This window comes from Carcharodon carcharias, chromosome 26 (genome assembly GCF_017639515.1).
Source record: "Carcharodon carcharias isolate sCarCar2 chromosome 26, sCarCar2.pri, whole genome shotgun sequence".
In the NCBI taxonomy this organism is placed as follows: domain Eukaryota; kingdom Metazoa; phylum Chordata; class Chondrichthyes; order Lamniformes; family Lamnidae; genus Carcharodon; species Carcharodon carcharias.
In genome coordinates this window covers 13,607,758-13,751,936 of record NC_054492.1, presented here as the reverse complement: position 1 = coordinate 13,751,936, position 144,179 = coordinate 13,607,758, and the positions used below count along the sequence as shown (strand labels likewise).

At 43.6% G+C, this 144,179-nt stretch overlaps 2 protein-coding genes and 1 long non-coding RNA gene across 7 annotated transcripts in view; 1 reads left to right on the top strand and 2 right to left on the bottom strand.

Annotated features, from left to right (window-relative positions):
* Positions 1 to 62,521: 62,521 nt before the first annotated feature.
* LOC121269802 lies at positions 62,522 to 108,723 on the bottom strand. The gene is made up of 4 exons (XR_005941418.1): positions 108,138 to 108,723; positions 98,324 to 98,447; positions 69,264 to 69,374; positions 62,522 to 62,531 (listed from the first exon to the last, which is right to left on the bottom strand). It is a non-coding gene; the product is annotated as an uncharacterized LOC121269802 (long non-coding RNA).
* Positions 108,269 to 123,138, top strand: si:ch211-39k3.2 (uncharacterized protein LOC100149345 homolog). Of its 3 annotated transcripts, XR_005941416.1 has the most exons (4): positions 108,349 to 108,377; positions 109,818 to 110,009; positions 116,913 to 117,021; positions 121,321 to 123,138. XR_005941416.1 is itself a non-coding variant. In XM_041174742.1 (3 exons), exons 1-3 carry the CDS (start codon positions 108,371 to 108,373, stop codon positions 117,752 to 117,754), a joined length of 201 nt encoding a protein of 66 aa, XP_041030676.1. In that variant the 5' UTR covers positions 108,269 to 108,370; the 3' UTR covers positions 117,755 to 120,965. The 3 variants fall into 3 exon arrangements, 1 of the variants encoding a protein (XP_041030676.1); XM_041174742.1 differs by lacking the exons at positions 109,818 to 110,009; positions 121,321 to 123,138 and adding an exon at positions 117,670 to 120,965 and having other exon boundaries at positions 108,269 to 108,377; XR_005941417.1 differs by lacking the exon at positions 109,818 to 110,009 and having other exon boundaries at positions 108,345 to 108,377.
* Positions 123,139 to 126,746: 3,608 nt separating this feature from the next.
* Positions 126,747 to 144,179, bottom strand: part of zgc:162879 (ras and EF-hand domain-containing protein) — a 199,460-nt gene continuing 182,027 nt past the window's right edge. The window contains exons 12-17 of one of the 3 annotated variants that reach the window (XM_041175008.1): positions 139,320 to 139,464; positions 137,458 to 137,539; positions 136,433 to 136,547; positions 132,614 to 132,733; positions 131,731 to 131,807; positions 126,747 to 130,614 (exon numbers count right to left, since the gene is read on the bottom strand). In XM_041175008.1, the coding sequence (XP_041030942.1) occupies positions 130,515 to 130,614; positions 131,731 to 131,807; positions 132,614 to 132,733; positions 136,433 to 136,547; positions 137,458 to 137,539; positions 139,320 to 139,464 (639 nt within the window). In that variant the 3' untranslated portion in view covers positions 126,747 to 130,514. The remainder of the gene's footprint in view (positions 130,615 to 131,730; positions 131,808 to 132,613; positions 132,734 to 136,432; positions 136,548 to 137,457; positions 137,540 to 139,319; positions 139,465 to 144,179) is intronic. The other 2 variants (XM_041175010.1, XM_041175009.1) reach the window with 2 other exon arrangements.

Sequence of the window (144,179 nt, the reverse complement as noted above, 5' to 3'; positions counted from 1 at the left end):
TGGAGAGTTTTCCCCCTGATTCCCATTGACTTCAGTTTTGTTAGTGCTCCTTGGTGCAACACTTGGTCAAATGCTGCCTTGATGTCAAGGGCAGTCACTCCCACCTCACCTCTGGGATTCAGCTTTTGTCCATGATTGAACTAAGTCTGTATCTAGGTCAGGAGCTGAGTGGCCCTGGCAGAATCCAAACTGAGCATCAGTGAGCAGCTTATTGCTGAGTAGGTGTTGCTTGATAGCACTGTTGACCACACTTTCCACACTTTACTGATGGTCGAGTGTAGACTGAGGGGCGGTAATTAGCCGGGTTGGATTTGTCCTGTTTTTTGTGTACAGAACATGCCTGGGCAATTTTCCATATTGCCAGGAAGCTGCCAATGGTGTAGCTGCACTGGAACAGCTTGGCTAGGAGCGTGGCAAGTTCTGGAGCGTAAGTCTTCAGTACAATTGCTGGAATATTGTCAGGGCCCATAGCCTTTGCAGTATCCAGTGCCTTCAGCCATTTCTTCATATCACGTGGAGTGAATCAAATTGGCTGAAGACTGGCATCTGTGATGTTGGGGACCTCAGGAGGAGACTGAAATAGATCATCCACTTGGAACTTCTGGCTGAAGATGGCTGTAAATATTTCAGCCTTGTATTTTGCATTAATGTGCTGGGCTACCCCACCATTGAGGATAGGGATATTTGTGGAGCTTCCTCCCCGAGTGAAGTGTTTAATAGAGTCATAGAGTCATTGAGGTCTACAGCACAGAAAAAGGCCTTTTGGCCCATCGAGTCTGAACCGGTCAAGCAAGTACCTAACTATTCTAATCCCATTTTCCAGCACTAGGCCCATAAAGTTGTGTGCCATGGCATTGCAAGTGTACATCCAAATACTTCTTAAATGTTATGAGGGTTTCTGCCTCTAACACCCTTTCAGACAGTGAATTCCAGGTTCCCACCACCCTTTGGTTGAAAAGTTTCTTCCTCACATCACCTCTAAACCTCCTGCCGCTTATCTTAAATCTATGGCCCCTGGTTATTGATCCCTCCACCAAGGGGAAAAGTTCCTTCCTGTCTACCCTATCTATGCCCCTCAGAACTGTATACACCTCAATCATGTCCCCCCTCAATCTCCTCTGCTCCAGGGAAAATAACTCCAGTCTATCCAATCTCTCCTCATAACTGAAGCTCTCCAGCCCAGGCAACATCTTGGTAAATCTCCTCTGCACTCTGTCCAGTGCAATAACATCCTTCCTATAATGCGGATTTCAGAACTACATACAATACTCTAGCTGTGGTCTAACCAGCTTTTTATACAGTTCCAGTATAACCTCCCTGCTCTTATATTCTATGCCTCGGCCAATAAAGGCAAGCATCCTATATGACTTCTCCACCTGTCCTGCTACCTTAAGGGACCAGTGGACATGCACACCAAGGTCCCTCTGATCCTTGGTACTTCCCAGGGTCCTACCATTCATCATGTATTCCTATGCCTTGTCTGTGTTGCCCAAGTGCATCACCTCACATTTATCCAGATTAAATTTCATTTGCCACTGATCAGCCCATCTGACCAGCCCATCTATATCCTCCTGTAATCTAAGACTATCCTCCTCATTATTTACCACCCCACCAATTTTCGTGTCATCCGTGAACTTACTGATCCACCCACCTACATTCAAGTCTAAATTGTTTATATATACCACAAACAGCAAGGGACCCAGCACCAATCCCTGTGGAACCCCACTGGACACAGGCATCCAGTCACAAAAACACGCCTCAACCATCACCCTCTGCTTCCTGCCACTCAGCCAATTTTGGATCCAATTTGCCAAATTGCCTTGGATCCCATGGGCTCTTACCTTTGTTATCAGTCTCCCATGCGGGACCTTATCAGAAGCCTTGCTGAAGTCCAAGTAGACTATGTCAAATGGATTGCCCTCATCTACACACCTGGTCGCCTCTTCAAAAAATTCAAATAGTCCATCACAACTCATGACTGGATGTGGCAGGACTGCAAAGCTTAGATCTGATCCGTTGGCCATGGGATCGCTTAGTTCTGTCTATTGCATGCTGCTTCTGCTGTTTGCCATGTAAATAGTCCTGCGTTATAGCTTCACCAGGCTGACATCTCATTTTTAGGTATGCCTGGTGCTGCTCTTGGCATGTCCTCCTGCACTCTTCATTGAAACTAGGGTTAATCCCCAGGCTTGATGGTAATGATAGAGTGGGGGATATGCAGGGGCATGAGGTTACAGATTGTGGGTGTATACAACTCTGCTCTATGGTGGCCCACAGCACCTCCATGGTTACCTACTCTTGAGTTTCAAAACCTATCACATCTAGCACAACGCCACACAACACAATGGAGGGTATCCTCAATGTGAAGATGGGACTTGGTCTCCACAAGGACAATGCGGTGGTCACTCCTACCAATGCTGTCGTAGACAGATACATCTGCGACACACTGAGTGAGGATGAGGTCACCAACTGCCGCAGACCCAGTCTAACAGTTATGTCCTTTAGGACTCAGCCAGCTCAGTCAATAGTGGTGCTACAGAGCCACTCTAGGTGAGGGACATTAAAATCCCCCACCCAGAGTTTATTCTGTGACCTTTCCACCCTCAGTGCTTCCTCCAGGTGGCGTTCAACATTGAGGAGTACTGATTCATCAGCTGAGGGGGCGGTAGGTGATAGTCAGTAGGAGGTTTCCTTGCCCGTGTTTGACCTCATGCCATGAGACTTCATGGGGTCCACAGTCAATATTCAGGACTCTCAGGGCAACTCCCTCCTGATTGTACACCACTGTGCTGCCACCTCTGTTAGGTATGTTCTGTTGGTGGGACAGAACATACCCAGGGATGGGAATGGTGATGTAAGAACATAAAAGCATAGAACATAAGAAATAGGAGCAGGAGTAGGCCATTTGGCCCTTTGAATCTGCTCCATCATTCAATGAGATCATGGCTAATCTTCTACTTAAACACCATTTTCCTGCACTATCCCTGTATCCCTTGATGCTTTTAATATGTAGAAATCTATCAACCTTAGTCTTGAACATACTCAATGACTAAGCCTCCACAGCCCTCTGGGGTGGAGAATTGCAAAGATTCACCACCCTCTGAGTGAAGAAATTCCTCCTCATCCCAGTCCTAAATGGCTTGCCACTTATTCTGAGGCTGAGTCCCCTGGTTCTTGACACCCCCATCCAGGGGAAACATCCCTCCTGCTTCTACCCTGTCGAGCCCTATAAGAATTTTGTATATTTGAATGAGATCACCTCCCATTCTTCTAAACTCCGGAGAATAAAGGCCCAGTCTATTTAATCTTTCCTCCCAGGACAATCCCTCCATCCTAGGAATTAGTTTTGTGAACTTTAGTTGCACTCTCTCCAAGCAAGTATATCTTTCCTTAGGTAAGGGGACCAAAACTGCACACACCACCTCAGGTGTGGTCTCACCAAGGCTCTATATAATTACGGTAAGACATCTTTACTCCTATGCTCAAATCCTCTTGTAATAAAGGCCAACATATCATTTGCCTGGTTTGCTGTACCTGCATGTTAGCTTTCACTGACTCATCATCAAGTCCCTTTGAAGTTCAACACTTCACAACCTCTCACAATTTAAGAACTACTCTGCATTTCTGTTTTTCCTATCAAAGTGGATAACCTCACATTTTTCCAAATTGTATTCCATCGGCCAAATTTTTGACCACTCACTTAGCTTCTCCAAATCCCCTTGAAGGGCCTTTGCAGACGAATGAGTTTTGGACGGGTTGCTGGCTCGGAATTTCTCTCAGCCTGTGTTTACTCTCTGCTTCTGACAGGCACTTGCTTTGGAAGGTAGCTGCACCATTTTTTATTTGGTTGAGTCAGGTGCAGTTTCTCCCAGGACTCGAAGTCGACATCAAAACTCCTAAGTAAAACATTCAGAGTGTCCATGTAGTGCTTCCTTTGACCTCGATGAGAGTGCAGCCCAGGCTCAAGCTCTCCATACAAGATTCACTATGGTAAGTGAGTGACAGGCATTCTGGCTACATGTCCAGCCCAGCTCAGTTATGACTGTCTCAATACGATGTAGATGCTTGGCATGCCAGCTCGAGTGAGCACTTCAGCACCTGGTATTCTGTCCTGCATCTGATCTTCTGAAGCTTCTGAATGCAGCTCAAGTGAAAGTAGTTGAGCTTCTTGGCATGATGTTGGTACACAGTCCAAGTGTTGCATGTATAGAGCAGAGTGGGCAGAACTATTGCTCTGTAGACTTTCAGTTTGGTGGGCAGATTTACTCCGCTTCATCTCCAGACCGATGTTTGAAGTCTGCCAAAGACTGCACTTGCTTTGGCAATTCTTGCATCTTCTTGTCGTCAATATAGACAGCTCGAGAGGGAGGGCGTGTAGCTGAGATAAGTGAACTTATCCACTGCTGACAGGTTCTGGTCAAGGACTGTGACCTTAGGCTTGAGATAGGGCTTTTGTGGAACAGGCTGGTACATTACTTCAGTTTTCTTCATGCTGATCATAGGGCAGAAGTTGGCGCATGCGTTGGGGAACAAGTCCATTGCTTGTCCAGCTGAACCGGTAGCTGGTTCACAGTTGCTGACAAACAGGAAAGCAGAAACTATGTCCTTGGAGGCCTTGGCCTTTTCCTGGAGTCATCTCAGGTTGAGCAGCTTCTCATCCATGCACTATCTGATTTCAATGCCAGGATGACCACCATGAAAGGCAACAAAGAGCACGGCAGAGAAAAGCATGTTGAAGAAGGTTGGCACTTGGATGCAGCCCTGTTTAATTCCATTAGTGACTGGGAATGAGTCAGGAGACTCACCATCATCTAGGACACGCGAGCATGATATCATGGAACTGTTGAACCACTGTGATGAATTTTTTGGGGCAGCTGAATTTCCCCTTTACCTTCCAAAGGCTTTAAGGCTGACTGTGTCAAGGGCTTAGGTCAGGTGAATGAATGTGGTGTCGGCATCCATGTTCTGTTCTTGGCATTTCTTCTGGAGCTCCAAACACCAAACACCAAACACCAAACACCAAACTCCAAACACCAAACTCCAAACACCAAACACCAAACTCCAAACACCAAACACCAAACACCAAACTCCAAACACCAAACTCCAAACTCCAAACACCAAACACCAAACTCCAAACACCAAACACCAAACACCAAACACCAAACACCAAACTCCAAACACCAAACACCAAACACCAAACACCAAACTCCAAACACCAAACTCCAAACACCAAACACCAAACACCAAACTCCAAACACCAAACACCAAACACCAAACTCCAAACACCAAACTCCAAACACCAAACACCAAACACCAAACACCAAACTCCAAACACCAAACACCAAACACCAAACACCAAACTCCAAACTCCAAACACCAAACACCAAACACCAAACACCAAACTCCAAACACCAAACTCCAAACACCAAACACCAAACTCCAAACACCAAACTCCAAACACCAAACACCAAACACCAAACACCAAACTCCAAACTCCAAACACCAAACACCAAACACCAAACTCCAAACTCCAAACACCAAACACCAAACTCCAAACACCAAACACCAAACTCCAAACACCAAACACCAAACTCCAAACACCAAACACCAAACTCCAAACACCAAACTCCAAACACCAAACACCAAACACCAAACTCCAAACACCAAACACCAAACACCAAACTCCAAACACCAAACACCAAACACCAAACACCAAACACCAAACTCCAAACACCAAACACCAAACACCAAACTCCAAACACCAAACACCAAACACCAAACTCCAAACACCAAACTCCAAACACCAAACACCAAACACCAAACTCCAAACTCCAAACACCAAACACCAAACACCAAACTCCAAACACCAAACACCAAACTCCAAACACCAAACACCAAACTCCAAACACCAAACACCAAACACCAAACTCCAAACACCAAACACCAAACACCAAACACCAAACTCCAAACTCCAAACACCAAACTCCAAACACCAAACTCCAAACACCAAACACCAAACACCAAACTCCAAACTCCAAACTCCAAACACCAAACACCAAACACCAAACTCCAAACACCAAACTCCAAACACCAAACACCAAACTCCAAACTCCAAACACCAAACACCAAACTCCAAACACCAAACTCCAAACACCAAACACCAAACTCCAAACACCAAACACCAAACACCAAACTCCAAACACCAAACACCAAACTCCAAACACCAAACACCAAACTCCAAACTCCAAACTCCAAACACCAAACACCAAACTCCAAACACCAAACACCAAACTCCAAACACCAAACTCCAAACACCAAACACCAAACTCCAAACACCAAACACCAAACACCAAACTCCAAACACCAAACTCCAAACACCAAACTCCAAACTCCAAACTCCAAACACCGAACTCCGAACACCGAACACCGAACTCCGAACTCCGAACACCGAACTCCGAACTCCAAACACCAAACACCAAACACCAAACTCCAAACTCCAAACACCAAACTCCAAACTCCAAACACCAAACACCAAACACCAAACACCAAACTCCAAACTCCAAACACCAAACACCAAACACCAAACTCCAAACACCAAACACCAAACACCAAACTCCAAACACCAAACACCAAACACCAAACTCCAAACTCCAAACACCAAACACCAAACACCAAACTCCAAACACCAAACACCAAACTCCAAACACCAAACTCCAAACTCCAAACACCAAACACCAAACTCCAAACACCAAACACCAAACACCAAACTCCAAACACCAAACTCCAAACTCCAAACACCAAACACCAAACACCAAACACCAAACTCCAAACACCAAACACCAAACACCAAACTCCAAACACCAAACACCAAACTCCAAACTCCAAACACCAAACTCCAAACTCCAAACTCCAAACACCAAACACCAAACACCAAACACCAAACTCCAAACACCAAACTCCAAACTCCAAACACCAAACTCCAAACACCAAACACCAAACACCAAACTCCAAACACCAAACACCAAACTCCAAACTCCAAACTCCAAACACCAAACTCCAAACACCAAACACCAAACACCAAACACCAAACTCCAAACTCCAAACACCAAACTCCAAACTCCAAACTCCAAACACCAAACACCAAACACCAAACTCCAAACTCCAAACACCAAACTCCAAACTCCAAACACCAAACACCAAACACCAAACTCCAAACACCAAACACCAAACTCCAAACACCAAACACCAAACTCCAAACTCCAAACACCAAACACCAAACACCAAACACCAAACTCCAAACTCCAAACACCAAACTCCAAACTCCAAACACCAAACACCAAACTCCAAACACCAAACACCAAACACCAAACTCCAAACACCAAACTCCAAACACCAAACACCAAACACCAAACTCCAAACACCAAACACCAAACACCAAACTCCAAACTCCAAACACCAAACACCAAACTCCAAACACCAAACACCAAACTCCAAACACCAAACACCAAACTCCAAACACCAAACACCAAACACCAAACTCCAAACACCAAACACCAAACTCCAAACTCCAAACACCAAACACCAAACACCAAACACCAAACTCCAAACACCAAACTCCAAACACCAAACACCAAACACCAAACTCCAAACACCAAACTCCAAACACCAAACACCAAACACCAAACTCCAAACACCAAACACCAAACTCCAAACACCAAACACCAAACTCCAAACACCAAACACCAAACACCAAACTCCAAACACCAAACACCAAACACCAAACTCCAAACACCAAACACCAAACTCCAAACACCAAACACCAAACACCAAACTCCAAACACCAAACACCAAACACCAAACACCAAACTCCAAACACCAAACTCCAAACACCAAACTCCAAACACCAAACACCAAACACCAAACACCAAACTCCAAACACTAAACACCAAACACCAAACACCAAACACCAAACTCCAAACACCGAACACCATATCAGTGGCTCCTTTTCTGAAGCCACACTGACTCTCTGGTAAAAGATCCTGCTCAAAATGTTACATTAAGCGGTTCAGAAGGATTTTGGTGGGGATTTTGCCGGCAATAGTGAGGGGTGAGGTTTTTCCATGATTGTGTGAGGTGATCCATTTGTACAGGTGGGCAATGGAGGCATCTTTGTATTCTTGCAGAACAGCTCCTTGGTCTCACAGAGACTGAGAGAGTTCAGTGAGCTTCTAGACCAGGCACTGAACTTCAGGCTTATAGACATCAGTCGGGGTAGCATCAGCTCCTGGAGCTTTGCTGCTGGCAAGGAGTTTTGCATTCGTTGTTTCTAATAGCATGGGAGGGTCATCGAGAGAGCAGTTGATGGCAACCTGTGCCATCCTATTGATTGCTTCTTCATTGATGGATGAAGGCCGATTGAGAATGTGGTTAAAGTGCTGTGCCAACCTTTCCAGAATTTGAGCATTTTTCTGTCAGCAGTGTTGATCCATTGGTCCTTAAACCTACCTCTTTGACCAAGCTTTTGGCCACCTGCCCTAACATCTTTTTATGCGGGGTGGCATAATTTTGGCTGATAACTTCCAGTGAAGCGCTCTGGGACATTTTACTACATTAAAGGTGCTGTATAAATGCAAGTTGTTGTTGTAATACCTTTACATTGCAGTATGTTCAAATAAATTTAACTAATTACTGAATGAAGGCTTTTAGTTTCTCTTCTTTGCTTTGAGTGAATTTACATAGTCTGGACATCACACTGTAAAGGTCTATACACGCCTCTGATTTGTTATCTTTGATATTAATATGCCTACATTAATAACATAAACATGCCAGGACAAGAAAAACCTTTTTTCCCCTCCCCCAAAATCACTTTGCCAAGATGATTGCCTCAATATGTAGACTTGCAGAATTTCTTGTTTCAGGCAACGAGTGTCTGTATTTCAAATGTCTAACAATACCAATAGTTTGTGATACCTTTTGATCTGATTTGTTGGAGATTAGGAGTATTAATACATGTTTGTCTTTAGTGAACAGGCATCATGCTGTCAGCCTTTATTTTGACTTGCAGCAAAGATTTGGGCATTACTTGCCTTATTCCATAAAAAAAAGGCATCCATTATAATCAAAACACTTGGTAAATAATACTAGTCATGATCAATTTTAATATATGTATAAATAAACCATAACATAATGAATAACTGGATGGAAATAGAATAGGGTGTGGGTACTCAAGACTAATTTACAACCATTGATGACAATAATTTTAATAGCGTCGACTTGGCAGAAACAATATGGTTTCTGGTTTAACACCCGATTGTACATCCTGCCTGACATTATGCTCAAAGTCAATGGAGATTCCTGTTAAACACAGTGTAAAGGAACCCACTCCTTCCCGTCCGATGGGTTAGATTAAAATGACTGCTAGCGAATTACTTCACAGGTCTGTACGAAAGGAAAATAAATGAGTAAAGAATTTGGTATCACAAAAGGCAAAATAATGCAGGTGCTGAAAAGCTGAGATATGAACAGAAAAAGCTAGAAACAATCAGAGGGTCAGACAGCAACTGTGAAGAGTAAAACAGAGCTAACGTTTCGGGTCTGTGACCTTTCATCAGAACAATATGGTATCAAACAGTCTGGCACTTTTCCAGTGAAATGTGTGGGAAGCAACCAGGGAACTCCAGAGGGCAATAGGACATAGAACCTATCAATTTTAATCTTCATAAATATTTTTCATTTTGCTAGATTTTTGAATATTTGATTTCTAAGGCAATATACAGGGACCCACCACAACCCCGCCCCCTCCCCCCCCGCCACCCACAGCCCCCGCCCCATTCTGAGTTGACTGGAAAAATGTTTGGTGGAATTTATTGAAATGATTGTTTGTTTCCAAAGCAAGAGTACCAATGACTAAAAACTAGAAACATCGAGATCCAAAGTGAGTTAGAAGTCCATATATGCAGACTGCACCATTCCTAGGGCTTTTACAGGGAGGTGGTGGTGTAGAGGTAATGTCACTGGGCTAGTAATCCAGAGGCCCAGGCTAATGTGCTGGGAACATGGGTTCAAATCTTATCATGGCAGCTGGCGAAATTTAAATTCAATTAATAAATCTGGAATATAAAAGCTAGTCTCATTAATGATTATCATGTGGCCATGAAACTATCATCGATCATTGCAAAAACCCATCTAGTTCGCTGCAGTCCTTCAGGGAAGGAAATCTGCCATCTTTACCCAGTCTGGCCTACATGTGAGTCCAGGCCCACAGCAATGTGGCTGACCCTTAACTGCCCTCTGTAGTGACCTAGCAAGTCACTCACTTCAAGGGCAATTATAGATGGGCAACAAATGCTGGCCATGTCTGTGATACCCACATCCCATTCAAAGAAAAATAAATTAAAACACATGCTCCAAAATGGTTGAATCGCATGTACCTGTGTTGAAATCCACCTACATGTTTCTATATCTTAGAAGCTCTTGGAGCCCGAGTAACATTCTGGTGACTCTGTGCTGCACTCCATCCAAGGCCAATATATCCTTTGTAAAGTGCAGTGGTTGGCACTGCATGCAGCACTCCAAATGTGATCTAGCCAGAGCTTTGTATAACTGTAATTGAACTTTCTCCTTTAGAGGGCTTTTTGATTATTTTTTTGTTCCTGACTAAATTATGAGGAGAGGTTACATAAACTAGGCTTGTGTTCCCTGGAATCATAGAAGGTTAAGGGATGATTTGAGCAAGGCTTTTAGGATATTGAAAGGAATTAATAGTATAGAGTGGGACAAACATGTTTTTCTGCTGGTGAGAGAGCCTAGGATAAGAGAGCCAAAATCACAGTCAAGGCCATTCAGGAGAGAAGTTAAAAAACATTTCTTCATGCAAAGGGTTATTGGAGTGTGGAATTCCATCTCACAAAAAAAGCAGTAGATGGTACCTTAATTGATAATTTTAGATCTGAGAATGATGGACTTTTTCTAAGCAATGGTATTACAGGATATGGAAACAAGGTGGATAGAATACAAGTCGGCCATGAGTTAGTTAAATGACAGAATAGATTTGAGGGACTGAATGGCCTACGCCTGTTCCGATATTCCTGTTTTGTATTTTATGCACTACATGGGCACAGCAGCTTGGCCTAGGATGAAACATCCCTAAAGACAAACCAAAAGTGAGACCAAGTGTTGGTCTTAGGCGATAGCTGTGGCTCAATGGTAGCCTTTGCAGCTCCAAGTCAGAAGGTTGTGGATTTATATCCCATTTCAAAGGTATAAGCACAAACTCTAGGCTGACACTCCTGTGCAGTGCCAATGGAGTGCTGCACAGTTGAAGGTGCAGCACTCTATCAGTCTTTTGGGATGAGACATTAAACCAAGTCCCATTTACCTCAAAGATCCTATGGCACTATTTTAAAGAAGAGCAAGGAAGTTCTCCTGTAATCCCAACCAAAATGTATTCAGTGATTTCACGGAAAAATAGATTATCTGGCTATCATCACATTGTTTGTTAGTGGAACCTTGATGTGATCAAGTTGGCTGCCATGCTTCATATATTCCAACAGTGACTACGCTTCAAAAGATACATCAAACGCCATATAGCACTTTGGTCAAGATGTTGTGAATGGTGCTATGTAAATGCAAGGTACTTTTTTTCTGTCTAAATGCAATGATAGCTTCGGTACTGTGAGTGGTTCTTGGTCATTGACCATTAAGCCATGAAGAGGAGCAGAAATCTCAATTAGAATAAACAGTTGAGGAGAAGACTATTCACATATTTAAAATTACAAAGAGAGTTGGGGGGTTAAATTGGTTAGGCCCTGAAAATGAACACTGATTGTGATGCCTGATTAACCTGCACATCTTCAGTGTAATGCAGATAAAGGCCAACTTTGTGCAGACAGCATTCCCAATATTCATCAGCTGCACACATCAGCAGGAGGCCCAATATCTTGAGTACCCAGCAGTTCTTAAAGATAGCCTACACCACGTAAAGCTGGTCCACATTTCTTAAGAGGGAGATAATTGTGACGGAAGCAGGTACTGGGAGTCATTCTTCAAGTGATTTTAAGCTTGGAAAAAGTGAGGAATGGCTGCCCATGGGAGAGTGGTCACAGAGGTTTTTGGGTACTGCACTGGAGGTCTTGATTGAAGAAGTGGAAGGTCGGAGAGATGTCCTGTATCCTCAGATGAGGCAGCAGAGCTCAAGGCACTTACTCAGGAGGCAGTGGCATGAGATAGTAGAGGTGGTCAATGCTAGACGTATCGCTTCAAGAACACGGCTGCAGCACAGGAAGAAGTTTAATGATCTCAACACAATTAAATGGTCAAGCTAAGTGAATGCATCTTCAAAAGTCTCATCCTACCAACTGTACACTAGCTTCAACCTCTGCTCAATTCACCACAACTCCATTGCTCACCTACCAACAATCTCTATCAGTCAGAACTCTTATCTATCATTAATAGCTTCAGCTGACCCTCACACTATTAACACTGCTGCAAGTATCACATGCACATGCACCTCACAGCTTGAACACAGAGCCAGCTACTCAACCATGAAATCCACATAACCCAAACAGTTTGCACGACACTCACTGACACAATTGCCTCTCTCTTATGATGGTGCAGAACTGGAGACAACTGGAACAAACCAGAGGCTAGTTCTGCTGCAGAAAACTCAGATGATGACTCAAATGGGGCTATGTCAGCTGTGACTCAGCGGTTAGCACTCTCACCTCTGTGTTGGAAGGCTGCAGGTTCAAATCCCACTCCAGTACTTGAGCGCAATAGTCAAAGCTGACACTCCAGTGCAGTGCTGAGGGATGCTGCAATGCCAGAGATGCCATCTCTCAAATATGATGATAGCCAACGTTCCCTCTGGCGTGTCTGTAAAAGATCCCATGGCACTCTTTTGAAAAAGAATGGAGGTGTAATCCCTGTCCTCCTGACCAATATTTATTCCTCAATCAACATCACTAAAATTGTGGGAGCTTGGTGTGCACAAATTGGCTGCTTTCCTATGTTACAACATTTTTGTTCTCCTTACCTAAGGAAAGATATACTTGCCATAGAGGGAGTGTAATGAAGGTTCCCTAAGTTAATTCCTAGGATGGTGGGATTATCCTGTGAGGAAAGATTAAATAGGTTGAACCTTTGTTCTCTGGAGATTAGAAGAATGAGAGATGATCTAATGCAAACATACAAAATTCTTACAGGGTTTGACAGAGCAGATACAGGGAGGATGTTTTCCCTGGCTGGGGGTGAGGGCTGGGGTGGGGTCAATTCTAGAACCAGGGGACACAATCTCAGAATAAGCAGCAGGTGATTTCAGACCAAGATAAGGAGGAATTTCTTCACTCAGAGGGTGGCGAATCTTTGGAATTCTCTGCCCGAGAGGGCTGTGGAGGCTCAGTTGTCGAGTTTGTTCAAGACAACATAAATTTCTACAACCTTCTACATATTAAAAACATCAAGGGATACGGGGATAGTGCAGGAAAGTGATGTTGAAGTAGAAGATCAGCCATGATCCCATTGAATAGCGGAGCAGGCTCGAAGGGCTGAATGGCCTACTCCTGCTCCTATTCCCTCGGTTCTTATGTTCTAACAGTGACTAAAAGAGTCCTTACTTGGCTGTAAGGTGCTGTGGATATTCTGTGGTCGTGAAAGGTGCAATATGAATTTAAACTTTTTGTTTAAGACTGGTGGATGTGCACACCCAAGAAGTGCTTGCTACACTGGAAAACCTGTCAAAAAACCTGCGGTCCATGTTATGAAGCATGGAGGAGTCTGCCACCAATTTGGCACAGGGTTTTGTGCCAAGCTTGGAGCCCATCCTTTCCAAAATGGGACAGGTGGTTACATCTAGCAGCGCACCAATGGAACCAACCATGATGCAGTGTCTGATGACTGATGGCTCAACTTCCATTGCAGAACAAGCCAGCAATCACCCAACATCTGACTACTGCAACAGAAGCTCAGGTGGCTATATTCATGGTTCTTGATGTGCAGAGGCATCACATTAATTTGTTATCCAGCAGATCTGCTCCCTAAAAGCCCTCTGTGGATATGGTCTCTTCCTTCTCTCATCCTCCTCCCTCTTCCAACAATTTGTCCTGCTCTGTATGACCTTTATTCATTCTTCTAGACACATTCAATGCAACAGGAGGCCTTGCTAAGCCACCCAGTTGTGGAAGGAACAAATTTGTGCCTTTAGGTCTCCGAAGTAATGCTTCAGCACATGCCACACCACTGCCTGCAAATGATTGAAACTTTTTACAAGTATGGAAAAGCCCACAAAACCTATAGAATTGCAGCAACAGCCGGTAGAAATAAACCAGAAACGGACCTGTATGTAATTGATGGTCACTTTAAATAACGCTACAAAGAGGGGTATTCATGCCCTTCATGCTGTGTAACATTTTTTCCAAAAATATACTTTCTTCATAAAATTTGTAAAAGTACATTACAAAACAGTTCAAATTTGGCAGTACATAAATTGCAATGCAGGCCAGTTTCCTTCAATACAGTATAAGAGGTGTCTCACTACACTTCCTATTACAGGTTATACTTACAGTATATATTTACATTTCATGTCAAATATTCTCTGGAGCATACAGCCCAAGGGGTTTTATGCAGTTTCCAGCCATTCTGTATGCTATAATGGGAAGGCCTTACACAGTGGTCTTTCTCCATTGACAGCTGGCTTAAGCTTTACTGGATCCTTCTGCATGTAGTCCTGGACCTTGCAATATGCCAGTCTGCAACACTGAAAGACCAACAAGTTTCAGGCAGACAAAAGAGTGTCTGTCACTGAGTTGGTGGTCCTCCAGCAGCAGTTGGTGTTTATCTTGGTGTGCGTCCCTGGGAACAGTCCAGAGAGCACAGAGTCCTCCGTTACGGAGCTGCTTAGGATGAACCTCGACCAAAACCACTGCATCTCTCTCCAGACCTTCTTAGCAAAGGCACATTTCAGAGGGAGGTGGACGATCGTCTCTTCCTCACTGCTTGAAGGGAAGCGTGCGCAGGGAGTGAAGCTCCGATTGTGCAGGAAGGATCTGTTGTGGAGCACCCTTCTCACCATCAGCCAAGCTATAGCGTTGGTATTTGATTTAAAGTTCTGGTGATGAGGCATTCTGCCAAATGACTTTGAATTTCTGCTCAGGGAACCATCCAACAGGATCCACCATCTCCTTTTCACACAAGGCTTCGATGCATGCAGCCCACTGCCTCGTCAATTTGTGGTCAAAGGTGTTTTTTTGCATGGTGTTGGTATGGCACGATCCAACTGAATGGAGCATTCCGCGGGAACATGGTCAGAACCAACCTTTGCAACACACCAGAAACAGCTAGAATCTCAGCACACAGTGACACTTGGGGGTTATGTACCGAGGGTCTATGCACAGCTTTGATGCAGCCACACACAAAGGTGTCCATCAGGTTGGTAGGCACGTTGGATACGTTTTTCGACCTTCATCTAGAGGTCTGTACGTTGTGTCCCTGCAGACATGGTCCATTTTCAATCTCCAGATAAAGCTGAATATGGCTCAGGCCACAGCGAAGGAGTGGGGTATGGGCTAGATGTGTATCACATATAGCAACATTGAGAGTGTCTTGCATCTGATTATCAGGTTCCTACCCGCAATGAACAGGGAGCGTCACTTCTACATGCCGAGCTACTGGCTATATGCTCCTCAACTGTATAAGGTTAAGAGAGGGTGTAGGCTGGAACATGCAGCCAGTGGACATTAGATGTGCATGTAATTCTTGATATATACAGCGTCCAGCACCCTTCCTATCGTAAGGGTGATTGCATCCGCAGAAATCATTTTGGAAGCTTAACGGGGCTCATACTGCCCATAAAACAAGTGTCACTTAGCCTAATTTAACCCACCTGATGCTTGACATAGTGATTCTTATCTTAGGATTCAAACTGGCCTTGTCCCTCTCTATCTCTGTAATCTCTCCCAGCCCTATAACTCTCCAAGATTGCTACACTTCTCCAATTATGGCCTTTTACACACCCCTGGTTTTCATCATTCCACTGTTGATGGCCATGCTTTTATCTGCCAATGGCGTTAGGCCCTGAAATTCACTCCGTAAACCTGTCTATCCTCCTTCCTTTAAGATGCTCTGTAAAACCCACCACTTTGACCCTCCGACTAACCCCTCAATGGCTCGACGTCAACTTTTGACAACCCTGTGCAGCGTCTTGGGACGTCTTATGACATTAAAGGTGCTAAATAAATGTTATTGTGTTGCAGTGCAGTGTTTGCTGGGAAGCAAAACCAAAGGGGTGGTATTGGCAGCCAGAGGCGTGTGTAATCAGAGTGTAAAAAAACACCCATCGTAAAAAATTGAGGAAACTCAGGTGTAAGTGTGTTATACATATAACTTCCTCATTCTTTTACACCGTGATTCCTGCACCCAAACACATTCCAACTCATTTTAAGGTTCTACCTCCAGGTTCAGGGGACGTACAATCCAATATTCTGCAATTCAGCGAGCTCAAGTCTGGTGTAAAATTAAGGCCGGAATTTTATGTACAGGAGGAAAGAAAGTTATTTCTCTGGGGTCTAACTGTGGTCCTTTGAGCGATCTTTAAATTTATCCTCACTGAGACCTGCTTTGTATTTTCTATTTCACTGAATGCATTTTTATGGCACCAGAGCAAACCACATTAAAAATAAAAAAGCTTCCATAATTGCATTTTCTTAAACACGCTGTGCCTAATGCGTATAAATTATAGATGGCTCGAAATTTTAATTTGCATTCTTTAGAGGGAATATATGGTGTGCATTTGACACTCTCCCTGGGGCTCTGATTGCTAACACTGTTTTTTACATTCATACAAACTTGCCCCATCACTCAGCTGAACATGGGCACAGGAAGCAACGCAGACTGCCCCTGCTGCACACCTAAATGATAGTGAGGTGCGAGGCCCAAAACCCTGTGCTCCTCAGACCACCCCCCGATTTGAGCGTGGGCAATGTGTCCAAAAATGGACGCTGCTGAATTCCAAAGCCGAGGTCCAGGCAATATAAGGAGCGGTATCTCAAAATGAATTGACATGTTGATCGGAAATGTTAGAGGGGCTTCAGGTGATTGTGCTGGAATAATGCTGATCATTTTCCCAATAATGTGGACTGAACAGCCTTTATCAGAATGTGTACAGTCAACAGCCAGTCTGAAAGCTGTCAGCATTGATAGTTGTCCCCAGTAGCAATTATATTGGTTCTCCGCTGTTGGCCGGCCGCCGATTGCCCGGACAAAATGAGCAGTCACCAAACAGAGGCAGGAGCAGGCAGCAAGATATCATGCTTTAGTTTCCCAGCAAGCTTGCAGCTGTTATGGACAATTCTGACCTTTTACTTTAAAAAAATGGGTTTGGATATTTTTGAATATTGCTGAACGAAAGAAGGAACTTGCGTTTACATAGGGCTGCTCACGACCTCAGGAAAGCCCAAAGAAATTTTAATGTGGCTCGTTCGGGTGCCATAAAATTGCATTCAGCAAAATGGAAAATACAGAGCAGGTCTCAGTGAGGATAAATTTAAAGATCATTCGAAGGATCACAGTTAGACCCCAGAGAAATAACTTTCTTTCCTCCTGTAGATAAAATTCCGGCCTTAATTTTACACCAGGTGTGAGCTCGCTGCATTGCAGAAAACTGGATGGTTTGTCCCCTGAACCTGGAGGCAGAACCATTGTAATGAGCTGGAATGTGTTCGAGCGCAGGAATTAATAGATGGTGAAAAGAATGACCTCAGGACAACCAATGAAATACATTTGAGGCATAGTTACCATTGCAATTTAGGACAATGCAGCAACCAGTTTGCACGCAGCAAACTTCCATGATGCAAAGAACAGATTATCTGTTATAATGATGTTGGTTGAGGGATCAATATTTGCCAGGACCATGGAAGGTTCCACTGCTCTTCTTCAAATACTTCCATGAGTTCACCTGAAAGGGCAGATGGGGCCTCGGTTTAATGTCTCATTTGAAAGGCAAAAGTTCCGACAATGCAGCACTCCTTCAATTCTGCACAGGAGTGTCAGCCTGGCTTTTTTGCACTCCAGTCACACCAGAGGCCTGGATTTTACCTTGGGTGGTGAAGTTCCCTTTTGATTTATTAAAGTTGCAGTACAGTCTGCTCCCAATTGAACTTATCAGCACAAAATAAACCTATTCTGCAATGAGGTAAATTAAGAGAGGTTAAGTGACACAGCAAAGAGAGAACTGAGCAGCTAAAATATGGAATGACAAGGTAAGTTGAATTAAGTGGCTGAGATTGTAATGTGTGCAGCAGATAAAACACCATTTAAAGGCGGAGACAGTTGCATAGTCACTCGGCTAGTAATCTAGAGGCCCAGGCAATGCCCTTGGGACATGGGGAAGAATTTTTCCCATGCAGGAGTGAGCAGGGGCGGGGATGGAGCTGATTGCCACCTGCGATCGGCTGCACGCCACCATTTTAAGCGGGCAGGCCAGTTAAGGTCTGCCCAGCGTGACGCGCAGCCAGTAGCGTTCAGTGCTACCTGTGAGGGCAGGGGGGAGGAGGGAGCATTGAGGCCTGCGGGTGAAAGAGCGCAGCAATTTCCCTAAGGCACGGAGCTGCCTCAGGGAGATTGAATGGATTATAAAACTTTTTAATAAATAAAGTAAAAATTTATTTAAACATATCCCCTCATGTTATAGTGTCACATGAGCTGGAACACGTTTGTGAAGTTTGGAAAATGTATTTATTTATTTTATAAAAGCTTCTGGCACGTGCCCGTCGAACAAAATATCGAGGTTACGTGCAATGACATCTGGACAAACACCCGACTTCACCCCGTGCGCCATTTTATGCGTCGGTGTATCAGGTCCACCCCCGCATGTCGACTGGAAGATTTAGCCCATGGGTTCAAATTCCACCATGGCAGCTGTTAATTAATAAATCTGGAATATAAAGCTATCATTGATTGTCATAAAAAACCCATCTGGTTCATTGATGTCCTTTAGGGAAGAAAATCTGCCATTCTCACCTGGCCAGGAGACTCCATATCCACAGCAATGTGGTTGACTCTAAGTGCCCTCTGAAATGGCCCGGTAAGCCATTTTCAGTTCAAGGGCAATTTGGGATAAGTAACAAACGCAGGACTTTCCAGTGATGACATATCCTGTAAAGAATTTTAATAAAAACTTGGAGCCTTATTCCTAGGTGGGCAGAACAATGCCATTAAGCTTGAATCAGAGGAATCATCAACTGCCTCCCAACTTTACATGATGATGCTCCTTTAACCCTATACACAAAGAGCGGACCCTGTATTAATACCGCTGCAGACTAAATTGGATAACCAGGGCTGAAGCCATCAAAGATGATGGTATTGCCAAACCCAATCCTCCTTCTCACATCCCACTTCTCCTCATCCCTCACTCTCTTTTGATTTGTAAGCTGCAACTTGTAAGCATGTACCTCTTATGCCCCCTATCCCCTCACCACAACCTTACCCTTGTGCTTTTTCCCTTTTAGAGGCCCAAGGGGTGCAACTTGACCAGGCAGTGAAAAATTAATAAGAAGGGAGTGATGGTGAAGACACAACACCGTCATTCGATTTCACACCCACAGCCAGCAGCTCAGCTACTGACTCTGCACATACCTCAATGGATAGATTAGAGGCAGGATCTGCATGTGGTAAGACACATGGCATGAGTGGGCATGGCAGCTAGGGCAGGGGACAAGGGATGAACAGGTGCCAGCTTGCTGGCAAGTGAGGTTGCACATGGGGTCCGCAGCAGCGAACTCAGATGAGGACATCGATGGACAGCCTACAGTAGGACATTTATGGGTATGCATGTCAAAAGCTTGCAACAGCTCCCGTGGCTAATGTGAAGGAGCATGGAGGAGTCCAGCCATAACGTTTCACAGGGTCTTTGGGAGAGTTGGAGCCAATCCTTTCCAAAGCGGAAGTGGTGGCCAACTCATACACAAATACCCTTTGTCGCCCAGTTTAATCAGTCTCCGAAACAAAAACAAAAATTGATGGAAAAAAACTCAGCAGGTCTGACAGCTTCTGTGGAGAGAAAGACAGAGTTAACATTTCAAGTCCGTATGACTCTTCATCAGAACTGGAATTGAGTTCTGATGAAGAGTCATACAGACTCGAAACATTAACTCTGTCTTTCTCTCCACAGGTGCTGTCAGACCTGCTGAGTTTTTCCAGCAATTTTTGTTTTTGTTTCAGATTTCCAGCAACCACAGTATTTTGCTTTTATAATCACTCTCTGGTTTGCTGTAGTGGTTCAAGTGCAGTTGGCACAGTGGCTTGCCACAGAATGATGGCATCATGACTGCTGCCAGGATAATGGGCATTGACCTGCTTATGGTCACACACCAGCTAGAAATTGAGGGAGCGGAAACTATTTTTATTCCAGGTACAGGAAAAAGTTAACAGCAGCGACCTGTATGTAGTCATTGGCACCCTGTACTATGGGAAGCCTACAATCCTAGATAAGCCAACTGCTTGATCCACCTGCTTCTCTCTGGCTAGAGAGAATGAAACAAGGTTAGCGCTCAATGAATAGAAAGCCTCAGCGACAGCCCTTATGCAATGGTTGGGCAGCAAACTGTGAGATGTTGTAATTATTTCCAGCTGCTGCCTGGAAAGAGCCAGTTGCATGAAAGTTCACCACCACAGTCACCTTCACAGCCACGGGCAATGCCGTCCTTGCCCTGCTTTGAGGTTGCACTGTGGAGGTAGTAGGTGGTAGATAGGACATCCTTACAGAAGCACAGACATCTCACACATTGGTCCTCACTGAGATTCAGGTTGACAACTTGTTCTCTGAACAGTCTGGCTGATATATGACCTCCTGTTGACAGCCCTCCTCCCCATCGTCCCCCTCTCTCTTCTAGCGACTTGACCTGCTCTGTGTGGCCTCCGTTCATTCTGTTAGACACGCTCAATGCCAAGAGGAAGCTCTATAGGCAACAAGTGCCTGGAACAAATTGGTTCATGCCTTTAAGTCAGCAAAAAAGTACTTCAGCACCTGCTCATTCTCCTAGTCACAATGTGTTCCGAGAAGAATTGCTGATAATTCATGGCTCCATGTCTGGGGGCAACTGGTTTCTGCAGAAGCCTTGAAGTCAGAAGAAACCTTTTCAGCACCTTCTACACCACTCCCTGTGGGACATTTGCAACTTGAACCATCAATGGAAAGCACCAAACACTTGTATAATCATAGCAACAACCAGAAAAATCAATCAGCAACTAACCTGCAAGTAATTAACGATCCCTGTCGATAGCACTGATGGGGGTTTTGCTCCTGCTGCTGAACGCACATTGAGCTGTGTGAACTTTGAGCTCCTAAATAGCTCTGCTGGTGTCAAATCAGTGATGAACGTTGATTGATGTCTTGATATGTTTGTTCTGCATATTCTCAGCAGACTAGCAGTCACTGGGTACACACTAATCCCCGCATCAATATGGCATCTGCCATGGTTTGCCCTATAGCAGGCACGATTTTGGAGCCCTCAGTGCACTCATAGCACCCAAAAATGAGCCCAATTTCTTGTCTTTGACTTAAACTGGTTTGAAGTTGGTATATCAAAATCCATCAGGGCAATTGGCTGGTGCTGCTGTCCAGATGCCAACAAAGGCTCAATAAAGAGGCAAATTCAAGTTGTTGCCTTCTTTCATGGGACATGGGCATTGCTGGCAAGGCCAGCGTTTGCTGCCCATTCTTAATTACCTTTCACGGATTGGCTTGCTAGGCCATTTCAGAGGGCAGTTAAGAGTCAACCACACTGCTGTGGGTCTGGGTTCTCGCGGAGGCCAGACCAGGTTAAGGATGGCAGATTTCCTTCTCTAAAGGGCATTAGTGAACCAGTTGGGTTATTACAACAATCAATAATAGTTACCATTAGCTTTCAATTCCAGATATTTTTAAATTAATTAATTGAGTTTAAATTCTACCAGCTGCCATGGTGGGATTTGAACCTGTGGGCAGGATTTTCCAGCTCCATTGGCATCCAGCATCATGACAGGCAGGCGGGGGGGCTACTACATGGCGAGAAGGCTAAAAATCAATTTTACGCCATCATGAAACCCCAGTTTATGATCGTCCACTCCACCCGTCAATGGCAGTCCATATTTCCCACCACTGGAATTCAGGAACATCATTTGAATACATTTGCATCTAATTATAAGCCCTGCTCACCAGAATCATCGCACTACGTTAAATTTACCACCCATGTCAGTGTGACTTCAGAACAACATGCCTCATGACCGACTTTATAAGGGGCGTGCACCTGGCGACCTGAATTTTGAGGGGAACTCTGAGGTGAGTGCACACAATCTCGCACAGCGCTCATGAATATCGCCCGTGTGAAATCAAGGAAGAGGCTCTGCACATTCATGGCGGGCACAGGCAAGTCGTTTATTTCCCGGCTGGTTTTCCATGCAGTGCTGTGGCAAGGGCTCCAGTGCGGGTCAGACAGTACATACCAGGGTGGGGTCGTGAGGGAAGCGGCCACGCACTTGGAAAACTTTGTCAAAAGTGAGCATTCTTCTGCAGCTGAGACCGTTCAGCAGCAGCTCCATTGACATACTTGGAGTTGGGCCTCTGATGCTTTTCTGCCCACTCAAGCAACGCAAAAGCATGAAAGTCCCACCAAATGCTCCAGAACTTTTCACCCCTCAGGCGCAGACTGCAAATGAATGTGTGTTTTAGGGGGCAGCAGAACAACTGGCAGACTGGGCAAGTTGTACAATCCCCTTGTGAAAGGTGACCAAGGTGCAGTCACTGGTGGAGGCGCCCACAGCCCCTTGCAATATCATTTTATGGTTTGGACTAGGAAGTATTATGGTTCAAGCTAACAGCACAGCCTTGCAGTGCAGGTTAGGAGAATGCCTGTGCCTGAGCTGAGAGCACAGCATGCAGTCCAGTGGCCGAAGCTGTCACCAGTTGGTCAAGTGGCGTGGGGCAGAGGTGGGTCAGGCAGCCAATGAGTACACTACACGTTGGCCATCCAAGTGGTGGCCAGCACTCTCCGGCATACGTGAAGGGCCTTCAAAATTAACCAAGAAAGGACGAGAACATCAGGATCATGGAACCTGATGATTTGGCGTATGTCTCATTGCTTACAGGGAGAAGAGAAGAAGAAGAAGAGAGCGACAAAAGCACCTGGCTCAGCAAAGGGAGGAGCACCTCCCTCAGGATGAAGAGGTGGCAGGGCCTGCTGCACATGCAGCTGAAGATCCACATTGAGCTGTCGCTCATAGGTGCCTCACTAGACCCAGGGTCTATAGACAGCGCCTGTCATTCCTGCAGGTGACTGTGAAGCAGTGTCACCGAAGACTGTGCATGTTTAGGAAACTGGTCGATCACGTATGCCACCTGCTGCAGGATTTGGCACCATGGGGACATGGGGGGCATCCACTGCCAATGGCCATGAAAGCGATCTCAGCGCTCAAATTTTATGCCAGTGGCTCCTTCCAGTGACCTGTGCAGGATCTCACAAGCCTCCATGCACAGGTGTATACAGCAGGTCACAGACGCCATCTTCTATTGACAGAAATTTGTGCATTTCACTCAGGATCAGGAGAGCCAGGAAACAAGAGCATTGGGATTTGTGCAGATCTCTGGTTTCCTGCAGGTGCAGGGTACCATCGACTGCTCATGTGATGCTTAGATCTCCATCAAGCAGTCAACTACATCAGCCGCAAGGACTCACTGAATGCTCAGCCGGTGTGCAACCACCACAAACACATCTTACAGATCTGCATATGGTTCCCAGGGAGTGTCTGCGACTCCTACATCCTTAGCAAGTCTTATAACCCTGACATCTTCCAAGGCCTAGAGAGGCCTCAGGGTTGGCTCCTCAGGGAAAAAGGCTACCTTGCAAAGTAGACAGGGCCCTCAACCATGTCCAGCCCATCTCCCGCGCATCCGCCCTCACGCCTTCTCCTCCCTCCCAGAAACATGATAGGGTCCCCCTTGTCCTCACTTATCACCCCACCAGCCTCCACATTCAAAGGATCATCCTCCGCCATTTCCGCCAACTCCAGCATGATGCCACCACCAAACACATCTTCCCTTCACACCCCCTATCAGCATTCCGTAGGGATCGCTCCCTCCGGGACACCCTGGTCCACTCCTCCATCACCCCCTACTCCTCAACCCCCTCCTATGGCACAACCCCATGCCCACGCAAAAGATGCAATACCTGCCCCTTCACTTCCTCTCTCCTCAACGTCCAAGGACCCAAACACTCCTTTCAAGTGAAGCAGCATTTCACTTGCATTTCCCCCAACTTAGTCTACTGCATTCGTTGCTCCCAATGTGGTCTCCTCTACATCGGAGAGACCAAACGTAAACTGGGCGACCGCTTTGCAGAACACCTGCGGTCTGTCCGCAAGAATGACCCAAACCTCCCTGTCGCTTGCCATTTTAACACTCCACCCTGCTCTCTTGCCCACATGTCTGTCCTTGGCTTGCTGCATTGTTCCAGTGAAGCCCAATGCAAACTGGAGGAACAACACCTCATCTTCCGACTAGGCACTTTACAGCCTTCTGGACTGAATATTGAATTCAACAACTTTAGGTCGTGAGCTCCCTCCCCCATCCCCACCCCCTTTCTGTTTCCCCCTTCCTCTTTTTTCCAATAAATTATAAAGGTTTTCCTTTTCCCACCTATTTCCATTATTTTAAAAAAAAACACCCCCACTAGAGCTATACCTTGAGTGCCCTACCATCCATTCTTAATTAGCACATTCGTTTAGATAATATCACCAACTTTAACTTTAACACCTATGTGTTCTTTTGTACCATTGTTGTTGACATCTTTTGATGATCTGCTTCTATCACTGCTTGTTTGTCCCTACAACCACACCCCCACTCCACCTCTCTCTCTCTCTCTCTCTCTCTGCTCCCCACACACACACCTTAAACCAGCTTATATTTCAACTCCTTATTGGACTCGAACTCAAGTTCTGTCGAAGGGTCATGAGGACTCGAAACATCAACTCTTTTCTTCTCCGCCGATGCCGCCAGACCTGCTGAGTTTTTCCAGGTAATTCTGTTTTCGCTTTTACCTTGCAAAGTACGTTGCTGATGATGCCCGTGCGGCAGCCTCAGACTGAAGCAGAGCGACGGTGTAATGAGGTTCATGCCCCAACCCAGACTTTGGTGGAGCAAATGAGCTTCCCCTGCCTCGACAGGTCTGGTGGAGCATTGCAACACAGCCCACCGAGGGTGTCGCTCATTGTTGTCACTTGTTGCGCGCTCCACAAGCTGGTGCTACAAAGGGCGGAGGACCTGGCTGAGGAGCAGTGGAGGAGCTTCTGATGGGGAGGACGTTGAAGGGGATTAAGATGGTGAGGTCCTTGAAGGTGAGGATGCCAGCGATGATGCCATTGCACTGGCCAGACAAGGCAGGCATGCTCGGGAGGCCCTCATAGCCACAAGATTTGTGGAGGATGATGACGAGATGCAGTGAGAACAATCCTGACATCCTCACCTTGCATCTGTGAACATTTGACTCCTGTGTGGGCTGATGGCAGCGCATATACCCTCAGTGCTCAGGGTCCTATCATAGAGATGCAGCGGAGGCTCTAATAGTTGCTAGATTCCAGCAGGATGATTACGACATGCAATGAGGACACTCCATAAATCTTCACATAGCCTCTGTGAGTGTCTGACTCCTGTCTGTCTGAGGGCAGCTCGCTTGCGCTCTATTATCAGGATCTTATCATGGAGACGCAGCCGTGAAACTTTAAGTGCACCTGATCCTTCGTCAGCCATCAGCACCCAACCCTTTCAGGAGCAGAGCGTCACTAGTCACAGATGCTGACGAGCTGGGGGCCAGCCCCACCTTAAAGATGCTGAGACCCACACAGAGAGAATGACGGAACTCTGTGACTCCTGCCCACGACATTCTGGCAGCAATGACCAGCACCATCAAGGTGCAGGAATCATTAATGTGTCCAGTGAATGTGAAGTTGGACCATCACTTTGATCTGAAGGTTACACACTGCACAGGGAAGAGGCCCTGGACTGAGACACCTGCCTTTATCTTGCGCAGGGACCATGGTTTCACATCTGAGTGATACATCACCATAACAAGGAGCCATAGGCAAGGAGACATTCTTGGGAGTTAATTGACAATAGTGAACATTAAGTACAAGTGATTAACATCCGTGCCCAGGCTACATCTTCATAATCTTCCTAACCCTGCCGCAATGTCTAAGTGCTACCCGGTATCCACAGTGGAGGTGGAGGCAGCCTGCTGACCTGGATGGGCGTCCTCTGGAGGGCTGAGACCTGGAGGGAGCCCAGCCTGCTTTCGGGGTCCTGCTGTGTGGCAGTGGCACTCTCCCCGGCCTGTGGAGAGCTGCTGGGGTCACAGGAAGAGGGGATTCGGATGGGCCAGACACTCCCAGAGTCACCTGGGTGGATGGCCCCATGCACCTGCTGATCTTCCTGCCTATGGGTGCCCGAGGGCCCCAGGCTGACTCCTTGAGGAGAAAGGGAAGCTGGAGTGAGGTCGCGGTACCCTACACCCCTCTCGTATTTTCACTGTTGGTGACCAGCTATGGTGTCAGCGAAGGAGTTCAGCCTGCGCAGCAGTGCAGGACCAATGTCCTGGATCAAGGTCTCCATAGCAGCTGCCATCCTACCAGTGCTGACCTCGGTGCGTTGGCAGGCTAGTGCTATCACCTCAGAATAAGGGTAGACAAATTCCTCCAGCATGCCTTGCAATCTAAGGAGTGCAGCAGACATCCCTTCCTGATGTTCCCGAGTTTGCCTTTGCAACTCCAGCAACTGAGTTTTGACCAAGTCCAGAGGCTCTTCATCAGATTTCTGGCACCCAGCAGTCCTCCGAGTGCCAGAAACCTGGGAAGCCCCTGCTGTGGATCAGACAGTGCGATATGCTCACCAGATTGTGACCCCAAGGTTACTCTAGAACTAGGTTCCACCAAGATGTGTTCTCGGCGCTGGTGGAGAGTGTGGATGAGCGCTGCAACAGGACTCCAATTAGGGTGTCATTAGGTTTTTCTTCCGAGGTATTTTTGGGGCTTGAGTCAAGGCCCTGGCTCATTGACCCCCCCGGCTGCTTCCCAGATGTGCCTGTGAAAGCAAGGGGAGATAATTAGTGCATGGCAGTGACCTGTGAAAGAGGGCATATCCTTCACAGTATGTTTGTCTGATGGATGTTGCACTGCTGGATCCTCACATGGTTGATCACCACCGACCTCACCAGCAGCACAGGAACGGTCCAGATCCTCACCAGCCAGCTGGATGACTCTATTTGCAAAGTCTTTGAGGACCTTGATTTCAGGCATTCCTCCACCAGTCTGTGACCTCTCCCTGTTGTTGTGTGTCCTGCATGAGTACAGATGGAGAAAGTGTAAGCAGGATGCCTGCCAGGCTGGATGATAAGGATACCTGGCCTGTGCGGGTGGTGAGTGGTGCCATGGACAGGAAGATGACATGATGCACAGGGCAGATGAAGGTGTGTGTGAGAGAATGAACGGTGACGTCCCTTGAAATGTCAGTGAGTGAGATCCCCGTGATGTGTGATGGGCTTGTAAGTGTGTGAATTGAGAGTGTGAGAAGAGTGACTTACACTGGCGGAACGGAGGAGATCATTCATCCTCCTTCGGCACTGGGCAGTTGTCTTCTTTTGCAGAGCTTTGGCATCTGACAACTGCTGCCACCATGCTGGATTGGTGACCTTGCTTGTTGGTCTTCTCCCAGAGCAGGGGTAGCGGACTTCACGTCAGGTTTCCACAGCATGCAGTATGCGCCGAGGGAGGTGTTGCTAAATTTGGGGGCAGCATGTTTCCTCCCTTTGGCAGCCACGACTTTGTAGCAGCTTCTGATCCCTTAGAGAGCGCTAGCTCTGTGCAGGAGCCTTTAAATATGGCACCTGGATTACTGAAGGCCTGAGATGACGGCAGAGCAGGTGAATCAGAGGCCCCCCTGCTAGTGATCCAGCGTATTTCCCAGGAATGCATTATTAATATGGCAGGGCACACCGGGAATGGGATGGTGCGAAAAGCCGCCATTGCGACCAGCAAGTAAAACGTCCATTTTCCCACCCGCTAACGCACTTTGTGCAAGTCTGGGATGATTCCGCCCTGTGTCTCCAGAACATTAGCCTGGGCCTCTGGATTATTAGTCCAGTGATATTACCACTATGCCACCACCTCCCCACTGCCTACTGTGGTATTGATAATGAAGGCCCCCGGTTTAATCTATGTTCTGTACTGAGTTAACTCCGCTGAAGTTTTCAGTGTCCCTAAGATTAGGGAAGAGAGCAAGTGACCCTTGCTCTTTTGGCTGGTCACTATTCAGTGACCATCACCCTTTTTTACAAAAGTCTGCCTCTGTGATCAGCAGTTCAGCTTGTAGAAAAGTGAGGTGCTGCAGATGCCGGGAATCTGAAATAAAAACAGAAAATGCTGGAAATACTCAGCGGGTCTGACAGCATCAGTAGAGAGAAAAACAGTTACATTACAGGTCAGCAGCTTTTCTTCAGAACTGGGAAAAGTTAGAGAGGTTTTGAGCAAGTGAAAGGAAGGGACGGTGGGAAAAAGAACAAAAGGGAAGGTCTATGATAGGGTGGAGGACAGGAGAGATTAAATGGCAAAGGGTCCATGGTGCTAGGTTAATTGGAGTGGTAAGTGGACAAGTAAAGAAACAAATGATGTGAAAACACATATGTGTGTCGTTGCTGTCCAAAGACTAAGTAAAGAAAATAAGAGAGAAATGAGAGAGAAAAAAACCCAGCAAAGAAACGTGAAACAAAATAGAGTCAGAGGTTATGATCTAAAATTGTGGAACTCAACGTTGAGCCCCGAGGGCTATAATGTGTTGAGTTGAAAGATGAGGTGCTGTTCCTTGAGATGAGGTTGTACTTGGCTGTGATGCCCCAATGCCTTGTCCAACATGGGCAAGTGGAAATGGTTGCTTTTGGCAAAGTAGCAGAGGTCTGCTGATTCCCTGGAAGCAAAGCCAGCGTATGTCATGTCATCATGGAGTGGAATATTATTCTAGCCCAGTGAATAGAGCAACAATACTTCAGGCATTTCTCCAGCTTTTCTGGCAGCCTTCCCGAATTGGATTATGTTACACACTCTCACAGAGCCTTGCAAAAGATAATAAAACATAAACAACAAATACCTGATGCAAATACCCTCAACCCAGTCTTAGGCAAGGAATGTAGCATAAGCTCTTTACAGAGCGAGTAGTTTATGAAGAAGTTAAGTAAGTGAACAGGACACAGACTATTAACTTACAATGAACTTTTTACGACCTGTGCCATTGTTATAAGTGCGCGCGCACACACACACACACACATATATACCTCCCCATTTGCTGAATTAGTTCATTGTTTATACAATCTCTTTGAAATTGGCATAATTTTGCATTTGAGTCACAGATGACCAGACTAATGTTACCATTGCAACATTAGGAATCTTTAGAAGAGGGAGAGGCTGCCAATCCATTTGATTGAAAATGTGTGATTTGGGGCAAGGTTTCTTGGTAGCTATAAATCAATGGTTTTCGATAATCCAATCTGAATGTTGATCTTTCACTTGAATCTTACAGTTACTGCACTCTGTTGTGTCAGGCCCAGGTCATTGCAGTGAGGCTAAGTACATGTATCAGAACTTGGTGATTTGTGGCTCAATTGTCCCTTTATCATTGCTGTGTCAAAATCTTGGGGTTCCCAGCAATATTGCTGACTCTTAACTGCCCTGAAGGGCTATGAGGGATGGGCAACAAATACTGGCCTTGCCAGCGACGTCCATCCTATGAAGGAATAAAAGAAACGCACTGTGGGAACACCTTCACCACAAGTACCACACAGGTTCAAGAAGAAGGCCCAATACCACCAAGTGCAACCAGGGATGGGCAATAAATGCCAGCTTTGTCAGTCATGGCCTCATAAAAAGAGCAATTTTTTAAAAAAGGTTAATGTTGGGTTGTCAGTAGGGGAAAGAGAATGAGAAAGATAAAACAAACATTGGGTTGTGTTGCAGAGTGGCTGAGTTGTACTATTAGTGATAGAGTTGATCTGCAAGACACTTCTTTGGTGAAAACATTAAATTTATTTACAATATACTCAGCACGTGTGCTTTCAAATCTAACTCTACACTGCCTGCTGAGGTAGCCTGTGCTGCTCTCCTATTGGTTATTACAGATCATGTGATCTTCTTTAATAAATATTATTCTTAAAGGTACATTATACACTGAATAAAACCATAATTACTACAGGTTGATGACTAAATATAGATACAATTCAGTCGAAAGATAGCAACAGCTTCCAGGAAAGCAGATAATATTCAAAAACACAAACACAGCAGTAACTAAAGTGAAACAGTTCCATGTAAGAGAGTGAAGGGAATATTACAGAAACTGGGAGACTTCAGAGTAAAGTTCCCTCACATCCATATTTTGGGCACTGAATATGATAACAGACAAGGAAATACAAGACATTAGGGGCAAATTTAATTCATGACTCTTCACTCAAAGGGTTGTGAATCTTTGGAATTTTCTACCCCAAAGGATTGTGGATGTTCCATTGTTGAATATATTTAAAACTGAAACAGACAGATTTTTGATCTCTCTGAGAATTAAGTGATATGGGGAGCAGGTGGGAGATTGGAGTTGAGGCCAAAGATCAGCCATGATCGTATTGAATGGCAGAGCAGACTCGAGGGGCTGCATGCTTCACTCCTGTTTCTAATGTTCTAATGTTTAAAACTGCCATTAAAAAGGCCTCTGATTTTAATTTCCATTGTTGAAAATCTACTGTGTACAAAGGAGCTCGAGACTACCTCCATACCTGCCATAAGCATCATTTGCATATATATATATATATATATTCTACTCCGGTATTTATCGATAGAGGACGAATACAAAAAAAAATTACTAGCATAAAGTTGATTTGTTATTCCTTCCCTATCAAATGTTTCTCAGAATAGATATAAAGTATTTAAGATCCGACACACTACACATAAATGATAGAACCCTTTTGCTATTATCATACCCTGGGTCTAATTATCAGTAGACTTTAGAAGATTGAGATGTTGTTCCTATCCCTTTTTGTGTGCCATAGATGATAATTATTATAATTGTCCCTCACTGCACTTGTTTACGTCTGTAGAGTGGGCACAGCAAAGCCCAATTTCAACCCTGATATTTGTAAATGTAAAGGTCAGGATGTGCATAATGTTCAATGTCCATGCTAAGTTTCAAGTAGCCCAAACGCTTTCCACTCCCAGATAAGATCTCACAGGCTATTAGGGTTCTGAGATTCATCAATGTTTCTGTCTTTTCTAACCTATGGTTCATAATATAATTTCATTGGCCTGTGGCCCTTACCTACTGCTCACACCTGACTATCCGGCTGTTATTCTGGTTCACACCCCCTTTCATTCATGGCTCCAATCCTGGCCCAATATTAAACTCTTATTTCTGTTGTACAAGACTAAGAACGTTGGCAAAACAGCTGTTATGAAAAATCCCCTTTACTGCCCGGTACAGTACTGATGAATGAAGGTGGATTTTTATCTTTTCTATTCCATTTCAGAGCACCGGATGTCCCTCCAGATGCGACGCTGATATATGAAGTCCAGCTTCTCCGTGTGAGAAATGCTCCTGACCCAAAAAGGCTGTCGGTTTCGGACTGTATTCGGATCTGTAAACAGAAACGGGAGCGTGGAAATTACCACTTCCAGAGAGAAGACTATCTCAGCGCTGTGAAATCGTACAACCTGGCACTGGATGTCCTGAATATTTCCTCAGAACGTAAGACACAAGCCAATAGTGAAAGTGCCCCATTCACCAGACCTCTGACTGGTATTGCTGCAGGGATATCTGGTTATTGTATATGAATTGTGCTGTTTTATTATCTTTTTCTTTGGAAGAAGAGCAGAAGAATTATCCCTGGGGTCTTGGCCAATGTTTATCCCTCAATCAACATCACAAAAACAGATTTTCTGGTCATCATCACGTTGTTTATAGGAGCTTGCTATATGCAAATTGGTTGCCACGTTTCCCACATTACAACGGTGCACTACACTTCCAAAGTGTTTCATTGGTTGTAAAGCGCTTTGGGATGTACTGAGGTTTCAGAATACCCTACAGAAGTGCAAACTCTTTTAATTCAACAAGCTAAGTTGATGGCATGGGGTATACTGCTGATAATAGTCTGAGTGTTATTCATTCCGGGCACCATGCCTCAGGAAGGACATGGAGATGGTGCAGCTCAGATTCACCAGAATCATATCGGGGCTAATAGGCTTAAATTATGAGGACAGGTTGAATATAGAAGGTTAAGGGGTGGATTTAATTCAGGTGTCTAAGGTTATTAAAGTATTGATAGGGTAGATGGAGAAAAGTTATCACCTCTGGGAGGAAGGTATTTTTTGTTCACACAATGTGAGCCTCACTGGCTAGGTCAGCATTTATTGTCCATCCCCTAATTGCTCCTGAGAAGGTGGAAGTGAGCTGCCTTCTTGAACTGCTGCAGTCCATGTGATAATAGATACACCCACAGTGCTGTTAGGGGCCAAGATTTTGAGCCAGCGACAGTGAAGGAATGGAGATGTAGTTCCAAGTCAGGATGGTGAGTGTCTTGGAGGGGAACTTGCTGATGGTGGTGTTCCGATGCATCTTGTCCTTCTTGGTGGTAGAGGTTGCGTTTTTGGAAGGTGCTGTCAAAGGGGCCTTGGTAACTTGCTGCAATGCATCTTGTAGATGGTACACACTGCTGCCACTGTGTTGGTGGTGGAGGAAGTGAATGTTTAAGGTGATGGATGGGGTGCCAATCAAATGTGCTGCTTAGTTGTCCTGGATGGTGTCAAGTTTCTTGGTGCTTTTTGGAGTTGCCCTTATCCAGACAACACTCCTGACGTGTGTTTTGTGGATGGTGGCCAGGCTTTGAGGAGTCAAGTCAGCTACTTTCCACAGAATTCCCAACCTCTGACCTGCTCTCATAGCCACAGTATTTATATGGCTAGTCCATTTCTGTTTCTGGTCAATGGTAACCCCTAGGATGTTGATAGTGGGGGATTCAGTGATGGTGATGCCATTGAATGTCAAGGGGAGATTCTCTCTTGTGAGAGATGGTCACTGCAATGCACTTGTGCAGCACGAATGTAACTTGTGACTTATCAGCCCAAGCCTGCATATTGTCCAGGTCTTGCTGAATATGGACACGGACTGCTTCAGTACCTAAAGAGTTGAGAACACTACTGAACATCACGTAGTCATCAGCAAACATCTCTATTTCTGACTTTATGCCGGAGTGAAGGTCATAGATGGTTGAAGATGGTTGGGTCTAGGACACTACCCTCAGAAACTCTTGCAGTGATGACCTGGGACTGAGATGACTGACCTCCGACAACCACAACCATCGTTCTGTATGACTCCAACTCTGGAGAGTCCAGGACAGGGGATACGACCTTAAAATTGGAGCTAGGCCACTCAGGGGTGATGTCAGGAAGCATTTCTTCAAAACTGGAACTTTCTCCTTCAAAAAGATGTTGAGGTTAGGTTAACTGAAAATTTCAAAACTGAAGTTGATAGATTTTTTGTTAAGCAAGGGAATTAAGGATATGGAGCCAAGGAAGGCAGATAATGCTAAGATACAGATCAGCCATGCTCTAACTGAATGGCAGAACAGGCTCAAGTGGCTAAATTGCCTCCTCCTGTGTTCCTGTGTTCCAATCTCACTTCATATTGACCAATAGGTGTCAATAGTTAGTGGTATGCAGTAGATATCCTGGCTGTTTTTGCTTCATTCTTACAAACAATCAAATTCTCCTTTTCATAGTACTACCAGGGCAACATTCATATCAATTGTAGATGAGTTTGCATATGGGCTGAGGGCTTGGGTTGAGGCCGTGGGCTGGATTTTCCATTCCCCCTGCGTACAGAACAAGGTGTGGTGTGCCCTAAATGTGGTGCAGCTGTCTGGGTGGTGATATGACCAGATTTGGTGGAGTTGCAGTTGTGGGGAGGTCTGCAAGGCCTTTCAGGCAAAATGGCTGCTTCTAGGGGGATGTCAAACAGGGTGTCTCCAGACCCAATAATCAATAGAATGCCAGCCAAATAAAAGAAGTAGGCCACTAAACTCCTGGCCTTGTTGCCTACATGGTCCCTTAGATTCAGTAACCTGAGGGGTGCCCAGGTGCTTAAGATGCGCTGCCAGCTTCTTGGGGCTCAATGAGGAACGGCTACTCTAACTCACAAGCACAGCTCCTTTCTGCCTCGTTACCATGACAATCACAAGCTTACATCTACTAGAGACACAGGCCCGGCTGCACTCCTCAGAGGAAGTCCCAGAAATCCCAGAGCAACATGAAGGAGGCAGAAATAGAAACAGAAAATGCTGGAAATGCTCAGTGGGTCTGGCAGCATGTGGAAACAGATTTAATGTTTCATATCTGAACTCACTTCAAATGAACAGAAAGGTTCTGAAGAAATGTTCTTGACTTGAAACATTGGGGGTGAATTTTTCCTATGGCGGGTGCTCCTGTTCAGGAGCGTGCGCGTTTAGGCAAAGAGCCAATCTGCGATCGGCTGCACGCTGCCATTTTACGCGGGCGGGCCAATTAAGGCCAGCCCAGCGTAATGCGCGGCCAATAGCGCTCAGCGCTACCTGTGCAGGCCAGGGGAGGAGGGAGAGTCGGGGCCTGCGCTCTATCATGGCTTTCACAGAGCTACCTCAGGGAGATTAGGTTGATAATAAAACTTTTTTATAAGTAAAGTAAAAAATTATTTAAACATGTCCCCTCATGTGACAGTGTGTCATGTTTGTGAATTTAGCAAAATTTATTTAATTATTTTATAAAACCTTCAGGAAACCTCATCCCGCCCGTGGATGAGGATTCCTGAAAAACACGAAGGCCGCTTGGGCTCTTCACCCGCCCACCAACCTTAAAGTTGGACGGGTAGCATTGTTAATAAGGTAAATTAGTTTTTTAATGGCCTCAGTAGGCCGTTGACAGTTCGGCAGGCACGCAGCCACATCTGGCGCGCACCCGCCAAACAAAATATTGAAATGACGTCGGGACGCATCCCTGACGTGATCTCGCGGCATTTTACACATCGACTTGTTGGGCCCACCCCCTAGTGCTGACAGCAATTTCCTGTCATTAGCTCTGTTTCTCTCTCCTCAGATGCTGCCAGACCTGCTGAGCATTTCCAGCATCTTCTGTTTTTATTTAGGATTTTCAGCTTTTGTTTTGATGAAGGAGTCATGAAACCTGATGGTCAATGGTCTCAGGTCTGTTTTTCCCTGGAATAAATGATCACATCGCTTTTAGCAAGAACTAGGTGACCTGAATGCGCCCCCACACAATGCTTTGTTTATAAGTCACTGCATGATGACAGGTAACGTATCTCACACAGTTCATCCAAACGTGACTTATTGACACTGTCAGTTTGAAGTTTCACAAAATCCAACCCAGAGAGCAAAACTGTAGCTCAGTTGCAGGTCATATAAATCAATAAATGTGAGCAGTGAGCAATATAATTTGAATAAGTATTAAAACATGCCTGGAACTGTTGGACCTTTGATAAGAATGACTTGTTTCACTTTATGTGCCAGCTTCAGAACAAAGAGAACCTGATTTGCATTTTCACAAATGAAATTTAAATGATGTACGTATATATATTCAAATCATGCTAACCAATGATATAAAATCAAAACATGGGATTAGTTCAGACGTGCATGCACCCAGTTTATTTCATCCAGGCTGAAACTTGGCCAGGTGGTTTGACATTGAATGCACTTCACTGTTAAAAAGTTAGAGTTTTACAGACCTTGAGGTAAAAAATTCCAAGGGATTGCTCTTGGTCTTTGACAAAAATGCCACAGAAGCAATGTAAATAGCGACATGGGAACATTAGGAACAGGAGAAGGCCATTCAGCCCCTCAAACTTGCTCCACCATTCAATTAGATCATGCTGTTGCACGTACCTCGACTCCATTTGTTTCATATCCCTTGGTATCTTTATCCACCCAAAATCTGTTGACCTCAGGCTTCACAGCTCTAATTCTTCCAGAAGACGCAGGGTTTGTGGAAGAGAGTTCCAGATTTGTGTTGGTGTGAATAAAATCCTGTTTTTGCTCCAGAATGGCCTAGCTCTCATTCGTATCCTGGCCAGTACTTACCCTTAAATCAACTTCACAAAAAACAGATTATTGGGTCATTATCATATTGTTGTTTGTGGGAGTTTGCTGAGTGCAAATTGCTGCCATGCTTCCTACAACAGTGACTTCAAAAGTGCTTCATTGACTGAAGTGCTTTAAGACGTCCAATGCTTGTAATAAGCTCTACATAAATGCAAGTCATTTTACCTTTATAAGATTATGTCTCCTCGTTCTTCGTTGCCAACAACAGGGAATAGTTTCTCAACCTCTACTTTATTAAATGCCTGGGTCAGATCACCACTCAATCTCCTAAACTCGAGGGAATATAAATCAAGCTAATTGACTCGTTTATTCAGAGTTTATGCCAAAGTAAGAGCAGGAGATCAGGAGAACTCCCATGGAAAATTTATCTCTTTCAGGCATACCATACCCACGCCACATGTTACTAACCATCTCGGGGAGGACAAGCTCACAATAGATGTGCAAATGATGAAGAAAACCCGCCAGGTTTTCAAGGGCATCTGGAGCACATCAGCACAGCAGAAATTGGGACGGGAGCTGCTTGTACCAGTTCTCAACCCTGTTAGTCCTGCATTGGGAGTTTCCTTGGGGCACGCGAGTGACACTTCTTGTCTGGTCTGCCAGCTGTCCTCTCTGCCTCCTTTCCAGACGGCCCCAAAATATAGGGACAAAACGGGATGATGTAACACGCTGTAATTCCCACCATTAGGTGCTCCCCATCGTATTGTAAATCATGTCTGAAGCTGGCTGTACTCTAGGTGTGGAAGTGTGACCTTATGATCGTTAGTCACAAAGCTTTCCATGCCAGTAGTAAGAGCCAACACAGAGGCTTTTGGAGAGAGCTGGTTTTACAGCTCAGCCATGCAGCAAAAGCAAGCAATAGCCTAACTGGAAAATAATTTAGCAGCAGAGTGTCAATGAATCTCATCAGTGGATTTGTGGTGTAAGTGCATACTAGCACGAGGAGGACTTCTCTACTGTTGTTTAATCATTAGCACATAGAATCTAAACACGCTGCTCCATTGAACAGAGAAGTCCACTCGATCTGCATCAGTTAAATGGGAAGTGTACTGTTCCTTCATAAAGGGGCCAAGTACCTGTTCTGATGAAAGGTCAACAACCTGAAACATTAACCAAGCTTTACTCTCCACAGATGCTGCCTGACTGGCTGTTTTGATATCTGTTATGAGGGTTCTACTGGTTAGACTTCATGGGGTGAATCTTCATCACCCCCATGTGCGCCCCCCCCCCCCCAACCACAAGGTAAAGAACAGAGGCAGCCAGGGCCTGAAAATACTGAAGCCAGCCTTTTTGGCGAAGACATGTTCAGGTTCGGTAGGGCTTACCCGTCCTTATGAGATAGGCTGCCAATTAAGTCCATAAGGAGCCTTGTTAAGCACACTGATTTTCCAGTTGGCCTCCTGTTTCCTGAGACTGAAGGGGCAGTTTCACTGTCTGGAGGCAGGTGCCCAGCCACAGGCCAGGGGGCCTGAGCTCTTGGCAGGCGTACAGGCCCTCCCTACCTGCCTGCATCCAGATGCAGCCAAATGTTGCCCCTGTAAATTATAAGGGGCTCCACCCCTTCTCTCAACAACCTTCCCTCCCACCCCCCCAACTACACACAATGGTGACCTGGTTGCTTTTCCTGTTTTTTTAAATTCAAACTTTTAAAAGAATTGGTGAGAGACCACCTCTATGTTGAAGCAGGCTGCTCATCCCCTCAAGCTGAAAGGCCTCTGATTGGCTCTCCAGCTTGGAAAACCCGCTCAACACCCTTAATTGGACAGAGAAAATGTCTCTATGCTAATTAACGGGGTGCCTCTGTGAAAATCCCAAAAGACTGCGTGACACCACGCCACTGCCACACCACCCACCCCCCCACCCCACCCCCCACCTCCAGGAGCAGCTTCTGGATCAGGAAATAGTCTCAACTCTTGCTTCCTGCCCCCAGTGCAGAAATTCAGCCCAGGGTGTGAGAGAGTAACCAGTACTCAGTGGGTGTGAATTATTACCAGGAAATGATGGGACCTTTGTTTGGTTTGTCAAGGTCTTGCCACATGCAATTAATGTAAATGATGGAACTTCTGCAGCGTACAAGAAGACATGTGAACCTAGAAATTTTTCTGGAGGGCTTTTAGGGGCAACTATGAGGTGAGGTGGAGATGCCATCAGAGAACCTCTGATCCTGACCTAATCCTGAGGTCTGAGGTGCTTGAATATTGTGGGACAGTGCCCACACCAAGACAGCCACAATGACAACAACACCATTCTTTATATAGCGCCTTCAACATCCACAGGATTTTTTTTTTATTAAAGCACTGTATAAATACACACAGTTTCTCTGACTCCACATCTCTTTAACATTACCCTGCCCTTTTGCTCCACCATTGATAGCTGTGTTTTCATCGCCCCATGTGTCTCACGGATCCCTGCCTTGGGAAATTCCCCCCTCCTCCCTCTCTATCCTGAAAGCCCACTTCTTTGACGAGCCTTTTTGGTCACCTCGATTAATACCTCCTTTAGTTTGGCCATCAGTTTTTATTATCTCTCTGAGAACTGTATTAGGACATTTTCCACAAGTGCTGTATTTATATTCTCTTTCATTTCTCTTCATCTTCTTTCTTCTCTCAAGTTGCTTCGGACTTGCTTCTTTTAAAACAATGGGTAGTGTCACTCCATGATGCCGTTGGCTTATCCCCAACAGTGACATCAATGATGGAAAGAAAATCACAAAATGGTGGGTCACCACAAAGTCGTTGACTCCCAAAAAGTGGGGACATCTTACTCATGGTAAAAGCTGTTGAGTTGATTCTCCGGTCAGACACTATAGAGGGCAAGCAGGGCACACGGAACACTGGCCAGGAAATCATGGGCTAGAAATTTCATTTTCCAGGTTTTTTGAGTTTGGAGTTCATGATTCGTGATGTACCATTGCCCATTCCGATCTAAGTGTTTTACACACAAAGTTCATGTACCCACCTCACCTGGGTGATTATGGCGCTGGCAAGTGGGTCACCAAGGCTGGTCTCTGCCTCTGAATGCTGCCAGAGAGCCCTGCACACAGCAGGAGGTCTTGGCAGTGTTATTTTCTGATTACATGGTACAGTCAGCTTACTTTTTCTTAAAGGCAGGCTGTCTCTTATAGGCAAGCTGGCCAAAAAGATTGCAGCAATGGAAATTGTTGGAAAATGAACACCAGGGTAGACAGAGGGGTCCACAGCAATGGATGTGGCACTGGAGGCATTGATGGTGCAGGTGACCATGAGGAGATGCCATGGTCTCACAGTGGGGGCCAGGAGACCCTCAAAGACCACCCTGAGATGGCTAGAAATGTCAGTTCCTGGATTTTGGATCTGATGTCCTGGCAGCAGTGCCATAAGAGGTCTAATGACCTCACGCAACATCAGTGAATACATCTTCACATGACACCTGCCACCCAGCACAACATCAAGGCTGCTCAATGCACCACACCTCCATTACTCTCCCAGCAGCACACTCTGCCACTCAGGACTCACACCAAATCCCCAGGTACTCCACCTCAACCAGACACACCTACCAATGCTGCCAGCCTCACACTCATCTCTCACTGCGTTCACAAACCTCTAACTATTCATTTATGGCAGGCACATCAGCTAAACGCAGTGCTCATTCTGGCCTCTCTCTTGCAGGACAAGGTGGCTGACAAAGGAAGGGAGCAGAGCAGAGCAGGTGGAGGACAAGGACTCCTGCATTTCCTGAGTCCGACAGAGGAGGTGATTCACTGCATCATGGAGCTGGCAGCAATGTGATGCATAGTTCTCTGTCACAATGAGAATGGGCTTCCCACTCCAAACCTCTCCCCTCATATCAACAATCCCCCTGTGAGTTCCTGCTTTCAAAACCCAAGAACTACTGTCTGCCCAGTCCCAGAAGGTGGGGAGAGAGAGCAACAGCACAGCGTTGATGAAGAGGCCCCGTCACTTGATCTGGCACTCGCAGTCAACAGGTACGGACACTGCACTTATCCTGGAAGCTGGTATAGGGTTGGGATCACTGTCTGGTGAGTCGCTGGGCACGAGTGGCATGTAACCAGGCCAGATTGAAAGGATCATTCATTTACCAGCTCAGCAGAGGGTAAGGTTACAGACAAGTACGACTCATATGAGGACTTTGATGGGATGACATACAGGAGACAGCTGAAGGGGCATGAACATCAAATGCTTGGCTGGTCTGCCAGACAGTCTCCTGATACTGTTAAGAAACACGGAGGAGTCTGGCTCTAACTTGGCAGAGGGCACGTTGTGAAGCGTGCCCCCGATCCATCTCCTTGTCATCCTGCAGACTCAGAGGCACTGACACTGCTGACTCCATCCTGTTGCAGCCTTCGTGTGTGCTGGTCACCTATTACTCAGCCATCCCTGTGAGGTTGAGATAAATGCAGGAACTCACCCAAAACACCTCCAAGGACACTCCACAGTGTGTTCAGACAGCTTACAATAGAAAATGTTCCAAATGCTAACTTATATGTATTCGGGGTGCATAGCCCTTTAAATAACATTTCCGCAGGACCCACCTTACTACTTTACACTTCTTTTGTCAAGAGTAAATAATGCAGGCATCGCCTGGACCTGCTTTGTCCAAATTTGAGAACAGCCAGTAGGGCTGTGTAGTGTTCAGATTGTGCCAATTCAACATGTGCGGGTGCACAGAGGGCACACAGCTGCATGTGCCCATATCTTTGGAGAACAGCACGTGCACTGTAGCCAGCACTGTAGTCTGCCCCCCGGTAGGCCTTCATAGCACAGTTAGAATTGGCGCTATGCATATGAGTTTCATGCCCTTCCCCCCATCCCCACCAATGGCTGCAGCCCCTGATTTTAAATTAATGGAAGCTAAATCCTGGGGTTGTGGACACGAGATTATCCAACCCTCAGTACCTATGAATATCAACAACACCTGACCTGGCTGTCAGCATCTCTATGTTTTGCCTGACAGATACTTTGAACAAAAACTTGCCCCCTTTAGCTATTCATCCTCTTTAATAATGTATTTAGCTACCAAATATCAGCATATAGGAAGCAGCTACAGGACATGAGTAGCCATTGTTGAAAGAATTCAACTTCTGCCTCGACCTTTGCAACTATATTGAACCCCGTTAACTAGCCTGACAATTTAGAGGGGATGTGAGGAAGAACTTTTTCACCCAGAGGCTGGTGGGAATCTGGAACTCACTGCCTGAAAGGGTGGTAGAGGCAGAAACCTTCATAACATTGAAGAAGTATTTGGATGTGCACTTGCGATGCCATGACATACAAGGCTATGGGCCTAGTGCTGGAAAATGGGATTAGAATAGTTAGGTAGTTGTTTGACCAGCGCAGACTCAACGGGCCGAAAGGCCTTTTTCTGTGCTGTAGACCTCTATGACTCTATGACTCCATAACCTCACTGAGGCATTTATATTTTCAATGGCCTGTTGCCCAGTATATGCTACTGAAGTATTTAACCAGTTGCTGCTGCTGAGATGGACTCAGAGATTGTTTAGAATCTGTATTGTGAATACAAAAGAACAATGAGACCTAATGAAAATCTAGCGTCTATGGTGGGCTTGTCTTCAATGCTGGCTTTTATTCTGTGCCAAAGCCCATGCTAATGATGCATGGGCCTTGCACAACTGGCTACAACAATCCTGGTGCCAGGGTTCACTATTGGCTTTCCCAGCAGTTGGCCTTGGCTGATTCTGGCTACACAAGACTGTTGTATTATTATAATGATATAAGCCCTTGAACTCAATCGCTGTATAAGGCACAAAGTACCAATCGCTCACGAGGGATTGACTGAACATGTTGTGGGTTCATTTATTAGGACTAGGCACATGAAAACAGTTATAAAAAGGCAAAATACTGCAGATGCTGGAAATCTGAGACAAAAACAAAAACAAAAAATGCTGGAAAAACTCAGCAGGTCTGACAGCATCTGTGGAGAGAGAGACGGAGTTAACAGAGTTCATATGACTCTTCTTCAGAGCTTTGAACAGTTATGAACTGTTGAGAGCAGTAAACATAGGTATAAAGCTTGAGGACATCAGAACTGTGTGTGTGTGCGCTTCTTAAAGCAAAAGTGAAACTAAGACAGGATCACAGGACACACTTCCCTTCTAGTGATGTCATGCTGCTATCCCTTAAAGGCATATTACAACAAAGATTTGTGGATCATTAGCTGTTAGCCCTAGCTCCGATCTTAGCGCAATACTGAAAGCTGTTAGCAGTCTTGAGGGCAGCAAATCGCTCAGATCCTCCAGAATTTACAATGCAACTGCTAGTTTCGCTTTATTTAATTGCAATCTACACATTGGAGGGAAAGTAAAGAACCTGCTAAAGGAATGGGGTTGAACTAGATAGTGAAGAAATTGAATGTATTCTGGGAGTGAAAAGTAAGCTTAACATTCACCAGCTTTGCCATTGCTGAACAGGAATTGTCAAAAATTATGAGAAAATTAAAACAGAAAATGATAATGTAGCACTCGCTCTGTACTGCATACTCTGTATTGTGGCAAAGTCTTGATTTGAATACATGTTTAAGGCCTGCAATGGTGCTTGAACCTGAAACCATCTAACCGAGAGGTGAGGGTGCTACAACCGTACCAAGGAGATGCTTGGAGTTGAACTATCCCAGCTCTGTGGGGATGGGGTGAAGGTAGGGGCAGGTGCCAAGAAAATAGGGAGGAGCCATATTGGGTCAGCTATCCAATACATTCCCACCTCTGGGGTACTTTCCTAGGGCGGGCTACAAACCGGGTCAGTTGCCTGCTCCACGGAGGTGGGCAGCCAATTAAGACCCTATTTAGAGGCCATTTTGCACCAGCACTGGTATTCTCTCAAATTCAGAGCAGTCCCCCAGCTCCACCAGAGGCCACCAGCTCTATTGAGGGGTCCTCCCAGTGGCAAACCAGGGCCACTGGGGCCATTAGGGCCAAAACTCCATGCCCCAATGACAGAGCTATGGGAATGAAATGTTGAGACTTATTCTGTCACTACTCCTGCAGCGGACTCTCCCCCTCCACCCTAATGGCCCCACTGACTTCGGGTCTCCTCATTTGATTACTTCAATGCAGACGACTGAGGGAACCTTCATGTTGAGATGCTTTTGTGCTTACCTGCCTGCCCCAGCAGTGCCTACCTCTCCTAGTGGGGCCTGACATTGCTGCGGGCCCTCTGATTGGATCCTCAGCCTCGGGAGCCAATTAGGAGGCTGATTGCACTGAAGACATGGATGGGCTCGGGAAATATATATGGAACCAACGTCAGGTCCTGGTTCTCACTGAAAAATTCAGCCCTTGATTTCAGACAGCCCTTCAGATAGAGTGATCAATATCTGGAATGGTCCCTAGGTAAAAACAAACTCAAGGATCAGTGAAGAGACAGCCAGACACTGTGTTTGGGATGTAGATTGCTGCAGAAGTGTGAGCTAGATGGGCTGAATGTCTTCTCTGATCTGTTTATACCCCTTCATGGCCTGCTCTGCCCACATCATTGTAACCTCCTCCAGGCCAACCACATTCCACCCCCGCCTAACACTCTGACTCTGACCTCGCCCCACCATTGGCAACTTGCCTTCCACCACTTCAGCCCCACGCTCTGGAATTCCCACCGTAAACCTGCCCACCTCAACCATCTTGAAAACTCATCTCTTTGACTCCGCCCATCCCTGCTCCCCTACCCCCATATCTCCTTCTCTGTCACAGCAACCATTTTTTAAACACCTCTGTGAAATGGTTTAGTAGGTTTTTCTATGCTTGAAGGTGCTATGCAAATGTCAGTTGTTGCTGTTATCTTTGCAATGAAAAGAGTTGGCAGAAATATTTTAAATATTTATTAGGATACTTTAACTATGATGAATATTTTCTGTTTCAATCCTTTTACAGAATGTTCAGTGCCAGTCAAAGCTGAGTGAATTATACAGGGCATGCAAATGTAATTCAGGCTTCATTTTCAAGCTGTACATTCTGTCCTTATCTTTAATGCAATACATTGATTTTATTTAGATTTAAGTAGCATAACTTACAGCAATTTGGTAGAGTTGATCTCACTGCCATACAGGCTGAGGAGCTGAGAGATGCCAAACAGAGACACTCAGCAGCTCTGACAAAATGTGGTAGTTACAGTATGACATGTTTACATAGGCAGTTTCCATTATAAACGTGACCATTGAAATTTATAATAGGAAAAGCTGACACAAAAGTGCAACAGAAAGAATAGAAAGTACCGTTTGATAGATACCAAAGGTGCATAGATTGGAATACCGGTAAGTTTCACTACTGCACTATTTCTAATTTTAAAGCGTGCTGCCATCATTCTAATGTCTTTGCTGGTTTCAAATTGCAGTTAATCCCAGTGCTCAGGAAGCAGAAGAACTGCAGGAAGATGGGCTGAAATGTCTCAACAATTTGGCAGCTGCCCAGCTGAAGTTGGACCTCCGTGAAGAGGTGATTGCTTCCAGTAATGCTGTCCTGCAATTGGACCCCAATAATGTGAAAGCTTTATTCAGGAAAGGAAAAGTTGAGTATTCCATAACCCCAACCAACAGCTTGAGTTTGCACTGTGTGAGTTTCACCATTTGTACAAAGGTCTTTTATCCCCTCATCTAATGGAAATGTTAACCAATTTATTTTAAATCATCATCCTTCCACTGGACATAGAATCATAGAATAGTTAGAGCAGAGAAAGAGGCTATTCAGCCCATTGCGTCCATCACAGTTCAGCTCGGCTAGTCCCACTCCCCTGCCTTTTCTCCGTAGCCCTGACAATAAAAGGAGAAGAGGAACCTCTTACCAACATGTTAACCGTTCGTACACTAATATTCACCCAGTCTTACTTCAAGGCCTTAGCAAGAGTTAAAAATGAATTCAATGTTTGAGAAAATAAACAGAATTGAGAATCACTTCAGGTTTCGAGGCACCAACAAAACCCCATCTGAACTAATGGGGAGTCATCTGGTGGAGATATCATGCCACACAAGTTTAATTGATTCCCTTTACCTGTAAAGTCATTTCAAACACTATCCCTAGGAAGGACAACTTTTGACCACTTAAATGTTTCATGCCCGGGAATCAATCGGGTCAGCCATTGACTCTGTTCACAGAGGATCTTTAATGATCTGTTGCCAAACTAAAAGATGATGGAGTAGAAATTAGATTTTGCTGCTGCCGTTTCACTGCCGTAAAATGGGCATAAAGTCCTATTTCAGCCGCTAGCATCCTGCATGCCAAGGACGCCTGAAAAATGTTTGGTCCGAAATTGGTTGAGCCATTTTTCAGCAGTCCCTAGCAGTGGCCATGAGTAGGTGTTAAGTTCGATAAAAATGTAAATAAGGGGTTTAATACCTGTTTTAGGCCCCATTCACAGAAGCTGGCATTGGGCCTACCCTGCTCAGGCAACTTCAGTGGCCTCTATGGCTTAAGGACCATCCGCCAACTGAAGATACATTTCAAAGTAAAAATTGGTCCCATTGCTTCTGTCATGTCCCCTGACAACGACCCCCCCCACCCCTCCACCCCACCCAACCACCCCAGCCCCAGCCACCCCTGACCTTCCGGAAGGCAGGTGGCCTTGGAATTTGTGCTTCAATAGGGAGTGAGCTGCCTCTGGAAACTCCATAGATTATTTAGATGAGGCCTGAGGCCCAATATCAGGCCAGCCTCAAGATTCCTGGTTTCCACACCTGAATGTGTGCATTACATGGTTATCAAATTATTGATATGATAATGAAAAGGTTGCTGCATGAAACTTTATGCTTGAGTTTTAAAAACCTTTTCAATTCTCTCTCAAAGATCTGGGCACTTTTACAAATGTCAGGGCAGCAAATTTTTAGTGTTGAGATTGACAACTTTGCAAGATGTTAAGAGCAACAGTGTTAAAAAGGAAGGATGTCTGCTAGGCTTTTTAATGGGGGTGCCATCATGGAAAACAAATTAATGAATCTTCTTTTTACATTTTGCTTTGTTTCCCAAACACACAATGTGCTTGAATGATCTGATTACACTGTCCCTGATCAGCATTGTAACAAAGTGGTCCACGTCACCTCTCCCCATCTCAAATTGTCATGAAGGGAAAGGAGTGGGCCAGATACTAAATTTCCTTGCTTCTAATAAAAAACTAATCCCAGTTTAAAAGCCTTCCACATATGCATGCTGTACTCATCGTTTTGTCCAAATATGAGAAAGCAAGTATATTTATATTTTTATATGTTTACCTCAATTTCCTTCCAGCCCCAATAGCCTGTTCTACCTAAAATTTGCACTCCAAAGGTGTAAAATCCTCTCGGCTTTAAGCGCAGAATGCTTAAAAACTGAATGTTAATAAGCAACTCGCCTTGGGTTGATGATTATTATTGAGCATAGTGTTTTCCGGGATCAATAGCCCAGAATCTTGCTGCACCCTAAATACAGTTGCACACTTGGCGCAAATACAGGGAGCTCTCTGACCTTCCCAGAGAACACATTGAAGGATGTTGGATTCTGACAGGTACCTCCAACACATTTCTCTGAAATCCTTGCAGAACACAACTGGGTCAATGCAATGTGCCTTGTCTTCGAACTTAAATTGGAAAGGACAGATGCTCCTGCCCTATAAAGTGCACATTAGCCTACATATTAACCATTCATAATTCTCTGTTGCCTGGAGCCCAGTTGCCATGTGGATTTGCTGCCAGAGTACATCAGTTTAGAATGACATATGGTTGGGAGGCAGATTGCAGCTTATTGAGCTGTTTATCCCTCAATCTCGGTTTCTTATCTTTCACTTATACAAGAGCCAGGACAAATTGATTTGATTTTGATGAGTTACTTTTCTTCTGTGTTAATCAGAAACAGATGCTGTCTTGGATGCCAGCTAACTGGATTGACAGTTCTTTAATAATTTACAGATTTGCATCCATAACCACCCGATATTGAAAGGGCACCATTGACCCTGTAAAGTTGTCTGAAGGAGCGTTGGAATCCCATTAAGCACAACACACAATGACATTCATCTATGACTTGACGTCATTTATTTTGGGGAAAGGCCATAACTTCAAATGCATGTGATGACAGATCATGATCCACAACAACACTTATTCCCAGGAGTGAATAATTATATTTCATTCCCCAAAATGGCACAAGGCTCCCATCCACATCTTCTGATGTGCCGCATTAACTGTGAACATGAATTGATAAGATTAGACAATAATTGTGGACGAGGAAAGCTATTCAGCCCATTGTTTCTTTAATGATTCCAGAGATTTCTCCCCCACCACAGTATCTGGACATTCATTCCCAGTGCTGATCAATCCTTATCTAAAGACTTTCTGATATCATTCCTAAATTTGCATTTTATTAGTTTACACTTATATTGCCATATCTGATACTTGCAATTCAATACTAAGTTTCTGCATTTGCCTTTTTTGATGTTGTTTACTCTATAGATCATTAGGAACAGCAGTAGCCCATTTAGCTTCTTGGGTCTGTTCCGCAATGCATATAGATCATGGCTGATCTATATCTCGACCCCATTTACCTGCCTTTGCAACTTGTCACTTATTACCCTCGCTCAACAAAAATCTCTCGCACTCAGGTCTGGATAATCATCCTTGAGGCGGGTAGCGGGATTTAGGAAAATTCCCGGCTCTGCTCGCCAGCCTCAGGAGGAAGTGCCTGAAAAGGCGGGATCTTCATTGCCAGGCGGCGGGCGCAAGCTGGAGTCGGGCCAGTCAACCCGGGAGATGGTTTGGAGGCAGCAACAGGGGCTGCTGGGTATGGAGGTGGGCTGTTTAAAAGGCCTGCCTGTCCCAGTTAAAAATAAAAATAAAAGACCCTCACCCCTCGCACCCCAAACACTTCCCATGCCCCATCCATGCTCCTCATGCACGCACCCAGCCCCTACTGTCACTCATGCCCCCAATGCCTGGCTTTGCCCTGCCCCCCCCCCATGGACCCTCATGCCTCCTAGGTTAAGCTATGGCACTTAAATGCCCATTGGCACACTATACACTGTCTAGGACCAGTGAACCCTGTAGTGGCAGTAGGGTGTGTTAAAAAAAGCTTTAAATAAAGTCATTCATTTGTAACTTTCTCCTATTTTGAAAAAATAGTCATTTCACAACAGCCTAATACAAGTGTCAATTAAAGTATTAGTAATAAAAATCACAGACTCTTGAAATATTGTGGAATTGACAGCAGAGATCAGAGAGCCTGAGTTGTCAATAAAACAATGCTTTCTCTGGGGCATAGCTGTTTCAACATGCATAATGGTTGCCTGTGCTCCCAGCCAAGCATACATAATGAAGGAGCCCAGACAATGATTACTTTTGTTGAAACAACTTCACCCCAGAGGAAACATTGCTTGATTGACAGCTCAGGTACCCTGATCTGAGCTATTAATTTCACAATGTTTGTTTACACAATGTTAAGTGGTTTCAAGGGTTTGTGGATTTTGTTATTGATATTTTAATGACACTTTTATTGGTTTGTAGTGAGATGACTTATTTTCAACATAGGAAAAAGTTATGAATAAATTACTTTTTTTAAAGCTTTTTTTACACATCCTACTGTCACTACAGGGTTCATTGGTTCTGGACAGTGTAAAGTGGGTCAATGGGCATGGAAGTGCCATAGCTTGGCATGGGGGCATGAGGGGCCATGTGGGCTGGTTGGAAGGACAGAGCTTGGCATAGGGGATTTGAGGAGGACCTTTTGAATTTATCTTTTAAAAAGCTCGCTCATGCAGACTAGGGCCCAGGACTCCCCTGAGGGGCCGTGAACCACAACTCTTTAAGAACCTGGCCTGACTCCATGAAAACTACGGAGGAATAGGAGATACCTATCTCCACAATGGAGCCAGCCAGGTTGGGTTTTGGAGAGGAACCAGCCCACACCCTTTAAAGGCACTCCTGAAAATCAGGCAGCCCAGGAATGGGGTAAGGAATCCCGGAATCAGGACTTGCTCACCATTTTTAAAGGGCTCCTGAGTCACCCCAACTCAGTGAAAATTCAGGCGTCAGTCTCAGTCCATCTCCAGCATCCACAGAATTTTTGGGGGGAGAGACTTCCACTGCTCTTTGCGCGAAGAAGGGCTCTCTCATTTCATTCAGGAATAGTTTTACCCTAACTTTGAGATTGAAATGGATTTCTCAATCAGAGGAGCATTCCATAACCACACAGCCCACTGGTGGAAAAATATTTCCCTTGTTTCCTATCCTAAATTTTTATGTTTCATCTTCCATCTATTCCTTAGTCACTAAAAACAGAGTCAATCCATGCTGTCCCATCACTTTGTAATCTTAAACACCTCTCTATCAGATCACTCCATAAATCCCCCCCCCGTTCAAAATAAAACAGCCCAAATTTGTCATGTCTTTCTTCATATCTGTATTTCCTCATACCAGGAAGCAACTTAGTGAATTTGTGTTTAGATTATCTAAAGCCACAACATCCTTCCTATTGCGTGGATTCCAAAACCTCAATACTCCAACTGTCATCTTATCGAGGATTTACGTAGATTCACCACACAGCCCAAATTTTATATTCTGTACTGCCAAAAGTCCCATTAGCTGTTTTATGGCCCCAACCTTTTGAGGTGCTTTTTTAATATTTTGCAAAGCTGACTGTCAAATCCCTCTGCTCCTCCACATCAAACAACCTGACACACTCAATATATAACTTCTCTTTTTATGTTTTTACTCAAAATGTAGCACCTCACACTTAGTGACACTGAAGTCCTTCCAGTCTCATTTTGCCAATCCCATTATCTTATTAGTGATTAGCGGTCACTTTCATTCTCAGCATTTTTACTAGGCCTCCTTATCTTGGTATCAGCTATGAACATGGAGATGTCTCCCCCGAACACTCCATTGATGTGTTCAGTGAGCAGCAACAGTGATGTGGAACGCTGTAAGTCGTCGCTCCCAATCTGCAGCGACTCCAAGAACTGCCCTTCAACTCTTACTCTCTGCTGCCGCTATCCTGACAGTGTTAAAGCAATTTGCCAGCCTTGCCTAGTTTCAAATCCCTTCATTTTCTCAAGTAGTCTCCTGTGGGGTATTTTATCATCCAAAGCATTCCCCACATCCACCTGAACTGTTAATTCACAAAGAACTCCATTAGCTCAGTCAAACGTAGTCTTCCTTTCTGTAATCCGCATTGGCTGCTTTTACTGTAATGATTTTCTCTTTCTCTAGATATTTGGTAAATGTATCTTTAATGGAGATTTCAATTCTTCTCCCAGCATTTTTAGCCTCAGGTTTGTAATTCCGTTGGCTAGCTCTGCCTTTCTTTCTGAACACAGGTATTGTATTGTCCAAAGCAGCTAACGAGAGAGAGAGAGTGGACGCAGCTCCGCACAAACCTCACCACTTAAATATACTCAATGTACAGGTTGTGCAGCAAATCCAATCAGCCAGCATATCAAATGCACCAAGCCCTGCGGTGATGGGGATGTGGTGATGGGGACAGGTAGAGGATGCTCCCGGCAGTCTTCACTCGTACCCCTGCATGCAGGTAGCCTCAGGGTGATGGTTGCTCTCCACAGATCGGGGCAGATGTGACAAGTGACAGAACAGACTTTTGTAGGCACAACACAGCTTTCCCCAATCCGGGAAAGTTGAGGGGGGTGGAGGGTGGTGGGGTGACAAAGGAATCCTAAACACAGTTTGCCCTCCCTGCATCAGCTCACCACTCCTAGCTGGTCACCATTCACTCCGGTCAGAATATAAAGGAAACTCATACTCAAAGGCTACCTAACTAAGCTAGTCACTGGATGACGCTTGACTATTTGAATATCAGAACACTTCTAGACAATAATACAAGACCAGAGCATAGAACAACCCTCATAGCCATTCATTACATTCTCCACTCCCCAGTCTTCCAGTACACATCTACACTCAGTAATAAGTATCACGGCTAGGGTCTCAGCTATTGCTTTGCCGTTTCCCTCAGATTGCTTGCATATATCCCATCAGGTCCTGCCATTGTTTCCTCTTTATTTTAAACACTTCCTGTATTAAGCATAACTAATCTTAACAATCTGGGATGGGGGTGAGGAGAAAAGATGATTTGCTTCACAGTTTGAACTGGTTCCACTCAATACACAAGCAGTGAACCAAAGAGAAACACAAACTGACTGGAACAGTCAATGACCTTTAGCTCACCCAGGATTATAATCAATGTTGAGTTGTACATCATTGTGGCTCTAAAAGTCCCCTGAAGCCATTGTAAATGACTTTTTAAATTAAATTTCCACACACACTTAACCAGGCAAACTACAATGCAGTCTACCCATCAAAAAAAAGTCACAGAAACAGTCCTATTTACTTCTGGTTTGTCAAGATGATTCATTCTGTTTTTCCAATTCTGCTGCAGTTGTTATCCGAACAGGGTGACTATGAGGAAGCTATGGAGACACTCAAGAGAGCGTTGAAACTTGAACCCAGCACTAAGGTAAATAAATGCATTAAACCTCAATTTAACCTTTTACGCACATAGAGAAGGAAATTAGCATGTGCCTTCAAAGAGGATTACAGATGGCATATTTCAGGGTACAGTTCTAATGCAAACAGAGGATGCAGAACAGGGATTGTGAATGTGTATTTGCACAATCATATTTAATTATGTCAAGGCTGCCTTTTACTCTGGGTAATGATGCGTCTTTGCTATTCATTGGACCAAATCCTCTTGTGTCTGAAGTAACTCATAAAAAGCATTTGACTATCTTGGCTTGAATATTTAATCTGTACCACAACATTGCTGAAAGAAATCTGCACTGGGCTGTGAACTTTGAGTAGTGCACACCCTTTTCACTTTGCAAAAACGCATCTTCACCTCTCATACAGAATCGGCAACTACATCTCAATTAATGCAGAATGGTACCGACGCAAAGCAATCTATAAAGGAACTAAAGCGTTCTATTGTTTCTGTTTTGGTGCACCCCAGGGTTCTTAAATCAAGAGAATTACTTGGACTGCCTGCACTTAAATATAAACAGTCCTCCACAGACTTCAAGATTATCCATAGGTCAAATTACTGAGCACTTTAATATACTCCGAGACTTGTTGCTAAAATACACATTGGAACAAGTAGAGCTAAAAAAAAAGACATGAAACATTAATCTATTATTCTACTTTTATTTTGGATCATTGTTGAAAATATTGTGATAGAAGGGGATTATTATCAGACAGGCATTTACCAGACATCTCCAATATTGTGCAAGTCTCTTTAGAACAGTTGACTTCTTTATTCATTCTCTGGCAATTACATGTTAGGCTTATTGTGTTGCTTCTGCAGACTGTCTGGTATCAGTCCTGCTGTGCACTCCAGTCTGGTTCAGGCACTGAACTCAGATCAAACTCAACGGATCCCCTATTTTAACCTAACCCATCGGGCAAGAATTGGGTGGGTTAAAGTCAGACACCCATTTTACACCTCAGTCAATTTTTGTCACCACTATACATTACCTATCATTTGTAAGGTTACCATCAGTTATACAATTCCCACCAGTTATTCCACCCATGCAGCACCCTCAGCCCAACTATCTTCAGCTGCTTCATTAATGGCTTCCCCTCCAGCTGCTCTCTGATTATGCACAGCTTTCAGTTCCATTCACAATTCCTTGGCTAATGAAGCAGCCTATGCCCACGTGCAAGAGGACCTGGATAATATCCAGTCTTGGACTGATGAGTGTCAAGCATCATTCACTCCACACAAGTAAAGTACCAGGCAATGGCCATCTCCAACAAGAGAGTACCTAACTCCCTCCCTTGACATTCAATAACATTACCATCAATGAGTTATCCGCCATCAACATCCAGGGGGGTCATCTTTGACCCCACTTAATTGGACCAACCACAAAAAGCCATGGCGATTAGAGCAGGTCAAAGGCTAGGTATTCTGTGACTGATGGCTCACCTCATGACTCCCTAAATCCTACCCACCATCGACAAGGCACAAGTCAGGCTCTGATAGAATGTACTTTTTTCTATTCTTTCATGGGATCTGAGTATTGCTGCTAAGGCCAGCATTTGTTGCTCATCCTTCCTTGCCATTTAGGAGGTGGTGGGTGAGTTACCTTCTCGAACTGCTGTAGTCCATGTGGTACAGGTACACCCACAGTGCTGTTATGAAGGGAGTTCCAGGATTTGAACCCAGCAACAGTGAGGGAATGGTGATATAGTTCCAAGTCAGGATGGCGTGTGGCTTTAAGAGGAGCTTAGTGTTAGAGGGGTGGTGGCATAGTGGTAATGTTACTGGACCAGAGGATCACCTAATGCTCTGGGGACATGGGTTCAAATCCCACCATGGCAGCTGATGGCATTTAAATTCAATTGTTTAATTAAATCTGGAATCAAAATCTAGTCTGCGCAACGGTGAACCATAAACGATCAGATTGTCATAAAAACCCATCTGAAATTTGCCATTCTTACCCTGACCTACATGTGCCTCCTAACTGCCCTCTGAAATGGCTGAGCAAGCTATTCAATGGTACCCATACTACCCTCCACTTGCCTGTATGGGTGCAGCTCCAGCAACACCCAAGAAGCTCAACAGCTTCCGGGACTAAGCAGTCCGCTTAGTCAGTACTTCACCCACAAGCCTAAAAACCCACCCCTTACGCCACTGGTTATCATGTCTGCAGTGTGTCCCACCTACAGTATGTGTTGTAGCAACTTGCCAAGGCTTCTCCGGCAGCAGCTCCCAAACCCGCAACCTTTACTGCCTAGATGGCCAAAGGAAGCAAATGCATAGCAACATAATCACCTCCAAGTGATTGCCTTTCATATCATGCCACCTCCTCACAAGTGAATAGGGATGGGCAATGAATGTGAGTTTGCCAATAACCCGCATATCCCAAGGAATGAATATAGAAAATACTGGCCCTTGCTTTGGGAAGAGCCTATGAGGGTTTTCTTACTATACGCAGGTCCTTGGGCTCATGCCTGTTGAATTTGCTCTGTGCCCCTCTCTTTATCACTGTCACCTTAAAAATAGCAGATGGGATGCTTTTCCCTGTGGCCAATATCCCCAATCTGCAATGAAGCATCACCAGCGTCTACAATCCTGCATTATGCAGTGTTGTCACCATGTCTTTACACTGGGCTTCAGGCACCGCAGAACCCTGAAGGCTTGGCTCAGTAACAAATAATTGCACAATGCCCCTTGCAGATAGTGTGGCAGTTTATGCCACAGATGACAACTTATTATCTGCACAAGATGAATGCTTGAAACATGGTGATGAAAGTTCATAGCAAAGAGGGACCAGAAATAGAGCCAAAAACCCAGGTGAATTATTTAAAGGGAAGGTAAATTCTGTAAACGGCACTGTGGAATTTCAAACATCAGGCTACATATCTCTTAAAGTTACATAATATCCAGAGGATAACAGAAAACACATAACACTCTGAATTATAAAGGCAGCAATGTACTCTTAGCTTAAATGGCTTCCATTAACCACAGACCTCACATTCAAATGGATGTCAACAATGAGGATTCTAAGGCCGAATCTTTACCCTAAGCTCACCATATTCTTTGTTATGAATGCATTTAGAAATTTTTTCTTCTGATATACATTTTGACCTTTGCAGTCTGTGTTTCTGCAGCTACGGCAACAGAAGATGGGTAAACTTTCAATAGTCCAAGCACGAATTGGTTGTAAAAATCAGTGTCTCTCTCTGTAAAAATCACAGCGTCTCTCGCTGTAAAAATCACAAATCACGGATTAGAATTCAAGCACGGTTTGTCCTGTGACACTGGACTTGCATTATTACCAAGTTGTTTCTGGTGGTGAATCATGCATGCATCAGGGTAATAAAAAATGAGGTAGTCACATCTTTACCATATCTTTCTCAAAGGTGAAGATAGCAGTTTTTCATACCCACATTTTGTACCATGTTTAATTGCATTTAGACATCCAAAGCATGAGCTACAGCCCTGAAATGGATTGCTAGAAACATTTGTGCTATGAAAGTTTCAGTAAATTGCCATGGCATGTTGCTGAGTAGGTTAAGCTGGGGATTAAGAAAGAACTTGCATAGACATAGCACCTTTCACATCCTCCCTCAGGAGATTCCAAAGTGTTTTACAGCCAATAAAGTGCTTTTGAAGTGTAGTTACTGTTGTGAAATAGGAAACACAGCAGGCAAGTTGTGCATAGCAAGATCCCACAAACAGCAGTGTTACAATGACCAGACCATTTGTTTTTTGCTACATTAGTTGAGGGATAAATTTTGGCCAGCACACAAGACAAACCTGTCCAACCCTTCTTTGAAAAAGTGCCATGGGATTTTTTTACATTCACCTGAGACGGAAATAGGGCCTCGGTTTAATGTCTCATCAGACGTTACCCTGCACACACTCTAGTTTCTTGAGTGCGACTTGAACCCACAACTGTCCAAAGCAGAGAACAAGCATACTACTCACTCAGCAAGAACTAACAGCCAATAGGGGATGGTGATCAAGTTCTTAAAAGAGAGGAAAATAGATTTGAGGCAGGGAGATGGAAATTAAAACAGCTAAACTTAACTTCACAGATGCTAACTAGAGCAGCTGAAGAGTGAAACACTCTTTTACCAATCTACTGTAAGTAGTTAGTGTCAGCGATTGGGCTGCCTTTGACAACCAGAGCACCAACCAAGAAATATTAGCAAAGGCTGCCCTCTGCTGCAAATTTTAAAAACTGCATTTCTGCAAGTCCCCGTCTCAACCACAGAGTTTGTACTTGGACCTTGCATTGTCGGAAGTTAGTTTGAAGCAAGAAACTCATATTGCCAAATATTACCAGCTACTACCCAATCAACATGTTCGCAGTAATAAACGTTGCTCCTCATCTCTTTTATTTTACCAAAGATATTTATTCCAGGCATTTTCCATTAAACGTAATATTGAATAATCATAGGAACATTAAGAAATAAAATCTTGCATTCATATAGCGCTTTTCATGACAAGACATCTCAGAGCACTTTTGAATTAGAGTTACTGTTGTATTGGAGTAGACCATTCAGCCCTTCAGTCTTGCTCCATTATTCAATTGATCATTTGTGCCCCATTTTCCCATTTTAACTCCAAATGCCTTGATAGCATCGATGGTAGAATCTGCATAATGAAACGTTTAGATGACAAGTATGTGCATGTATCTGTTCCAAACTGTTAGCACGAACATTAAATGTTTGAAAAGATAATTTAACAAAGTTCCCATGAGCATTAAGAAAGTGCTGGTAAATGTGGTAAAATCACTTTGTGACACCAGTAATAAAGTGAAGAGTGAAGAACGTAAATTATCACTATATTCCAGGTAATGAAATAAGTGAACATTGTGAATTTTTATTTTCTCATCCTCGTCCTTTATTCTTTCATGGGATGTGGACATCATTGACAAGTCCAGCATTTGTTGCCCATCCCTAATTGCCCTTGAACCGAGTGCAGGGCTCGGAAGGGGGAGATGCAAATGGTGCCAAACACTGGGGCCCAGGATCTTGGTTGGTGGGGAGGGTGGGGGGGGGGTCTGGGATCTGGAGGGGCCCGGGGCCAGGCTTGGCACTTCAAACAGTTTCTCGTTGTCCACACCGAGCAGCCAGAGCTGCAGATCTGAAAGACCGAATTTTAAAAAAGGATCTGTCAGGCTGAGAGTTCTGATAGTTTTTAGCTGGTCTGTCAGTGTCACGTCAATTTCACTAGTTTTGCTGCTGCTGCTTCTGACCTTTGGGCAGCTTTTTGGTTCCGATTTTTTTTTTTGGAAAAGCCCACCAGGAAACCACAAACCTGCCCGAGGGTGAGAAGCAGCAGCAGCAACTGAGAGTGTTCCTGCTTGAAAAATGGGAAGTCAAATCCCTGTAATTTTACAACCACTTGGATGCTGTATGGGGGGGGCAGTGGGGGGGGGGAGCTAATGTTGGGGAGGTTGGGGGGAACTTTGGAGGGGGGCTGGGGGAAGGTTGGGGTGAAGGTTGGGGGAGATTGGGGATGGTTTGGAGACAGGTTGGAAGGGAGTTAGGGGAGGTAAGAGGGGGGTTGGAGGGGGGGTTTGGGGGAGGATAGAGGGGGATGTTGGGGGCAGATTAGTTGCACAGTTGAATTATTTTTGTAAATGTTGTGATTTCTTTGTAGCCACATCAGTTGATTGCTCTGCGATTAATTATCCTGAGAGGATCAGCATTGGGTCTTGAATTTCACCATTGTTACAGTCACTCTGCCTACAGCATGTTGGTGTAATGAAGAAAGACAAAACCTGCAATTATACAGCACCTTTCACAATGTCCAAAATCACTTTACAACCAAATAAGTACTCCTGAGATGTAGGCAATGTTATCAAATGGCAGAGCAGGCTCGAGGAGCCGAATGGCCTACTCCTATTTATATTGTATGTTTGTATGCCATTCTGGGATGGATGAGATGAGCTGGGCTAGATGGGCTTTGTCATCCATAATTACCTTGTGAACAGAGGGTGGAATCATGGCTGGAGTTCTGTTTATTTTGTTGCTCGTGAAAGTTTACTGTGAGCGGGTTTTGTGGGGTGGTATTGCCAGGACAGGAGAGTACAATGGACTCATAGTGAATCAGTAACCTGCTTTACATTGCACATGATTCTCAAGAGTCTTTTTCATTCACTTCAATCATGTTCTTTTGTCTATTTACCTATTATCCCACTCTATCTTGGTGCTTTTTATGAAGAGAATAATCCCCCCATCGGGGGCTTGTGCACAGAGTCCTCAGGGAGATAAATTTTAAGTTTTAAAAATTTTTAATAAAGAAAAACAAAATTTAAGACATGTCCCTTCATGTGACAGTGTCACATGTGCTGGGACATGTCAATGAACTTTAATGAAAACATTTATTTAATTTATAAACCCTTCATCCCGTCTGTGGATGAGGTTCCATGAAAAATGGGCTCCTCGCCTGCCTGCCAATCTTAAGGTTGGACAGGCAACTTTCTCAATGGGGCTAATTAGTTCATTAATGGCCTTAACAGGCCTTTGACAGTTTGGCTGTGCGCCCGCCGAACTGAAAATCTAAATGACGCGCGGTGATGTCGGGACGAACGCCTGATGTCACCGCGTGTCATTTTACACCTCGACGAGCATCCTCTCACTCCGCCTCACGTCCAGCTGAAAATTCAGCCCTATAAGTTTTTTGTGGTACTGAAATACCCCAATAAAGTTGTGTTGCTCAGTAGATATTGAAAATATATTGTAGTGAGAAGCAGCAATTAACAGGATCTTCAGACTTGCTGATCACAAAACAGAAACAGTCGTGAACCGTTCAATCTTTGTTCTCCGGCCTCTTCAAAGTTCGGTTTTACAGAGACACCTGAGGGTTCAGAAACAAAAGAAGCGGCGGGGCCCTCGATTTCGCTCCCTGGCCCTGAATGAGTGGTTTGCTAGGCCATTGCAGAGGGCAGTTAAGAGTCAACTGCATTACTGTGCGTCTGGAGTCACATGTAGGTCAGGCGAGGTAAGGATGGTAGATTTCCTTCCCTAAAGGAAACTAGGTGGGTTTTTACAACAATCAGTGATAGTTATGGTCACTGAGACTAACATTATACTTCAGACTTATTAATTGAATTTAAATTCCACCATCTGGGTATAAGCCTGGGCCTCTGGATTACTGGTTCAGTAACATTACCACTATGCCACCAACTCCTTGGTTCGCCCCGTTCTAGCTCCATAACCTCCCCCACTCCTACAATCTTCCGAAAACTCTGCTTCCCTCCAATTCTGGCCATTTTAACATACCTGATTTCTGTCACCACCATTGGTGCAGTATCTTCAGCTACCTAGACCCTTAGCTATGGAATTCCAACCTTAAATTTCATAGTTATACTAACTCTCCCTCCTCCTTTAAGACACTCCCTCTTTGATCAAGATTTTGGTCATCTGTCTTAATGTCACACTTTGTCTGGTTAGGTTCCTGTGAAATGTTTTGGGACATCCAATTATATTAAAGGTGCGGCATAAATACAAGTTGTTTCTTTGATCTTACAGTTAGTTTCTTTCTCTTTTTCTCTCCAATCTTATCTATTCTCACAGACTGGCTCCCCCAAGCCTTCATTAACAGCCCCTGAACCAATCCCTCAAAGGGTCAGGGAACGGTGAATTTGGGATGGCTCTCCTCCCTCTGAGGATGTGTTCGACCTTCACTTAACATGACTGATCATAAACTTAACTGTGTGGAGAACTGGAACTACTGCTCACCCAATGCTGCAGTGTCACAGGTGGTTGATCCAACACTGACCATAGCCGTCTTTCTTTATGAGACCAGAAAACAACTACAATTTACATACATTTATATAGTGCCTTTAATGTAGAAACACATCCCAAGGAACTTCACAGGGAGCATTATCAAACAAAATAATCGACACCAAGGCTGAAGGAGGAGAAATTAGGACAGGTGAACAAAGGCTTTGTCTAACAGGAAGGTTATAAGGAGCAACTTAAAAGAGGAGAGAGGGGTGGAAATGCAGAGCGAATTGCAGAGCACAGGGTCTAGACAGATGGATGCACAGCCAAAAGTGGGGAATGCAAGAGGTCTTGGCGGGGGAGGAGGTGTATGACTTGAAAAGGTTACAGAAATATGGAAGGAGAGAAGCTGTGGAAGGATTTGAATACAAGGACAAGAAATTAAAAATACACGACGTTCACTTATCCTTATTACATGGGATCAGCTTTCCAGACCAAGGGACAATGTAGGTGAGCAAGCACAATCAGGGATACACACAAGAGCAGAATTGGAGCGTTCTAAAACCAATCCTGCTAAAGAACCTGCAGAGAATCTAGTTGGTTGTTCTAAGCATCTCACAGGTACAGGTGTGGTGCCTCACTTACCCAAAAACTAGCAATGTCTGAAAAATGCACATTTTTTTGAAGTGCTATGCATGAATTTTAATTATTATTAGATGAGTAACAGCACTGTGGGTGTATCTACGCCACAGGGACTTCAGTAATTCAAGGAGGCAGCTCACCACCAGCTTCTCAAGGGCAGTTGGGGATGAACAATAAATGCTAGGTGAGCCAGTGATGCCCACATCCCATAAATGAATAGAAAAAGGTAAAATGACTTACCAGCTTGTTTGGCTACATGCTGCATTGGCGCTGTAGTGTGCCGGCTAGTAATCGCCTTCCCGCGCCTGTCATTGCCCGTGGTCTGAACGACCAGTGACCCGACCTGGTCTGAACAGCCTGGCCCGAAAACTGGCAAGGTGGGAAATCTGGGAAGGACATGGTCCCGAGGTTGCTGGTTTTGAGACACTGTATCTGTAATAATCTTCATGGAAAGATCCAATGGTTTCTGTCTGTTTCTCTGGTCTCCTTAAAAAAAAACTGGTGATTTCATTTGTACTTTTAATTAGTAAAATGCACCCAGAGGTACAGCCAATCAATGTTAATAAATTTTTATTCATTCCCAGGCCATTCATGCAGAACTCTCCAAACTAGTTAAGAAAAAGACTGGCCAGACAGGACCCCTGAAGAAAAAAAACAGCGTGTGTCAGAAACTTGGGGAGAAGCCAGGAACATTTCTTCCAGCCCCACACAAGTCAGGCCTGGTATGGTGTCTGTCCTCCTGTATGTAACCTAAACAACAATTAGAAGGACATTTTGAAAGATCACTGCAACTCTGCCACTAAACTCCACGTTGTGTTGCAGGCTGTCCCATGGAAGTGGCTTTTTGGAGCTGCGGTGGTGGCCATTGGAAGTGTGGTGACCGCAGTTATTTTGGCAGCAAGAGACTAAGTACCAGCAAACAGACAAGACCACGCAGAGGCCTCTGCACGAGCTGTATCCAACTCGGATGAGCTTGTCCTGGACACGCCAACGTGTCGATATTTTCTGATGTTGACGCTTTACCCGGGAAGAGGAAAAAGATGGAAAATCTACATTTTAAAATAGCCTCAATGCAGCATTTGCCCAATTAGAGAGTAGGAGGTTTTAAGCAGTTCTGAGCTCAACGCAGAAGCCAATTCAGGAGTTTTGTTTAACAAACTACACTGAAGTGTTGTGTTTTATGCAGTGATAATGCAACTAGATAATTCACTGTAAATTCCTATACTGTACTAAACAGAGCATAATTATTGTAATCATGAATAACACATAGCACAATTCAGATAGGACGCACAATTTAAAAAATACTAAGGCTCAGAATTATCAATGACATCCACTGCACACCTGGCCATTAAATTAAATATTGGAAATATCTCTGCAAACATATATGACCACTTTGGGAACAAGGGCTCTAAATGTATAAATTTGTCACACACAGGCACAATGGGCTGAATGGCCTCCTCCAAGCTGTAAGATTCCATGATCACGTTCGACTAGAGCAGTTGTTTAAAGCAGTTTGCAAATCTTTTCCTTGACTCAACAAAGAAATTCTAATGCCAGTAATCCTGGGCAATTGTAGTATCTTTTTTTCCAGAGTAGGAGGGAAGATTTTGCTGGGGTGTTTCAAGCAGATATTCTACAACCCTTTTACATCCTTTCATTGTACAAGTAACGGCAAGGTCAAACCCTGATACAGTAATTGGCACTTTGCAATTGAAAATTTTGAGTAGATAATTTAATAGTCATTTACCCTGTGACTTTCATCTCATTGCACACTTTAACACATAATGAATGCAAGAAGCATTGGAAAATAAATTTAATTTTATCTAATTTATGGCATTGCCGTTTTTATCAGGGTATTGAAGATCCGATTTCCATTCATCCAATTGTGCATTTTCTTTTCATTAAATTCGTGAATAGATTTGATTAAAAACTTGATTAACAATAATATACAGTCTTAACACCAGCAGGTTTATTTTGTACAGGATACAGGAACCATTTGGTGGAGAGCCACCATAGTTATTTCAGGAAACACTGGCTTTAGGCACTAAACAGACTATTCCTGCTCCTATCTTTCCTAAGACAGCACCTCTGACAGTGCTGCACTCCCACATCCCGCAGATGATGTGCTTAAGTCTCTGGAGGGGCTTTGCACTCATGACCTTTTTGACTCCGACGTGAGACTGCTATCACTGAGACAACCTTCTTAGCCCTAAATTCCTGTATCTAGTGTAATTTCTTTAAGTCAAACATCTCACTAAGCTGCGTGCTTGGCCACACAACGACCTGGAAGGTACCACCCAGGCTTTGTTCCAAGTTAAATACCGGGAATTGAAATAATTGCTCACAAAACTAAACTTTACAAGCAACATTGTTCGAAGTCCTTTGCACTTTGAGACTCTTTCAGCTTGTCCACACACCTGTCCTCCCCAATCACCATTCTGAGTAACATTTTCATGCCAATAAATACAATGGAAGTTACCTTTGTAATCATTTATAAAGGCAATTCTATAAATGAATGATAATGAAAACAGAAATATTCAGCAAACCAGGCAGCATCTGTAGAGAGAGAGAGGAACAGGGTTAAGGTCAGCGACCTTTCATCAGAACGGTGCTTCTTTCTCCGTAGACACTGTCTGACCTGCTGAGTATTTCCATCATTTTCTATTTTTATTTTGGATTTCAAACATCTGCAGTCTTTTCCAAATATAAACAGTGCAGCTACAGGCCTTTTATCACTGGTGACACTGTGGTGCCAGTTATCAAGTGAGTTGCCCTGCTATTTTGTTTCCCTTCCTTAAATTTAAACAATGGTCAGGAGGGTTTCTGCTTTGCTGTACCTGCACATTAACTTACTTTGCATCTTGTATGAATAGATCACGTCTCTCTGCCCATCAACATTTACATGTTGTATGCATTTTAAAAATAATCTGCTTTTCTATTCTTAGTACCACACTTTCCCATGTCATACTCCACCTGTCACTTGTTGCTCACTCAACTAACCCGTCTATGTCTCTATGCAGCCTCTGCAGCATACATTCCCACCTAGTTTTGTATCATCAGCAAATTTAGACACGTTACTCTCCATCTCTTTGACACACTCATTAATATCGATTGTAAATAGCTGAGATCCCAGCAGTGATCCGTGCAGTGCCCCACACCAATTACAGCCTGCCAAGTTGAAAATGCACCATTTATTCCTATTCTCTGCTTCCTGACCATTAATCCATGTTTATATATTACCTCCAACTCTTCGAGCCCTCACCTTTGCATATTAAACTTTTGTTTGGTACCTTACTGAATGGCTTTTGGAAATCCAAATGTGCTATATCCGCAGACTCCCCTTTATCTCCCCTTTACATCCCTAAAAGAACTCAATTTTGTCAAACACGATTTCCCTTTCACAAAACCTTGCTCATTTTCTCTGGTCGTTCTATTATTTTCTAAGTGCATTGTTAAGATTTTATTAATAATAGATTCCAACATTTTTCCAATGACTGATGTCAGGCTAACTGGCCTGTAGTTCCCTGTTTTATCTCTCTCTTCTTTTTTGAATAACAGTGTTACATTTGGTAACTTCCAATCCACTGGGACCGATCTAAAATCCAGGAACTTCTAGAAAATTATAACCAGTGTATACAACAATTGCTGCAACAATCTCCTTTAACACCCTAGCACGAAAGCTTTTAGGTCTTGGGATTTGTCAGCTTTTAGTACCTTAAGTTTTTTTCCATTACTATTTCTCCATTGATATTAATTATTCTTATTATCCGCTTGTTCACTCCTTATTTCTGATATGTAATTTGGGTCTTTACTGCTATGACAGGCACAACGTTTTGTTCAATGTTTCTGCCATTTCTTCATTCCCTGCAATAATTTATCCCATCTCCGAGGGACCAACGCTTACGTTCCCTACTCTCCTTTTTACATATTTTAAGAACTTTCACAATCTGTTTTAATATTTCTGGCTAGTTTAATCTCAATCTATTTCAATTCTTTGGTCACCCTTTGCTGGCTTCCAAAACACTACAAATCCTCAGGCTCACTATTGTTCTTTGCAAAATTATAAGCCTCGTCCATTAATCTAATTCTATCCTTAAGCTCATTAGTAAGCAACAGATGGATCTTTCTTCCTATGTTTTTGTTTTTTAACAAAATTATTTTTGTTGAACATTTTGAATAGTTTATTTAAACGTTTCCCACTGTTGATTTATTGCCATGCCATTTAGTCTATTTACCCAATCAATCTTAGCCAGCTCTCCCCTCTTTACCTATGTAATTTGCTTTATTTAAGTTTAAGAATCTTGTCGAAGCTGTAGTATGTCGCTTTCAAAATTAATATGGAATTCAGTTGTATTATGATCACGCTTTTCCCAAAGGCTCTTGTACTATGAGAATACTAATTAAATCTGCCTCATTACACAATATTAGATCTAAAATAGCTTTATATCTTGTTGGTTCCACAACATATTGTTGCGGGTAACTGTCACAAAATCATTCTACAAACTCATCTCCCAGTTTATCTTTGCCAATTTGACTGGTTCAGTCTATGTGAAGATTAAAGTCCCCCATGATTATTACATTGCTTTTGTTACAAGCTCCAATTATGTCTTGCTTAATGCTCTGTCCAATGGTACAACTACCAATAGTCATTTGGTAGTACAGAACTTGAATAATGGTGAAAAGAGAGACAAATCGGCGAAGTTTTTCATCTTGCACCCATCAGGACAAACACAAGAATGTCACAGTTCAATGGAACACAACAATTTATACAACAGAAAAAAACAGCGTTGCTTGGTTAGAAAGTTGCTTGAAGTTGAGCTGACCCTTGTTATCACTCCTTACTACTTCCTGACCTTCTGAGCCAAGATCCTATCTCATTACTGACCTTCCGTCATCCTTTACTTTCAGGGATGTACCTCCTCCTCCTGTATGTCTATCTTTTAGAAATGTTGTAAAACCTGTAATATTTCTTTCCCACCCTTAACCACTTTGTAATCTTGGGCAGGATTTTCACTGCATGCTTCACAACCCTACCATCATGGTCAAATGGGGGTCAGAATCCCACAATGTGGGATGACAATCAACTGACAGTAATTTTCCCCAAATTGGTCAATTAATGACTAGAGGCTGCAATTGCTGTCCAACTTAGGTTGGCGAGTGGGCTTTCAAAGCTGGAGGGCTAATAGGTATTAAGCAATCAAGGGCCAGTAGCAACATGGTTTGAAAATTGGCTGAATGACAGGAAAATTAGGGTACTGGTGAATGACTATTATTCGAACTGGAGAAAGGAATGGTTTCCCCGGGGTCGGTGTTTGGACCCTCATTTTTCACGATATATATTAATAACCTAGACATGGGTGTATAGGGTTCAATTTCACAATTGGAAGCGTTGCGAACTATGAGAACATAGGAACAGGAATAATTTATTCAGCCCCTCCACCATTCAACTAGATCATGGCCGATCTTCTACCTCAATGCCATTTTCCTGCATTATCCCTCGATATCATTAGTGTCTAGAAATCTACCAACCTCTATCTTGAACATACTGAATGATTGAGCTTCCACAGCCCTCTGGGGTAGGGAATTCCAAGGATTCACTATCCCCTCCGGTCGGGATTTTCTGATCCCTGCCGCGGTGGACGTTGTGGCAAGCGGCAGTGGAAAATATCGAGAGAAGCCGCAAATCGGTTTTGCTTCATCATGAAACCAGTTCATGACTATGCGCTGCAGCCATCAATGGTGGGAAGGTCATTTCAATACATTTGCATCTCAATATAAGAACTGCTCACCGGAATCATTCCCCCCACGCTGGATACCAGGGCAGCACCACATCGGTCTCAGGGGGGTGCTACAGGCAAGTCCCTACCTACCAGACCAGTGGTGAGGCAGGGGTGGCTTTTAATGTGCTGCAGGGCAAGGGCTCCACGGGGGAATAGGGGAAACTGGCCTGAGGCATGGGGAAGGGCTGCAGGGTAAGGTGTCCAGTGGTGGCGGGTGGGGGGGGAGGGGAGTAAGAATATGGAAGGTTGTACTCAGACACATGACTGGGTTGGGTGTGGTGGGGGTTAGCCTGCTCAGCCCCAGGATGGGGAGAGAGTATGTTACAGAATGATGTTAGTCACCTGGGGCCAGAATGGGAGGATCGCTGAGTAAAGAAGTGCCTCAATGTTAAGACAGGGGGAAGGCATGTCAGTCCAGTCTCAGTCATGCCCAGCATATTGTGCGCAGGGCATTGTCGTAACATCATGCGCTTCGGTCTTTGGGGTTTCTGGCATCATAATGGGCCGCAGATGGCACACTCAGTCAGGGGAGGCATCTGCAGCCTACAGATGGGCAGAGGGTATTGTGGGGTTATCTGAAGGTGTTGGGGGGGATATATGTTTAACTGTGCAAGCGGCCTCAAGATGGGAGGTATGAGGTCCACCCGGGGCAAAGGCATATCGACCTCAAAATGTTCAGGGTGAACAAAGGGATATCTGCCATAATCACAATGAGATCAAGGAATACAGGGGGAGGGTTGAGAGGGTTTTGGAGGGAGGGAAACCTGAACATTAAGTTCCTCCGGGATGATGGGAGGGGTTTCCATACTCACATAGGGAGGGTCCAAGTTGCTCTGGAAGTAAGAGCTCAGCACCACCATCTTACAACCTGCAGCGATGGTGCAGTGCTGCTGGTGAGGGCGGATTGGATGATAGGTGCATGCACTGGGGCGGGTGTTAGAGGGGCACACAACTGAACTGTGTATTCCCAAATGAGGAGAGAGGCACAACTGAGGCATGTTAGGAATCTTTCAATGATAATCCACCAAATCAGCAAAGTGAAGCAATGATGCTCATTCATGTGAAACTAATCCCACAAAGTTCCACTAATTGATCTCCTTGCATTAACCCCTTGTTTGCCGTGTCGAAATTCCCCAGAACCATAACGCACTCCAGAGCAATTGGGCGACTGGACAAGCTTCAGATGCGTGTTACAATCGTGGCGCTGACAGGTTCACAGAAGAGAAGCCTTAGGCTCCCTTCAAATAATCTCATTTCCTGACTAAACATTTTCCATCATGTTTATTCCAAAGAGTGTGGTATCAGAGTGCAGTGAATGAGGATTCTGTGCCTGGGCTGAAAGCAGCACATCAAAGCGCCTGGCCAAACCAATATCATAGCAGTCGGTCATGTGAAGGGAGTGTGGTGGGGAGAGGGGAAGGGATGAGGGGGGGGTTGGTCAGAAGGGGCATTTTGAAATGAACCCTGCGCTGGCCAGGATATCAGGGTGAATAGTTGCCGACGCTGGGACAAAGCCCTTGAACCCACATTCACCGACGAGTCATTAACAGAAATAGGACCTTCGCAGGCTGATGCTGACTCATGTCTGTTTCTCATTGATGCTGCAGAGAGGAGACCATCAGGAAGATGGAACCTGGGTTTATTGCTGCTGCATAATCACATACAGGCAGGAGAGAAGGAGAAGATTGTGACGGAGGCATCTGACTCACCAAAGGGAGGGGCAAAACCCTCAAGGCCAAGGGGCAGCAGGGCCTCCTCCAGACACAGAGGATGAGGCTCATAGAAACAGTGTGCGTAGGTGGCTTGCAAGACCAAGGGTGTATGGAACTCGCATGTCTTATCTGCAGATGCGTGAGAGACAGTGTCATCAACACCTCCGCATGTCCAGGGATCTGGTGACACACACTTGCCACATTCTCCAGGACACTGGGAGGGGCACTGAGAGGACATCCATTTCCAGTAGCTCTGAAAGTAATGGCTGCACCAATTTCTACGCCAATGGTTCCTTCCAGGGTTCCACAGGGTCGTCTGTGGGGTCTCTCAAGCAACCACTCACAAATGCATTCATGAGGTCCCAGATGCCCTTTTTGCCAAGAACCACAATTACGGCAACTTCAACAGAGACCAAGCAAGCCAGGACGGCAAAGCATTGGGTTTTGCTGAGATTTCAGTGTTCCCACAGATGCAGGGTGCCATCGACTAGACTCACGTGGCTATAAAAACTCCCTGGCAGCAGGCACTCCAATACATAAATAGGAAAGGCTACCACTTACTCAGTGAACATCTGCTCTACAACTATAAAAAATTGATCCTGTAGGTTTGCGCCAGATATCCAGGAAGCATCCATGACTCATACATCTTGAGTAAATCACAGATCCTGGACATCTTTGAGGGACCACACAGGATCCAGGCTGGCTCATTGGTGACAAAGGGTACCCACAAAGGACTATGCTGATGACACCCATGTGGCAGCCTCAGAGTCCTGCAGAGAGAAGGCACGAGGTTCATGCCACTACCCGAATATTAGCGGAGCACACCATAGGGATCCTAAAGATGCAATTCCGATGCCTAGACAGATCTAGCGGAGCACTCCAGTTCACTCCCTAGAGGGTCTCACGGATCATCGTGACTGGCTGCGCGCTGCACAAGCTGGCACTGCAAAGGGGGGAGGACTTGCCAGATGCCAACATGGAGGAGCTGCATGTCTCCTCCAATGAGGAGGACATCGAAGGGGATGAGGACATTGAGTTCGAGGAAGCCGAGGCTGCAGGGGAAGAGACAATAGCACGAGCCAGATGAGGCAGATGTGCACGAGGTCCTCATTGCCACAGATTCAGTGAGGAGGATGGCAAGTTGCAGTGAGCACCCTCTTGGACAAGGGCCTTCCCTCATAGGCCAACATTAACACCAGCATTGCTATTCCTCTCATTTCAAACATGCACTTCAATACGAGAGTGAATGGTTACACATCAGGCTCACATTGTCCTGATCCTTTAAAGGGTGATGAAGCCTAAGGAGCATGTATCCTTGCTGAGATGAGGTGCTAACTGGAGGAGGGAGTTCCGGCATCAGACGTCCGAAGGTGCTGCTTCTTCAAATGTCTCTCCAGTATCCCAGCCACAATGACAGCCTACAAGAGTCAGAAGCTGTTCCACTATCCTCTGTGGGCTCGAGGCTGTATGCATTCAATCTGACACTTGGGCCAAGGCAGCCGAGGAGGTTCCGCAGGTATGCATCTAATCAGAGATGATTCAGTCCTCTTTGTAACCTTCTTCTATATCACATTAACATCCGGCACACACAGCTTGGAATGCTGGTCTGCTTTTATCCTCACCTTACTGTACAAGTGGACCACCTGAAGATGACGCTTGTGTGCCAGATATTAAAATCCCTCCTCTTTAAGAGACACATTGTGTCCTCATGGCCAGGCCTGGCCCTTACAAACTCTAAAATGCTCAGACACCATGAGGCCCTTAAGGTCATGCAACGTTGCTAATAAAGAACAGACCTCCATTGAAGTCTTCGATGGTGCTGTCCTCAGGTTCTGCATCCGAGGTGTCATTGGGGCTGGAGCTGAGGTCTTGGCTTGTGGATGCCCTTGGGTGCTTTCCAGAGGTGCCTATGAAAGAAAGAAGAGATAATTAGTGCACAGCAGGCTACTCTAAAACAGGACAATGCGCTCACAGTAAGGTTATCTGAGGGATGAGCTGGTGCAGGATCCTCGCTTGGATGTGCGCTGCTTACTTCAAAGTTGCTGCTGGCATGGTCCACATCCCCTCCAGCCAGCTCAATAGCTCGATTCTCATAGGGAGTGAGGACTTTGATTTCAGCCACTCCAGCTCTGATCTGAGATCTCTCCCTTTGATTGTGTGCGAGCTTGTCCTACATAAAGATAGATGGAGAGTGTGAGCAGGACGCATGCCAGGGCAGATGATGAGGATGTGTGGGTGGCGAGTAAAGCCATGGATGGGGTAAGGCCATGAACTGCAGAGGAAATGAGCCCAGAAGGAGATGTGAAGGTGTATGTGAGAGAGTGAGCGGTGATGTCTCTTGAGCTGGCAGTGAGTGAGATGCCAGTGAATGTGTGATGGGCTTGAATGTGTGAGTACAGAGTGATGAAATGATTGTCTTACCCTGGCAGCACAGATGAGATCGCTCATTCTCCCTCTGCACTGGGTGGCTGACCTGTTCTGTGCTGCATTGGCACTGACCACCACTGCCAGAGCGGTGAGGTTGGTGGACCTCCTCCGGCCATCACGGGATGGAGCGCTGAGAACATTGTGCGGACCCTAATTACATCCAGCAAGTGTTCCGGGGAGGTGTCACTGAATTTGGGTGCAGCTCACTTCTTCCCTTTTGGGGCCACCTCTCTCATCTGTGGCAGTCCTGGGCTGCAAACAATGAAAAAGCTCTGCACGGGTGCCATATCAACATGGTGCCCAGAGTGAGGAAGTGGTGAGCTCATGGTGAGGCAGGCGAATCAGAGGCTGCCCGCCAACGATCTGGCATGTTTCCCGTGCATGATTAATGAGTCAGAAAGCGGATGATACTGCTCAAAAAAATCAGCCATTGCAGCCGGCAGGACAGTGCACGGAGGGGAAAATCCCGCCCACTGAGATAAGAAATTACTCCTCATCTCAGTCCTAGATGGCCTACCCCTTATTCTGAGACAGTCCCCTGGTTCTAGACTCCCCAACCAGGGGAAGCATCCTTTCTGCATCTACCCTGTCTAGCCCTGTAAGAATTTTGTAAGTCTCACTGCAATCACCTCTCATTCTTCTAAACTCTACAGAATACAGCTCCAGTCTCCTCAGTCTTTCCTTATAGGACAGTCCTGCCAATCCTGGGATTAGTCTGGTGAACCTCCGCTGCACTCCCTCTATGGCAAGTATATCCTTTCTGAGTTAAGGGGACCAAAACTGTACACAATACTTCAGGTGCAGTCTAACCAAGGCTTTGCACAATTGAACCAAGGCATCTTTATTCCTGTACTTAAATCCTCTTGCAATAAAGGCCAAAGTACCATTTGCCTTCCTAATTGCTTGCTGCACCTGGATGTTAGCTTTCAGTGACTCATGAACAAGGATACCTAGGTCCCATTGGATATTAACACTTTCCAATCTCTCACCATTTAAGAAATACTCTGCAACTTTGTTCCTCCTACTAAAGTGGATAACCTGACCCTTACCTACATTATATTCCATCTGCCGTGCACTTGCCCACTCAATAAGCCTATCCAAATCTCCTTGAAGCCTCTTTGCATCCTCCTCACAACTCACGTTCTTACCTAGTTTTGTGACATCCACAAACTTGGAAATATTACATTAAGTCCTCATATCCAAATAATTGATAAATATTGTGAACAGCTGGGGTCCAAGCACTGACCCTTGTGGTACCCTACTAGTCACAGCCTGCCATTCTGACAATGACCTGTTTATCCCTACTCTCTGTTTTCTGTCGCTTAACCAATTCTCACTCCATAGCAGTATATTATCCCCTATCCCGTGTGCTCTAATGTTGTTTACTAATCTCCTATAAAGACCCTTATTGCAAGCCTTTGGATAATCCAAATACACCACATCCACTGGTTCACCCTGATCTATTATGCTCGTAACATCCTCGGAAAACTGCAACAGGTTTGTCAAACATGATTTCCCTTTCATAAATCCATGTTGACTCTGCCCAATCCGATCATTATTTTCCATGTATCCAGTTATCACATCTTTTGTAATAGATTCTAGTATTTTCTCTACTACTGGCATCAAGCTAACAGGTCTATAGTTGCCCATTTTCTCCCTTCCTCCTTTCATAAACAGTGGGGTGACATTTGCAACCTTCCAATTGGCAGGCACTGCTCCAGAGTGTATAGAATTTTGAAAGATGACCATCAATGCATTCACTATCTCTATAGATACCTCTTACAACACACTGGGGTGTAGAGCAATGGGTCCTGGGGATTTATCAACTTCAGTCCCATTAGTTTCTCCAATATTACTTTTTTAGTGTTAAACTTCAAAAGGGCAAAGGGAGGCTGGTGGAAAGGGCAACCTAGTGGCAGATGAAATTTAATGCAGAGAAGTGGGAGGGGGATGGGGTTTAGGAAGAACGAGGATAAGCAATATCAAATAAAAAGCAGAATTCTAAAGGGGGCGCAGGAGGAGAAGGACCTGGGCGCGCGCATCTGTGCATAAATCACTGAAGGTGGAAGGGCAGGTTGAGAGAGTGTTTAATAAAGTACACAGGATCCCGGGCTTTATAAATAGAGTGCAAAGGCAAGGAAGTTAAGATAAGCCTTCGTGAAAACATTAGTTTGGCCTCAACTGAAGTATTGCTTCCAGTTCTGGGCAACACACTTCAGGAAGGATGTGAAGGCATGAGGGAGCATTGAAAAGATTGACGAGAATGGTCCCAGGGATGAGGAACTTCAGTTATGAGGATAGATTGGAGAAGTTGGGACTGTTTTCCTTAGAGAAGGAAGATTGAAAGGATTTGGAATACCTCTATCAAATCTCATGAGGGGTCTGGACAGAGTAGATAGGAAGAAACTATTCCCATTAGTGGAAGGATCAAGAAGAAACAGAGGATGCTGATTTAAGGCGATTGGCAAAAAAAGCAACAGCAACATGAGGGAAAACTTTTTTACGCAGCGAGTGGTTAAGATCTGAATGCACTGCCTGAGACTGTGGTGGAGGAGGATTCATTCATGGCTTTCAAAAGAAGATTGGAGCTGGCACTGAATGGCCTCTTTCTGTGATATAACCATTCTATGATACTATGATTTTTGTTATTTTTTCACAGGATGTGGGCATCACTAGCTAGGCCAGCATTTATTGCCCATCCCTAATTTCTCTTGAGAAGGTGGTGGTGAGCCGCCTTCTTGAACCACTGCACTCCTCGTGGCTTAGGTACACTCTCAGTGTAAGTTCCAGGATTTTGACCCATTGACGGTGAAGGGATGATGATATAGTTCCAAGTCAGGGTGGCATGTGGCTTGGAGGGGAACTTGAAGGTGTGGTGATGTTCCCATGCATCTGCTGCCCTTGTCCGTCTGGGTAATAGAGGTCACAGGTTCGGAAGGCGCTGTTGAAGGAACCTTGACAAGTTGCTGCAGTGCATCTTGTACAGTCAAACTCGGGTGACCTGAAATTCCACTTGCATCTAAGTTATCAAACATTCCCTCTGGTAGAATAGCAAAAGTTATAGAACAATGCCAGTGATTAACTGAAATTCCAAAGTGATCAATCTGGATTAGCCGAATATTTGTTCGGTGCAGGCAAGAGAAATAATACCAAAGTCAGGGTTTATGCGCCTGCACCAACCAATCAGAGCAGAGTGGTTGGACCTAAGCACGCTCCAATTTCTCTGTGAAGCAACATGCAAAGCATGCGGCTATGACAAAACCTATGAGAAAGTTAAAAGTGTTGTCAATTGGAGAGAAGGTGAAGTCGGTAGAGCAAATGGAAAACCATGAAACAAAAAGTGGATGTCAAGAAAGAGAGGGAGATTCTGCGATCAAATTTGTCCACCATTCTGAAAGCCAAGGAGAACATTTTGGAACAGTTGAGCAAACAGGCATTCTCTCCAGCAAACAAAAGCTGCCTATATGAACGTCAAAGAAGACAACATGTTTCAAGTCAGCCCAAGCAGGAAAGTGGAGTTGCCATAACAGAGAAGCTAGGACACATGGAGTTCACCTGCAGTGGTGGATGGCTGGACCGATTCATGACAAAACATTGTCTTCTGCACAGTAAGTGGCGAGGGTGCCGCTGCTACAACAACGATGATAGGCTCCAAAATGGTCTCGTCCATGCCTTGAATGAGTATGCACAAAGAGACGTTTTTAACATGAATGAAACTGAACTGTTTTACTGTATTTTGTCAGGTCGGTCTTTGATGTGTCAGGGGGACACTTGTGATGGCAGAAAGCAGAGAGAGAATGAGTCACTGCTTTGGTCGTCGCCAACATGGATGGCACCAAAAAGCTGCTGTTTCTCGTGATAGGGAAGTCCAAGAGTGATGGTTCTCTGCGGAAGTCAAGACACTACCCACACAGTACAAGGGCAAATAAAACCACCTGGATGACCGCCAGCATTTGTGGGGCATGGGTCAGGAAAGGAGACAAAACATATCAAGGAAAGAAGAGGAAGACTGCCATCATCATCGACCACTTCCCCACGCACCCCAACATCACTGGTCTGAAGAGCGTCAAGCTGATGTTCTTGCATCCCAATCAGTGGTGGATTTAAAGTTAGTGAGGCTCTGTGCACAGCTTCATTTTTGGCACCTGGACATTCGCTGCTTACGATATGATGAGATCACTCTATGGTTCCTGAACCTCTCATTGCTTGGAATAGACTTCATTTTCTCAAACTTCATTTGAAATTTATAATTAACTGAAATATTTAATATTCAATCTCAAGCTGTACTGAAAACTTGAAATTGGATAGAGAGGTAACTGTAGCACATGACTGAATAGATTTTGAGAGGTTCAAATGTGCCCATAGGCTCAGTAATAATAAAGAATTTGCTTTATATGATGCATTAATCACTCATTTGAAATCATCAGCAAATTAATGGAAGGCGTTGTTGACAGTGCTATCAAGTGGCACTTGATATCAAGCGGCAATAACCTGCTCATTGGCGCTCAGATTGGTTCTGCCAAGACCTCCAACAGCCAAAGCCATATTATAGCCTGCCACTAGTCAAACTGGGTGAACTCCCATTTTCACCCCAGGTGACTGGACTTTGCCTTCAGTAAGTAAATTCAGCCCTTAGCTTTTGAGGTGTGCTGAGACCTCAAAACAAACAATTTAATGGAGCTTTTAAAGGTCCACAAGGCTGCAATATTATACCTGGTTGAGACCTTCATCAGCATAATTGGCTGCCCTCTGTGGAACAGGCAGGCAATCTGATTTCCAGACTGCTCCTTGAGGAAAGTTCCCTGGAGGCACGAATGCATCGCGGAGCCAATCCGATGGGCTTCCCACTATTTTCTCGCCTTCTGACCACCTCCCCACATCACCTGCATTTTGGGGCACCTCTTGGTTTGGGGGTCCCATTCCACAGCACGGTGTGTTTCACATTAAATCCACCGCTGCTCCCAATACCACAGCCAATGGATCAGGTGGTGATTCAGAACTTGAAAACCCATTATCAATGGCAGCTAATCTCTCAGCTTATCGAGACCATCAATAAGAAGCAGGGCCACAATCCCACTGTACCCTTTACCCTGTTGATGCTGCAAAAGGTATGGAAGGTGGTGAGGAAGCCACAATTGCAAACTGCTTCAACCACACTGGGTTCAAACAGGCACATGACATCGAGAACGAGGAAGAACAAGGTGATGCCAACCAACACAATAACTGTTGTAAGTTGTTAGGCATAGTTTAGTAGGTCTTAAGGCATTCATTGTCTTAGATCAACAGTAAGTATTTATTAATTACTAGAAACTATATGCATAGGTACAGTAAAGGTCCAGGCTTGGAACTGTCTCCATGCTTGCTTCTACACACAGCTCTGTCCAACACTACACTGACCCATAGGTGCAGGTCATGTGTTCCCTTACATCACTGTGTGGGCGGTACTGTACTCAGTCCCACGTTGACCCCTTATGTGCCAGACCCTTATAATACAATGATAAGGCACTTTTTGCTTGTTTGCGGGAGGTCGGTATAGAGATTCTGGAAGAGACATCAATGAAAACCTACATGGAGGTGGGCAACGCCATACAATGTACATGTAACTGACTGATGATACCATCATAGATGCAGTGCATTCTTCAGCTGAGGAGTCTGATGACCCTGAAGATTCCAATGAATGCCCACGAGCTCGCCCGCCTCTTTCCCTGGCCGATGCTGACGAAGGTTGTAGAGGTGTTGCGGCATTTCGCGCTGCAGCACAAAAACATGTTTGACTGCACTGACAACATGGCAGACTTTATCATGCATGTCCAAAAACAGCACACTAAGCAGATAAAGATTACGGAGTTTTTCCAGTGCTAAATCCTGGCCTTTCCCAAGGTCAACCCCAGGCTGTTTTCAAGGCCAGCGCGATATGAACAAATGGAAGAAAGATTTTTTTTTCACTTTTTTACTGCGCTTTGCCATGTGTTCATTATTGGGCATTTGAATCTGCAAAACAGAAAGTAATACAATAAGCTTTAGAAGCATCTGTAGGCATATTGGGTTACATAGAGATGCATTCATGCCACAAATTGGGCCTCCTCAGCTATCATGAGGCTCTGCTTAACCCAAATTGCAGGTGGCTCCCCTGGGATTTGACATATCGAGAGTTTACTCTATATGGTACACACTGTGGCCACTGTGCATTGGTGGTGGAGGGAATGAATGTTGATGATGGTGGATGGGGTGCCAGTCAAGTGGGCTACTTTGTCCCGGATGGTGACAAGCTTCTTGAGTGTTGTTGGAGACACACTCATCCAGGCATGTGGTGAGTATCCCACCACACTCCTCACTTGTGCCTTGTAGATGGTGGACAGGGTGTGGGGAGTCAGGAGGTGAGTTACTTGCCACAGAATTCCCAGCCTCTGATCTGTTCTTTTGGCAACAGTATTTATATGGTTGGTTCAGTTAGGTTTCTGGTAATTGCAACACCCAGGATGTTGATTGTGGAGGATTCAGTGGTGGTAATGCCATCAACATTCTATGAGTCTACCAGCTCCTGGCAATAAAACAAAAAGAATAAGGTAGCTACCGTAGTCCATGAAGGACCATAGACATCTCTGTCCATCAGCAAGAGACCATTGGTTACGTACAGTCTGAGAGGCACCACTTCGCAAGCTTGGTGCAAGGCAAGGCAGGCCTCCCTGAACTACCACAACCAGTAAGGGGATTGATCTCATGCTATTGCAGCACAACAACAACAACATGCATTTATATATCACTTTTAATGTAATAAAACATCCCAGTCCCTTCATAGGAGGATTATAAAATTAATATGACACCAAGCCACATAAGGCTACTAGGTCAGATGGCCAAAAGCTTGGTCAAAAAGGTAGGCTTGAAGGAGCACCTTAAAAACATAAAGTGGGAGAGAAGAGGCAGAGAGGTGTAGTGGGGCTTAGGGTCTAGGCAACTGAAGGCGCAGAACAATTAAAATCGCAGGGGTGCTCGGAGTGTGGATATCTGGGAGGGCTGTGGAGCTGGAGGAGATTAGAGAGAAAGGGAATGGCGATGGTCATGGAGGGATTTGAAAGCAAGGATGAGAATTTTAAAATCTTGGTAACCTCCTCCCCTCCTCTGGACCTCATTCCCTCTTGCATCGAATTCCCAAGATTAGTACTTAATTTATAAAGCACTCTGTCCCCAGGTGACTCTGTGCAATAGCCAACACTGTCTACTTATATAGTGAGCTTTTGACTCACACCCAAGTTACAACTGCTAAGTCAGCTTCCTGTTACAATAATTCACATTTAGTCAGGCAACAGCTGACTGACCATTAACTACCACTGACAGGTAGATATCGCAGGTTGCAGTTTCTTTTCCAGTTTTAAAGCTCTAAGTCAAACTTTAAATGTTAATCTAAGTGACAGCTTGTATTAAGTTTTGTTTCGTTAGGTTTGGTTGGATTTCACTGCAATGAAGCACCTTGGGATATTAAACATTTTTTAACATTAAAAGTGCTATATAATTGCAAGTTGTTGTTGTAGCTGCTGCTGGTGATATATCAGCTAGTGACAGTCATGATTCGGTATTTTCAGTCACTTTGCTTCTTCTCCTGGATTCGCCTGATGTTTTCTGGGATGTTCAGGTCTGTTTTTCTACAGGACTTGCGAGTTTTTTGCTGGAGGAAGTTACACAGGGTCTGACGTGCATTCACATCAAGGTGGTAACTTGCTATTCTCAGACCCTCCTCTATTTTGAGAATCCCCCAAAAGGCTGAAAGCTGGTGGCATTTTTCTTCCTCAGGTTATGCAAGAAGCTCTTCTCCATCAAACCGTGGGGAATACTTGCAATACTATTAGCGTTACCCTTCCTTTACTGTGACATGGTGAACATCAGGAGCTTAGCTGCTTCCAGAAGGGGTTCTCTCTTAAATGAGGTAGCAGGGTTTCTATTTGAGCTACACCTCAGACTCCCAACTGGGCTCAAGGGCAGCACATGCCTAATAAAGAGAAGAGCCCTTGCTGCGAGGGTCAGGGACTTAATGAATGTGGAACACCAGGGTGCGTATTGCTAGGGGCATTCACAGGTGTCAGTTGTGGCTCCTTGTGTGGCACTTCACTTCTGAGTCAGAAGGTCCTGGGTTTAAGTCCCACTCCAGAAACTCAAACAAAATTTGGGCTGACACTCCAGAGCAGTACTGTGGGAGAGTTGTACTGTCAGAGTTGCTGTTTTTTTTGTGCTAACCCGAGGCCCTAACCGCCCTCTCAGGTGGACACAAAATATCTCAGGGCACTACTCAGGCCACTAGTTAACCTACAACACCACTAAAATCAGTGATTGGCTCATTATCACATTGTTGTTTTTGGGAGCTTGATGTGCGCAAATTGGCTGCATTTCATATGAACATACAAATTAGAGCATGAGTGGGCCATTCGGCCCCTCGAGCCTGCTCTGTCATTTGATAAGATCATGGTTGATCTGGTTTTGGCCTCAACTCTACTTTCCTGTCTACCCCGTGCACCCTTTGAATCCCTTGTCAATCAAGAATCTATCTAACACAGCCTTAAAAATATTCAATGACCCTGCCTCCACTGCTCTGTGGAGAAGAGAATTCCACAAACAAACATTTCTCCTCATCTCCGTCTTAAATGGGAGACCCCTTATTTTTAACTGGGTCCCCTAGTTCTAGTCTCTCTCACAAGGGGAAACATCTTCTCAGCATCCACCCTATCAAGTCCCCTCCAGATCTCATTTGTTTCAATAAGATCACCTCTCATCCTTCTAAACTTCAATGGGTATAGGCCCTAGGCCCAGCTAAATTTTTGCCCACTCACTTAATCTATCCATGTCCCTCTGCAGATTCCTTACTCTCCTATCTATCTTTGTGTCATCAGCAAATTTAGCAACCATAAATTCGGTCCCTTCATCCAAGTCATTAATATTGATTGTGAATAGTTGAGGCCCCCGCACTGATCCCTGTGGCATTCTACTAGTTACATCTTGTCAACCCAAAAATGATCCATTCCTCCATTCATGTGAATATGTTACTCCCTACATCATGAGCTCTTATTTTGTGTAGTCATCTTCGATGTGGCACCTTGTCAAATGCCTTTTGGAAATTCAAGCATACCACATCTAAAGGTTCCCCTTTATCCATGTTGCTTGTTACTTCCTCAAAGAACTCCAGTAAATTATTCAAATATGATTTCCCTTTCATAAGACTATGTTGAGATTTTCTAAGCGTCCTGCTATAACCTCCATAATAATAGATTCCAGCATTTTCCCTATGATGTTAGGCTAACTGGCCTGTCATTTCCTGTTTTCTGTCTCTCTCCTTTCCTGAAAAGGGGAGTTACATTCACTATGTTGTGAATAGTTGAGGCCCCAGCACTGATCCCTGTGGCACTCCACTAGTTACAGTTTGTCAACCCGAAAATGACCCATTTATCCCTAACCAATCCTCCATTCATGTGAATATGTTACCCCCTACATGGGATCTTTCCAGAATCTAGGGAATTGCAACATTCATTAAGTTTCCTACATTACAAAAGTGAGAATTTGCCAAAAGTTGATTATAAAGCACTTTGGGAACTCCCAACCGTGTGAAAGGTGCTCTATAAATGAAATTATTTATCTTCAGCTGCTTGGAAGTCCTGGCGTTGTGTCCAACTTGCAGCAGGACATCCAGAAACTGAGATCCACCTACTGCCCTGCATTATTTAATATATTGAAGAGGCTCAAACACGTGGAACAGTTCTGTCTGATCTTATGCTCGTTCAGAAGGAGCTGCTTATTATCAGCAAAAACTCCTGCCTCACAACTTGAACCTTCTTTTGTAAATTCCCTCCATGCCTTTCCAGGCTGCACAGAGACATCTCTTGTTTAATGTGGAATGCTTTCAATTTCCTCATCCTAATCTTCCACTCGGACATACTTTGGCAACACTTCACCAATGACGGAGGTAGGTGGCGCTGGTTGAACACCCTGTATTCAGGAAATTCTTTGCCAGTGCTGCTGGGGAACTGAGTTGGAGAGTGCTAAAAGGAGCGGTGATCAATTTTTTTTACTGACAACCAGGCCACTTGCCTAGTCTACAACCAGGAGGAAATGGTTGTCCACATGTATGTGCAGCACCAGAGGATGCAGAGCCTTTTACATTTCCTTGCAGATGTTCCTGGAACTGCTCCACAAGCCAGGGTGAACTGCAAGGCTTTGAAGCTGTCCATTATGCAGAATCATACAGCACAGAAGCAGGCCTTTCAGCCCATCATGTCTGTGCTGGCTCATTGGTAGAGCTAATGAATTAGTTCCACATTCCTGCTCTTTCCCCACAGCCCTGAAAATGTTTATTTTGCAAATATTTAATCAATTCTGTTTTGAAAGTTACTATTGAATCTGTTTCCCTCACCTTAAATGGCAGTACATTCCAAATCAGGCCAACTGGCAGAGAAAAAACATTTCTCCTTCTCTGTCCTCTAGTTCTTTTGCCAATGATCTTAAATCTGTGTCCTCCAGTTACTGACTGTCCTGCCAGTGGAAACAGTTTCCTCCCATCTACCCGATCAATATCTTGCATAATTTTGAACATCTCTATTAAATCTTCCCTTAACCTTCTCTTATCTAAGGGGAACAATCCTAGCTTCACTGCTTTCTCCACATAACTCAGGTCCCTCATCCTTGGTACCATTCAGGTAAATCTCCTCTGCATGCTCTCCAAGGCCTTCACATGTGCACAATCTGGAATTTACTGCCCGACATAGTCCCAATACTTCCACATGCAATTGAGGCTCTGCAAGCATTCTTCATTTAAAAACAGGATCAGTGGGTCAAGCGATGACGGGTCCAGACTTGCTCGTTGGCAAAGCAATGTTCTTTTCATTCCCCCATCAGTTGCTCCTGCTCATTCCTGCATGGTCCGTTTCCAAACAGGTGGGCCTCTTCCCTCACTGGTTCAGCCCCTGGGATGGATGTCTGTGGTAGTGTCAGCAAGGCAGAGAGTATGTCTAGCCGTGTGCTCTAAACTGCTATAGGTGTGGATTCCCCTGCTGCCCGTATCCAATTTGTCCAGATTAGGAAGAGGAGAGAGGTTAGAGTGGATCACTCTGGAGGAAAGGAGAGGTGGAGGGCGAATGATAGGACAAAAGGGAAGGGAAGGCAAGCAAAGGGACTGTTGCGGAGCTCCAACAAGAGGTGGAAGGGCCAATTGGAGGAAGGAAAGGGGATGGGGAAATTAGGGGAGATGGGGACAGGTGAGAAAGAGGAGAGAGGGAAGAGAAAGGGGAGAGATGAAGATGAGCGAAAGGTGAAGCGACAAATGGATTGAGAGAGACAGAGAATATTAAAAAAATGTCATCTTCTACTTCTCCTTTAAACTATCTACTCAACCTCCCTTGCATCCTCCCTTTCCCCTCTCTGCTCTTCTCGCATTCCCTCCATCGTCTCCTCCTACCCTGCTTGACCTTCTCCTCCAACTCATTTCCCCTCTTTTCCTCTTCCTTTTCCCTGCCTTTCCTCTCCCTCCGTGCCCCCACCTTCCCTCCTCTGCCTTCTTTCAATGGATTTCTTCCAAACTCACTTCATGGGAAAATCTGCTCTTGGTATGTGCAGCACCACAAGAAATTGACGAGCGATACGCTAGAAATCCAATGACCTGGGTTTTGCGGTGGGTAAATGCTGATGAAACTGTCAAGGTTAATCCCCTGAAGCAAATAACAACTTCTGGGGCAGGATTTTCGGGTCGTTGGGTGGGCCCGGGGGTGGCTGCCCATGATTGGCCCCCGACCACGGTTTCACGCTAGTTGGCCAATTAACGGCCAACATGCTGAGAACCGCGAGCATAGAAGTCTGTGCATGCCAGGGGTGGGTGGGGGCGGGGAGCGCACACTGAAAGCTCAATAAAGGCAGGGAGCTGAAAAATTATACAATCAAGAATAAAGAGTTTTAAAATCTGAAAAAAAAACGTCCTGACATAGGACTCTCTCACAAAAACATTAACAGAATAAAAATTCTACCCAAAAGTTTATATTTATTTTTTATTTAATTGTGGAAACCTCGTCCCGCCCATGGATGAGGTTCGCTAAAAAAAAATCAAAAGGCCGCCAACAGTAAGGCTGGACAGGCAGCAAAAAAGAGGTTTTAATTAATTGATTAAGGGCCTTAATAGGCCTCTTAATTGTTGGCTGATGCGCTGCCAACTCTTGGGCGTGCCGCCAACCGAAATACCGCACGAGGGTGTGATGATGTTGGGACTCTAGCCCGACGTCATCGTGCACTATTTTACACCTGATTGGGTCGGGCGCGCGCCTTGCCCCGGGATGTAAAATCCTGCCCCTGGAGTCGTCAATAGCACAGGATAACCCAGGAATCAGCGATTCTACGTTTCTCCAGAGGGTGCGCTGTTGAGGCACTCCCAACGGCAATCAACGGGTAATCGGTTGAATTGACGAGAATTCTTAGGCTGTTAGTCTCACTGTAAAAAAACCCTTCAAAAAGTTACTCCTTATTGAAATGAGGTGTAACTTGATTTTTAATGGCATATTAACTTCATAATTACTACTTAAAAGCTGAGAAGCTAGTTTTATACTTCTGGTACATCACTGTTTGCATAATGTTAAAATTCCACGGTTTTAAAAAATACATCTTTTTTTCAGTAGTTGGTTTATTTTTTATTTTAGCTTCTATCTTAATCCAATCATAAAATTTGAAGTAGAAATGAATGATATTAAATGCTTTGAACTTCCTTGTACAAATACCTCAATATGATTGGCTGCTTACCTGCTCTCTGACATCACTGCTTTACGCCAAGAGGTCCTCTAGTCTTGGCACCAGGTTTAAACTTCTGTTGGGATATGGGAAATCCACACAACGGGGCTCATGAGATTTTAGTGGACAGCTTTCCTTGAGTGGCACTGATTCTTTGCTGCTGAATGCAAAAATCTTGCCCAGTGTATGCAGCATTTCTTATTTGTATTATTTGACTTCCTGTGTGTAATACATAGCCAGTACTCAGATTCGAACTCAAATAGAATAAATGACGACCTAATCAGATGGTATAGTATTACAAAATTCCTGAACTAACTTCATTGAATTACGCTTCAAAATCACAAGGATAAGAATAGCACGCTGATAGCCCATGAGCAGGCGAACATCACTGCACAGGACTTACCAAAGGTACAGACTGATCTGTCTCACCCAGTCCATATCTTTACTTTATCACCATCGGACAAAACTGACCACTTTGTCCGGCCCACGTCCTTACTATAACTCAACCACAGAAAACTGGTCTCACTCTCTCACCCAACTCTGTGTTGATTAAACCACAGAGACTAAAAGGTTTTCTCATCCAGTCGCCTAGCATGACTCCACAAGCTTTCCTCTTATCAGCTCTTTTGTCCGTATTTGAACCAAGGCTGTAATGAGGTCAGGAGCTGAGTGACCTTGGTGGAACCCAAACTGGACATCAGTGAGCAGGTTATTGATGAACAAGTGCAGCTTGATAGCACTGTTGATAACACCTCCCATTTCTTTTCTGATGATCGAGAGTAGGCCGATGAGGCAGTAATTGGCCGGGTTGGATTTGTCCTGCTTTTTGTGTACAGGACATACCTGGGCAAATTTCGACATAGCCTGGTAGATGCCTATTGTTGTAGCTGTACTGGAACAGCTTGGCTAGGGGCACGGCAAGTTCTGGAGCACAAGTCTTCAGTACTATTGCCGGAATACTGTCAGGGCCCATAGCCTTTGCAGTATCCAGTGCCTTCAGCTGTTTCCTGATATCACGTGGAGTGAATCGAATTCGTTGAAGACTGGCTTCTGTGATGCTGGGGACCTCCAGATGAGGCCAAGGTGGATCATCCACTTGGCACTTCTGGCCGAAGGTTGTTGCGAATGTTTCAGCCTTATATTTGCACTGCTGTGCTAGGCTCCTCCATCATTGAGGATGGGGATATTTGTGGAGCCTCCTCCTCCTCCAGTGAGTTGTTTAATTGCCCACCACCATTCATGACTGGATGCGGCAGGACTGCAGAGTTTAGGTCTGATCCGTTGGTTGTGGAATCGCTTAGCTCTGTCCATCACTTGCTGCTGATGCTGTTTGGCAGGCGCAAGTAGTCCTGTGTTATAGCTTCACCAGGTCGACACCTCATTTTTAGGTATGCCTGGTGCTGCTCCTTGCATGCCCTCCTGCACACTTCATTGAACCCGGGTTGATCCCCTGATTTGATGGTAAAAGTAGAGTGGGGGATGTGCTGGACCATGAGGTTACAGGTTGTGTTCAAATACAATTCTGCTACTGCTGATGGGCCACAGTACCTCGTGGATGACCAGTCTTGAGTTGCTAGATCTGTTCAGAATCTATCCCATTTAACACAGTGGTAGTGCCTCTCAATACAACGGAGGGTATTCTCAACGTGAAGGCAGGACTTTGTCTCCACAATGACTGCCAATACTGGACAGGTGCATCTGCAGCAGGCAGGTTGGTGAGGATAAGGTCAAGTATGTTTTTCCCTCTTATTGGGTTTCCTCACCATCTGCCGCAGACCCAGTCTAGCAGCTATGTCCTTTAGGACTCAGCCAGCTCGGTCTGTAGTGGTGCTACTGAGCCACTCTTGGTGATGGACTTTGAAGTCCCCCACCCAGAGTACATTCTGCGCCCTTGCCACCCTCAGTGTTTCCTCCAAGTGATGTTCAACATTGAGGAACATTGATTCATCAGCTGAAGGAGGGCGGTAGGTGGTAATTAGCAGGAGATTTCCTTGCCCATGTTTGGCCTGATGCCATGAGACTTCATGGGATCCAGAGTTGATGTTGAGGACTCCCAGGGCAACTCCCTCCTGACTGTATACTACTGTGCCATCACCTCTGCTGGGTCTGTCCTGCCGGTGGGACAGGAAATATCCAAGGATGGTGATGGTAGAGTCTGGGACATTATCTGACAGGTATGATTCCGCGAGGATAACAATGTCAGGCTGTTGCTTGACTACTCTGTGAGATATCTCTCCCAATATTGGCACTAGTCCCCAAATGTTAGTAAGGAGGACTTTACAGGGTCGACAGGGCTGCGATTGCTGTTGTCAATGCCTAGGTTGATGCCAGGTGGTGCGTTCAGTTTCATTCCTTTTTTATGCCTTTGTAGCAGTTTGTTATAACTGAATGGCTTGCTAGGCCATTTCAGAGGGCACTTAAGAGTCAACCACATTGCTGTGGGTCTGGATCACATGTAGGCCAGACCAAGTCAGGGCATCAGACAGATTTCCTTCCCTAAAGGGCATTAGTGAACAAGATGGGTTTTTACAACAATCAACAATGGTTTCATGGTCATCAGTGGACTTTTAGTTCCAGATTTCTGCCATGATGGGATTTGAACCCGGGTCCCCAGAGCATTACCCTGGGTCTCTGGATTACTAGTCCAACGACAATACTACTACGCCATCGCTTCCCCCCCCCCAAACCTCCATGCACACCTTTCCTCATGCTCAGACCTTGTAGCGATTAACGTTAAGGTATCACCCCTCATGCTAAGTGTCTCTTTCCCAGACAATAGGACTAGACCACCCCCCTCCGCACCCCCTCCCCACCCCCACAACCACCACCCCCACTCTGGCTGTTACAAGAACACATAATGGGGCCCATGCTGTAACTGTTTTGAGATGCATGTATCCAGGATGTCAGATCAGGACAAATGCTTCAACAATTTCTGATGATCATTTTAACCATTACCCGAAATCATAAGCATCTGGCATGCTGGTGGGAAGCTAGGGGGTAAAACACACCTCCACACTCTAGATTCTGAGCACAAATGTCCAAACAAAATATTTCCTGTGACTGAGAGGGTTTGGCCAGACATGGTGTCTCACCGCCTTTTGAATACAGTAACTCAGCCAATCGATTCTCCATGTTCAAATCAGTTCATATTTGTAAGAGTCCACTACACTTGATTATAGTTTAGTTGCACTTAATGTGTCCATTTTTCCATTATAATTTGAAAATTTCATATTATAATTTCATATTTTGAAGAGGAAATAACTACATACGCTCTGTGTAACCTGGTGACAATCTGGCTGCTAGCTGCCTTCAACTCTCTCAAAATGCTTTCTGAAAACTTCATGTTAACTGCATATTTTTCCTCAGTAACTTAAATGTCTAGTGGATAATAAAGGTTTAACCAAAATTTTAAAATTCTAAAAGTCATATCTTTCATGATTAATCAAAGCTTTTCTAGTAGTCTTCGTTATAAAGTTAATTTTCCAGGCAACTTTTCTTGGCGGAAACAATGAACTTTATTTACAAGACAGCAGCAGCAGCAAATGTGTGCCTCCAACTCTATAACTGAAGAAGAACTCCCTCCCAGAGGTCCCCATGCTGCCAACTCATTGGTTTACACAGATCATGTGATCTTACAATACAGGATTATTCTTAAAGCTACAGTCCTATGTTTATCAAAACTAGGATTACTACATTCCTCCCACTTTAACTTTTCTGCACATTTTATATTTACAAGGTTATTTATCTCATTACATTACAATATGTACACGGGTCCTGAAATTACAAGTTCAGTCTTTCAGGTGGTTTCCTGATCTGTGTGGAACGTTGTAACTCCACGACTACTTTTGCAGGAACCACATTCCCTGGAACCACATTAACATTCTCTGGAACCACATTAACATTAGGTGCCTCATTAGACACAGGCAATTCAGTGTCGTCCACTCCGACAGAGACATCGGGCATGTCTATCTATGGTTGATAACTTAAACAGGAACCACAGGTTCAGCAATGGTTACAGGTGGAACATCACTCCGTTGGGGTATCTCCCCACTTCTTAAATGATCCACATGCTTACGGGTGATCCAGCCCTCCACTTCCATGTAGTACAACAATGGTCCAGTTACAGAGCTTACTTTACCACTTAGGTCCACCGCTGAAATTCTTGACATATACTGCTTCTCCAAAGGTAAATTTTCACTCACAATTATGCAAATCATGAGTTACTTTTTGGTCCCCTTGACTTCTCTCCACCTTCCCCTCCAAATTGGGAAGTATCAGGCTTAGTCTTGCTCGAAGATAGCGCCTGTCGTAGTGTGAGGGGGGGGTGTGTTGTGCTGGAGTGAAATAGAAAAGGAGCAAGTTTAGATTCCAATGATTCACCTGTTAACTTTTTCATTCCTGCCTTAAAAGTTTGTACTGCTCTTTCCTCCAGTCCGTTAGGTGACAGATGGTATTGTGTAGTCTTCACATGGTTGATACCATTTAGGCTGACAAATCTTTTAAATTCAGCACTGGTACGTGCAGTGCCATTATTTGAGGTGATTACTTTTGGCAATCCACGGATGGAGAAGCTTTGGTGTCGTTTCTCTATAGTAGCACCTGACGTTGGTGACTTAACCTCATAAACGTCTAACCACTTGGAATGAGCATCTATAATCAGTAGAAACAAGGTTCCAAGAAAAGGACCTACGTAATCTATGTGCAACCTCACCTAGGGTCTCCCAAGCCACTCCCATGGGTGTAATGGGGCTGTCACCGGCAACTTTTGTAGCTGCTGGCATTGCACACAGTGTTTTACCACCTTCTCAATATCACCATCCATTCCCGGCCACCACAGACAACTTCGCACTATCGTCTTCATTCGTGAGATTCCCAGATGGGTGCTGTGTAGCTCTGCTAAGAGTGGTTCCCTTCCTTGCGAAGGAACCGCTACTTGCGCATCCCATAACATAATACCACCTTGACTGCTTATTTCATATCTTCAGTTGAAAAATGGCTTCAATTCATCAGAGACTGGTTCTTGGCACCAACCATGTAACACTTGGTCTCTCACTCAAGATGGACTAGATCACGATTCATCCAGTTTCTTACACAGACAGGTGAGGAATCCAGGAAATTCATCACTAATATGAGCTCTTGGGGAATTGGGGCATGGTCGTTGTTCTCTTGCAAAGGAAGGCAACTTAGGGCATCGGCATTGACTATATGAATCATAGTCTATGCACAAAGGTGCATTCATATGCTGCCAAAATTAGGGCCCATCTTTGAATTTGTGCAGAAGCTATGGGAAGGATAGCCTTTTCCTTGCTAAATAGACCCAAAAGCGGTTTGTGATCTGATACTATCGTGAAGTGTCGCCCATGCACATATTGGTGGAATTATTTTACACCAAAAATAATTGACAGACCTTCCTTTTGATCTGAGAATTTCCTTTTTCAGCTGTGATAAGTGTCCTGGATATGTAGCCTATCAGCCTCTCTGTACCATCGTCCATCCTGTGAGTTAGTAGATCTCCCAACTCCGTGGGGGGATGTGTTGCAGGTTAGCACCAATTCCTTTGTCAGGTCACAGTGCACAAATTTGAAGAGGGCAAATGCTGTTTTACTTTCATGAAGGCTTCTTCTTGGGGTGATTTCCAAACCAACCCTGGTCTTTCTTTAACAGTGAATATACAGGGGCTAGTACTGTTGATAAATTTAGTAAAAATCGGCCATAATAATTTACCATCCCTAAAAATGGTTTAGGTTCAGAGACGTTCTTAGGTGCAGATGCCTCTCTGATTGCTTTAACCTTCTCTTCAACAGGCTGTAACCCTTGGGCATCTACCTGGTGGCCCAAATAATTGACTTCATTTACCTGAAAAGTACATTTTTTTTTCCTTAGGTGCACTCCTGCTTATAAAAATCATTTCAGGACTTCCTCTAGATTAGCCAAATGTTCCTTTTCCATGAATCCAGTTATTAGTACATCGTCCAAGTAGATGACAACCTGAGGTAGTCCTTGCAGTAAGTTATCCATCGTCCTCTGAAAAATGGCACAGGCTGAGGAAGCACCAAAAGGCAGGAGTGTGTATTGATATAACTCTTTGTGGGTGCTTATGGTCACAATTCTCAGGGGGTATCATCCAGTTCCAGTTGCTGGTATGTGTGACTCATGTCAAGCTTTGTATACATTATCCCTCCTGGTAGTTTGGTACAGAGGCCTTCAATCTTGGGAACAGGGTACCTGTCCAGTTTGACTGCTTTGTTGACCGTTAGTTTATAGCCCCCACAGATCCGTATGGTCTGATGTGGTTTTAGGACAGGGACTATGGGTGCTGCCCATTCTGATAACTCAACCACTTTTATGACACCTGGCTTCTCTAGCCGGTTCAACTCAGTGTCAACCTTCTCTCTCAGGGCATATGGCAACAGTCTTGTTTTCAAGAAACGAGGAGTTGCTTCTAGGTCCACGTAAATCTTGGCCTTTAGGCCTTTGATTTCCCCTAGTTCATCCTTGAAGACAATATCATTTTCTTTAGAGCTCTGGCAGTCCTCCTGCTCGCAATTGGAAAATTTTGGACCAGTTTAATTTAATCTCTTTCAACCAATCATGATCTAAAAGGCTTGGTCCTTCACCTTCTACCACTATCACTGGTAGTTGTGTTGTTTGGTATCTATAATAAACAGGTACTCTGGTGATACCTTTTATCTGGATTTCATCACCTGTGTACATTTTCAACTTGGCAGAGGTTTGTTCTAAATTTAATTGTTGAGCACCTTTATTTAAATATCTGAAAATGTATACAGTATTAGAAGCACCAGTGTCAACTTCCATTTTTAATGGTTTACCATTCACTTGCAATGTGACAGCAATTGGCCCTGTCTTCTCAACTTTCATGTTGAATAAGGAATAAATGTCAGAATTGGTTGTTTCTGGCTCTTCCACACTATAGATTTCATTGGGCTTCATTTGTTGCCTGGAAGCCTGTTTTAATCTTGCTTTTCAATGTTTCCATATGTGCCCACTTTTGTGACAAAAATAACACTCCATCTTTTTAAATTGTCAGTCTTTAGGAGTGTGATTGTTTCCATGTTGATAAAAATTAGTTTTCGAATTTGCTGTTAAACTGTTTCCTCTAAATTTTCAGTTAGCAGGGGCTGTTTCCCACTTCACGGTGGAATCCCGGCTTTTCGCATCACTTTCGGCTGACCGTTCACGCCCAGCGAGGAAAACTGCACCATTTTGTGCACCTTGAATTGCTTGTGAGTCCCTTACAGTGCTATCCATCACAAGTGCTATTTCTAACGCTTTCTTAAAATCAAGAACCACTTCAACCAGCTATCTTCGCTGAATAGCATCCTCTTTCAAGCCATAGACCAAACAATCCCTGAGCATATCATTGAGGGTTTCACTGAAATAACAATATTCCATTAGTTGTTTTAATTTCATCACTTAGGCAGCAATGGTCTCCTCCGGGGCTCTATTCCGTGAATTGAACCTGAACATCTGCATTGTGACTGAAGGCTTGGGTTGAAAATGTCGCTTAATGGGGTCTACTAATTCACTGGTCTTTGAATCAGGGGCACTGGGGGTCGTCAAGCTTTGAATTAAACTATAGGTCTTGCTCCCACAAATACTCAGGAGAATTGCTGTCCACTTTTCCTCCTCCATGATTTCATTAGCTTGAAAGTAGGACGCAAGATGTTCTATATATTGAGACCAGTCGTCTGTGGCTGGTTCAAATGGATCGATTCTACCAAACTATGGCATCTCGGATGAGAATATCTTCCTTTCTATTTCATTATCTTAGGTACTCACAATCTCTGGGTGAGGGACAGTATCGGATCTGATTTATCCTCATCGCCTGCTTGTTACAGAGTCGATTTTCTGGGCAACTTTTCTTGGTGGAAACTTTGAACTTTATTTACAAGACAGCTGCAGCACTTACATGTGTGCGTCTAACTCTATAACTAAAGAAGAACTCTCTCCTAGAGGTTTCCTGTGCTGCTAACTCATTGGTTTACATAGATCATGTGATCTTACAACGCAGGATTATTCTTAAAGCTACAGTCCTACGTTTATCAAAACTATAATTACTACAGTCCCATTTTCTTGAACTTTCTCCAAGTCCTTACAATTTTATTATCCTTCAAGTACTTACCCAATTCCTATTTGAAAGTTACTATTCAATCTGCTACCACCCTATCAGACAGTGCATTCCAAATCCTAACGATTCATTGTGTAAAAGGGTTTTCCTCATGTTGCCTCTAGTTTTTTGCTAATTACCTTAATTTGGTTCCCTCTGGTTATTGACCTATCAGCCATTATAAGTAACTTTTCTTTATTTATTCAGTCCAACTTGTTCATGGTCTTCAACACATCTATCAAATCTCTTCAGTTCTGCTGAAGGGTCATGAGGACTCGAAACGTCAACTCTTTTCTTCTCCGCCGATGCTGCCAGACCTGCTGAGTTTTTCCAGGTAATTCTGTTTTTGTTTTGGATTTCCAGCATCCGCAGTTTTTTGTTTTTATCAAATTTCTCCTTAGCCTTCTCTACTCCAAGGAGAAAAACCTCAGCTTCCAGTTCTATCCACGTAACTGTAATCCCTCTTCCCTCATGCCATTCCAGTAAATTTATTCTGTACCCCGTTCAAAACCTTCCTAAAACGTGGTGTCCACAATTGAACATAATACTCCAGCGAGCACTGAACGATATAGGTTTGGCATAACTTCCTTGCATTTGTTCTCTATGCCACTATTTACAAAGCCCAGGATCCATATGCTTTATTAACTTTTCTGTTAACCTGTTCTGACAAGTATTAAGGTTTGTAAGGGTTAATGTGTGGGACTGTGTAAATAGCACCTCCCATAATGATGATGTAAGAGAACACATGATGAGGAATCAAGTGGGAGGACCTAGGACATAGGACTTAGGAGCAGGAGTAGATCATTTGGGCCTTCGAGCCTGCTCCATCATTTGGTAAGATCATGGCTGATCTATCTGTAGTCTCAGCTCCACTTGCTGTCTGCATCTCATAACCCTTGGCTCCCTTGTCTATAAAAATCTATCTAATTCAGCCTTGAATATATTTAAAGACCCAACCTCCACTACTTTCTGGGAAAGAAAATTCCACAGACCAACGATCCCCTGAGAGAAAAAAAATTCTCTTCATCCCTGTCTTAAAAGATAGACCTCTGATTCTTAAACTATGCCCCCTAGTTTTATTTTCCCCAGAAGAAACATTTTCCAGGTATCCACCCTATCAAGTGCCCTCAGGAACTTATATGTTTCAATAAGATCACCTTTCATTCTTCTAAATTACAATGGGTATACACGCAATCTGTTCAACTCTTCTTCATGTGATAAGCCCTTCATCTCAGGAGTGAGTCAATTAAACTTTCTCTGAACTACTTCCAAAGCAGTTACGTCCTTTTTCAAATAAGGAGATCAAATTGTACACAGTATTCCTGATCTGGTTTCACCAAGGCCCTGTACAGCTGCACCTGTCCTACTTTAACATTCCATTCCTCTTGCAATAAATGCCAACATTCCATTTGCCCTCCTAATCACTTGCTGTACCTGCAAATTAACTTTATGTGATTCATGTACCAGGACAGCCAGGTCCCTCTGCACCACTGAGTTCTGCAATCTTTCTCCATTTAAATATTATACTGCTTTTCTATTCTTCCGGCCAAAGTGAAGAAGTTCACATTTACTCATGCTATACTCCATCTACCACATTTTTGCCTACTCACTTATCCGATCTATATCCCTTTACAGGCCCTCTACCTCTTCTTGACAACTTATTTTCCTACCTATCTTGGTGTCATGGTCAAATTTAGCTACCTTCATCCAAGTCATTGATATACCGGTAAAAAGCTGACAGCCCAGCACTGATCCCTGCAGCACTCCACTAGTTACAGCCTGCCAATCTTAAAAAGACCTATTTGTCCCTACTCTCTGCTTCCTGTTAGCTAACCAATCCTTTATCCATGCTAATATGTTACCCCCTATACCACATGTTCTTATCTTATGTAGTAACTTTTGACGTGGTACCTTATCAAAGGTTTTTTGGAAATCTTAGCACACCACATCAACTGGTTCCCTTTTATCCATCTTGAATTTTACTTCCTCAATAAAACTCTAATAGAATAAACATGATTTCCCTTTCATGAAGCCATGTTGGCTCTGCCTGATCACATTGTGATTTTCTAAAGTATCCTGTTACAATCTCCAGAATAATGGATTCCAGCACTTTCCCTATGACAGATGTTAAGCTAACTGGCCTATAGTTTCCTGCTTTGTGCCTCTCTCCTTTCTTGAATAAAGGTGTTACATTAAATATTTTCCAATCCGCTGGGACAGTTCCAGTATCGAAGGAATTTTGGAAGATTGTAACCAATGCATCTACCATCTGTGCCAATGCTTCTTTTAAGATCCTAGGATGCTGGCCATCCAGTCCTGGTGACTTGTCAGCCTTTAGGCCTAATAATTTTCCTTAAAAAATTATTTTTTCCCTGGCGATCATGGTTGCTTTAAGTTTATCCCTCCCCCTCACCTTTTGATTATCAAGTATCTGTGGGAAGTCTTTTAAATCTTCCACTGTGAAGACAGACACAAAGCCTCCACTATTTCTTTGTTTTCCACTATCAATTCACCAGACTCACTCTCTCGAGGACCAACAATAGCTTTAGTTACTTTTTTCCTATTTAAATATTTGTAGGAACTCTTATTGTCTGTTTTTGTATTACTAGCTATCTTTCTCTCATACTCTTCTTTCTGCCACTTTATTATCTTTTTAGTCATTCTTTGCTGGTTCTTAAAATCTGTCCAATCCTCTGACCTACCACTAATCTTTGCTGATTTGTACAGTATTTCTTTCAATTTAAAGCGATCTTAACTTTCATATTTAGCCATGGGTGATGCACCTTTCTCAAGAGTCTATTTTTCTTACTGGGATAAATCTTTGCTGAGAATTATTAAATGTCTCCTTAAAAGTCTGTCACTGCACCTCTACTGTTTTACCTTTTAACCTAGTTTCTCAGTTCACCTCAGCCAACTCTGCCTTCATACCCTCATAGTTACCTTTATTTAGGTTTAAAACATTAGTCATGGATCCACACTTCTCCCTTTCAGTCTGAACAGGAAATTCTGTCATGTTACATCATTATCTCCTAGAGGCTTGTTTACCATGAGGTTATTGATGAATCCTAGCTCATTGCACATTACCAGGTCTAGAATAGCCTGTTCCCTGGTTGGCTCTAGAATGTACTGCTCTAAGAAATTGTCCCGAAAATACTCTATGAATCCATTTTCGAGGCTACCTTTGCTAATTTGATTTACCCAAACTATATGTAGATTAAAGCCAACCATGACTATTGCTGTACCTTTCTTATACACCCCACTTATTTCTTCCTGTATGCTCTGTCCTACAGTGTGGGTACTGTTAATGGGCCTATAAACTGCTCTCAGAAGTGACCTTACTATCCCTTATCTCTACCCAAGCAGATTCTACATCTCGATCTTTCGAGCTAAGGTCATCTCTCAGTACTGAACTAATGCCATCCTTAATTAACAGAGCTACTCCATCACCTTTTTCTAGCTTCCTGTCAATCTGACATGTCAAATACCCTTCAATATTCAGGTCCCAGCCTTGGTCACCTTTCAACCACATCTCTATAATGCCTATCATACATATTTATCTCTATCTGTGCTAACAACTCACCTTTTTTGTCACAAATGCTGCATGCATTCAGATATAGGGCCTTAAACCCTGTTTTTTTTTACCATTTTTGCAATCTTTAACGTTATCTGCTGGTGTACTCCTATGGTTATATATTCTGTCCCTTCCTGCCACACTTTGGTACTCATTACCCAAATTGCTACCATGCTCTATTATTTTGTTGTTTCCCTTTACTTTACTATATCACCTCTCACATGATCCATTCCCCCAACTATTTAGTTTAAAGCTCTCTCTATTGCCGTAGTTTAACGATTTGCCATGTCACTGGTCCCAGCATGGTTCAGGTGTAGACTGTCCCAACAGTACAGCTCTCGCTTTCCCTAGTGCCCCATTAATCAAAATCCATTTCTCCCACACCAATCTTTAGGTCATATATGCATCTTCCTAATCTTATTTACCTATACCAATTTGCTTGTGGCTCAGGTAGTAATCCAGAGATTATTGCCCTTGAGGTTCTTTTTAATTTAGCCCCTAGCTGCTCATAATCCCTCAGCAGAACCTCTTTCCTATTGGTACCTATGTGAACCATAACAACTGGATCTTCCACGTCAAGTTCCACTCCAGCCCTGAGCGGACATCCTGAACCCTGGTACCAAGCAGGCATCACAGCCTTCTGGGCTCACACTATTGACTGCAAAGAACTGTGTCTATCCCCCTGACTATACTATCCCCTACTTACACTACATTTCTATTTACTCCCCTGTATGAATGGCTTCCTGTACCACGGTGCCTTGGTCATGTTGCCCATCCGCCCTGTAGTCCCCTGTTCTCATCCAAAAAAGCTGAAAAAACCTCAAACCTGTTGAACAATTGCAAGGGCTGAGGCTCCTGCAGTCCTGCCTTCTGGGTCCCCATATCCGCTTCATTCACAGTCACACCCTCTTGTCTTTGACCACTGACCAAATCAGAAGACCTTATTCTAAAAGGTGTGATTGCCTCCTGGAATAAAGTATCCAGGTAACTTTCTCCCTCCCTGATATGTTGCAGTGTCTGCAGCTCAGCCTCCAGCTCAATGACTCTGAGCTAAAGCTCCTCAAGCCCGCAGACACTTACTACAGACGTGTTTGCCGTGGATCACACTGGCATCCAGATGCTCCCACATTCTTCAATTGCAACACATCACCTAACCTGCCATCCTTAAGGTGTTTTAATTAAGTAATTAAAGTAGGAAATTAATCAATTATTTATTTTCTTTTTTTATGTATTTTATTTAGTGCCTCTCCTTACCAACACTAATTTAAACTTTGGCAAAATAGAGCTTTACCACTTAAAAAATATTTTAAAATGTATGTTTTTTCCTAATTTCCAGCTCATTACACACTCTCCCTTGTAGCCAATCTGCTTATGACTTTCCAGTGATGTCACAATTTGATATTTTTTGTTGTTTCAAAGCCGAAGTTCTCCAGCAGCTGTTACAGCCCTGATCCTCGCCCTGTATTTATCGCTCTCTCTCTCTCTGTCTAGTGTTTTCCTTACAGATCCGATCCTTTCTTCCCTCTCCCAGGGTTCAGAATGATCATGGCTCCAGCAGTGTAACACAGTCACGAGTAGCTGTACATGGTTCAGTTGCATATTATAAACCAGCTATTGTTTGGACGTACCAACACCTCAGTAATCATTCTGAAGCTAGGCTAATCGACACGCAACACCGTCAAAGATTTGTGCACAATAGCCCCTATGTCTCTCTCTTCTTGCACTCCCTTTAAAATGGTATCATCCATGCCAAACATCATTTTCCCTCATTCTTCCTACAAAGTGTTGATAGTTTTGCCCCCAGAGCTGTGACACTGTGAGTTGACTTTGAGTCATACAATCTGAGCACACGCAGTGTATCTGATTCCCAGGATATATCAGTACTATTCGTTGTTTCTCTTTAACCTTGCAGCAGTTTCTGTTCAGAAGCTTTCCTGAATGATCTGAAGAAAAGTGAGTTGCCAGATTTCAAAAATTTTTACAGCGGGATAATCGTATTGCACGTCAAATTAGAATAGGAAAGTTTGGTAGACAAAGTTGCCAGCTACAACGGTGGGATGCATACGGAATCAGATAGAGATGGATTAGAGATAGGGAACAGAGAGCCGAAGAAGAATCATACCGACTTGAAACATGAACTCTGTTTCTCTCGCCATAGATGCCAGACCTGATGAGTTTTTGCAGCATTTTTTGTTTTTATTCCAGATTTCCAGCATCTGCAGTATTTTGCTTTTATCTATGGTATGTTGGCTCCCTGGTGCCAAGGTCATTGAGCAAGTACACAACACTGTGAGGGGGGAGGGTGAACAGCTAGCAGTAATAGTCCATATTGGCACCAACAATATAGGTAAAAAGAGGGGTGTGGTCCTGCATCAGAGCTTAGAGAGCTAGGAAGGAAACCAAAAAGCAGGACCTCAAAAGTAGCATTCTCTGAAACACTCCTAACATCAACTGCAAGTAAGTATAAAAATAGGAGGATAGAGCAGGTGAATGAGTAGCTGAAGAGATGAGGCAGGAGGGGGAGCTTAGATTCCTAGAACCTTGTGGCCAGCACTGGAGCATTGTGTAGGGAAATTGACGGTTAATGATTAGTTTTAGTTTACACAAAATGTATATGAATTGATTAACCTAATAGTATATTATCCTTTTTAAACTGTAACCAAATGCATTAAATATCATGTAACTCTGCTTAGCTTCACTTGACAGAGAAAGGCACCACAGGGTTTTAAACAGCATAGAGGTAACATACTGGAAGAGTTAATTACAGAACAACTGCTGGAGAGGTCCCTGTTGTACTTATTTCCATTTCACAGAGCCACATTGCGAGAACTTGCCATCTTCAAGGTTGATCAGGTGAGCTTACATCATTTCACATTGTTAAATCCTTATCGAAACCTGATGTTATAATTAGAGGAAAGTTAGGGGGGATTGATTGTATGAAAAGGGGTAAAGAAGAACAACAGCTGTGTTCTACATTAAGTTAGTTTTTATTTGCAGTGTTTGGGAAAAAGCAATTACATTTGGATCAGCATATTTGTATTAGAGTTAACTTTTGCAACACTGTGTGACTAGTTTTGTAACTGCATACTCCTTTTAGACTTTTATCACTGAAGACTATGTATTAACTGAATGTATAAGGAAATTTTACTACCTTACATTTTAAACACTGATGACTGCTATGCACTTATATTTTATGCACACTCTGTGTAACTTTTAAGTACTACTTATTTTGTAACCTGTTGTATTAGTTCTTTGCAATCTTTTGTATCAGGCCTACATAGTTTTAAGGTTATAAGCAAGTTTTCCATTCTATCCTTTGTTTTAAATTAAAGTAATTCATTCCAATCACCAACAACTGCAGAGAGAAAAAGACTACCTAGCAAATGGCCTCTAAAGTAAACAGTCAATTATAAAGGTTCTGACTTAATGAAGAGCCTGCAACAATGAAGCATTGCCTGAAACAATGAGCTCAAGGTATCATTCGTGAGGACATGACGGCATACTTCCCCTATCCTGAACAAATGGGCAAGGAAGATATCATAAAACATCCTTTTATCTTAGCAAGAAGTCTTTAAAATAACAGAAACAAACAGAGAGAGAAACATAATTAAATTAAATTAACCTGAATGATTAATGTCTCAAAAATATTGAGACAAAACCTAGAGTACTATAACTTTAAGCTATGTAGTGACAGTAGCTTTAAGACGTATTGTACAGTGTAGTCTCAGGTGACAGTGTGAAAGAATCAGCCCAGAGTGCGGGGTACCTTAAGAGTGGAGTTTGTGTCTAGTTGTGGATCTTGATGGAAGTATGTAACTGCCTCTCAAGTCCTGTTAATAAAGTTCACTGTTTCTTATGAGAAACCTGCCTGGAAAATCAAGTCCATAACAACTGGTGATGAGGATAAATTGGTCCGGCACTGTTCCTCGCCCAGTGAATGTGAGTATCTTGTTTCAAACAGAAGAAAAGGAAAACATACTCACCAGGTATGCCACATTTCAACTCATCCACAGAGGATTGGTGTCAACATTAAGGATGCCACGGTTTCTTCTTCCAAGCAAACAAAATAATGGTGGAGGAAAAAAGGAAAGCAATTCTCCTAAGCACCTGTGGGAATAAAACATATAATTTAATCCATAGTTTGACGGCCCCGTACGCCCCCGATTTGAAAACCTTCAGCAAGTTGGTAGAACTCAGAAAGGGTCATTTTCAACCCAAACCCTCCGTAAACATGCAGAGGTTCAAATAAAATTCAAGAGTGAGAGCCCCAGGGGAGGCCATAGCAACTACATAGTGAAGTTGAATCAGATAACTGAACGTTGTGACTTCGGGGAGACCCTAAGCAATATGTTAAGGGATCATTTGGTCTGCGGTGTGCACGATGATGCCATTCAACAAAGGTTATTAGCGGAAGTAGATATTGATTTTAAAAAAGCACTTGAAATAGCGCTTGCGATGGAAAGCACCAACTGGGATTTGCAGGCCTTACAGGGTGTACAAAATGGGGCCGTTTTCCAGTTGGGGCGGGAACAGATCCCCAGACATGGTGCGAAAACCAGGGAGTCAGCCACAAAGTGGGAGACAGTCCCTGCTACCAAATAATTAAAAATATATATAAGAGACAGCTCAGCAGCAATTCTGAAAATGAGTTGTTACTGACGTGGAAGTAACCACATCCCTGAAACTTGCTGTTTTAAAGAGATGAATGCCATTATTGTCATAAAAGAGGGCACATACTGAAGCAATGTAAAGCAAGATTGAGGCAGACTCCCAGACGTCAAACTAAACTGATTGAAGTTCATAATGTGGAAGAAACAGAAACCACTAATTCTGATGTTTATTCTCTATTTAACGTGAAATTAGGGAAAACAGAGCCAATTACTGCTATTCTGCAGGTCAATGGAAAACCTTTAATTATGGAAGTGGATACTGGTGCATCAACCACTGTAGTGGGGGAGCACATATTCAAGTAGTTAAACAAGGGTACTCAACAATTGAATATGGAGCAGACTTTAGCCAAATTAAAAATGTTTGCTGGTGGAACCATATAAGTGAAAGGTATTACCACTGTACCTGTCTATGACAAGCACCGGACAACACAGCTCCATGTGACTGTAGTGGAAAGTAAAGAACCAAGCCTTCTAGGTTGTGATTGGTTAAAAGAAATTAAATTAAATTGGTCTGAAATTTTCCAACTGGACGACTGCCAGAGCTGCTAAAGAAATATGGCAAAGTCTTTCAAGAGGAATTGTGGAAAATTAAGGGCCTGCAGGCTAAGATCTATGTTGACTCTGAAGCAGCTCCTCATTTTTTTAAAGCCAAGCCTGTTCCATATGCCCTAAGAGTGATGGTTGACACTGAATTAAACAATTTAGAGAAGCTGGGTATTATTCAGCTTGTTCAATTTTCAGAATGGGCAGCACCCATAGTCCCTGTCTTGAAACCAGATCCGACCATCCATGTCTGAGGCGATTATAAATTAACAGTAAATAAGGCTGCCAAGTTGGACAAGAACCCCATCCCCAGGATCAAGGATCTTTTGCCAAATTAGCCGGAGGGAGAACATACTAAATTAGATATGAGTCACACATATCAGCAGCTGGACCTGGATGATACATCCAGAACTTTTGTAACCATAAACACACACAAAGGGTTGCATCAATACACGCACTGGACTTTCAGTGTTTCCTTGGCCTGCACGTTTTTCCAGAGGATGATGGAGAGCTTGCTGTAAGGACTACCTCAAGTTGTGGTCTACCTGGACGACATTCTAATAGCTGGGTTAACAGAAGCAGAACACTTGACTAACTTGGAAGAAGTCTTAAAACGATTCTTGGAAGTATGGGTGTGCTTGAAAAAGGAAAAGTGTACCTTTCAGGTAGTGAAGTCGTTTACTTGGGCCTTTGGGTAGATGCCTAAGGGCTACACCCAGTAGAAGAAAAAGTCAAAGCTATTAAGGAGGGACCCTTGCCTACAAATGTCTCAGAGCTCAAGTCATTCTTGGTATGGTAAATTAATATGGTTGATTCCTACCCAACTTATCAACAGTCCTAGCCACTCTACAATCATTATTAAAGAAAAACCAATGTTGGCCTTGGAAGTCATCTCCAAAAGAAGCCTTCACGAAAGTTAAACAGCTCTTGCACTTTTCAAACTTGTTAGTACACTATGGCCTGACAAAAGAATTGGTGCTAACTTGTGATGCATCCTCCTATGGCATGGGAGTGGTACTACCTCACAAGAGGGATGATGGTTCAGAAAAGCCAATAGGCTGTGTATCCAGAACCCTCTCTATGGCCAAGAAGGGTTATTCACAAATTGAGAAAGGAAGATTATTGATTATTTTTGAAGTTAAAAAATTCCATCTGTCTGTACATGACCTACACTTTACTATAGTATCTGATCACAAACCGCTCTTGGGTCTGTTTATCGAAGAAAAAGCTATCCCTCCCATAGCTTCTGCGAGAATTCAAAGATGGGCTTTAATTCTATCAGCATATGAATATCCTTTAATGCACAGACCAGGGATACATATAGCCAATGTAAATGCCCTCAATTGCCTTCCTTTGCAGGAGAGCATTGAGCATGCTCGAACTCTCCAAGAGATCGTATTAGTGATGAATTTCCTGGATCCTTCACCAGACTGCGAAGACAAAAGAGAAACTGGATGAACTGCGATCCAGTCTTGTCTGGAGTCCAAGATCAAGTATTGAAAGGATGGTCCCAGGAACCAGTCCTGAAGAACTGAAACCATTTTTTACCCAAAGAAATAAATTGAGTAGTCAGGATGATATCCTATTATGAGGTGCATGAATTGTCATTCCTTCACAAGGAAGAGAACCGCTCTTAATTGAGTTGTATAGCGCGCATCCTGGAATCTCCAAAATGAAATTTTTTGCAAGAAGCTGTATCTAGTGGCCAGATGTAGACAGTAATATGGAAAAAATGGTTAAACCCTGTCTCCAGTGCCAGCAACTACAGAACTTGCCTGCTGTAGCCCAATGCACCCGCAAGAATGGCCTGGTCAACCCTGGGTGAGACCACATGTAGATTATGTAGGTCTATTTCTAGGCACCATGTTTCTACTAATTATTGACGCACATTCCAAATGTTTAGACGCATACAAAGTTATATCGCCAATGTCAGGTACGACTATTGAAAGGTTACCCCAATGTTTTTCTATACATAGATTACTAGAAGTCATTGTCTCAAACAATGTTGCTGCATTTACTAGTGCTGAACTTCAAAGATTTGTGAGCCTAAATGGTATCAAACACGAAAAGACAGCACTGTATCATCTATTATCTAATGGATTGGCTGAGAGAGCAGTACAAACTTTTAAAGATGGGATAAAAAAAATTATCAAGAGGATCATTGGAGATTAAGCTTTCACGTTTCCTGTTTCACTAGAGAACAGCACCCCCCCCTCCCCCACTATTACAGGTTCAACACCTTCAGAGTTACTTATGCAGCACCGCCTTCAGGCGAGATTAAGCCTGGTACTTCCCAATTTGGAGGGGAAGGTAAGAACAGTCAAGGAAATCAAAAAGTGACTCATGATTTGCATAGCCAAGAGTGAGAATTTGCTGCTGGTGAAACAATATTTGTACAAAACTTCGGTGGTGGATCGAGTTGGTTACCTGGTGTAATAGTTTCTGTGACAGGACCATTGTCATACCACATAGAAGTGGCGGGCCGGATCACCCAAAAACACATGGATCATGTGAGAAGAAGAGAGATACCCCAACAAAATGACGTTCCACCTGTAACCAATGTGGAACCTGTGGTCCCCGTTGTGATTGATCAACCAAGGATAGACATATCTGATGTCCCTGTCAGAGGGAATAACACTAAACTGCCTGTGACTAAAGAGGTACCTGATGTTGCTGCGGTTCCAGAAAATAGAGATTCAGTAAAAGGTTTGAAAGTTGTGGAGCTACAACGTTCCACCCGAATCAGGAGACTGAAGTTATAATTTCATGACCCATGTAAATTTTTGTAATGTCATGAATGAGGTTGTTCTTGTAAACACAAATTGTAAAAAAAAAAAAATTTAATGGGGAGGAATGTAGTTACTGTAACTTTAAGGAATGTAGTGACTGTAGCATGTACTGTGTAGCATCATGTAACAGTGTGAACGAATCAGCCCGAAGTGAGGGGCACCTTAGGGGTGGAGTTTGTGTCTAGTTGTGGATCTTGATGGAAGTATGTAACTGTTGCTGGAGCCATGTAAATAAAGTTCATTGTTTCTTATGAGAAATCTGTCTGCAAAATCAAATCTATAAAGCAAGAATTGTGTACAATTTTTGGTTACCTCACTTAGAGGGATATACTTCATTGGAAGCAACTCAGAGAAGGTTCAGTAGGCTGATTCTAGGATTGAAGGGATTATTTTATGAGGAAAGGTTGAGTGTGTTGGGCCTGTACTCATTGGTGTTTAGCAGAATGAGAGGTAACCATGTTGAAACATAAAATTCTGAGGGAGACTTAACAGGATCAATGTTGAAAGGATGTTTCCTCTCATGAGGAATCTAGAACTAGAAGGCACTGATTAAAAATAAGCAGTCTCCAGTTTAAGACAGAGATGAGGAGGAATTTCTTCTCTCAAAGGGTCAAGTCTTTGAGATTTTCTCCCACCGAGAGCAGTGGAAGTTGGGTCATTGAATGTATTCAAGGTTGACTTAGACTTTTGATCTACAAGGTAGTTGGGGGTTATAAGAGATAAAAACAAAAAAACTGCGGATGCTGGAAATCCAAAACAAAAACAGAATTACCTGGAAAAACTCAGCAGGTCTGGCAGCATCGGCGGAGAAGAAAAGAGTTGACGTTTCGAGTCCTCATGACCCTTCGACAGAACTTGAGTTCGAGTCCAGGAAAGAGCTGAAATATAAGCTGGTTTAAGGTGTGTGTGTGGGGGGCGGAGAGATAGAGAGACAGAGAGGTGGAGGGGGTTGGTGTGGTTGTAGCGACAAACAAGCAGTGATAGAAGCAGATCATCAAAAGATGTCAACAACAATAGTACAATAGAACACATAGGTGTTAAAGTTAAAGTTGGTGATATTATCTAAACGAATGTGCTAATTAAGAATGGATGGTAGGGCACTCAAGGTATAGCTCTAGTGGGTTTTTTTTTTATATAATGGAAATAGGTGGGAAAAGGAAAATCTTTATAATTTATTGGGAAAAAAAAAAGAAGGGGGAAACAGAAAGGGGGTGGGGATGGGGGAGGGGACTCACGACCTAAAGTTGTTGAATTCAATATTCAGTCCGGAAGGCTGTAAAGTCCCTAGTCGGAAGATGAGGTGTTGTTCCTCCAGTTTGCGTTGGGCTTCACTGGAACAATGCAGCAAGCCAAGGACAGACATGTGGGCAAGAGAGCAGGGTGGAGTGTTAAAATGGCAAGCGACAGGGAGGTTTGGGTCATTCTTGCGGACAGACCGCAGGTGTTCTGCAAAGCGGTCGCCCAGTTTACGTTTGGTCTCTCCAATGTAGAGGAGACCACATTGGGAGCAACGAATGCAGTAGACTAAGTTGGGGGAAATGCAAGTGAAATGCTGCTTCACTTGAAAGGAGTGTTTGGGTCCTTGGACGGTGAGGAGAGAGGAAGTGAAGGGGCAGGTGTTGCATCTTTTGCGTGGGCAAGGGGTTGTGCCATAGGAGGGGGTTGAGGAGTAGGGGGTGATGGAGGAGTGGACCAGGGTGTCCCGGAGGGAGCGATCCCTACGGAATGCCGATAAGGGGGGTGAAGGGAAGATGTGTTTGGTAGTGGCATCATGCTGGAGTTGGCGGAAATGGCGGAGGATGATCCTTTGAATGCGGAGGCTGGTGGGGTGATAAGTGAGGACAAGGGGGACCCTATCATGTTTCTGGGAGGGAGGAGAAGGAGTGAGGGCGGATGCGCGGGAGATGGGCCGGACACGGTTGAGGGCCCTGTCAACGACCGTGGGTGGAAAACCTCGGTTAAGGAAGAAGGAGGACATGTCAGAGGAACTGTTTTTGAATGTAGCATCATCGGAACAGATGCGACGGAGGCGAAGGAACTGAGAGAATGGGATGGAGTCCTTACAGGAAGTGGGGTGTGAGGAGCTGTAGTCGAGATAGCTGTGGGTGTCGGTGGGTTTGTAATGGATATTGGTGGACAGTCTATCACCAGAGATTGAGACAGAGAGGTCAAGGAAGGGAAGGGAAGTGTCAGAGATGGACCACGTGAAAATGATGGAGGGGTGGAGATTGGAAGCAAAATTAATAAATTTTTCCAAGTCCTGACGAGAGCATGAAGCAGCACCGAAATAATCATCGATGTACCGGAGAAAGAGTTGTGGAAGGGGGCCGGAGTAGGACTGCAACAAGGAATGTTCCACATACCCCATAAAGAGACAGGCATAGCTGGGGCCCATGCGGGTACCCATAGCCACACCTTTTATTTGGAGGAAGTGAGAGGAGTTGAAGGAGAAATTGTTCAGCGTGAGAACAAGTTCAGCCAGACGGAAGAGAGTAGTGGTGAAAGGATCATCCTCCGCCATTTCCGCCAACTCCAGCATGATGCCACTACCAAACACATCTTCCCTTCACCCCCCTTATCGGCATTCCGTAGGGATCGCTCCCTCCGGGACACCCTGGTCCACTCCTCCATCACCCCCTACTCCTCAACCCCCTCCTATGGCACAACCCCTTGCCCACGCAAAAGATGCAACACCTGCCCCTTCACTTCCTCTCTCCTCACCGTCCAAGGACCCAAACACTCCTTTCAAGTGAAGCAGCATTTCACCTGCATTTCCCCCAACTTAGTCTACTGCATTCGTTGCTCCCAATGTGGTCTCCTCTACATTGGAGAGACCAAACGTAAACTGGGCGACCGCTTTGCAGAACACCTGCGGTCTGTCCGCAAGAATGACCCAAACCTCCCTGTCGCTTGCCATTTTAACACTCCACCCTGCTCTCTTGCCCACATGTCTGTCCTTGGCTTGCTGCATTGTTCCAGTGAAGCCCAACGCAAACTGGAGGAACAACACCTCATCTTCCGACTAGGGACTTTACAGCCTTCCGGACTGAATATTGAATTCAACAACTTTAGGTCGTGAGTCCCCTCCCCCATCCCCACCCCCTTTCTGTTTCCCCCTTCTTTTTTTTTCCCAATAAATTATAAAGATTTTCCTTTTCCCACCTATTTCCATTATATATAAAAAAAAAACCCACTAGAGCTATACCTTGAGTGCCCTACCATCCATTCTTAATTAGCACATTCGTTTAGATAATATCACCAACTTTAACTTTAACACCTATGTGTTCTATTGTACTATTGTTGTTGACATCTTTTGATGATCTGCTTCTATCACTGCTTGTTTGTCGCTACAACCACACCAACCCCCTCCACCTCTCTGTCTCTCTATCTCTCCGCCCCCCACACACACACCTTAAACCAGCTTATATTTCAGCTCTTTCCTGGACTCGAACTCAAGTTCTGTCGAAGGGTCATGAGGACTCGAAACGTCAACTCTTTTCTTCTCCGCCGATGCTGCCAGACCGGCTGAGTTTTTCCAGGTAATTCTGTTTTTGTGTTGGGGGTTATAAGAGGCAGGCAGGAAAGTGGAGTTAAGACTGCAATTAGCTCAGCCATGATCTCATCGAATGGCAAAGCAGGCTTGATGGGCTGAATGACTTTCTCTTGCTCCTATTTCTAATGATCTTATGATAGTCTAAATTAGGCTTTCTGTGCATGTAAATTAATGTGCAGAGTGTGGTAAATAAGGTTGGTGAGCTGCAGGTGCAGATAGACACGTGGAAATTTGACGTTGTGGTGATAATGGAGTCTTGGCTCAAAGGTTAGGGTTGAGTATTAAATATTCCTGAATACAAGGTGTTCGGGAAAGATAGGAAAGGAAGGAGGAGGGGCGGCAATATTGATTAAGGCAAACATTGCAGTGTTGAAGAGAAAGGACGTTCCAGAGGGATCAAGGACAGAATCTATTTGGCTAGAGCTAAACACTGAAGCGACCATTGCATTTCACAGTGTAGTCTATAGGCCACCAACTGATAGGAAAGATGTCGAGGAACAAATTTGCAAGGACATTACAGGGAAGTGAAAGAATTATAGAGTAGTTATAATTTTCCTAATTTTTCTATTTTCCTAATATAAACCGGCATAGTAATAATGTAAAGGGCAGAGAGGGGCAAGGGTTTCTGGCAATCTGGAAAAGGTTTACTAAATTGATCTCGGGTATGGAGGAATTTTCCTATGAGGAGAGGTGGAGTAGGTTGGGCCTGTACTTATTGGAGTATAAAAGAATGAGAGGTGACCTTTTTGAAACATGTATGATTCTTAGGGGGTTTGACAGGGTAGATGCTGAGATGTTGTGAGAGAGTCTAGGACCATGATCTCAGAGTAAGGGGGTTGCCGATTTAAGACAGAGATGAGGAGAAATTTCTTTTCTCAGAGGGTAATTAATCTGTGGAATTCTTTACCACAGAGGGGCTGTAGAGGCTGGGTCGTGAAGTATATTCCAGGCTGAGATAAGCAGATTTTCAATCAGTAACGGAATCAAAAGTTATCAGGAAAAGGCTGGAGAGTGGAGTTGAGGATTATTGGATCAGCCATAATCTCATTGAATGGCAAAGCAGAACAGACGTGCCGAATAGCCTACTTTTGCTCCTACATCTTATGGTCTTACGATGAGTTCAGGAGATATTTCCACATCAATATGTTGCCAGAGGCAGTTCCAGATGTTTATAAAAATTTGACAACCTTTATCACCCCGTCATAAGTCAGTCCTAAAACCTCCCCAAGAGTTGAATCGTAGCCCTCACAGGGATCCACTGGGCTCAGGAGCATCTCACTCCCTGCTCCCCACTCAACCCCCACCTGCCCCCCACCTCCCTGCCCCCCACTCACCCCCCCCAACCTGCCCCCCACTCCCTGCCACTCACCCCCACCCCCCCAACTCACCCCCAGACCCCCGCCCGCCACTCACCCCCGCCCCACCTCCCTGCCCGCCACTCACCCCCATTCCCCCCTTCCTGCCCGCCACTCACCCCCACTCCCCCATCCCTGCCCGCCACTCACCCCCGCCTGCCACTCACCCCCACACCCCCCTCCCTGCCCGCCACTCACCCCCACACCCCCCTCCCTGCCCGCCACTCACCCCCACACCCCCCTCCCTGACCGCCACTCACCCCCACACCCCCCTCCCTGACCGCCACTCACCCCCACCCCCCCCTCCCTGCCTGCCACTCAACCCCACCCCCCCTCCCTGCTTGCCACAACCCTGCCCGCCACTCACCCCTGCCCCCCACCCGCCACTCACCCCTGCCCCCCACCCGCCACTCACCCCTGCCCCCCACACACCCCAGCATCCCCCTCCCTGCCCCCCACACACCCCAGCATCCCCCTCCCTGCCCCCCACACACCCCAGCATCCCCCTCCCTGCCCCCCACACACCCCAGCATCCCCCTCCCTGCCCCCCACACACCCCAGCATCCCCCTCCCTGCCCCCCACACACCCCAGCATCCCCCTCCCTGCCCCCCACACACCCCCGCCCCCCCACTCCCCTCCCTGCCTTCTGGCCCCCGCCCCCCACTCTGCCCCACTCTGCACCCCGCCCCCCACTCTGCCCCCCGCCCCCTGCTCCCCACTCCGCCCCCTGCTCCGCCCCCCACTCTGCCCCACGCTGCCCGCACCCCCACTCTGCCCCCCGCCCCCGCCCCCGCTCCGCTCCCCACTCTGCCCCCGCCCCCCATTCTGCCTCTGCCCCCCCGCCCTCACCCCCCACTCCCACTCCTGCCCCTGCTCCCGCACTCACCGCCACCCCAGAGCAACTCGTCACCATGTGACCGCCGCTCAACCGAACATGATGAGAAGTGACGACATTCGATTGACACCGGCTCCAGCCATACAGAAGGCAGCAGGTGGCGGCCGCCACCAACTGGAAGGTGGTAGGCGGGGACAGGGGGGGGGGGGTTGCTGTGCTCAGGTTAGGTTGCGGCGCCGGCCGGGGCGGTTTGTAGGAGTGCATTCGGCTGTCGCGGAGACAGGATGACCCGTGAGTAGCGGCAACGGCGGGTGGTGTGTTGGGGGGAAGAGAGAGAGAGAGATCGTCCCTTCGCTCGGGGGTGGATTGAGCCCGCGGCCTCGGAGCCGCTTCATCCGCCGGGGCTGAGGGGCGGGCCCCGCTGTGGCCGTCACTCCGAGGACCGGCGCTCGGCCCAGGCTCCGATGAAGCGGGTTGTTGGGGTGGCCTCCCCGCTTCGATCGGAGGAGGATGGGGGGGGGCGGTTCGTTGGGCCGGTGATTAGGGCAGGACTCAATTTCCCCCCTCCCGGGGCTGCGGCCGGGCCTTTTGGCCCCTGCAGCCCTGGCCCTGCGTCAGTGACGGGCCCTGGGCGCCTCCCTCTGCCACGTCCGCACTCGGCAAAGAAAAAAAGTCGGCTCAAAATAAATCATCCGGCAGCCCTTAAAGGGGCGGTGCGGGGGTCCGGCTGGGGCTGAGGGAGATGGAGCCTCTGCTGCCCACAGCAATTGCGGGTTTGACCTCCTCCCTGACTGGAAACTGCGCCAACACTTTGCACCCAGCAGTTGAGCTGCGAGCAGGCAAAGGCTGTTCTGCCCCTTCAGCCTGTTCCACCCACTTCCTTGCAAATTTATTCCTTGACATCTTTCCGACTAATTGGAAATAGCAGGATTAGGTCACTTGCCCCCCCCCCCCCCCCCCCCCCCCCCCCCCCAGCCTGCTCAGCTGTTCAGTTAGATGGGCGACTGATCTTTGAGCTCGTTTGCATCTCCCTGCACTGTTCCCCCCCGCCCCCGTATCGCATAATTACCACCTTATCCAAAAATCTCTTGCTCAGTCCTTGAATATGCTCCATGATTGAGCATCCACGTCCTCTGGGGTGGAGATTTCCAAAGATCCACAACCCTTTCAGTGAGCAACTAATCTTATGCTTCAGCGCCATTTTACTGCCATGGCTCCGTATTCATTATTGACAACTTTACCAAATGTGAAGTCTATTGATCTCTGTTTTGAAAGCCCCCACCACACCTGCAGCTTCTTTGAAGGGAAAGAAAGCTCCAGATTTTCTCTACCCTTTGGTGGGGGGAGGGGGGGTGGTGGCAGCGTGTGTGAGTGCTTCTTGATTTCCTTCTGCAATGGCCTAACTCTAATTTGATTGTTCCCCCATTAGAAGGACCAGGTTATCTGTTCCCACTCTCTTGAATCCCTTTAATTTAAGCACCTTGATTAGACCAACCTTTCAAGTTTGAGGATACTTGTCAAACTTATGCAGTCATTTTTCATTATTTAACCCCTGACATTCTTGTGAATCTGCATTGAATAGCTAAATCCAATGCACTCAGTCTTAACTTGTAAGTCTGGGTTAGGGCAAGCATCATTTAGAGTTCAAAATAAATGACTTTCAAATGCAGATCTATGCAGGACAAATTCCATCCCCATTCAAAAACTTGTAACTCCTGTTGGTCTCTCCAGTGATGGCTTTTTTGCTACACAGAATCATGATAGCGCAGAAGGAGGCCAGTTGACCTGTCATGTCTGCATTGGCTCTGAGCAATTCCCTTAATGCCATTCTCCAGCCTTCTCACCACAACCCTGCACATTCTTCCTGTTCAGATAACAGTCTAATTCTCTTTTTTGACTGCTTCAGTTGAACTTGCACACTTGGTGAGTGTTTGTACTTTTTGTTGCTAGTCTTGCTTGGAGACTGGAGTATGTTTATGGTGCTAAATCTATCGCTTTTGAAAGACCTCGGGTATGCCTTTATAGGGACAATAGTTTGAAATAGTGATGTGTGTTATTGTAACTGGCTGTAGACTGGTGCAGTCAACAACTGTAAGAATCCTCAAGTGTCAGGCCAGTCTTGTGCTGCAAAGAATAGACAAGTCTAGTTATGGGAGGCCTAGTTAAGGAATCTTGAACCTGGTTTCCTGTCCTCCATGGGCCTGTCAATAGACATGTACTTGATTTATCAGAATTCTTTAAACTGTAAATACTGCTTGCCCTAACCCACACCTGTGGGTTAGATTGTTGATGCTCGATTTAATTGTGCAATAGAACGCTATAAATTCTGATCACATGCCAAAAAAGTATCTCATTTAATGAAAAATGGTGATTTGCATTGCTGGGCATAAGGCATCCAATACCCACATGTAACAGTATTTATATACAACTTTAGATTTAAACACAGTGTATTCCAAGTTGTGGAAGGCAGTGAAAACTTGAAGAGCAAAGTGAGATTATCTTTATATGTAAAACAACATTTTTGCTATGTTCTAATTGATTAGTTTCAAACTTGAATCCAGCCATTCCCATTCATATTTCTGTCAATTGCTGCTGGTAGCTTCAACTATTTGAGCAGGTGGGGGACATTTTTATGCAGCTGCAACCTCTGGGTAGCTGTAATGCCACCAAATCAGACAACGTTATCCATGGTAGCCGGCTGCATGAGCTATACTTGAAGCGATGCTGCTTCCTGAAGGTGTGCTTTGTTCCTTTATGCTTTTCATGATTGGTTTTGCTTCATTGAATTGGGTGCATTATCCAAATACTCACTTCTCCTAATCTGCATTTGTGCCACTGGATTATGTGCTGAGTTAGCAGAACGTGGGAAGCAGAACCAGATTTTGAGAACGTGTGTTCTCTGAATCCATTTGAATTTCCCAGTTTCAGGAAAACTTCCAGTCCAACTGAGTATGGGGAAAGAACGTTTCATAATATGATTCTTAAATCTCCTTTTGAGAAGACTCATTGAGCTTTTTTTTAGAATGAACACCAGTCTAGTTTGGAATAGGCTTGTTTGTTTATATTCACAACCAAAAAAAATTTAATAGAAATTTGATTGTAAAAATGCCTAAAAACTTAAGTTTGTTGAACACTGAACCATCATTTGGAAATTTTCTAACTTGCCATCTAATTATTGACCCATCCAAGGTATTTGAAATAAAGATATTAATGCTTCAATATAAGCATCATTAAAATGAAAGCCACCTTTTGCCATGAAGACATTTCCATAGCTACTCATCTGTAGATCATTTAAGTTTAGCTTCTGGCCCCACTTCAGTTTCTGGACTTGTCATTATGGCTCTGCAATAGTAATTAATAATTCTTCCATCTACAAATACCACCTTAGGAAGTCTATGTAAGATTGTTTCCTCAAAGCCTTCCAGACTATTAGGCTGTGTTTTTCTGATGGGGCGGGTACTTTAATGTCTTTTGTACTTGGCCAATCTTTCTAAAAGTGTATCATTGATAACTTGATGCGTGCTTCCACTTTATTTATCTTTCTTGTAATTTTCAGTTTCAGCATGAACAGAACTATACAGCAGTTAGTGTTATCCTTTTGGAGGTAGATGAATGATAGTGATGGACAAGCCTATATGGCACTTAGTGCATTATACCAAAATAAAAAGGCAGTATAATCCTGTGGGTTGTCACCCTATTTGCAGCACATGGAAAGCTGTAGGTTGTGGTTGTGTTAGGAAACTTGTTATCTTTGTACTACCTAACCTGGCAATCTTTTAAAAAGAACACTTATGGCCAAATGTTACCTTTTGAAATTTGTTTTGAAGTTGAATCTTTGGACTTTTATAAAATCCAATTAAATAGCAATTAATGGGGCCGCTTACGCTTTTTCTGCAACTGACTACAAATCATCAGCATATTTTTCAATTGCTTTTTATCTTGTTTTTCTCTAAATCCTTTCTTCCCTGGTTTAATGTATGTCATATAGGTTTGTTTTGTTTATCTTGCTCACAAAACAGAATAATATTCCTGTGAGGTCTCGATTCTTGTGAATTTATAAGTGGTCTTAGACCCCAGTTTCTGATTTGAACCCAGTGTTGATAGGAACTTCTGGTGTATTTCATAAGCCCCATTTTAGTTTAGTAAAGAAAAGTATAGAATCAGATTTGGATGATAAACTAATGAAGTTTATTAAATTGTCTTTGCTTTTTAAATGAAGAATTGCAGTAGTTTGAATCTCTTGTGCTTAAAATAACTGACTCTTTGATAATTAGTAAAACAGGACTTGGAATAGCAGCAGGAGATTCCTTGATTACAACTGATTTTCTCTTGATAGCCTTGAGCGTGGGAGCATGTTTCCTGACAGCGATGCCTGATGCTCCTTTGCTTTACTTTCAACTGCACTTCAATCATAAAATGTCAGAAGGCAGCTTAACTGCTTTTAATACGTTTACTTAGATACAAGGTCCTGGAGATTCCTCCTTCCACCCAACCCAAAAGCTGCAACTTGTTTTGTGGATGCTGCTATCCACTCAATTTTGCTAGAATACATCCAAACTCAAAATAGGTATAAATTGGCATAAATCTTTGGAAACAGTTAAGACCCTGTCTATTTCTTGAGAACAGAATTTAAAGTTTTATCCTTAACTATTAGGACCTTTTGAAGGACCTGCAATCAAGGCAGTTTTTCAATTTCAATGTGACTTAACTGCTGTTAAAAATACAGAAGAGGGATTACTTTATTTAAAAGCTTAAATTAAAAGTCAGATAAATGTTTCTTTCTATGGCTGAAAATCTAGTTGAAATCACAGAATTGTTACGTTGGATGATTATTTAAATACAAACAATGCCCTTTTGAATGCCTCAGTTGAACCTCCTCCACCTCACTTCCAGACAATGCATTCCAAACCTGAAATACTTGCTGTGTGAAAAGGTTCTTTTCTCACCTCGCATTTGCTTCTTTTGCAAAACACCTTAAAACTGTGCCCTCTGGTTCTCGACCCATTTACGAACAGGAACAGTTTCTCCCTATCAACTCTGTCTCGGCCCATCGTTATTTTGAAAACTTCTAACAAGTCTCCTCTCGGCCTTCTCTCCATGAAAACAGTCTCAACTTTTCCAATCCTTCCTCATAACCGAAGTGTCTCATCCCTGGAACCATTCTCGTAAGCCTCCTGCACTTTCGCCAGTGCGTTCGCATCCTTCCTACAATGTGGTGCCCAGAACTGTGCACAATACTCCAGCTGAGGTCTAACCGGTGTCTTATGTAAGTTCATCATAACCTCCCTGCTCTTGTACTTTATGCCCCTATTAATGAAGCCTAGAATACTGTATGCTTTAGAAACAGTTCTCACTACCTGTCCTGCCACCTTTAATGACTTAAGTACCTATACTCCCAGGTGTCTCTGCTCCTGCATACCCTTTAGAATAGTATCTTTTATTTTATACTGTCTCTCTATGTTCTTATACTAAAGTGTATCACCTCACACTTCTGAGTTTTGAACTTCATCTGCCACCTAACTGCCCACTCCACCAATGTGTCAATGTCCTTTTGAAGTTCCGTGCTGTCCTCCTTACAATTCTCCCAAGTTTTGTGTCACCCACAAACTTTGAAATTGTCCTCTGCACACCACGATCTAGATCATTTCTGTACATCAGGAAAAGCAAGGGTCTCAATACCAACCCCTGGGGAACCCTACTACAAACTTTCTTCCAGCCCAAAAAATACCCATTAACCATTACCCTGTTTCCTATCCCTTGGCCAATCTTGTATCCACATTGCTACTGTCCCTTTTATTCCATGACCTATAGCTTTCCTCAAGCCTGTTGTGTGGCACTATCGAACGCCTTTTGGAAGTCCATCTGCACCCCATCAATGGCCTTGCCCTCATCAACCATCTCTGTTACCTCTTCAAAAAAACAAGTTAGTCAGACATGATTTTCCTTTAATAAATCCATGCTGACTCTTCTGAACCCCAATCCGTATTTTTTCATATGATGAATTCTATCCTGAATAATTGTTTCTAGAAGTTTCCCCACCACCGAAGTTAAACTGACTGGTCTGTAATTGCAGGACAGATCTTTACGCTCTTTTTCAAAAAAAGATAACGTTTGCAATTCTCCAGTCCTCCAGCACCTCCCTGAATCCAGGGAACATTGAAAGATTATTTTCAGTGCTTCTACAATTTCCACTCTCGCTTCCTTCAATATTCTTGGATGCATCTCATCCGGTCCCAGTGCCTGGTCAACTTTTAAGTACCAACAGCTTATTCAATGCCACCACCTTATCAATTTTAAGCCGTTCTAGTGACTGAGTTTCCTCTTCTGTCACCATGGCCTGGGCAGTATCTGCCTCGTAGGTAAAGACAGATGTGAAATATTCATTTAACACCTCAGCCATGCCTCCTGCCTCTGTGTAAATCCCCTTTTTGGTCCCTAATCAGCCCTACCCCTCCTTTTACCACCCTTTTACTATTGATATGCTTGTAGAATACTTTGGGAAATTCTTTTATGTTAGCTGCCACTCTTTTTTTCATAATCCCTCTTTGCTTCTCGTATTTGCTTTTTCTGAACCTTCTATATTCAGCTTGGTTCTCAATTGTATTTGCTACCTGATACCTGTCATAAGCGCACATTTTCTTCTTTAACTTCTATCTCCTTTGTCATCCAGGGAGCTCTGGATTTGTTTGTCCTACCCTTCCCTGTTGAGGGAAGATACCTTGACTCTGCCCAAACCATCTCCTGTTTGAAGGTAGCCCATTGTTCAGCTACTGTTTTTCCAGTTAACCTTTGGTTCCAGCCTAACCAACCCAGCTCCGTTCTTGCCCCATTGAAGCCCGCTCTATGCCAGTTGATTATTCTTACTCTGGATTGACCAATATCCTTTTCCACTGTCATCCTAAAACTTATGATAAATTGATGATTGACTCTAAATGTTCTCCCACTGTCACTTGATCTACTTGACCCACCTCATTCCCAAGAACCAGGTCTAGCAGTGCCTCCTTTTTTGCTGGACTAGACACATACTACTGTAGGAAATTCTCCTGAACACAATCTGGGAACGCTTTTCACTCTGCCCCTTACACTACCACTATCCAGTCTATATGTGGGTAATTAAAGTCCCCCATTATAACTACTCTATGATGTTTACACCTCTGTAATTTCTTTGCAGATTTGTTCCTCTATATCTTTCCCACTGGTGGTCTATCTATTACACCAAGCAATGTAATTGCACCCTTCTTATTCCTTAGCTCTAGCCAAATCGATTCTGACCTTGAATCCTCTGAGACATCATCTTTCTCCAGTACTGCAATACTATCTTTAACCAAAAACATCCAAGAGCCACAAATATTGCGACCCTCACCCCCTGACCAATTGATTTGAAAGAAGGAATGTTTTTGGACAGAGGGTTTGATGGATGGACATGAAAGATAGAGGAGACTTGGAGGAATTGCAGTTATCCCAAAATCTCCTTAGCCATAAAATTTATTTGCATCTAGATTGCACATCTGTGTATAAGTGCAGAGGAAACTCCAGCCAAATTAACATATCCAAGTTTTCAAATAGGTCCTGTGGAATATTAGCTTCAACTAACCAAGTAATTTGTGACATATCCATTTATCATTTAGTTGTAAGACCCCATCTGACTGGCTTGACCACTGACGGAATAAAGCTACTAACAAATCTTATCTGGTGGCAGTAACGCAAACATCATTGCAGCAATCTAGATATATTTGGAATGAAATTTTTAGTTCTACATTAAGAGTGAGATGGTAATTATTTTTCATTGCAGGATGGAAAACTGCCTTAACCAAAGCAGGTTGATTCTTCTTTTTAAGAAGCAACACTGTTAGAAAAGGGAAGATATTACATCATTGAAGCTGAGCTAATTTTCTTCACAAGGAGGGAGCCCAATTATGTTGATGACTGAAAAATGACCGGAAAATGAAGCAAATGTTTTTTTTTAAGTGGAGGCTAAGCTTTGTGGGGATTTTTGAGCTGCTTAGTTTCTAATGAAAAGTCTGAATAAATGTACACCAAAAAGAACCAAAACTGTCATATTCTGCATATTTGTAGTAAATTGTGCTCTGAGTGTTTGACACTCTTTCCTATTAGCTTCCTAACTAACATTTCAAGCTCCAACTAACTGTATAAACTCATTAAATTCGAATGACAAACATGGCCAAGGAACTTTCTGGGATGGGCATGTGGTATAGTAGTGTTGTTGCAGTGATTTGAATCCTTGCTTTTAGACAATCCACAATCGCCTCACTGAGGTAACTTTTACCAGTTGGTATCATAGCAAAGTTTAATTGTGGCTTATTGGAAGTGCCCTGAAGTTGAGAGAAGTAAGCAGAATCTGGACTCATTTGAATGTTTTTCCATTCAAATGAAAGCTTCATTATTAAATGTAGGTAACTCATCTAAGGAGTGTTGATGGGTGGAGGGGATGAAAATTAAGGTGGGTGAAGGGGTTTTCATCCAGATACCATTAGGCTAATGTGTTCTGTGCACAAAATCTGGTTTTCAGTACTCTGGTGTTTATTCAGTAGCTGTGTGTGTGTGTATATGCGCTCATGCTCACTTCAGAGCATCACATACAACGTACGTCCTAACCTTTACGCCTCTTACTAGGTGACTTATATATCCATGATGGAAAAGGGCTGATATTAGTTTTTCCTCCCCTCTTCCCTGCAGAAACTTCTGTATTCTTGACTGGATCAAAATCTTGGGCACGATTACAGTAGTTGCTTTTTAAAAAGGTCATTGCGATGTGGAAGACCTGATGAAATCGAGGGAGTCACCATTGACTTTTTTTCTTCCTAGGTGGTAATCAACGAGAACTTGCTCGTCAGAAAAATGCAAAAAAGTCAAGTGAGCAAAGTAAACGGAAAAGAAAGGATGATGGTTTATCTGCTGCAGCCAGAAAGCAGAGGTAAACCAAACATAGCATCAACTGAATCCATAAACCAATACACAAAACAGTCAAACAACTGATATATGGAGTTAAAATCTTGCAACTCGGCAAGGAATAAAGTGGTTATCAAGGAGAATGTTCATGAAAGCAGAACAATTAAATAATGAGCAATGCTGAAAAAGTACAGATCTGTTGGCATCTGCAAGGTTAATAAAGTATGGATCCCCTGTCAAAACGACACAGATGGGGTTATATATAATTTTAAGGGAGAGAATAGTTTGTGTTGGACTGCTATCACAAAGAACCAGTTGATGAGTTTGATCAATTGTAAATGGTTTCTATAAAGCTACAGATTTCTGGATGATTGAATATCTGTATTGTACTAGGATTAGTTGTGGAGTAGCCTCATTCAGTTGACATGAACTGCTGGAAATACTTTTGTATCCCCAGAGCACAGTCCCAAAGAGAGCTCACTTTACTACCAGCATTAGTTTCTGTACATGTAGACTCTAAATTTATGTTACTGCCCCAGTTATAATTGCCATTCATTTGTTCTATTGTGCATAATACAGGATGAAAGATTCTATAAAAGATTATCCAGGCATATATTCGAGTAAAGTGTGTTGGGAAATGTGATGTGATGGTTTACAATTTGTATTCTTGCAGGGATGCTGAAATAATGCAGCAGAAACAAAACGCAAATAAAAATTCTGCAGCACCTGCGGGAGCTAATGCAGGAACTTCAAACTAAGGCCCGCACCTGTGGTACTCTGCCTAACTTTCCTGGATGGGTACATCTAACGAGCAACGCGGCTTTATCTTCAAAATATTGAACATATTTAAAACATTGGGTTCCGATACTTCAGAAAATTGCATTGTTGTATCTTTCCTATGGAATTATGCCATGTTTAATGCAAAGGAAGGTGTCTTGCTTGTAGATTTGGTACTGATGCAGTATTAGACCTTGTACTGTAAAGGTGCATTTCCTGCATGAGCATAACTCACAAGGTATTTCCAGTATAAGCAGAAAATATGCTTGCATTTGGATTTGTGACCAGCCTTGTATTTTTGTATCAACGCTAACCCTTTAAATTCTGTTTTAATAAAGACAGCATTTAAGTTGACAAAGCTGGGTTTAGCTGCTTGTCTTTAAGTTGCCACTAAAGCTTTGCCATTCTTGAAGCATCTTTATTCTGTCTCGGTGATCCAGATGTGGAAGGAAACCAGACAGTTTTTAGCATGCTTGAATCAAGTTTGATGTTTTCTGGCGCGGTAGGTATGACAAAAGGTTGAAGTGCTTTAGTATTTTGTGGGCATTTGCCACTGCCTTTCAGTTAGATGGTGTGCACATCGAATAATTCTGCTTTGTGTGCCTCAATTACAAATTGAATCTTTCTCTGCTAGGGCAAAATTGGCTTTAAATGTGTAGTGAGGGCAGTTGGAACAAAGTAAGGAAATGTGTACAGAAACCTTGTTCACAAGATGTGAGATTTGCAGACACAATGAAACTTCCTTTGCATAAGGGTTGAAGACGTTTAGTGGCAATTGCCACTTTATGGTTCACAGTTCTACCAGCAGTGCTAGAAAAACCAGGGAAGATAACAACTAGGTAGTTATTTGGATTGATATTACTGACTTGTTGCCTGAGGTGAGATGTGGGTTTGGCACATTATGCCGGCTTGATGTAACAATACTTTTAAAGACTGGGGAAATGTTGGTTGTTCAGACTGGAAAAGAGACAACAGAGAATGTTAAATTAAGTGAGACAAAGGCGGGGTCACAGGTCCAAATTAACAGGACAGCTATTGGGGAAGTGTTTACAAATGATTGACCTATGGATAAAACTAATAATTCTAGACCATAATGGAGGGAAAAATGGTGAAAGAATTTAAAAATAATTGGATAATGCAAGGTTGGAGAAGCTATAGAATTTTGCTGGTTGGATGAACTTAAATGGGCTGAATGGGCACCTTTTTTATATGTAACTGGTTATTCACCTCCAATTTATCTATGTTGCATCAATTGTGATTTTCTCTGCTTTAACAGGTGCAAGGATTAAAATTTACATTCATATAGTTAAAGGAATCTTATGTGGGTTGGTTTTAGTTTTTAAGTGGCCATGTGTAGAATTAGAACCTGAAGAGCCAATTCAAATCTCAATTTGACTTATTCTCTCAAACATACCTAATTCTCATGTTATGCCCTATATGATATAAGCATCACTATTATAAAAGTGAATTTGATGCAGTATCATGAATGACCTAGTTCTGTTTCGTATTTCTCCTGTACAGTCCTTTTGCTGAATTTAGGCCAGTGTTAATATCATCGAAAATGTCATGAGGGCAGGAAGTTGATGTATTTTCTTCAATCTAGGCTAATTATTACCTGTTATCCCTGAAAATGTTTTTGAGGCCCTGCATGGTTAATGACCCAAAATTGCTGAGATGCTGATGCTTTGCTTGCTTAAGTGCAAAATGCATACTGTAAATGGAATTGGGTGAATTCCTGAAGCATGTTACAAGCCAAAACCAAAAAATACACATTGTAGTCTAGATCAGCTTTCTGCCGAGCTGGTTGAAGATACGGAACAATGCATGTGGTCAATGGTGACAGAACCCTTGGATTTTGAAGGGTGGTCGGGTGTTGGTGCTGGAGATCCATCTGCTTTAACAATTGCTTTGGCTCAAGAATTTCAATTAGTATTCTCCTCTTCCTTGCTGTTCTGGCAGTGACTTGACAAAAACCTTGCTCGTTTCCAAGGCTCTATTTAAAAACTTATCTGTTTTTATTTTAAAACTTTTTAATTAAATTCCCTTTGCCTGCTGCTATTTTGCCTGTGGCCTTTACAAGGGTTTACAATGCCCATCCAGGTGAGATCGTTATTAAATATGCAAATCAGGGGCCTACAATCATAAATAGGACCCAATTAATTTTGAAGCACAAATTGTCCTAAGCCTTGATCCTCAAAGGGAGTGCTGGATGTTACTCAAAACTATCCAGAAAAGACTTTTGTGCCAGGAGAAGCAGAATTGGCAAGCTGCAGCCTGTAACTTGCTCGTGAGCAGGAATTGTGGCCCAGGCACCTCTGCAAAACCAAGCAACCACACTCAACCCATCTGTTCTGGTTAAATGGATCATAGTTTGTAAAATCCTTAAGTCGCACTGTTTCCGGAACATGCTAAGATTTATTTTGACTGCAGTTGTTGCACATTTTAGATGGGTGGTAGTTCAGCAGTTTGTTTTAATGTGATTGGCCATTGTTTTAAATAGACAGAATACAATGTTCAAGGATGTTGCTTCAAAAGAATGCAAAAATGTTACTGCATCTTAGTTTGTCAGAATTGAGTCACTGCTCCTCCTGTTGAAAGCTATTGATTCAATTACAGGTTTAATAGGAGGGGGGGTTAGTTACAGGAAAATAACCTGTTAAGTGAGGAGCAGGTTGAAATTTGAGCCAAAAGAAGCTATTAGGCCATAAGCAGCCCAGCAGATTAGTGTATTCCTCACCTTTTGTGACCACTTTCATTCATCTATGCCCTGGAATCTGACATTTCCTCCCTAACCTCCTTTGCCTCACCATCTCTCTTCCAAGGTTTTACTCATTTGCTCAAGCTGGATGTAATTGTTTTTCAACTTCTGAAGCACCTTGGGCTGTTTCACTACTTTTAAAATATGGTAAATAAATGCAGGTTGTTTCTTGTAAGCCTCACTTTTTTGTCCATCCAAATTTCATCCTCTGCATTACTGCAAATCCACCCACTCTTAACATAATGCTTTAATTGGCTTAATTAGTCTTTTAAATTCCAGAATTTGCTTGGTCTCATCAAAATGGAATTCTGTCACTTGTATTTTCCAAACAAATTTTAAAGTGTCCTGTTGTATATGGAACAGAACTTCAGTGTACACTGGGTGGTTTCAATTTAACTCAATTTTTTTGCATTAAAACAAAATCCAAACTCGTACTTTTTAACATGTGTTAAATACTCGTCTGAAAAGTTCTGATTGAAAATGACCGCAAACTGTTATTGAAACACGTCTTTTTATCATTATGAAACATAGCTTTCAGTCCTGTGAATAAATTGAAGAGTATGATCGACTGGACATTTATCACTAGTTATGTAGATGAGAAATCCCTATGAGTTTTTTTAATTCATTCACAGGATGTGAGCATTGCTGGCAAAGCCAGCTTTAATTGCCTGTTCCTAATTGCCCCTGAAGATGGTGGTGATTAGTGTGGGTACACCCACAGTGCTGTTAAGGAGAGTGTTCCAGGATTTTGACCAAGTGACATTGAAGAAACACTCATTTATTTCAAAGTCAGGATAACTGGTGACTTGGAGAGGAATTTGGAGGTGGTGGCATTCCCACGTGTCTGCTGCCCTGTTCTTCGTGGCAGAAGTGGGTTTCGAAGGCACTGTCGAAGGATCCTTGATGAGCTGCTGCACTGCATCTTGTAGATGGTACACTTTACTGCCTGTGGTGGATGATGTGCCAATCAAGTAAGTCGCTTTGTCCTGGATGGTGCCCAGCTTCTTTATTGTTGTTAGAGCTGCACTCTATCACACTTTGGACTTGTCCCTTGTAGATAGTGGAGAGAATTTGGGGAGTCAGGAAGTGAGTCACTCACTGCAGAGTTCCCAATCTTGCTGATCACCTCTTGTAGCCACAATATTTATATGGCTGGTCCAGTTAAGTTCTCTCGATAGTAACCCCCCCCCCACTATGTTGATGGTGGGGGATTCTTTGATGGTAATGTCATTGAACATCGTGGAGATAACTTGTCATCCTCTGTTTAAAACTGAGGTTATAGTACTTTTGATGTTCCCCCAAGTCAAGACCACAATCGTATCTATGCACAATTTAATGTGCGAGGGTGAAAAGAGACTTGACCAGTATCTAGATTTGTGGACAAATTAAGCTTTGCTCCTTGAATCATACCTCGGCAGTAGCTTCTTGTTACAACAAGTCAAAACCATGTTGAAGATATGGTCAGTTAAGTGACAGAATTTTCTGAAGCACTAAAGCTTGTTGATGCTCTGTTTTGCCACCAGCCCATCTATCTTGTACTCCATTTTGGAGTAAAGTGAGCAAAAGGTTTTCTGATTATACATACGCTTCTCATGCAGGTGCATTTCTTGTCAATACATGTATAAAGTAGTGTTCAATAATTTTGTGCTTGTACCTAATTTTGTAATATTGAATGCCTGTAGATGGAGACTTTATTGGAATTGTGACCACTGAGTGTGTCCTTTCCTAGGTGATCCATTTTTTTAAAAATTGGTTCATTGATTCTCTCTAACTCCCACTTGCCAATGCAAGGATCTTTAACTATGTCTGTCCAAGGTGATTCAAGTTCACATTTTTACACAATCACCATTTTGTTTTCAGTAAAAATGATGGAAGTGTCATAAAATCACCAATTTGACTTTTGGTCTGTTTGATTCTTCTAAGTTGATGAATATTGTACCAGTGACTATTGCTAACTTTTGAGTCTATTATACAAGACCATTGATACCTGTGAATTGACTTTGCTTTATAGATTTAAAGCAAGAATTGAAACCATGCATTCTTTCATTTATTCTATGAACTTTTTAATGTAAGCAAATCAATTAATTATTGAAGTTCTTTTCCTGCAATCTTTTAGTGGGGAATTGAACAAGTTCCTGAGAGACATCATCTCTAGTTACAGCAATTTGTTGTGGGGAAGCCAGGATTACTAACACATGAATTACTGTGGTCTCCTGGAACTTATGGCTCCAAAGGTCAGAGAAATTTTTGAATTGGTGTCTTTTTTCCTTTGGGATTGGGAGCTGGCTAGATGATATCTTTCTTGTATATTAAAGTTTTTGATTTGTTTTCCACTAGAAGAACTGTGCCAGGACAACTTGTAGCAGCAAAGAGGCTTTGAGCTAATCCATTAAGTCAATGGCATGCTTCACACACAATCTCTCATACTCACTCTCCCTCACACACTTGCATCCTGGTGTTTCGTTACTTTGTTTTTGAGGGAAGGAAACCATACATAAAATACAAACTTTTTAAACCATTTTAACTGATTGCTGTCTTGATTTGTGTGTAAGGTGTGTGTATATTGAATAATGGTGTCCATTTTGAATAAAATAACTTTAAAAAGCACTTTGGAATAGTCATTTTGTGCTAGCTTTTCTCATCTGCAGATGACCTGAAACCAAGTGGAGGTTAATCTATCTTTCAGCAGGTGGGAGAAAATTAGTTTTTGGCCTCAAGATGACCTATTTGCACCACTTTACAGGAAGCAGTATGGAAAACTGCCTAGGTATGTCCTGTATGCAAAAAAGCAGGACAAATCCAACCTGGCCAATTACCGTCCCATCAGTCTACTCTCCATCAGTGAAGTGATGGAAGGGGTCATCAACAGTGCTATGAAGTGGCACTTAGCAATAACCTGCTCACTGACTCTGGGTGCAGCCAGGCCTTGATTGCAGCCTTGGTTCAAACATGGGTAAAAGAGCTGAACTCCAGAGGTGAGATGAGAGAGAGACTGCCTTTGACATCAAGGATGGTCAATGGGAATTGGGGGAAAACTCTCCACTGGTTGGAGTCATACCTAACACAAAGGAAGGTGGTTGTTGGAGGTCAGTCATCTCAGTTCCAGGATATCATTGCAGGAATTCCTCAGGGCAGTATCCTAGGCCCAACCTTTCATCATATGGTCAGAAGTGGGAATGTGCAATCATTAGCAAACCATGGTCACCATTCGTGATGACTCAGTTACTGAAGCAGTCCATGTCCAAATGCAGCAAGGCTTGGGCTGACAAGTGGTGAGTAACATTCATACCAGACAATAACCATCTCCAACAATAGAGAATCTAACTATTGCTGCTGGACATTCAATGGTAATAGCATTACCATCACAGAATCCTGCACTAGCCATGACTGAGAGCAGGTCAGAGGCTAGGAACCCTGTGGTGAGTAACTCACCTGACTCTCAAGCCTGTCCACCATCTACAAGGCACAAGTCAGGACTGTGATGGAACACTCTCCACTTGCCTGGATGAGTGTAGCTCCAACAACATTCAAGCTTGACACTATCCAGCACAAAGCAGCCTGTTTAGTTGATACCCCATCTACAAACATTCACCCTCCACCACCGACACACAGTAATGGCAGCAGTGTGTACATCTACAAGATGCACTGCAGGAACTCACCAAGCATCCGACTTGGAAATATATTGCTGTTCCTTCACTGTCGCTGGGTCAAAATCCTGGTGTATTCTCACTAACAGTGAGTGCACCTACACCATGTGACTGCAGTGGTTCAAGAAGTCAACTCACCACTGTCTCAGGAGAAATTAGGGATGGGCAATAAATGCTGGCCTAGCCAGCAACACCCACGTCACATTAAATAAATTAATTTTAAAAGAAAGCTAGCAACTGAAGCATACCAGTGCTCCAAATCTCAATGGCTGGCCACAGGAGGTGTCAGTGTAACTTTCACATAAAATATTGATTCTCATATCTTTAAGAACTGAATTGGCTGACGTGACATGAATTAAGCAGCTGTCTGAGTTGTGGATTAGACTATCTTTAATTATGACACGTGGTGTCAATTCAACATCGCATTTGGAATCCAGGTGGTGCATTCACCATTTTTGAATTCCACAGGAATGCTTTGTGCATTTGACCTGTTACAAAAAGCAGCCTACTCACTTGTAATATTTAATTATCCTAACGCAATGCAGTTAAAATGTGAGACGATGAACGCAGCAAGCCTAAACCATCATCTTGTTTTTTCGGAAACTTAATGTTCTGCTTTTCATTCTGTTTTCTGAGTTTGTTTCTACGAGAGGGCAATCTAGTGTATAAATGACCCCCTTGTGCCTGTTTATTGATTCTGTTCATAATGGTATAATGTGTGGAAGACTGGTAATTGAACAGTTGCTTACAGAATTCCAATGGAGATTGAGTTGTTAGAGGGGGCCTGCCAGGAGAGGCTGGTTTAATGAACTCTGATCACCAGTGTATATATTGTAAATTACAGATTGTGCCATTTTGGATTTGCCTATTCCTACTGCAAATGGCTTCATAGAATCATGGAATTATTATAGCACAGGAGGCTGCCTATTGGCCTGTTGATTCCATGACAGATGCTGTCAAGAACAACCTAGCTAGGGCTGCTGGCCTGCCTTTTTCACATATTCCTGTAATTGTTTTTTTAACCTTCAGATGTTTATCCAATTCTCATTTTGAAAGCCACAGTTGAATCTGCCTCCACCACCCTCTCGGGCAGTCCATTCCAGATCTTAACAACATACGTTTTTAAAAAAAAAATTCTCGTCACTTTGACAAAAGAACCAAATCGGTCTTCAAACTGTGTGTATGCTCCCACTCACGTTCTCCATGGTAAACAATAGCATTTTCACTACTTAGAATCAGGCAGGCCTGCGCCTTATCACTTGCTCTCTATGTCTCAGTTGGCTGTAGACAACACAAGACAAATGCAACCACTGTCTGACTGTGATATTCATGGATTTATAGGGAAGCCTGTACCATGATCAGTGCTGCATCTGGACTTAATAGGAGGACCGTCAAACAAACGCTAATATCCTTGAAGCTAAGCTGCACAAGCATTCAGGCAAATCTCCTGCAACATCAACTTTGATGGACTGGAAGCTGTCATTGGCTGGCTGACAAGCATCATCTTCCACCAAGTCCTGTTTTCTCAACTCTCAAATGGCCAGTGTTCCAGGGGTGGACAAAGAAAATGCTTCAAAGACACAGATTGGGAGGAGCTTGTTACCAATCCTTCAAGATGGTGACAACTTGTCCATAAAGGTGCATCATGCTTTGGGTCAGAACAGGCTGAGCTGCAGCAGAGAAGGAAAGAAAAGGAAGCAAATCCTGCACTCTGGATCGCACTTTCTCGTGGGACATCCTGCCCTGTGTGTGTCTGTGGGCTGAGAATTGGCCTAATCAGTCACATGACAAACTTATGACTGGATGTCACCCTTGAATCAAGGGACAACTGATTTACTATTTATATGCCATAGAAGACTTTGGAATTCCTCTTGCCAGTCTCTTCTCTTTGTCTTACTGATTTCTTCATTCATCCTTATACCATACTTCTACCCCCATCCATGGATAAATAAAATCTAGTATGCTTCAACTTGTTAAAGGAATATAACCCTAATGAAATTTGATGTGGTTTACCTAGTTTGGCAATTTACATTGCTGTGATTTGTCACCCTACTTGCCCCTTAATTACTTCAAAAACCTGCATGGAAATTACAACAATTTCACAATTTAACTGACTATGTATTCACTTTGTTGTCAGCCAGTCTGACGCTTCTCAAATGGAACTTTCAAAGCAGCTTACTTTAAACTGATGATATTCCCAGTGTATTCTTCAGTGATGTCATCATGAGTTCCATAAGGCATATGGGGGAATAGGTATGGGAGTGCTGATTAGTGAAATGCAGTTATCATTTTGTGTTGCCTGGGGATGATTAAGCAGCAGAGTGGGAAGAGCAGATATGTGTGATTCTGCTGTCAAAACATGAGCTGGAACCAGCCATCAAATTGTACAGGTAACTACACTGATAAACCCTAGTTACGACTGCAGCCAATGTTATTCTCTGAGCAAATCAAATCCCAGAGGGAAACTTGTCTTACTGATCATAGCTTTTTTTTTGCATTTTGAAAACTAAGGGAAAACTACTAATCCCAGTAACACTTTTAGGATTTTAAAATAAGATTTATTAACAAGAAGCAAAAATACTTAAGTACACAAGATTAAAATTACACAGTTAAACAGTCTTACAAAACATTTCTTCCCGCCCCCCCAAAAATCCACTTGGTCAAAATACACAAGTAAACTAAGATAAAAGCAAAACACTGTAGATGCTGGAAATCTGAAACAAAAACAGAAAATGCTGGAAAAACTCAGCAGGTCTAACAGCATCTGTGGAGAGAAAAACACAGTTAACGTTTCGAATCGGTATGACTCTTCTTCAGCTCTTGATTACCAACCCTCCAGCCACTGGACAAAGTTCTCTCTCTGCTCGCTTTGACTTAATTTTTTGAGTCAAACTCAAATATCACACCCTCAAACTGTAATGGGACTATGAAAGCATAAAAAATGTAGCAAGTTATTTAAGCTGAAATGTACTCTTATTGAAAAGATGCAGGAAATGTTCAAGGATTGTGATGCCTGTCTCAAACCAATTGGAAGTAATTTCAGTCTCTTGATTTGAGTATAACAATTTACTAAGGCGTAAAAATAAATAGTGGGATGGGCTTGACATCTGTTAGTGAATACTAAAATGGTGAAGAGTACAAAAGGCGTGCAGCATTGTACTCATCTTGTACTTAAGATAGTCTTCCATTATACGTTTTGGCCCAATGTGAGCACATTATTTTAAAGTACTTTTGCCTATTCCTATGAGATGCATCTCAATCTGATGCGAACACTCAACATTTGAAGGGCCTATCCTGTCCTCATTCTCTAATCAATTGTTTTTACCTGTAAATTTGCACAAATTTTACACTTAGTCCAAAACCTGCCAATCCCAAGTGTTACCACTCCTGCCTGCTCAGCCTTCAGTTTTTATTCTGCAGCTATTTTCTAAATAGTGAATAGTTAAAAAAGAACCAAACAGTCCTGCTTATATTTCATTATAAATAAAACTTGTCATGTTTAAAACAAATCTCAAGTCTTCTTTATACTTATCCTCTATTGGGGACACAACCCCTACCATCTGAGCTCTTCATTGCTCACCAACTGACCAGTTTCTTCATATTTCTAACCTCGGCTCAACTCTTCACTATGCTCGGCTATATGCAAAGACAGTGCATGGAGCCACTCCCAAAGCACATATGGGAATTAGCACACCTTGCTACCCAACTTTGCTCGAACCTGAACTCTGACATAAAGATGCCAAACACTGATCCCCAATGGAATAATATGTCTCAGCAGTCTAACCCTATACACATGCAAACAAAAATCAGTGTTCATCAAAACAGCAAAAAAGCCCTTGCTTTGCATAGGAACCAGTGAGCAAACTACTGCCTGTTTTAGCAGCGTTGTCTGGAGAATAGGAGGAACAGATATGCTTTTTGTGGGCAGGGGAGCTGGAAGAGAGAACCCCACCCACCATGTGTGAAGGATGTGACAAGGTGCTTGATAAACGCCTTTCTTTATTTGTCCATACTAGCAGTGGGCGGGTTGGTTGAGAGCTTTGTCTATCAGATTACAGTTTATGATTTGAATTTTGAATTCCACTAGTTGTTAAGAGTTTAAAAAAAAAAGAGGAACCTGACAGTTCCCAGCGGGATGTGTCAATGACAAACCTGGGAGCCGTGGCAGATGCTCCATTTTAGTGGCTGGATCTTTTTTGTGTCCCATCAGCCACCTGCCTGTCCAAAACAGGCATCTGGAGACCAATCTTCCAATTCAGGCTCTCACAAATTAGGCGGTCTGGAATCTGGCAAATCCAGATGCGGGGGCAAGATGGGTCAGGTGCTTTAAACAGTTGGAAAGATGAAAGGGAAAAAAGATGCTTTGTATTGCCTTTCATGAGCAGAGGACATCCCAAAGCACTTTCTGACTTACAGGCAAGATTGCAACCAACTGGGCCTCAACTGATGGGGATAGAACCCGAGGAAGCAACAGCAGCCTAGAGTTTTTGTTGGTCTGGTGAGGCGCCTTAACAGTAGCTTTACTGGGCCTCCACCGGGTTTTTCCAAATAGGAGACTGGCATTAGCAATACATTGTCTTTTAAAACATCAGAACACTGCACAAAAGGCTTATTTGTCAGCCAGTGCCGGAAAATGATTCACAACTCTTCATCTAATCCTGTAAATATAGTCTTTATTACTTTCTCATGTTTATCTAGTTTCCTTTAAAGGAGCTATGCTATTTGCCTCAACTATTCCATTTTGTGGAGAGTTCCATATTCTCACCACTCAAGGTAAAGAAATTGCTCCTAGGTTCCCTATTGCATTAGTTAGCAGTCTTTTGGCCAAGCAAAGCTCTCCACTGTAGTGTGGCTGGGTGTGATAGCTCATCTATTCCAGCAGATGGAACCAGTGTCAGTTTTAAAATCAGCAAGTTTCCAAATGGATGGAATCAATGGAAACCTCACCAGAATTCCCGCAGAAAAAGTGATTCCATCATGTCCACAGAAAACACTTGTTTAAAATTTGCTGGTCACAAGGAGAATGCACCCCATCCTAGGAATGAAAAAGTCCTTTAGGGTGCACAGGATCATAAAGGGGTTTTTGAGTTGCCTGAACCCGAGATCATGTATAAAAGATACTGCAGCATACAAAGGCATATTTGATAAGCCTATTCCTGCCCTCACCCTTCTCAATTTCATTCGTTGGAGTCTTCCCATTCTGCAGCAATGGGCAATAGCTAGGTAGTTGGTGATCACAGAATGTGTGTTCCGGGTGTACCTAGAAGGGTAGCTACTTGGCATATAGTTACAGAGGACAGGTACCTGGATGAAGCCAAGTAGTAATCCTGTGGAGGAAAATGCAATGAAATTTTAAAATCAGCATCCATACAGAGAATGGCTCAAATTTCTGAAGATTTAAAATATTTGTAGTTTTAGGTAAACTGGACCCCAACAAATGATGTGCTTAGCTACAAGCCCATAATCAGATTATGCCCTTTAATGGCAATTAGGGATGGGTAATAAATGCTGGTCTAGCCAGCGAAACCCACATCCCATTAATGAATAAATTTTAAAAGTGCAGATTCAAATCAGAGAAGTGGGATTTAATTGCTTCATAGAGGGTGGTGGACTCCAAAACTAGCAGTCATAAATATAAGATGGTCACTAATAAATTTGCCCTAATTGTGACGAGGATGTGGAACTCGCTACCAGGAGTAGTGGAGGTGAATAGCATAGATGCATTTAAGGGGAAGCTTTAATAATTACATTAAAAGGATAAAGGAAGAACAGAATGTGCCAGAAGCAAAATACTGCGGATGCTGGAAATCTGAAACAAAAACAGCTGGAAAAATTCAGCAGGTCTGACAGCATCTGTGGAGAATATGCTGATTGGGTTAGATGAAGAGGGGAGGCAGGGAGGCTCATGCCATCCATTTTAAGAAATCCATTTTATTTAAATTTCTAACTGGATAGTTTTTAAACTGAATAGATGTCATTTGAAAAAGCAAATTCCTTTATTTTACAAAACTTAGTTCGTTTTACTTTTTACATTCTTTGCATGTCTTTTTTTAAAGTGTCGGTTTTGTATTAAGGTAAAACCTATCACAAGATAGAATAGGCAACACGTGTTCCTCTGCTCGAATATGTACATTTAAACCTATATACCCTCATATAAAAATATACACAGTATCTGCCAAATCTATTGGCCATTAAATAGAGATGCTCTCAAATGAGAGTAAAGGTTTGAAAAAAAAAATCTGTGATAGCATATAGTGAGCAAACATCACAAATCCCATGAATAATCTGTGGCTTAATAGAGGTCAGTGAAAAACTACAATCCATGAAGTACTAGTTCTACGCTTTGCAGCAGTTCAGTGCTTTTTTCCCATCTGCTGCTATTAGCTTCATTATTGGTTCAACACGGTCCCTGATCTTTGCATGCTTCTTGGCTTCTCTACATAAAGAAAGAAATGAACACAAATTATGTTAATATGTACACTGTGGCAGACATATCCAGCCTGTCACATTGAGTGCATTACATTTCAATAATTGAGATTAATTGGTGCTTTAGAACTGTGCTTCAACAGGTAATACTTGTAACTTGTCTTACTGTTCTGATGCACACAGGGGTTTACTGTAGTCTTGATTTCGTTGGCTGGAGACAGGTTTTACACATCAACTATTTTATTTTGGCAACAAGGTCTGGATTCAAATTTCAGATGTTACAGCTTTTGACAGCAGTTTATGCAGCTTGTCTGGCGATTGTCCTTCCCTTCCTGAGGGGCAGCACCCAACCTCGCAGTGTAACAGGAGTCATCTGCATCTCATTAAGAAGCCCCATTAAAAAACTCAGGAAATTAACTACTGACCCCAAACATCATCCAGATTGTAGCAACTCTCTCCACGTCTCAATCCTTCTAATTAGGTGAGTGAAAAACAGTTAGGATTCTCATTCCTGATTGTTACCTAGTGAGTGCAGACATTACACAAGACAGGATGAGACTCAGCTGCAAATTCTCACTGATCATCATGGCTCACTCTTGAATAGTGGCTGCATGGGTAAGGTACCAAGAGACCAAAGATTAATGTCACTGGGTCTGTACCAAAGAAATATCCACAACACAAACTTCCATTTAGTAACCATTACCAGTTTGACAATTCCATTAGCTTCTGAACTTTCTTCCAGGAAAAAATGATTGTGGATACACATCTCAATGCAGGAACGTCATCCCAATACACAGGGAACAACATAACACCAGAGCACTATTCAAAGAGGAGCAGTGAACTCTCCCAATATCCAGACCAACATTCCTCTCTCAACCAACATCAGATTATCTGCTCATTCATCCTGTTGTGGAGCTTGTACAATTTGTGTATGACATCTCCAAAATACTGTAGACGGGTTGTAAAAGTATGTTGAGGAGTCTAGAGACAGTGATAAGGCACTAAAAATACAAGTTCTTTTTCTTTAAAATGCATGCATTCTACTACCGACATAATTAGTAATTATAATAGGCTTATTTCTCCTTACTTTAACACCTTAGATCTGGATAGTTAGCAGTGAACTTACCTGGCCAAATGCAGAACAGCCTCCACCACATTGGTCCCATCTTTTGCACTTGTTTCACAAAATAATGCATTGTAAGTCTAGAGAAAGATGAATCATAGAATAGTCACAGCACAGGAGGAGGCCAATCAGTTCATCAAGTCCATGCTGGCTCTCTACAAAAGCAATTCAGCTAGTCCCACTCATCTGTCCTTTCCACATAACCCTATCAGGCTCTATCCAATTCTCTACTGAAAGCCACGACTGAATGTACTTCCACCACCCTCTCAGGAAGTGCATTCCATATCCTAACCATTTACTGCAAAAAAATAATGTTTTCTCATGTCACCTTTGGCAAAAGAACCAATCTCTTTCAATGGGTGTCCTCGGGTTCTCAGCCCTTCTGCCAATGGGAACATTTTCTCTCTACACTATCTAATTCCCTTATGATTTTTGAATACCTCTATCAAATTTCCAATGAACCTTCTCTAAGGAGAAAAGACGCTAGCTTTTCCCAATCTATCCTTGTAACCGAAATCCCTCATCCCTGGAACCATTCTTGGAAATCTTTTCTGGACCCTCTCTTAAAGCCTTCAGAGTTTTCCTAAAGTGTGGTGCTCAGAATTGGACACAGAAGCTCAGGTTTACTCTACACAGGTTAGTCTACAACTAGCACCATGATAACCACTTGGTGGATTAACTCAAATGTTGTCCCAAACTGCTGGGTTAATATTTTATAAACCAGCCACAGGGTCATGGTTGATATGATGTGAACCATTTAAAAAAAAATGTAATTTACCTGAAAATAGTTCTATATTAATGGTATCTTCCTTATGTATAGAGGGTTTACATGAAGTTAGTTTCTAACTTGTGTTAACGACAGCATGTATAGCAAGAGAAATCTTACCATAGCTAGTTTCTCTCCATGGGCAGTCAGCACAGTGCCACGCTGTGCATAAGGCGTTTCATTTCTTAAATCTATTTTATTCCCGATTAAGATAATTGGTGTTGGGATATCAGTAGAACTCTGAAAAAGATATTATTCATTGTAACTGTTTTACTGAACAAAAAGAGTTTATCGTGTTTTTAAGAACCATTTATAACAAAATGTGGACATTTTGGGGGCTGGCATCAGCTGTTATTTTCTTTTTGCAGCTATTAAAATGCTTCAGGACAATGGAGAGTTCTTTACCCAAAGTCCACAGCAGCAGAGAAACCACTCTATCCCTAGGATAGAGCCATGCAAGCGTTTAGTCCCATAGATAGAGCAGTTTCTCTGCTACCACGGATGCCAGGAAAGAAGTGCCCATTTCCACAAAGGAATGTCTTTCATAGAAAACCACTGCCCCCCTCACGCTGAAATACATGGCCAGTGTCTTAAGTTGTGAAGTCAAAGTTGTACCTTAAAGGCAGTTTGTAATTTGCAGTGTCTGTGATTTCAGGGTGCCTCTTTTATCTTTTACCATACAAGTCATTTGGGTGTCTCAATGAAAAAGAGTGTCTAGGTTTCACTGTAGATAAAATTATTGGGGAAGATTTCCTTTGATATTGTTAAAAGTCATTAACCAGTTTATAAAGAATAGATTTAGAATAATTATTTATTTATTTTACATCCAGGACAGAGGATGTTGTTTTCTAGTGCTGACAATGACATTTGGAAGGGTAAACAATCCTAGCTCACCATTCTGGTTCAGGCAGAGTGCAGTGCTCCCCACACAGCAACACCCAGAGTAAGAAATAGATAGGAAATTTCACATAGTATCTCTTGCTTCCTCAGGACATTCTAAAGCACTTCACATCCAATGGATTAATTTTTGGCTACGTAGGCAAACTTGGCAACCATTTTGTGGAATGCAATGTGCTTTAAACAGAAAATCTGATAAATGTAGCCTTCTAGCCTTGGCTGAGCAGTAACAACTCTTGCCTGAGTTAGAACGTTATGGGTTCAAGCCTCACTTCAGAGACTCGAGCATGCAATCTAATCAGGCACTTGAGTCGAGGCCCCACCTGCCTGCTCAGGTGGACATAAAGGATCTCATAGTATGAGCAGTTATATGCCAGCTCCCTGCAAGAGCAATTTAGCTCGTCCCATTCCCCATAGGCCTGCAAATTTCTTTGCCTTCAGTGTTTATTCAATTCCCTTTGAAAGCCACAGTTGAATCTGCTTCCACCACTTGCTGTGTAAAAATGTTTATCCTCGTGTCTTCTTTAGTTCTTTTGCCAATCGCTTTCAATCTATGTCCTCTGGTTCCCAACCTTTCTACTAATGGGAACAGTCTCCCTATCTATTCTGGTTAAACCCCTCATGATTTTGAATACCTCTATCAAATTTCTTCTCAATTTTCTCCAAGGAGAACAACCCCAGCTTCTCCAATCTATCTAAGTCGCCATTCCTTTAAAATCTTTTCCAAACCCTTCACATCCTTCCTAAAGATTGGTGTCCAGAATTGGATACAATACTCCAGTGGTTGCCAAACCAGTGTTCACCAAAACGTCTTTGCTTTTGTACTTTATGCCTCTATTTATAAAACCCAGGATTGCACATGCCTTTTGAAACCACTTTCTCAACTTGCCCTGTCTTCACCAACTTGTGCACATGTACCTCCAGAACTCTTTATTGTTTATTAAAGAACTGTGCTCTTTATTTTATGCTGCCTCTCTCCATTATTCTTACCAAATTCTATTATTTTGCATTTCACTCCATTAAATTTTATCTGCCAAATGTACATCCATTCCACCAGCCTATGTTCCTTGATATCTATCACTATCCTCCTCTCAGTTCACTATACCTACATCTTTTGTGTCATCTGCAAATTTTAAAATTATTCCTGGTACACCCAAGACTAAGTCATTATTATAATCAAGAAAAGCCGTGGTCCCAGTATCCAACCCCTGCAGAACCCCTCCAGTCCAAAAAACAACCTTAACCATGACCCTCCTGTCCTTTAGCCATTGTCCCTTTTTGAACCCCATTGGGTTCAAGTTTGCTGGCAAACTATTACGTGGCCTTTTATCAAATAACCTTTGAAAGTCCAGAAACACCACAGCAACTTCATTACCTCACTAAAACACTCAAGCAAGTTAGTTATACATTATTTGCCTTTCGCAAGTCCATACTGGCTTCTTTTATTAATTCTCCCTTGTCCAGGTTAGAAATGATAATCCAGACATAATTAAGAGCTTTCCCACCACTGAGGTTAAATTGACTGGCCTGCCGTTGCTGGGTTCATCCTTACATATTCTTTTTGAACAAGGGTGTAACATTTGCAATTTTCTAATCCTCTGACATCACCTGATATCTAGGGGCAGATTGGAAGATCATGGCCAGTGCCTCTGCAATTTCCAGCTTTACTTCCCTCAGCATCCTCAATGCATCCCAGTCTTGGTGGCTTATCAACTTTAAGTACATCCAGCCTTTCAAATAACCTGCTCTTCATCAATTTTTAGCCCATCTCGTATCTCAACTACCTCCTCTTTCAATATACCTTTGGCAGCATCATCTTCTTGGGAAGGGCAAATGCAAACTACTCATTTAATATCTCAGTCATGCCCCCTGCCTCCATGGAGGCTCGGTCATTGAATTTATTCAAGGCTGAGTTAGATAGATTTTTGATAGACAAGGGAGTCGGGGTTATGGGGTCTGACAGAAAATTGGAGTCGAGACCAGAATCGGATCAGCCATGATCTTATTGAATGGCGGAGCAGGCTCAAAGGGCTGAATAACTAATCCTGCTCCTAAGTCCTATGTGAAGGTCACCTTTATTTTTTAGTCTCTAAGCAGATCTAGACATTCTGTCAGTGTCCTGGACAACATTTATCCCTTAATCTACAATCTAAAACAGATTGTCTGGTTATTTATCTCACTGCTGTTTGTCAGACCTTGCAGCACCCAAATTGTTTAAATAAGTTACAAGATCTGAAAGGCACAATACCAATGCAAGTCCTTTCTTCTCTTTTAGATGTCCAATAATTGATTTTTTACAGTTTTGGATCATCAGTAAAATGGCAGCTGCTGCAAGTGAAGCAGAACGCCATGGAATGGAAAATGATTTGATATCTGTTGGGATGGTTTAGGAAACCTTTGCTATTGAAACCACACACTAGAAAAAAAACAAACTAACTCCAGACAAAATCATTTTGATTATTCTCCATCTGTAATGCATTGCTTGGACAACTCCACCCTATATCATGCATGCTGTTTATATTGTGTGTGGTTTATGCCTTTATCATACGCATCACCCCTAAAGTGTGTAGGGTGGAGTCTAACATAAGTTGAGGAAACTTTACATTTAGCACAACATTACTGTGTTTAGTCTCCTAGTTTCCCAAACCATGAGAAAGGAAGAAATCTTAAGGTTTTTGAATGTTAGTATTGCATAAGGTAACCTCAGGAAATGCAGTTTGAACATTTTAGAAAAGATCAAGTTTTATAGTCTGGAACAGTTAAAGGAGTGGGTTTCATGTACTAGAAAGCACGTTACCTGAAGGAAATTAAGAAACAGGTAGTAGGATTAAGATCCGAGAGCACTCTCTGGAAAACCCAATGGAGACAGAGTCAGAAGATGGAGCAACAACCACACACAGATAAGGTTACCCAAGAGGAAGCTAGATTCCCTCCAACATGGTTAATGAACTTGAAAGTACACAATGCCAGAACAACCTGATAAACACAATAAACCATTGGCAAGGCCGAGTAATTTGGTTAAGCCAACAAGATGATCTATACCTTAATTTCGTCAATCCACTCTCGGACATTCAGAAAACTATTCTCCGAAGTCACATCATACAGTAATAACACACCATGAGCTTTTCGGAAATAGGACTTGGCAATACTACGAAACCTGTAATAAGAAAAATGCTGGTGTCATTAATGGACTGAACAGGTCTCAACTCCAAACTGATTAATCCATATACAGCAAGAGGTATTGTTAGAAATATGAAGTTAAGATTGTTCTGTATTGGGACTCTTTAATTTAAGATAAAATGGTGGAATGAAGGGTTTCACATGACCTGCTCCAAATTCTGCCCAACAAACTTGGGCGGCTTGGTTGTTAAAGGTTAAAAGGGAGCCCGGGTTGATTCACTGGGAAGATGATGCACGATTTCTCTCTGAAACACAACTTTGGAACAAAAGCAAGTTCCTTTACAAACGCAGATAAAAGGAACACCCTTAATGAAATATGCCGGGGGTAATTTTCACCACCACTGGGCACACAACCGTTGTTGAACTTAACCAATTACTCATTCCATTGGAATTAATGAACCAAAGATCAGGTTCTATATTTAAGAGAGTGATAACTTGGTGATGTTTTAACTTGATTTATTGCCTCTTGTAGAAGATGTCACGGTTCTGGGTTGGTGGGAAGAGTCACGGTTCTGGGTCGGTGGGAAGTTGTAAGTGCTGTGAAGCTTTGTCAATCACAATTAAATGGGACAGGCTGGAACCAGTAATATTTTCCAGTCCATCCAATAGCAAAGTATCTGTATCTCCAAGAAATTTTTTTCATTGCATTAACCCTTTGACATGTCACACAAATACACTGCTTTCATGTAGCTAAACTGAATGTCACACAAATACACTGCTTTCACGTATCTAAACTGAATACTGTCAGTGTAATTAACATCTACTGTAATAAAATACTACATTAAGTAAAATAATTGGCAGGAATACATATTTTAAATTCTGATCTATTCATAGCTTTTTGAGTAGAGAAAAGCAGCAGGTTTCTCATTTTAAACAGTCACCTTTACCTCTCCTGCCCAGCAGTATCCCAAATCTGTAACGTGGCACTTTCACCATCAACCAATAGTTTCTTCATTTGAAAATCAACTCCTAGAAACAAACAGATGATATTCAACACTTGGGTTTCACTTGGATTAGGACATTTGAAAAACACAGAAATCTAAGTTAACTAAAGAAAGAAGGTGTAGTCATTAACACTGTCCATTATAATTATAAACATTATTTTTCTAAATGGAAAGTGAATTCATTCTCAAGAAGTGGACATCACCAGCAAGGCCAGCATTTATTGTCCATCCCTAGTTAACCCTGAGGTGGTGAGCCTACTTCTTGAGCCACTTTAATGGTTTTGATACAACTGAGTGAAGCTTTCAGAGTTGGCGTGGGACTGGAGTCACATATAGGCCAGTCATGGATGAAGGTTTTCTTTCCTAAAGCAGTTGGGTTTTTAATGACAGTAGTGACAGATTCATGGTGGCTTTTGTTAATGGCAGTTTTACATAATAAAAAAACTAACTAGATTCTCAAAGTGCCGTGATGGGATTTGGATTCATGTTCAGTTGCATTACTAGTGTAGTATTTATGGTACAAGGCTACCACACCTAAGTAAAACACACGGTGGGTGATTCGCCGCTGTCTGTTCTGTGCCACTCCTATGACTGAACCCCCCACCCCTCCCCCACACAATCAATATGTCCAACTTCAATTCATCCTGAACAGTCACAGTCTGGCAAACCAGATTTGTTTGATGTAGGTGACCGTCATCCCATTATCACTCACCCCACCTTCCCCCACACCAACAGAATGATCACCAGGGCTCAGACCTTTCTGGCTATTGCTTTTGAATAAAAACCAAAAGGTCCCAAAGCTGATAGCCATTCAACTTGTTCAAAAGCAAAGTAGGATCATTGTAAAGGGCCTAAAGCAGGGGAAATGGCATTTCATACAAAACACTTTCAGTGGCAAAGCATTCAAAAAGTTGCAGTGTAACACACTGGCTGGAATTTTATGGCCCCATTGCGGCGGGGACAGGGCTGTAATATGCGGCGAGCCATTCTAAACTCCACTGACTTTGGCGGGAATGTAAAATCCCGGTGCCATAAAATTCCACCCATTAGATAACATTATTTCTAGCCCCAAGTTAATGATCACCAGGAAAGGAGTGTGAATCAGTAAAAGGTGGATACCATTCAGATACAGAAGAATTTGGGGTGAAATTCTCCTCTTTATGTCTGGGATATGATAATTCCCCAGTAGAGGGGAACAAGCCTTTTTTGATCATTTGCATTTCTGAGGATCTTGCCAATGGGTGGAGGGTCAGGCATTTTCTTCTGGAACAGCTGGAGGCACATTATTGCTATGATAATGCAGCATGATGGCATGACACCACCTGCCTCCTCTTCCCAGTCTTCACTAGGTGCAGGCCCAATCACCCAAGCAGGTCTCAGTTTTCACCTAGCTTGCCTCAAGAGCAGATGATCAGAAAATAAGTTGGCAGCAAACTTGTGGAGATACCAGAAAGATAAGTGACTGACCTTCCATCGCCACCAGGACAATCAACAGGCTCTCTTGCTTTAGACAGCAGGCAAAAATTTCCAAAACAGGCAACATTTTGACTAGTGCAAGAAGATCTCTTGCACTTTTAGCAAAGTAGGGCCATTATAAAAGGGCCCAAACCTGCAATAATTACTTGGTTCAGAGTACGCTTTGGATGTGCTCGACCAGACTCGTGGTCTGGCTGGGGCTGGGGAGAGGTTAAAGGAAAATTGACCCCACTATTGTGATCAGATCAACATGCTGAAGGCAACCCCACTTCAAAAGACACATCACCCTTTAAAGACACAGGGCAGATAGCAAGGGATAATTATCTTACCCAACGTAGTAGGAATGTGTCCTTTGAACTCATTCATACACAGACGCAGTAAAAAACTGGATTTCCCTGAACCAGCATCTCCTGCAAGGACAAGTCTATAAAGTGGTCCATCAGATTGGGTATTGTCCCCTGCAATGCTCACATTCTGAAAGTAAAAACAAAACCTATTAACATAGAATAAGGAACACCATCAGAACTCAATTTGGCTCCAATCACTGTTGAAAAGCCTTTTCAAACAAAAAAAAGGAAGCTAAAGTTTTAAGGAGATTAGTAGACAAAGATTAGGTTGGCCTTCCAGCACAGAGACCTACTGGCTTCTTAAAGCTACTTTCTCCAATTTATCTGGATCCCTTGAATCAAACCAGCATGGGTACAAAATACTGATAGGTCACAGGTTGTGTGTTATGATGCGTGTGTTGGGATACAGGTGTATAGTGGCTGATAATATGCTCAGCATTTTACTGCAAACCTACATGTTGTCACATGTCATGCAAACGCAACAACTGCATTTGTTTAGTGTCTTTAAAATAGTAAACATGTTCTAAGGTTTCAGACAAAATTTAACACCTAACCTAATGAAGAGATTAAGACAAGTGACCAAAAGTTTGGACAAAGAATTACGTTTTAAAGGAGCAACATTTTTGAGTGGTGGAGAATAATGTTCCCTCTAAGCCGTGCAGCAACCTAAAAGTCATCGCACAGGCTGTGCACAAACCATTCACTTTAAAATACTTTTGGAGGCTAGGCAGGGAGACACAAATGGGAGGGGTAGGACCTTTGGGGAGTGCCCTGATGCATACAGGGCAACCCCTGAAGGAGTACCCCCCCGCCAATGTTCACCAGCTTTGTTGAAAAAAAGTGTTTCCACTCTTGCCCGCCTTCCACTGCCCAGCATATTATGGCAGTGGAGGTGAATTCAGGCCCTTAATTGCCACTCAATTGGGCAGTTAAGGGTCTTAATAGGCTTAAGGGTGGGCAGTTTAGTGGGCCCTCACCAAACCCCTGTATTATGGGGACTGGGTCAGGGGTGGGCTACCCACCCGATCTATTTTACCATATCTGTGCCACCTGCTCTCTGATATATAGTGGACATGGAATCCATGTCCACTATGTGAGAATAATGTTGCAATGTAGTTGCAGGATAGATGTGACCAGCAGATGGTTTTAATCTAATCATTATTTAAGGTCATAAAAAACTGGGGGATAACTTCAGTGTCAAGTGTTTACAGGAACTACAGCATTTTAAAAAAGATTCGGCAGAAGCCATTCAAACCCTTGACCCTCTACTACCATTGTCAGGTTGTAGCAGATCTACACTTCAACTCCATTTACCCACCTTTGCTGTACAACCCTTGATACCCTTATCCATCAAAAACTATAGATCACAGTATCAAATGTCAATTGTCCCGGCATCCACAAGCTTTAGGATAGTCTGTAGTTTGGCACAGTAAGAGGCTATTCTACCCATCCTCCTGGTGCTGACCTATTTGAAAGAGCTATCCAATTAGTCCCATGCTTTGAAAATGTTTTTTTTAAGTCTATAATTAATTCTCTTTTCTGAACGGTTTCCATTGCCCTCTCCGGCAGCACATAACTTGTCTGAGAATATATTTTTCCTCATCTCCACTCTGGTCCTTTCGCCAATTATCAGCTGGGAAACACAGACTTAAATCATACTTTTCTTTGTACTTCTCCAGATGATGGGTCACATTCACATCGTCAAGAGATACACACAGCATTAAGTGAACTGAAAAAGGTCACAGACTCATGGGTGCAATGCAGTGAAAAGTTTAAAAGAGCCTTCTAAATCTAGCAGAACCAAAACTTTATGCCTAAATGTGTCCACGTGTGTTCTGAGTTTGGATAGCTGACTGGGACGGAGATAAATAGTTAGCACGCTTAATGTTGGAGATGGATTACTGATAGCCTAAAATTCAAACTCTGGATACCTAATTTCAATTCAAAACACTACAGGGTAGGTTTTACAAATGTAGTGTTCTCTGTGTAAAGCTTCGCATGAAGAATATATTATCTTGAAAAACTCGGTCAGAGGTTTGCGCATCAGGTCAATTTTCTGTCCACTGAAATTAGTATTGACAAAGTAATTAATCTTAAAAGCACAGTTCTCTGAAAGTTTATTTTGCACCTGAAACTATTTAAATGTTGTGTCATATGATCAAAATGTTTATTCTGTTTAACTATAGTCAATTTAGAGCTATGCAGGACTACAAAGTAACTTAAAATTGACTTTGAGGCCCTTTTCGTACTCATACTTTAAACTAACTCCTGAATCAAGGTGAATTTGAAAAGTAACAAGCAATGAAAAGTCTCACTGCTCAGTATTGGGCCAAATATAAATAACATTCATGAAAATAAAAAAAATGTAGTTCTTAGACCATATGCAGGGAGGTCTTGTGATGCAGCAGTAGCGTCCCTACCTCTGGGCCAGAAACTCCCACTTCAAGATTAGATGGCCACAGAAGGAGAGTTCATAACGTGGCCAAAGAGGCTGATTATCAGCTTGAAAATCCTTCCAATACACCTGCTGGCAGGCAGTAAGAGCAGAAGAGTTTCTTGGTCAGCCATACTGCAGAAGGCAATGGTAAACTAAGCATAATCATGGCCCAATCCATTGGAAGTCCATGGTTGCCAACAGCCGCTTAGGACATGTACCTGAAAGAGGAGGAGGAAGACACTATATGCATTAATTCAAATACTTGGAGCTTTCAATATTGAGATGTGAAGTGTTAAGTAAATGGAATTGAATTGCAGATCAGCCCCAAGCAAACTGAATGATAAAGAAGGTTTAAAGGGCTGCATGGTTACCTCCTAAATTTCCTCTCTCTTTACACTTTCTTCCCCACCCCCCTGAAAGCTAGTTTATAGGTGATGACTTTCAGCACAGTTAAAACCCTGCAACTCCGGATTTGTACTGGAAGATGTCAATGACGCTACAAACAGAAGAGAAGAGGACAATACCACTTTGGTGCTCAATTTTCTGTTGAAATGTAGAAAATCCATTCAAACAGAGCAACAAAACATCAATCAAAACCGGTGAAAAGATGGCATGTCCTGAAATGGATTGCTTTGGGGAGGAGAGGCACAGAATGGAAAGACCAACAGTTTAAGGTCATCCTGCCACTTTGTTGTCTTTCTACAAAAAGTCAGTAAAACCCCAAGTTGTTTTCATGCAAAAGGTTGAGGTAAGGGAAGGTTAATCGCAGGTAAACTGGCACAAGGGAGACCCCAAAAATGTAAATGTATAGCTTTCTTTGGCAATTTTCTTCCCCTCCCAAAGGTGTGGTTCCGCATGCACCACTCATCCTCTTGTACCTTACCCAAGTGATGTTATTCATGTGTGAGCCTCAACAGTAAAATGTCAGATTATTCAATCAAAGCAGGAATAAGAGCCAAAATTGATTCTGATCTCACCCAACATCTACACAGGTGAACGGTGAGATCATTGAGCGCTCTCAGGAGTGGCAAGAGATGTGATGACCAAGTGGAGCAGGGGTGGGGTGTGGTGACCACCTGGAGTGCCCTACCACAGCATCAGCTATAGATCAATTAACTCAACACCAACAAGGGATTTACCCTGTCCCTTTCCTATGTAGTTCCCTGCTATCTGGATCAACTCCAGGTTCTGCTCTGTGGTGTTCTGAAGGAAGAGAAAAAGGAATGGGGAGTGCAACCTTGCCATACTCTTGCAATGGTGATGTTGAAGGAGTCCATGATGCCTGTGCTGGCCTTGACACAGCAGCTGGAGTCACAGTTTAAGCCTTTGAAGATGTTAATATGCTGCTCTGGGATGCCGTGCTGTCTCGTGTTGTACCAGAATGACTGCTGATGGGTACTATCAAAAGCCTTCTTGAAAATCAATGAATTGATAACAAGTGGTTTCTAGGACTCTAGGTTCTGCTGTTTGATGTTCCTGAGCATAAAGATCTGCTCATTGCATGATCAGCCACCCCGGAAACCTGCCTGTTCTTCAAGAAAAGTCTTGTCTACTTCTGCTTTCAATCTGTTCAGGAGCACCATGCTGAAGACCTTGCCGGGTACCAACAGCAGCATTACACCCCTGCAGCTGTTGCAGCCGCTGAGGATCCCATTCTTTGGCAGCTTAATGACCACTCCTCACCTCCAGTCATCCGGGACATCCTCAACAGTCCAGATCTTATTGAGCAGATCAATGAGCTCTGTTGCGACAGTGTTCTGGCCATGTTTCATTAACCCTACTGGTATCTCATCAATCCTCAGATATCCTATTGTTCTTCAGAGATCCAAAGAGCCATCAAGAGCCTGATCGGGCAACTCCCCCCCAGGCTGATGTTCAGCTGTTGGCAGTGGGTGCAGACTTTGGAATCCCGTAGCAACACCACCAGTTGACGGACCTGGATCTCGCAGCCAACATCACCTTGCTCCAATCACGCATGCTCCAAGACATGACTACCAATCTTGAGAGTGGCGGTGCCAAGGTTGGTCCAGGCATTAGCTGTGAGAAAATCACAGTGATGTCTGGTCAGCAACAAGGTCCTCCTATCATCATCATCAAGGACATCGGCCACTTCCCTACCTAGGGAGCAATATCTCCAGGGTGGGTGATGTGGGGATCAATGCCCGCACAAGAGTCAGCAAAACAGCATCAGTCTACCAGCGGATCCACACTGTCTGGGCATCCAACACCATCAACATGACCATGCAGCTGCGACTCTACACATCCAACCGCAATCTATGCCAGTGAGAGGTGGAAGAGAACATCAAAGTTGGGTATATTTCACCAGTTTTGCCTACGCAAGATCCTGGGCATCACATGGAGACACAACATCACCAATGAAGAAGTGGTACAGAGGGCTGGTCAGA

Bases quoted from the DNA above. Each gene is read 5' to 3' on its own strand.
- si:ch211-39k3.2 (XM_041174742.1), top strand. The intron at 117,022-117,669 runs GTAAACCAAACA...GTATTCTTGCAG, and splicing joins GCTGCAGCCAGAAAGCAGAG to GGATGCTGAAATAATGCAGC.